Source organism: Blennius ocellaris, assembly GCF_963422515.1.
Source record: "Blennius ocellaris genome assembly, chromosome: 4".
Taxonomy (NCBI): domain Eukaryota; kingdom Metazoa; phylum Chordata; class Actinopteri; order Blenniiformes; family Blenniidae; genus Blennius; species Blennius ocellaris.
Window position 1 is genome coordinate 23,316,389 of NC_137653.1, and position 123,622 is coordinate 23,440,010.

At 41.1% G+C, this 123,622-nt stretch overlaps 1 protein-coding gene across 1 annotated transcript; it reads right to left on the reverse strand.

Annotated features, from left to right (window-relative positions):
- Positions 1-16,330: 16,330 nt before the first annotated feature.
- cntn3b (contactin 3b) lies at positions 16,331-87,704 on the reverse strand (the record flags this gene model as incomplete). Its single annotated transcript, XM_080495259.1, has 22 exons — positions 16,331-16,422; positions 16,984-17,149; positions 17,653-17,765; positions 20,656-20,842; positions 22,073-22,182; positions 22,700-22,934; positions 26,037-26,107; positions 32,356-32,505; positions 32,615-32,773; positions 33,563-33,680; positions 38,055-38,230; positions 40,384-40,511; positions 46,713-46,863; positions 49,193-49,322; positions 50,932-51,068; positions 51,687-51,871; positions 52,251-52,353; positions 56,188-56,391; positions 58,940-59,038; positions 65,360-65,535; positions 83,550-83,685; positions 87,650-87,704. The coding sequence occupies 22 exons, from the start codon at positions 87,702-87,704 to the stop codon at positions 16,331-16,333; spliced, it is 3,081 nt and encodes a 1,026-aa protein (XP_080351385.1).
- Positions 87,705-123,622: the final 35,918 nt, after the last annotated feature.

Genomic DNA, 123,622 nt, shown 5'->3' on the forward strand with positions numbered 1-123,622 from the left:
GGAGAACCACCAATGCTTCCACTCATAGTTGAATTATACTCATTTTGTAATTTCATACTTTAGGATTTTGCTTCTTTAAAGTGTCAAATGAGTTGAATCCAGTGAAAAAAACATTACCCCCCCCCCCCCCCCAGGAACAAGGATGAGGAGCAAAAGATGGTTTCTACCTTGCTGATGAAGACTGCAGATGCAGTCAAAACATGTCAGCAAAGTATAACCCATCTTTCCCTACTAACTTGTTGCTTAATAAGAAACAATACTCCAATGCTTCCCCCCTTATTTATCTGTTTTTCTCTCCATCTATATATCCATGTCTTACCATCAATCATCAATCAGTCTAACCATAAACCCATCCATCCATCCATGTTAAAGCTTGTGTCCTAAGAATTCATTTTCTGTGTGTTTTCTGATCTTTTGGTATAATCAGTGTTGGTTTAATTCATCCATCTGCCTCAGCTTATTCATTTGTCCATCCATCAATCTATGCAACCATCAACCGTTCATCTGATTAGTCATCTATCTGTCAGTTCAACATCAATCTGTCCAATTAGTGGATTGATCCATCCATTTATCATAGTATTTAATTCATCACCTCTCCATCCAGCCATTTATTTTGCAAACCATCAATGTTTCCACCAATTCATCTGTTTGTCTGGCCATCACTTTATTCATACTATATATACATCTTACCGTCTATCATTAGTTATTACAACCATGCATCCATCCATCCATTCGGAAGTCCTGTACACAAAATAAACCAGCCAGTCAGTATATTTTCAAAACATTTTTGGAAGCATAGTGCATAATTTACCATTACATACAATTTGAATGTAATATTTGTTTACATTTAAAGGCATTCTTACTGATCAACATTGCTGCATATACACTTGAAAGGAATACGCAGTAATTCCTGCAGAGAGGCTGTTGATGGTATCTGCCGACATGGCCTTGACGGCTGCTGCTTGTGCCGAGGTACCCGAGTGCGTCTGCACCTCAAGATTAACATCACAGAAACTGAACCCTGAAATTTACACCATATAGCCTGCTATATCATTTACCTCTGCTGTAATCAAGCAAGGGGCTCTATTAGAGGGACATTTTTTTTTAATCATCACTACACTCATTTGGTTTCTTCGATGTGTTGATCTTTGCCACTCTCAAATATGTCCATTATGTTTCATTTCAAGCCAGGACTGGCACCAGCTCTGTGATGAAAAAGAACATTTCTTTTTAGCCTGGTAGGACTTTACCTCTGAACATTGCAATATTCTGTAATGATTGACTTTCTGACACATTTGAATAACATCAACATGCTGGAATAGTTCTTACCTCCCTTTTTCTTACTTATGAAAGACTCATGTTGTGTCACAGACCAGCTTCCAATTATTTCAAATTACCTGTGAGGTGTTTCAGCAGGTGAAATATCTCACAGCTAATCACACTCTCCTCGTGTAATGTCCAGCACTTTTGGATCATGTTTGACTTTTTTCAAATAAAAGATTTGACAGTTCTCCCTGCTCCAATGTGGGTTTTATTTGACTTTTGTGGGATCACAATCCAAAAATGTACTTGTTAGATTAACTGCTAACTTTAGATTGACTGTGTGTGTCAATGTGTATGTGGAGGATTGTGTCTCAAATTGTGTTCGACCTGCGATGAACTGGTGACCTTTGCAGGGTGTATCATTCCACTGTCTTAACAGGCTCCAGCTCCCTTCAAACATGACTTAGGAAAAACAGGATTCCATCATCCAGATATGATCACATTGTAATTTTCCAGGATTTAGGGGTATCCGTTATCATAAATGCAAGGCGAATAATCCATGAGGAGGTCAATGGTCACGCTTATTTCTAGTGAGATAGCAGTGCTCCAATACAGACTACACTATGCTAATTCACTGACATGTGAATACTAAATACACTTGTGTGTGTGTGTGTGTGTGTGTGTGTGTGTGTGTGTGTGTGTGTGTGTGTGTGTGTGTGTGTGTGTGTGTGTGTGTGTGTGTGTGTGTGTGTGTGTGTCAATTTACGCATCATACATACACGCATACAACAGTGATTATGATTGTGTCTTGCCCAGAGACATTTCCGCACATGGACAGGTTGAGATGGAAAGTTACATCATCAACCTTAGAATTGAAAGACATTGAACATTGAACTCTATTCAGCATATATATGAGGAAATGCATGCATGGACACTGACAATACAGGTCTGCGATGTGGGAAATTATAGCACTGGATATTTTTCCACTGAATCGACTATATCATGTTAGTATGTGTTCTTCATTAACCTTGATCACTGACTTGAGAATACTAAAGTAGTCTCAACATCGACATCTCACTACTTCAAACATTAAGTCTGATCTACTAAAGGCTTATGTGTATAAAAGCAGGTATTAACTTGATATTGGATGCTAAAGGGCCACTCTGAGGATTGCATCTCACTGATGTGTAAAATCACATACTATTGATTTTGTGCATTTGCCTTTGTGAATATGGAATATCAGGCTTCAATGCAAGGTCCCACAAATAAAAATCACACTGTTGCCATTAAGAGTTTGTATCAACAGGTTCATGTAAAACAAGCAATGTCATTTGCATCAACTGAACACTTTGTTTACTGTTGCACCAGCTTAAAAAAAAAAAAAAAAAGAAGACTGAGTCAAAACCAAGGCCACAGCATTCCAAGTCCAAAACAAGACCAAGATCAAGACTTTAAGGGGCTAAGACTGAGTCAAGACCAAGACAAGACCCGGGGGTGCCATCCACACGAGATTGCAGGTAAACTTAAATGAGCTGTTATTAGAAGTTTTAGAAGTGTGAAAACGGGGATTTTTGAACACGGGTCCCAGAGTGAGGAAATTCTAAAACCCCGGCTCGTGGTTTTCAATACCCTGGGGTGTGGACGGCAAAGACAATCATCTGTGGAAAAAAGATGATGTAATCGCCCCCCCTCTCACCCCCACCGCAGTCCGCAATGTCACCTAATAACCACAACAATCAGGGACTACAAGCTCCAGTGGAGCTGCAGAAGCTACATGACGCTAACAGCAGGGGGAGCCGGGCCGTAGACCTATAGAACTCAGAGTTATATAGAGGTTTATGAGCAGGAGTCTACTTCTAAATTTCTGTGTGCTCTGTCTCCTTCTGCATTTCTGAACTGTTTGGTGAGTAACAGTGCCCCTAAAGGCCTGGCATGTTTACTACATGCCCTGAAGCTTCGTGAAGAGCCATTTTTCATAGTGACGTTTGGAAGGAATATTTTTTGAGATGCTCAGGAAGAAAAAAGATAATTTTGCCTGGTGTGGATGTGGCCTAAGATTATAGGAGGCTAATGCCAAGTCAAGACCAAGACTGGAGCATTACATGACCAAAACAAGATCAAGACTTTAAGGTTTAAAATGTTGAAAATATGGTCTTGAGACTGGCCTCAAGACCATATTTTCAACATCTTAAACAGACAGCACTCACGAACTGCATTGGTTGTAAGAGACATTTCTTCAGCTGGCTCAACACAACTTTTATTTGGAGACTTTATGATAAGATATTTTCTGTGTTGTGACCCACCTTGAATCATTTAAGGCCTTGGTCAGAGTGTGTCTCCCATATTACATTTTCTTTGTATTATATTTGCCTAATTGATTTTATTTGTTTGCTGTGATGCTCTGATATATTTGGTAACTTTCTCCAACTACATGTCCATTTCCATGGTATTACATTTAATTTCTTGTAAGGGTCAGACCACTGAAACTGCCATAAGACCCTATTGAAATTGTGAAGATTAGGTGGACCAGCTGAAAAAAGACAACCGGGAGCTCAGGGAAACCATCTTCGATGTCCAATCGTGATTGATGTGCAACAACCTCATCTTTTCAGGTATCCCTGAAAATGGACAGGAGGATCCAGAGGGAAAGGTAAGAGCGTTTAAGATCACATCTCTCAAAATGCCGGAGGAGACCGCAAAAAAAATTGGGTCCCACTGAGTCCACAGACTCGGGCAAAAAAGAGGCACAGGGGAAAGGGGAAGGGTCGGGAGCTGAAAGGAACAGAGTACGGGATAAATGATCTGTTTCCTGGGGAGATTAATGAGAGGAGGAAAATCCTTTACCCGATCCTCAAAGAAAACAGACAGAAAGGGAAAAAACCTCACTGGTAATAGATAAAGTTTATATTGATGGTCAGCTGTACAGAGACTCATCCACCACACCCTGACTCTTCTGAAATGAATAAAAAAAACAAATGAAAATAAGGATCATAATAATAAAGGACAATAATATAAATAAGGGACAGGGGTCTTATTATTATAAAACAAAAAGAACAAAACAAAAAACTAATACAAAGAAAGAAACAAACCAACAACACATTGTATTAATTATGTAGAAATTAATAGATATCAATAGATGCATTTAGATACTTTTGGATGCACAAATATGAGATGTGCACATAATGAATTGTATATATAAAACAAACAAAAACAGAGCCTCACTCGGTGTAACACATGACTCCCCGGATGCTTTTACACCACTTCTCTTCCCTCTTTCACCTCACCTCTAAACCCCTCACTGCACAAAAAGACTCACCACATGACTGACCCATTCTGCACACCTCCGCCATTTCTTCACATCGATGCCCCCTCACTCATCCACCCCCATATTCGAGACACACACACTCTTCCTCCTACTAAAGCGGATTCTGCCGCACTTATGCCTTATCAATACACATACTTTTATAAATATGCTACCTTCCTCACAACAATATTTACTGATTAAACACAATGTTTTATACAGTGACCACAATAGATGTCCCCCATAATAACACATACAGATTAAACTGCACACATTCACACTCAATGACTGCTCACATTGTTATTAAATGTCATTAAAAGTTAACTTTTGTATCCTGGAACGTGCATGGCATTCCCTCGCAGGCAAAAAATATTAAAGTTTATGAATTTGTGACAAAATTAAAAGCTGATATTCTCCTCTTACAAGAAATACATCTACTTCAAGCTGAAGATAAATCCCTTACCACTACAAACTATAATCAGATGTTCTCAATGTGTTGCAGCAATAGACAAAGAGAAGTTTCCATCTTAATTCATTTTTTTTCCTGTGCAAAATATGAAAATAGATCACAAAGGTAGATATGTCATAATCCAGGCAACAATATTTAATAAATGTTACAATATAGTGAACCTTTATGGCCCCAACACTGACAAACCGGTCTTTTTCCAAATATCTTACTTAACAGCTAATTCAACAACAATAATTGGAGGTGACTTGAATCCTTCTATAGATCGGTCTGGGAATACAAAACATTTGAATCAATCAAAATTAACCACATTTATAGAAGAATGCATGGAGGACTTTGGCCTTTGTGAAATCTGCAAAACAGATGATACACATTTTTTCCGCAGTGCATCATTCATTTTCCAGAATAGACTTCTTTATCACAAACAACTTAAATATCAATAAGATCAGTCCCAGAATACACCTGATCATTATCAGTGACCACGCTCCACTGTCGATGAGCCTCCCCGCTGACGCAAACTTTAAATCACCGACAATATGGAGATTTAAAATGTCCTTACTTAAAGATAATGAGTTTAATGAGAGGATAAGGAGAGAGTGGGCACACTTCTTTAAAACAAATGACTCTTCAAATACATCTCCATCGTTTCTCTGGGAAACTAGTAAAGCAGTGATGAGAGGCAAAATAATATCATGCACACAAGAAAAAAACAAGAGCAACACATAACAATAGATTTGGAGATAAACATTAAAGAATTAACATAAAAATATGTCAATGACCCCAACGACTATCTTTGGAATCAGCTGCAAAAGATACAATTAGAACTAGACACCATCATATTTAAAAAAAAAAAAAAAAAAAAACTGATTTCATCTTGCAACAACTAAGATATAACCACTTCGAGCAGAGCAACAAATCGGGTAAATTCTTAGCAAACCAACTTCTTTGGAATAAAGACAAATATCTCATAACAGCAATTCAAGACCAGTCAGGAAAATACACACAATCACCTAAAGAAATAAACCAGGTGTTCTATAATTTCCACAATAATCTGTGCTATACAACAGGAAACCCAGAAAAGGAAGAAATTCTGACACTCCTTAATAACTTAAAGTTACCTCAATTAACTACAGAATATAAAAACACTTCCGAGGCTCCACTCACTGTTGAGGAGCTGCAAAGTGCATTAAACAAGATGTCGGCAGGTAAAGCACCTGGACCAGATGGTTTCCCTGCAGAGTTTATACAACATTTCTGGCCAATCCTGGCTCCCCTCTTCTTTGGGACAGTCACAGAAATTAAAACAAATGGACAAATAAGACCCCACATGAATACAGTAGCAATCAAACTCTTACTGAAACCAGATAAATATCCTTCACTGGTCCTCCAGCTACTGTCCACTATCACTTTTTAAACACTGACATAAAAATAATTTCTAAGGCACTAGCCTCGAGACTGGAAAGAATAATTCCATCAATCATTCATAATAATCAGACTATATTAATTAAAGGCCGACAGTCCAACTATAATATTCATAGACTTCCTAATGTAATCAGTTTTTCCCAGCGACACGACAAAAAAGCAACTGTTTTGTCACTCGACACAGTAAAAGCCTTCAATACATTCAATTGATCCTTTCTTTTTGCTGTACTTCATGAACTTGGTTGTGGAGAATAATTCATCCAGTGCATATCAGTCCTGTATAACTCTTCCAGAGCTGCAGTCACCACTAATGGGGTTACATCACAAAGTTTCACTCTACAAAGAGGAACTAGACAAGGATGCCCACTCTCACCTCTACTGTTTGCCATATTCATTGAACCACTTGCAATAGCTATTCACCAGAATTCCAATATCAAAGGCATTACTTCTACTTCGACTCAGGGGTGAGTCTCTGCATTACTGTCGTGCATGCGTGCTTGTCTGTATGTGTGCACGATTGCATGGGAAACATCACTTTACAATCAAAAAATAGCACCAAATGCCAACAGCAGCGGCAATCTAAACCAGAGAAAGTGAAAAAAAAACCAACAAAAAAATAGACCTCACCCGTCAAGTGTAGATTAAATCCATCCTGCTGTAAAATGCTGCACAAAGCCTTTGTTGGTCTGAGTTTAGCTCCTCCACTTCTGGTGTTGATCTTCTTCTACTCACAATTGAGAAAGGGCCTGAAGCAGGTCCACTATCATATCATCGATCTTGCTGTTAAATTAGCCGCCATCACTCCAGAGTAGCAGATAATAACAGTGCGTGATGACGCACTAATATTAAAAAATTTGAAAAATTCAGCCCCTGGATCCCGATTCGCCGAGAGCTATGCAAGTCGGCACACACCTGGAACCCCCAAGATGCAAAAAATAGTCTCTTACACACACCCACCCAAAACTCAACATGAAGTCTATAATTTTTTAATATATATTGGATTTTGGCAGATTTTGGACCAAATTGAATTTCCTAGAGAGAACTAGTCTGAGGGGTTAATTCCAAATGACCTGGAAATTGGTGATAGAATAGAGATTGCTTAACAAAGAATATCAAAATGGCTGCAGAATATCTGAGAGCATTGCCAAAAATTGGGCGTTTCACCACGAAACAGTAAGTGTAATGTTAAAACAGGAAGTGACCGCTTGATCAGCATCAAACTGTATCAGAGACCGGCGCTCATCACAACCATATGATTATTTACTCGTATGCCATTTGCGGGTGTGGCTATGGATAATCACACCATCAAACAGGAAGTTCAACGTTAATAGCCTGTTCATGGTCAGATAGGCCTCAGAGTTGACTTATTGCATCAGAGACCAGCCTTCATCACAACCATATGATTACTTTTACTTGTATGCTATTTGGGGGCGTGCTATTCAGATCGGCTGCAAAGTTGACATATTACGTAAGAGCCCGGCCCTCATCACAGCTACATCAGAATGATGACCATCGGCTATAGCACCACCTGCTGTAAACAGGAAGTACAGTCTTCATAACCTGTCCATTGTCCAACTGACACAAAATTTCACAAGCCTCATTAGATGACATGCTGTACATATGCCGACTGACCGTCTCGGTCGGAGTTCCACAAGTAGCGAGGACCCATTCAAGGCTGCTTGCAGCTTTAAATTCATTTTGTGCTCAGCTCCCCATGCAATCAGTCCATGGACAAATCAAGCAAACGAACATGTGCCACCATTTCCAGGAGATTGTTCTTGTTTGAACAGTATAATGACCACAAATCCCTCATTTGAATACACATTTTTGCGCTCATGTTCAGTTGTTAAAACACAGGTGAACTGAGATATACTTGTGTGAGCAGGCCATTTACATGCAGGATGTTGTTACCTGTTCTGGGCACCACATTTCACTGATGTCTGTGTTCTTGCTCGACTGTTGACAAGCAAAAACAACTTTTCCCCAAATAGATGGGAATCTTCCATCGCATCCTTGAAACAAATGTGGCTGATTTTATTGGAGCATGCAGAGAGTATTGCAACACTCTCTCACTTGCGTCAGCATACGTTGTTTTTGTATTCACCTACTAGTTCAAATTTTCTGAAAGAAGGTAGAGGTTATAAGGTAGGAAGGTCAGATTCTTTGAGGAAATTTGAAGCATTTATCGTGGATATAATACACAACAGAAAAATTCTGTCACATAGAAAAAAACATTGAGCGTTGGATTGTGTAATTATTTATAGTGAAAGGACTTGCATGAAAGCCCAGAATGCTTTAATTATGGCTTGATGCACACATGTGAATCAGACATTCATTGAAAAGTTTGAGATGACCTTATACTATTCATAAAAAAAATGTCAGTGAAAATAAATGCACTCTGCAAACATGTTAAATTGCACAGACTCTGCTTGTGATATGCCAGCTGAGCCAGTTCTGCTACTTTGAAAATAATTATGTTAACTTGAAAGTGAATGCTTTGTTAAACATATGAAATATTCCTTCTGTGTTTGTCACTGTGCGTTTGAAATGATTCACTAAAACTGGAGGGTTTTTATTACGTTTTTAAAATTGTAATCGACCATGAGAGCGTGAACCTCGCTGCTCTACAGAAACACTTTGATCCGCATTGTATCTCATTACAACAGAACACTGGTAGCGATCATTTACATGCATAATAGATTGCACAACCTCATATATATTGTAAAAACCAAACATTCAGGGTCAACAAGGGGTGAAAGAAAATGAGCAACCTCCTCTGACACAATAGCATGTCTTGGAATCCCACAGCTTACTTTGAGATGACCTCTGGTCAAATACAAAGAAACCGTCTATTCTTCATAGACACTGTGCCTGAGCGGTGCTAATGATGGGTAAAATGCACAGCAGAGGAGCCTGTGCAAAGCTGTGCTTTGATGAATCGGGTGATTATATTCTGAAACACTCCTTTGCTCTACAAACTGCTGTGGCATTAGATAATCCCGTTTAGATCTTGCTGACTAAAAAGGACCCGCCTCGCTGAGACGCGTGAATCCCACATGCAGAAGCTTTCTGCCGGTTTGGTTTAGATTATAGGGGGGGGGGGGGGGGGGGGGGGGGGGGCGCTTCTAATTTAATCAAGTATGACTATGATGTTAAAGTTAATCTATGTGAAAGTTAATACTCTTCATTTACACATCAGGCTTTCACTTGATGGCTGTGAAAACCCACCAGTGGACTGCCATGAATTATTCACCAGCAGGGTTTTAGAGCTCCACAGGTCTGTTTTACTTTACACCCAGAGTCAGTGGTGTGTGGGAATTCAGAAATCTACTTTATAAAAAAAAAAAAAGATATACACAAATACTGCAGAAACTTTCCCAAAACAATCTATATACAGGTGCTGGATAAAAGCTGGCAAGCAGATCGAAATCATGTCTCTGTCCTTACATTTTAACTGCTCCCTCTGCCCAGGTCACCCTCCAAATAAAGTTCAAAACGAGTGAACTCGTCACTTCCGCTTGTTATTATCAAAGAGCAATGTTCATTGATCAGTGTTCCTACAAAGTTCAGTGAATGAATGCACCTTAAAATTCTATTTCAATTTACACTCATTTGTTTTACAAAATTGAAATGTTGTCTTTTAAATGTGTCTCTAAAGTAATCTGCACTTCATTTGTGTGACTATTGTACAGTGTTCATTGTGGTTGCATTCTTTGACGGACATGACTTGTAATTAGCTGCAACCAACAGAAGCAACACCCATCTATTACTACTCAACGTGATCATTAGAGAAAGCTTAACTCAATGATGTAAAACTATACTGTTTCGTGCTCACACCTGGATAAAGGAAGCGTTGCTTCAAAGTGATGTGAATGTAGGGGTTCCCTCACCTTGAGCTCTGTATCCCCTACCATTTCTTTCCTTTTCTACCATTTTTCTTTTCTTTACTACTATAACGCACCTATCAATAAACTATGCCTTCTGAGGATTACATCGCACTCCAAAAGGTTACTAACACGATCACTGACCTTAAAGATGATATTCGACGGCTCTCCACAGACCTGGAGAAGAAGGACGCCGTGTTGTCCAGCTTCATGGAGGTCGCTGCAGTCCCACTTCACCCAGCCGTCATCTTCATCCACCACCTGCTCCCCGTACTCTCTCCTCTCCAACAACATTAATAATAGGAGATTCCATCACTAGAAACATCCGCTTCTTCAACGCGATCACACATTGTCTTCCTGGAGCAACGGTCCCGGTGATCCTCGGTAAGATTCCGGAGCTTTTACGCGCACTTCCACCGAGTTATAGTCCATGTAGGTACTAATGATACAGCCCGTCGGCAATCCGAAGTGACGAAGAAGGACTTTAATGAACTTTTTAAGTTTTTAAGTAACTGTGGAAAGTCTGTCTTTACCTCTGGTCCCATTTCCACACTTGGCCGAGGCGCAGCTCGCTTCAGCAGAACTCTAAGCCTGAATACGTTTTCTTACTTCCGCCTGCAGAAGCCGCAATGTAGATTTCATTGATAACTTTCATTGATCACCAACATGCTGGGGAGCGAAATATTAGCCGCTAATATCCTACATAAAGTACACCCGTCCTCTTGAGACTGACTGTTTACATCCCACGGACACGCCCCCGAGTGTCCTTCCTCGTGGACTCCTCAGGCTGCTGTTGGCAGCACCAGCACCCCCTACTGTTCTCCTCTGTCAATTACATCCTCACCATCTGTTTTTCTCAAAACTAAACTCTCTTCCTGCTGCCTCCTCACCCTCTAACGTCCAAATCGTTCATGTGGAGACTGTTTCTGTTCCACGACCATTTTACCAAAGACAAGAATGAATCCCACAGGAGAGGAGTCAAACATAGGAATCTGATAAAAATCAAAACTGCTCCTATCGGTTAACAAAATCCCACAACAATCAAATGTGGACTATTAAATATCCATCCACTATCATCCAAATGTTTACTTGTAAGTGATTTGATAATCGATTACAAATTTGATTTATTGACCCTCACTGAAACCGTGGTTAAAAAGAGATGAATATCTCAGCCTCAATGAAGCAAATCCTACCACTCATATTAATCATCATATTCCTCTAGAAACTGGACGAGGAGGAGGAGGAGTAGCATCTATTTATAAGTCTAGTCTTCTTATCGATCCCAGAACTAAAACTAACCAGAAATCCTTTGAAAATATCACTAAATTGTATACATTCTGACCACAAAACACAGCAGCTGGTTCTACTTGCCATAGTGTACCGTCCTCCTTGACCATATTCTGAATTTCTGTCTGAATTCTCAGACTTTCTCTACTTTAGTACTGAGCTCAGATAAATTCATCATAGTGGGTGACTTTAATATTCATGTAGATGTTGACAATGACAGCCTTAACATGGCATTTAGCTTATTACTGGACACAATCGAATTTTCACAGAAGGTGAATGAACCCACTCATTATCTTAATTACACACTTAATCTTGTTGCAAATAAACCTGCTTGCTCGTGTGGATCGGTTGGGTTTTTCTCTTTTCTCTGTTAAAAGCACCTAGGAATTACTGTTTTGTATTTGGTGTGATATAAATAAAGCTGGATTGAATTGAATTGAATTTAAACAATGATAATATACTTCAAAATAATTGATTCTAGCACAAGAATTGGTCACAGACTCAAGTTTAAATGTTACATTAAAATTGTATTTTTTTTTTTTTTATCCAAAAAGCAAATGTACTAATGTGACTGGGCTTGGTAAATGAGGTTTCATTCATTTGGGCCAAAGAAGGATGGAAGACCAGAATCTGGAATAAACATTTTTATTAAGTTATAGTTTTACAAAAAAATCCAACACAAATTCACAAACAATGATTAACATGCACAATTTTAGTATACAAGACAATACAGTTACTTTTCAATATGAAAATTCCCTTCTACATGTCAGTATCTCACAGAGATCATTGATTAATACACCAGTATTAAGGTCAGAGAACACACTATATAAAAGCAGTAAGGTCATCTTTGCTGGCCGTGTTTTAAAAAATATATGCAAGCTATTTACACTGCTCCAGGTGCACTCCTGTCTGAGCATCGACGGACACAGAAACCAATCCAACTGAACTCACCTCATGGATATAAATAGATATGTAGTTTTCGCGTAATCAATACATTTCAACAACGCCCACCGGCTCCGGTAACTTCTTTCACTTACTTCTGAATGTACTTTGTAGTATTCATAAAGCACAAGGCCAGAAACAAAAATGTTGCTTTATAGACGAGAGGCTCAACTACGACCAACCATGTAAATAAGACAGCTGTGAGAAAAAAAACAGCTTTTAAACTATTTATGTGCAGGCTTGTCTTCGCGATTGTGTTTTGTGGAAATTAAAGGATTCATTAACGTAACTCGGATCAACACAAAAACTGCTTTGAGGCCTCGGCACGTCACGAAATAGCACAGTGACGTTCATCTGCACAAGCGATTGAAGCTTGGTGGGTTATATGTCGCTGCGCTAATGGCAACTATGCTATTTGCCCCTAGTGATTTTAGTATAATCGATAAGATTCAGGTGGTGGTGGTGGTGGTGGTGGTGAGCCAGTGTAGTGTCCTGCCTGTCCAGCCTCCAGCATCTATTTCAGTTTTTCCTCTCGCAGACTCAGGCTCTGTTTCCACGATGTTTCAAGTGAGAACGCATCGTTTCGGCATTTTCGTTTCAGCGAAGACTTGCGTTTACACAGCAATAATTTGAAAATGATGTCCGTTTACATGGAAATGGCGGAAACGCTGCAAACCATGTTGGGCCACTAGTGGCTGCTGTTGGTCGTTTTTGCAATGGAAACACCACACGCATGTGCACAGGGAACAATATGCTATGAACATGAAAAAGCTGCGTTTTCCTCCCCGTTCACACGGAAATGGAGTTGGAGCCTTTTCAACAAGGTCAAACTTGGGAGCTGTTTTACAAAGGTTGCGTTATCAGTGGCACCGAGCACCCTTGTTGTGTAATCAGACACCCAAAACACCATGAAAGGTTTCCATTTTTACTTGAAAACGTTGGCGTGAAAACGGGGCCTGAATGCTTAAGTGTCCCCCGACACGACATTGTGGTGGACAATGGTATTGAGTCTTAATAGATCGGGGCTCATCGATTTACTTGCTAAGTTTTTTCAGAAAGCCCTGCAGCACAACACTCTGTCATACTAGAGATGTTAAAAAAGTTATTTCATCACATTGTTTTAATCATTGCAATTTCATTAAAAATGTTCCCTATTGTACGTTTAAATCCTCACAGTTTATTCAACAAACAGAAAAAAAAACAGAACACGGGTGTTTGTAACCATCAAATATTTGTGGAGCTGCTTCTAATTCAAAAAAAATTAGGGCTTAATAAAAGCAGAAAGTCCCACACAGCCAGTCATTTTGTATTCCCGAGCTGAAAGCAATGCCAGCAGCACACATAAAAGTGACAGAAGTCGAGCTCCGCATGGAATCTCAATGCTTTAAATGCTGGTGTGACTGGGATTTTTCTGTTGTCTGGAAACAAAGATAGCAGTAGTCCTATCGCTGGAGCGCAGCGCTGCCCAACAGTGGGTTTATTTCAAAGAACAGCTCAAAAGAATCAACCAACTAATCGATTTCAGGTCACGGGTCTGATTCAAAGTCACAATCTACCACCACAATACAAAATACTTAAATCTGAACAGCAAATTCTGTGGGAAAAAAAACAAACAAACAAAACAAAACTAAGCCAATACATTGAGATTTCTGTTCAAACTGAGAAGAAACACAATGAGAATCCTTGAAAAGTAAAAAAGGGGAAATGCCTTTAAAGTCTGGATGTTAAGAAGAGAAGTGAAGGACATCTGAAACATCACTGACTGTAACACAACAGAACAAAGTGCAATAAGAAGTCGGCCATCAGTCAATCAAGCAGCTGAATTGTGACAGCTGTAATAATGGGGCCGGAAAATCAATATCCCATTGACTGGTCTGCAGCAGTCTAATGAACGAGCAGAGGGCTTTATGAAACCAGTCAGGGAGCAGATAGGACAGCCTGATTATGTCGGCCGCACGGACCTTTTACGAGGCCTCTTGGGTCCGCGCACCTGTTCAGACGGTTATAGTGAGGACGTCCAGTCACCTTGCATCAATTCCTTGTGCTTTCATTCGACTTTGGGGTGGCAGATGCGCGTGTGCGGGAGGGGAGGGGCCGTGAAAGAGTGCAAGATGCAGACGACGACAGCTTCGAGCGAACGACTGTACGCAGCCCCGTGTTCGGCAAAGGCACAGCAAAGTGTAGCAGCTCAGCTGACTGCATCCCTCCATGTGAACGTCGCCGGGACCCCAGCAAATCGGCTCGTAATTCTGGCTTTCAGACAGACTCGTCCCCATGATAAAAGGGCGTGAAAAGTGGCTCCCTCAGCAGAGCATTGGGCTTCCCTCCCCCCCCCGCTTCAGTCTGGTACGAATTCCACTGATGGAGATGAGGAGGTGGTAAATGACAGCTGTGCCTTTAACTCTATTTCCAGTCAGGGCTCTCTCACCGTGGTATTCGCATCAATTATTCTGATGCCTTAATAGCCCATAAATTATGATACGGATGGAGTCATACATTTATTATACCACAGGCCATAAATACAAGGACTCAAAAAAAAAAAAAAAAAAAAAGATTCTGCCATATATCTCAATCCGTTGTGGCTTTCCTAAAGCTTCCAACCCTTTTTTTTTTTTGTCTCAGGTGCTCCAGCGTCGCAATGAAAATTTAATCAACATACCATTTCCAATAATGGGTTTTCTCTACATTCTAGCTACTTTTTTTCAAAAAAGGGAAACAACAGAGACTGCCTCTTCCCCCCAAGGTAGATGAAGAGAAGGGAAAGAAAAAAAAAAAGATTGGACTGAAGGCACTGTTATCTCATAGTCTGTTGTGCGCCGGGCCGGCTGGTCACATGGGGTGTAGACGGTATACATGTTCCGCGATATGAGGAGCATATCCAGAACGCAGGTCGTCTAAATGTAGAGGAGGAACGGTACACATGGGATACGCTTGACATAGTAACACCGCATGTCTCTTTTCTCCCTCCACAATCCAGGCCTTTCCGCTAGACTGAGAGTGCGGCGTGATAGGCATTTATTATTTAGAGGAGCATGAGACAGAGAGCAAAATGGTAAGATCTATCAGGGTATTGTAGGGACAGGGGAGGAGGGGCTCAGAAACAGACCTGGGGTTGTGGGGATAAATGAGTTTCAGGCACAGTTATATTCAATTTGCGATGCATCTTTGATATATTTCACAAACCTTTAAGCCTGAAGTGGATGGAGTTTTTTTGTTTTTTGGCAAAAGCTACTCAGAAAAAAAAACACCAAGTATGGTATTATCAATAGCAATGTATAGAATAGTTTTTGCCTTGATGATAACATAAATTCCTTTTGGGGAAATGTACATAGGGGCTAAAAAGAAGTAAGCAGCCTCAGTCACCTACTTTGGTATTGACTGTATATGAGAAGTGTGGGGGGGGGGGGGGGGGGGGGGGGATTTTAAGGCATTAGTATCGCTATAGATACTAAGATGATGAATCGCGTAGAGATCAGAATTTCTAAGCATAGGGGGAGGGTGGCACTTATGACGCTGGAAGAAATACCAAAAAGATATCATGCACGCAAACCGTCTCATCACTATCTGATGTCCTTTTCAAATAAAAAAAAAATTGGCGCGTGGTCCCTTTAAGAGTTCGGTCCTTTCCTAGACTTTCCCCTGTCTTGCCACTGAAAGCCCGGGCCATGTGCCAGTCCAGTGGAGGGTTAATGTGGGACAGGCTGACTGAAGGGGGGTGTAGAGGAGAGGAGAGAGGGAGTGCGCTTCGTGGGCTGTGATTGGACATCACCAGACAGAGGAGAGTAGCGCACTGATGAGGATGGCCGAGTGGCACAACAGACTGAGACGGCCCGCTCCGGAGCCCCGCGCTCCCATGCCTGTAAAAACCACAGAAAAAAACAGCTCATGAAGAACTCAGAAATATCCTGCTTTCCATCAAAAGAAGGAAAACCTGCAGTTTGCCGCACTATCTTCCTTTAAATTTCGCCATCCATCAAAAGCCAAGGGAATTTCCCCCCCCCCCCTTCTTTTCCCCCCACATCTATATTATTGTGGCTTTCAACAGGAGAGGCTACTTAAGTATCGCAAGAAGATAAAGTTAGAATCACATCAAAGCAACCCGAGCCACTTCGCCATTTTGCACAGCGAGGGGATGGGAGCACAGAAACTGCTTTATATGCTGCGGCGCTGTGCAGCCAGTCAACAAGGAATAATAACCCCAATGGCAGAGATGGATGACACCGCGCACGCATTTCTAAAAAGGTCGCATTTCTCGCACTCGAAATAAGTCTATTACACATGGTCGGAAAGGGATGCAATGAAGCCAAATGAAATGTTCTCTCTGAATTATTGAATCCTCACTTAAGCTTTATCAGTGGCCAAAGAGAGAAACATTAAAAAACAGAGCGACAAAAAAATAGAAGGAACAACAAACTCACTCAATTTGTGGATGTGGATGGGTTCGCTGCCCTCGCCTTCGCCGCCCTCGCTCACGACTTTGATCTGAATGAGATAGTTGTCGTTGGCTGCCAAGCTGAGCTCGGCGGTAGTTTTGGTGGTGGGGATCGTCTGGATGTCGTTGTAGCGGTGCCTCTTCAACAGTACCTGAGGCGGGGTAGAAGAAGGGCGAGACAGAAAACCAATTTTAAAATCATCATCTACTCATATAACGAGCTCCGCTGACACAGCTGTGAAATACTTTGGAAAGTTCATTAACCTCTTAAAGACCATCTATTATTTTGGGTTGATTTTCTGTGATTACACATAGCTAAATGCCTGAAACGACAATCCATCTTGGTCGTCTGTCCTTATGAATGTCTGTGTACTGTCATTGTTATTGTTTATAATGTGTGTAGTTTCATGACAAAAACAAACATTCCAGTGAAAACATTGTTTTCAGCGTTTCTGCCGTTTATGTGTAAACGGATATCATTTTCAAAATGTTGCTGTGTAAACACAAAACGTTTTCAAAGCAAAAATGCAAAACATTTTTGCATTTCCTTGAAATGTCTGTGTGAAACCCTTCTCGTAGGAGAAAATGATTATGGCCTCTCATGAGTTCATTGTGAAGATAAACAAGTTTGCAGTTGCAGGGAACCGGTACCTACCAAATATCCTGTAACCTTTGACTCCGTCTCCATGGCGACTACAGGGTCCCAGTGCAGCGTGAGTGTGGAGCCAATCATTGTCCATTGTATGTTGAGTGGAGCTCGATCTGGAGCTGGAAAAGAAAATCAGATCAATAAGCCGGATATGTTGCTGACAATTTTCTGTGGTTGTTTCTTTGAAATACTTGCATGCCCAGGGAACAATTTGCATCCCCGGATTAGGAAGAAGATTCACTTGCTAAACAAATGAAAATGCGGTTTCACCAGAACACTAAGCCACAGTGAATACTATGCAGGCTTTCAAGTTCAACACACTGCATCTTAGTAACCTGCAGCAAATAGACAAAACTCTCCCGAGTGTTTCGCAAGGATGACTGGACTTAAGATTTTTAAGAAGTTGTACCTCAGTTTCAGCAATTCTGGTGAGGACTGAGCTGATAAATAGGAAAGAGAGTGGAAGCGTCTTCAGGACTTCAACAAAGTTTGCTTTGGCAAAAGAATTACATGTAACATGATTGAGCTGACTGAAAACCTCACAGCATGTTATGTATGCTGCCAAAAAACAGGATAGTGAGAGACCACTGTGTGCCTACGTTTTCAATTTGAATTAGCTACAGAGAAACTGCTTATTGTATACAACAGAATGCCTGTCTTTTCATTCATATACGGATCAAGAACATTCGCATAAAGCTTGGTCATCACATGATAACGTAACCGATGTCCCCAGTCACATGCATTGACTACCAATTTGTGCTTCGATATGTGAGTTCCATAATCCGATGATGATATCGCCACGAAAGACTGGCAACGACCATCATTTGGAGAGAAATAGCTACTTTTATAAAGCTGTACTCTTAATTCTCCTCTTACATACACCAAATCGGCAAAAAATGACATTGAGTTGTCCAACAAGCCAAGAAATAGCATTGCCATAAAACTATTGTGACACATCACCGTAATCAGTCTTATAAACTGTTGGACTGGCCTGTGTTATTATGATAACCTAACCTTAACTTTACCTAATTTTTGATAGCTAAACCAAGTCTACTCAAGCAATGAATTGACACAACAGTCAAAAGCCGTACAGTGTAGAACAGGGAGTCAAACCCATTTTACTTCAGCCGCCACATGAAGCAAAACTCAAGTGGGCTGGCCCAGTAAATAATGATGCTATAATTTATAAATAACAAGAACTCTAAATCTGTCTTTATTTTAGTCCAACATAGTATTAATAATTCATTAAGAAGTTCACATTGAATGAACTATCTTTTTACAACACATGACAAATCCTACAAAAGCAGCAGTATGAATCCACAGCTATGTTCTCGTTGGGCCTGGAGCCAAAATCAACTCAGTCAACAAAGTCAATGAGAGTTAGCCCAGAGGTGTCAAATGTAAGGTCTGTGCAATAATGCCAGTAATATGACTCACATATGACCAATTTCTTCAGTAAGGAATATTCTAATGCGTTACTATTTCCAAACCAGTAATTAGGTTAAAGTGACTTCTCCAAGTCACTGTGCGTTACTATTGCAGCGTCCAGCAGGACATTGGAAAGGAACTTGAGTTTGTAAAGCCGCTTTATTACTGAACACAACCACCATAGACACACTGGACTGCTCTTCATTCCTTCTCCTCCAACCAGACGCTTGCACGCACGTGCACATGCACACACACACACACACACAGTCAGTCAGCTCAGGCCCGCACACTTGACCCACCGCCTTCTCCACTCTTAGCCAATCACAGGCCAACTCACTCTAACGGCGCATTCAAGTGACACAAAGGAATAGGAACCAGCAGAACATCGTCATTAAATCATTCCAACTATAGCACAACTGCAGAGTTGTTTCACTATTTTTTGGTAATTTTAGATAGTAATAAAAACATGTTTTGACAGGAAGCACGTCGCATATACTCTGCGCCAAAACAAACATAAACGGGAAAGATGGAAAAACCAACCAGTGGACCAGAGAGCAAATCAAAGTGAAAGACATCACAGTGTGCATCAAACAACAGAAGTGGAAATGGGCAGGCCACATAGCGAGAATGACTCACAACCGATGGACAAAACGGACTGCAGAATGGGAACTAAGTAACTGGCCTCCCCAGTTACTTAGTCCCTCCGACAGCTCAAGACAGAAAAAAAACATGGAAACATTTGGAGAAGGCCTCCATCCAGCAGTGGACTAGCTAAAGGCTGTTAATGATGATGACAACAAACAAAAACATGAAAATGTAAAAGTTATTATGGTACTTTTAGTAGCACAGGGTAACCTGTTGTTGCCTGTATGAGAGTCAAGGTGTAAGATCATAGTTGTGTAGTTGATCGTCTCATGAAAGCAATTGAACCTGCTTGGAGATTTGATTCTCAAGATCTTGTGAGGATTTTGTTATCCTGAGTTCTATGCCAGGTCACATGAAGGTGATGAAACCTTTCAGATGGAAGGTGCGGTATATATAAATGTTTTAAAGCAATTCACTTTTTTCAATAATTAGGCTGGCATTGAATGTTGTGACCACTGTATCAGTTGGATTCTTAAATTTGACTTTTAATGCTTTCGTTCAACTTTCTAATTATTGCCAGCAGTTTTGTTTTTTTTTGTTTTTTTTTACTGTTTCCTTTTTCCTGTTTTCATTCAAAGACTTGATCTTTGGCTAGAAATTATTAATCTTTATTCAAGCTACACTTGACAAAATGTATGTCTTTAATACGGCTTCTCTTCTTGCTGTGCTCGAGAGGGCCAAGAATCATTGCTCCGTCTTTCAAGGGCACCTCAAGACCGCTCAGATTCACTGCAGGTGTAACGCAGTTGGCACCGGGCCTCCTTGTGTGAGGATGGAAATCTCTCTTGTCAGACTGATTTTCATAAGCACTGGCAACAAAGCCTGTGAAGCACTACGCCTATCAGGGCAAAGACAGGGCCGCGTCATGCGACGGGGTTTCGTGAATGAGTTTCCATTTGGAAAAAGCGCTGAATGGCCCTCCGGGGACGGACTCACGTGGTTTCTTTGTGGTGTTGTTGATGGGTGCTGACTGCGGCCCGGGGCCAGCCGTGTTGAAGGCGGCCACAGAGAGGTAGTACACTGTGTTCGCTTTCAGCCCCGTGATGTTCACCAGCGTGTAGTTTCCAGTTAGGCGCACTTTGCCAACAGTGTCAGGCTTGGTGTCGTCTTCCCAGTATACGACCTGGCGGCAGAGGGAAAGACGGGAGGGAAAGGAAACGTTACAGGCTTGAGCAGCCACTTTCTGATAACGTGTCATTGAAATTCATATTCCTCCATGAAATCTGAAATGCTGCTTGTACTACAGAATTATAGGGAAGGGGAGATGCTGGATTATACATTTTTCACCAGTATAGTCTCAATTAATGATGCACATCCTCACAGCTGCAAATAATCATGTAAACAGGGCATCTGCAGGTCATACAAATACAGAGCACGGGCAAGAACAATCCATCTCAAGTACTGCAATTATTAAAAATGAAGAGGGTATGGAGAAATCTTTCCAATTTTTCAAAAAAGCGTTATTTGTACTGACAAATCACAGCTTTCTACAGCAAAGCGAGATTCCCCTGCTCTTCCAGACACGATGCAGATCCTACCTTCCCCGAGGCCATTAGCCAACTTCTACAAGTGCCGGAGACGTGATGTTTGCAGAAGAAAACTGATTCTCGTCTGAGCTTTTCTTTGCATTATCTTTAATATTCATGCTTCTGGTACTAACTGACAAATTAGTTAAATCAATAGGTAGATAAATTCAAACATGGACGCAGCCGTCTGGGAGATCTGTGGTTTGTAGTGGATTGTATTTCCAATTTATTATCAATTAAAGCTTTTGTGTGGTTAGAGCTGGGATTCAATGGATGGCAACACAATCTTTTGACTGTGAAAATCCCTGACAGTTTGTGTGTGAGACCACAGCTTCGTTTCCATACTGCTGGTCGATTGAGATTCAGCGGCCTGGATCCACTTCAGGACCTGCATTTGGAGAAAGGACAATGTGGCCAGTGCTATGGCAACTGCACAGCTTTGTGCTGAAGGGCCAGAGGTGACAGATATTGAAAGAGCACCAAGGAGGAGGCGCTGTGGTGCTGGAGGTGGGCTAAAAAAAAACAGCAAAGTCCACTCTGCATTCTTGAAAAAGATGAGGGACTCTCTTTTGTTCTCCTGTGGGGGTTTCTCCGTCACCGCAATTGAAGGCCCTTTTCCGTGATATTATTATTATCGCTCTGGACAAAACCTCTGCGGAGATACACGAGACGATACAGTGAAATATTATACGTCAAAGATGGAGGGAAACTAATTTAAAGGACAACAGAAGGATGGTTATCCTCTGATAAACAAGCCGTGGGGAAAAGCTCAATTATCATCTTTTTTTTTTTGGGGGGGGGGGGGGTGACTTTGCAGTGAGTCATACCTCATATCCAAGTACTCTTTCAGGGATGGAAGGGATAGCTTCCCAGATCACTTCAATTTGTGCTGCAGACACACTTCGAGCCCTAACCCTCTTAGGAGCCACGCTGGGGACTGCAGAATAGAGCAGAGATGCAGTGAGAATCCACCAAACACACACACACACACACACACACACACACACACACACACACACACACACACACACACACACACACACACACACACACACACACACACACACACACACACACACACACACACACACACACACACACTAATAGCAATGAGAGTTAAAGCACAGAATAGACCTGTAGTTTCACTGAAAAGCTATTTCCCCCGCTCTCTTTTAATGGGATCTGTGACTGACATCAGGGAAGACTATCTGCCCGGCAAATTCAATTAACAGGATACCTCCCTGACAGCGCAGCGTGGTAAGTGTCTGCTAGGATTTCCTGTAATCTACCAGCACGATAACTAATATCCAGTTGACATTCCCAGCTTGAGAGGAGTGGGAAATAACAGCACGAGAAAAAAAAAAGAAAAAAAAAAAAAAACTCGTTTCATGATTACTGTTCAAGGTCAGAGTTATAAAGAGGGAGATTAGAGCGTATTTAACTGTGAAGTCTACCTTCTTCCGCCGAGTACACTATGCCGATAGAGCTGAAGGGCCCCTCTCCGCGGTTGTTGTAGGCCCCCACTTTGACGTCAAAGGGCGAGAATGGCGGGATGGTGTCGTTGCGGAAAGAGTAGCGTGCCACGCCCGGCGTGGAAATGACCGCCCGTGTCCATGTGACCGTGCCCACGGGTCGAAAGGCGATGATGTAGCCGAAGCCCTCTCCATTCTGCAGTTCCTCGGCCACGGGCTGGGAGCAAAACACAAAACTATAGTGATATTAAAAGGCATACAGACAAAGAAACAGACAGGCCCGCCTCTGCACTGCAGTGTGACTTGTGATTACTGTGCAGTGAGTGATATTTTTGAGGTGAGAGAGCAGAGGTGTGACACGAGAGTCCAATCTGCTCCACGAGAGGAATTTGGCCAGCTGTGAGAAATTATGACTGCATCCTATTTATTTAATCACAAGGGGCGCACTCCAGTCTGCATTATGTGGTGAATCAGTTCAAGTGATCAGGATTACGACAGAGATGTTGAAATGTGTCAACGTGAAAGATAATTTCTTTTGACACCTCTGTGATATAGATAACATTTCTTTATATCAGAAAGATTTGCAACTTAAGGCCTGATCTAATAGGGTTATTAAAACAGGTGCAAATTGTAGAATCTGTCTAATAACTAGACGCACTAAGGAACGTGTCTGAATGTATAGAATAACTCACATTCAGTACATTTAGAGCAACTGTCCTCATTAATATGGAACATCAAAGATGCATGTCATAAAATACTGTGAGCACTTTATGCTGACAGATTAAGCACAAAGATTCAGCAAAAAATCTGCTACTGTTATTGTGGTGAGGGTCAATTTTCTCAGCTTATTCTACAAGACTTTTCTTTAGACTTTTCCTGGGTCTTCTACTCCTTGGGTTTCCCATTCTTTCTGAATCGCTCCTATTGCAAATTTTTCTCATGTAAGCATGCATACAAAAACGCTAATTTCACTACTCCTGTTTGCACGAGAGTTTAAAGCCATGCTGAGGCAGGGCTGTTAAACATATTTTAGTTGAGGGGCCACATACAGCCCGGTTTCATTGTGAGTGTGCTGAATCAGTAAAATAGTGCTATAATAAACTTTGAATTTAAACTCAACAATCTTTGCGCAGAGTATATGTGAAGAACATTTCCGCAAAACCAAACGATTACTACCCCAAATTACTGCAATCTCAACATGAAGCCAATTTTAAAGAAACCTTCTGGTGCAAAATATAGTGAGCTGTTCAAATGAGTTCTCCTTTAGCCATTGCATTATAGGAGTTTTTACAAACTTACCCCAACAGCATGACTTTGAGGCTCGTTTGATCGCAACAAGGTCGATGTATTTGATGGCACCAACACTCACTCTCAGTAGTCCGTTGTGTCCACTCATCTTCAGAGCATTGTTTAAAAAAAAATCTATGTTTTCTTTTATAGTTTTACCATTTTGTTGGTGGTTTGGAGCAAGATTGGAGCAGCTTGTGGGTCAGTTTTGGCCCATGAGCCTTATGTTTGACATCTCTGTGGTAAACACATGAAAACCCAAAGTGTAATCTATTTACATGAGTATGAAATTGTGTCCACTCTATGAGTGATATTAATAAATAATGCCCTATATGTTTTAATGGATACTAATTAAAAAATGGGATGCATACATTTTAAGATCAATTATACTACAAAATTATATTTATGGCTTTAATGGGATACTAAGTACCTTTAAGCTACTAATTGAGTATGTTTAAAAAGTGATCAGAATTACATACATTTTACTATCTGCATTTCAAAACTCACTGGATTTCTTCAAAAGATCACTCACATACTAGTGTGCGTCATTGTTCTACCATCTAATGAATTTCATGGAAACAAAACCTATATACATAAATGTATAATTATTCATAGTTACTCCACCAGTTGTATGTGCAAAGCAAAATTTCCCCCTCGTGATATTTTCTCTACTATTTTTTATGGTTGAAAATATTAATCATGTACACTGAATGGTAGAAAAAGATTCATTACTAAAGCAAAGCGATAACACAACATAACAGCAGCACCTATCTCAATGTTTAGCGTGTCTTTATGATCATATAGTATTTGATTCTCATCAATTTATTGTTAAAACTTTGAAAGAAACAAGACGAAATTGGTAAGTTAGCCAATATAGCACCTGTTGGTCAACATTGTCTTCTTTTCCAGCCAAATCATTGTTCTTTTAGTGTGTGTTACTGTGAGCGTCACCAGCCCTCCTGTGTACCAGACTGTCAAATTTGATCAGGAGAAGCCTCCGACTGTAAGAATGTAGCACTACACCAAAGTGAATACAATTGGGAAGAGGCAAGGGACAGGCAGGGCAAGAGAAATTGAAGAGACTATAAGAACAGGCAGTGTTACTAGAGTAGAGCATAGTCCAAGCTGCTGTATTGACTCCAACACAGCTTTTACCAAAGGTTGGAGGGAGCATATTGGAGATGTAGGGGTGCTATTGATAAAAAGTGGTCCAGTAGAGGAAAGGAGTCGAAATACAGCGAGCATCAGCAAAGTTAGTTTGCACCTCACCAGCATCTGGCAAAAGATGTTTATTCATTTATTATGGATCATCCGTTGACAATATTCCAAAAACTTATATCACGGAAAATCAAGAACACAAGCTTGCTGTGTGCTGTGCACATGCTCCAACTCGCTGTTGGGTGAGTGTATCAGTCATACGCTAGTCATGTTTAGCATGTAGCATCCCTGGTGTGTGAACCCCGAAACCCTTTAGCATGTAGCTAAAGCATGTCACACTGCTCGGCGTGAAATCCTGGATCCATTGAGCAGTTACACTGATGGATAACTCTGCTCGTCCAATTGGCTGAGTTGATTAAGTTGCTGCAAACTACTGTTCACTTTCACTTGACATTTTGATTGTGATCATTTATTGTCATTTTCGATCATATCAAAGAATCTCCAAACCGCTAACCACTTGTGCTTTCTTGTCCACCTGCTGCTGACATTGCTGGTGTTTTCACCAGTACTCAGACCCAATACCCAATTTCAGTGCATCCCGACTCCTCAGTGTCCTCTTTGCTTTCCACGCTTCCCTCTTTATCTTTTTACTCTAAGTAATTGGGACGAAACTGAAAAACTCCACAGAGGAAGTTCTCTCCATCTGTAGCTACTTTTTAAGTTGCAGGGAGAAATGGCACTCCAGAGGCTGAGCCAGATGAGAGGTGTCTCCCTCTAATGTGGGTCATAAAATTGCTCCCATTCAATTCTGCACAATTAAGCAAAACCATTACTCGGCGATGGAGAGAACAGTAAAATGTGACAGATGACTTACCTCCCATGTTATCACTAATTCAGACTTTGTGCCGCCTCCACCTCCAACATCAGTGGGAGCCGTATCGGGAACTGAGGGGTAAAGCCCAGAGGGGAGTAATTAGAACACAGTTTACAAAGCTCAAACGAAAGCCTCCACTGTGCCCGTCGCCTTATGACAAGGCCGCCTGCTGCAGACACCGCCTCCTCTTCCACACCCCCTGCAAATCCCTCACTCCACGCAAACACAAACATTTCAAGAGAATTACAGATATTGCCAAAATGCCACCATGCATATGTGGCAAGCCAAGACGTGTAATATTGTGCAAATGACATTTGACTCGGCCCACTCCGTGTCTATTCCCAAACGGCCGCTTGTGCACCGCGGCATGCCGGCAAAAATGACAGTGTAGGTGGAGGGAGCACTCAAGCGTGTCTTTATAGTATCCTTTGGTAAGTGGAGCCTGGCTTTAGTGAGTGGTGCTGATGTCTGATGTCCGTGAGTGTTTGGTCGGTCGGGGTTGAATGGTGAGATCACACTTTTCTGCCATACGATTATTGTCAAGGCTCGCTCACTTTTCTCTTATTATTTCAATTTATTAAAGAGGATCTATGATGCTTTCCTGTGATTTTTTTTGCCGTTGCCTTGTTTACCATAAAGCACATGAGGACGTCATTGCAAACGTCATTACATTGTGAGGTGAACCACATGTTTAGACTTTCTGAGCTGAAAGCCTGGCTCAAACCAGATTTTCCAGAGACGATGTTAGCCCAGCAAATATTTCCTTATATGGTCACCTATAGCAATGGCTCTTTTTTTCATGAGGAACACAAATGTTTACTATTGTTAACATAGGTAACAATTGTGTGAACAATTCTTCACAACACGCTGCATGTGAATTAATACTGAATGAATTTGCAATGATGAGTTACTTTTCTCTGAGGATAAACTCTTTGGGTTTACACAGCATCTCATGGTGTTTGGTGGACTGGCGCTGCTTCAGCTTGCACAGTGTCAAACTTTCAGGGTTTTTTTTAAGACACAAATGATGCATTCAGCTCTAATGTTGCCCATTCTTCAATAAAGACAATATTCTACGTAACTCTCTCAATAGTCAGACTATTTCTTTTTCGCTCAACGCTTTGCCATCGAGTCTCCCTGTATGCTGCAGACAAGATGTTCACATTCAAAAAGCCCATGTCCTTACTAGATTTTCCAAACCTATACATTGTAATTTTTTGGGTCTTTTTAATGTAATTAATCCCGACTTACACATAAACTTACCAGTTGTTTTTTTCTTCCAAAAAATTAATCAATTATGTAAAAAAAAAAAAAAAATACAAAAATTATTGTACTAGTTCAGATAAAGAGTGAATATATCAGGTATACCCACATATACCCTGGACTGATAACACCTCCTCCACAACCTAATTCTACATCCAATCGAAATTGCAATGAGTGTTTTTATCCTGCACCAATGGCAGATTCACGTTCAGTAATTGTCTGAAACTAGCAGAGGTGTATAACTCATATTAAGAGCCATCGGCGGCTGAAAATGTAGATGGAATGTGGTGCATGCACCCTCTTCTGTGAAGAGATTTTATTAGTGGTATGAAAATACCGGGCAATGTTTAATGGGGTCTTTCAGTTTCCTGTTAAAGAGGAAAGAAATGCATAAATCTATTGTCAAATATTTAAATCACCACAACAGGGCACTTTTTCACACAATTTACAACCATGTAAATTACAATCTACTTTCATTTTCACAGGATTTCTACCTACTTTCTGTGTTAACTGAAACTCAAGCAAATCTGCTGTAACAATAAAGTGGAGCTTAAGTGCATATGGAACAAGGTCAGGCATTACTTTCGACATTTGCATTAAAAATGAGTCAATAAAATATTCAAAAAAAGCATCCAAGCTCTGAGCAGCGACGACGCTTTTGGATGAAGCTTGGGATTTTGTTAACTTTCAGCAATCGATTGCAATTAAGTCGGAAGGACAAAAAAAAAAGAAAGTCTAAGTTTGTGAGCCTCAAGAAACGACATAAATTTGTTCAGATCTTCTGAAGTGAATAATTGATCTTTTGATCAATCATCAAAAATGAAAGTCTTTAGTGCTTTGTTTCTTTTCTTGAAACACCGGCCAGGTGAGCCATTAAATCTCTTCATACAATGAAAAACATTGGACACAAAGCAAAGTTTACGCTACAACTTTTTAAGTGAAAATGATGTCTGTTTACACAGAAATGGCAGGCTATGGCAGCTGGTGCTGTTGGTTGTCTTATAAATGAAACCACACACATGCGCAGAGAACAATATGCTATAAACATTAACAATGGTGAGTACACTGACATTCAGACAGACAACTAAGTTGCATTGTTATTACAGTGACCAATTGTTATTACACTGATAAATCAATGGACTGGATATGGACTGGGAGTCATGACACTTTGGAGGCTGCCATTGTTATTATTAATTTTCTCATGTGCATGTGCAGAGAAACTAGTTACTATGGCTGTGGTGCGCATGCACATTAGCAGCATTTCATAAAACCTGTGTTTTCCTCTGTTTCCATGGAGACAGAGTCAGACTATTTTCAATAAGTACCATTTTCTCCAGTTTCTATGCAGACAGTCGGTGTTTTCGAAAAGTTCCACTGTGAGAGCTATTTACAGAAAGTTGCGTTTTCAGTGTCCCCGAGCACTGTTGTGTAAACGGACACCCAAAAACGCAATGAAAGTTTTCCATTTTCACTTGATATGTATACTGAATTGATCATCTTTTTGATGACAAAGCAAAATGAACAGAACCTGTTGGACTCATAACAAAAACATTAATGTCCACATCACAGTACTGGTACAGAAAACATCAATGATCTCGCACCGTCACCTATGTGTACCGTTAATGTTAACGGTTTTGTCTTGTAGGCTGCACAGTCTGTGTTTTGAAAATATGTGTTTGTCTCTTCTCTCATGATGGTTCACTTGTTACATTCACTATTTTCGAGCCGCTGTCTGGCTGTGCATCTGAAAAAACCCGCAAGAAGCCTCATTTCATGCTGAAAATACACTGGAGCAATGTGAACGTGTGTCACTGTGCCTCTGACTGACCTGGTCCCTTTACTGTTGTGCGGCATTTAGCCCCATCTGCAGCGAGAGCCTTTCATACGCTCTCCATTTCTGCTCCACTTTTTCTTTTCTTGTAACCATCCATCTCACAGAACGATTTTGGCTAAAACCTAGATGGAAAAGCGTGCAGACGAGTTGCGGGGATACTTTGAGAGTAAGAGTCCCACCTGCAGCTTTGAGCACTTTCAACTCCAGTAATGTACTCTTAACACCTAAATGGTCGAGTGTAGACACACAAATGGAGAATTGGAGCTGCTACTTCTCAGCTAAATGTGCCAGCACTATGCTTTTTGGTCAATACATTGGATTAGTAAATTTAATTTCTGTTTGTATGGTGCATCTTGTGATGCATATAGCTCTCAATACAATGATGAACCTCTGTGAGAAGGTATGATTGCTATTTTTATCCAAACTTTTGCAATTTTCGCAAAGTTCTCAAGTCAAAAAACTTTGCAATTGGACAGTTTTACGAAAGGTCTTTGATGGGCCTTCTTTTAAATTACCTAGTTTGTTTGTAAAATACACATAAATGATCAAATTTAAGAAGACACAGACATTGATTGATTCATTCCTGTTAGTGATTTTGTCAGTGGTCAAGTTGACCATTCCTGGCAGTTGAAAAGAGGGTCAGCCGTCCCTTTGAGGGGGGGGATGTTTTATTCATGTATTCAGCCCTGGGTTGAACATCTCTTTTTAGATTTGATGCTATTTCTGTTGTTGTTTTAAGCCATGATATTTTCAAATGTTGTCTGGCTTTGGATTATTAAAATGTTACATCTGAAATTCATGAAAGGAGAGAATCTGTCAGTTCAATTACATTCATTAACATAACCGGGTGACAGTAGGTTATTTGAGAACCTCCGGCTCGTTTGTCCCTTTGCTGCAGTTCTTTGAGCCTCGGTCCCAATACAGCCAGAGTGGGCAAGGATGGTAAGGCAAAGCGCACCCAGACCCAACGCTGTGTCCCACCACAGAGACTAAGGTTGAAATGTAGGAGGAGTTGTGATCGCCACGTCATGTCGCAGATATGTAACATCATTACTCAACACTAGTCACAGGACTACTGTGGAGCGTGCTGTTATTTCAATAAACAGAGTCAGCAAAACAACCAGTGTGTGCAAAGTGGCATCTGAAAACAATAACGGGAAGGTTTATGGCAGATGAGATATTGCTGCTTGTCGAGAGTGGCAATCGTCACAACCAATCAGCAGACGTGTGGACGAACGACGCCGATGAAGGTCCCTGACTTATTCAACTCACTACCGCAAACGGTGGCTACCATTCACTGAACATTCAATAATCAGGATCTGCACATGAACTGATGACATTGAAAGTCACACCCCTCACTCTCCTGGTTCTAAAATCCCAGAACTCCTGCATATATGCGCAGATTAAATAATATTGAAGTGGCAGGCTGTCGACCAGCAGGGGAATGATGGTCAACTTGTAACATGGAGAGGTGCTGGTCTATTCCTTGTGGGTCAGAAGCTCCTGGGTGGAAAGGAGCCGCCGCCACCGCCACTTCTCGTTCTCCTCCTCCTCATTTATGTGGTGTTTTTTGTAAAGGGGAAAATTAATCGGGGCCAAAACCTTTATCGGAATGATTGAACTGAGTGACGCGATGATATAATCTTCGTAGGAAGCGACTTCACCTGTGCAGCCACTGCAGTCCAGTGGTTATGACTCTTAGCTGCCGTGCGGGGAGGTGATGGTCCTCATTGGCATGAATTTATATATGTGTATATATGTTTAGGGACTTCTAAAGATGCAGTTCTGTTTATTCAGTTTATTTTCGATCAGCCAATCCTTAGTATTTTTAGGTAGCCTCGGGGTTAAAGTCTGCAGTGTTATCTTCATTTTTATATAAAGATTGTTTTGCAGGTCCCAGTGTGTTCTGTTCAGTGGGAAACGGATCCAAACGGCTCAGTGTTGAAGGTTGCCGACCCCTGTTTTATCTGATAAGAGTTTGTGAAACTAACTAGTGTAACGTGATCACCAAAGAAGCAGCTAATCTCAGCTAATCCTCAATCTAATCTACTGCTGGATATCTTTTAAAAAAAGAGTAGAATTAAAAAATTATACTGTAGTACGAGAAGGTAGTGTTACAGTCAAGAACACCTAACCTGAGACCATGTGAGAGTGAGACCAGGGCATCCTAAGACCAAGGCAAGACCGAGGTATTAAATGTATGAGACTGAGTCAAGACTAAAATCAGAGCATCCCAAGACTAAATCAAGACCAAGCCTTTGAGGGGCAGAGACTGATTCAAGACCAAGAGCTTTGTTTTGAGTACTACTAAACTAGTAGTAGGTATTAAGATAACTGCAGAAAGCTCTTTTTTCATGACAGTTTTTAAGGGTATGTCACTTTGTTTTGGACACACTCAAAAAAACCCAAGGAATTACAAAACATGACAAAGTTTCGGAGTCGAAAGCATCAGTTATCCTCTACGTACGGATGAAAACGGATATGTATGCTTGAAGCAGTGTAGACATCTCAGCCTTTATGTTTGCACACATCCAATACCTTGTATAGAGAGAACGCAGCCAGACTTCAACACTCCTGCCACTTTTTCGACAGTTTTAGTCTAAACACTGCCCCTCAAGGTTACTAGTGGTACTGCTCCATACATGTAAGCTTCCAAGAGATGGACAGAAAAGCATATGAAATGAAAAGTACTGACACAAGGCCGATTGCATATCCATATTGGTATCCAACGTTAGGCAAAATAAGCCTTAATTAAAGAATGAAGTACTTCATAGATGTGGCTTTAGAAAACATTTTCTATCCTCACAATATATTGGAAAGGATGTAAACACAAATCTCTGAATTAGCTCAAATAACTTGTGTTTTCTGTATTGAAAAATTGCATTATACAACTGCAGCAAAACCATGTCACATCGTGCCCATACTTTCACCACAGCTTAAAGACATTTCCATTTTTAGCTGAATATTATTCAATTGGAAGTAAAAAAAACCTCAAAGAAAGCTTAAAGGAAATCATTGCTCGGCCATTGCATGAGCCAACGATTGACTGTATGCCAGGAAACCACCAGAAATTGAAACAAACACATTTTGCGAATTGATTATCCATGGTTGTGGGGTTACAAACCAAGCCAAGATGTCACAGCGAGGCATGTTGTATATTTCCAGGAAGATGTTTCTTTGAAAACAACAGCAGATCTGTCTAAAGTGTTGAGTCACACTCACTGGCATCCTCCGTCCTGGTCTTGGCGGAGGCGGGGCTCGGCTCTCCGAGGCCCACGGCGTTGCGGGCCACCACCCTGAACTCGTACTCCACCCAGGCGTTCAGACCCACCACGGTGGCTGTCAGCATGTTACCGTTGACTACCTCCGGCACTGCGGAGTGGAAATTAGATCTTTAATGAAAAATTGCACTCCCATTCACCTGAACTCAAATCCAATGCTAAATAAATAAAAACCCACACCAGGGAGTGTTTCTGGATACCTGAGTCTACTGCCTGCCAGCCCACGGTGAAGGGAGTCCGAGCCTGGATGATGTAGCCGGTGATCGGGCTGCCGTTGTCCCTCCCAGGAGTCCAGGAGAGCTGGGCCGTACTGTCGGTGATCTCCTCCACCGCCACCTTGTCCGGAGGACCCGGCGGACCTGCGTCAATCAGACGTCAAGGAAGGGTGAACCTGAGGTGTTTGCCCTCTTTGTCAAAGCGCCGCTCATCAAACTCGTAAAGGCCTCTACACCTTGTTACACATCAAGGCCATTCCACTCCCTTTAATTACAGGGCCGCGTCCTTGATGTGTGGGTGTGTATTTGATGAGCAGAGCCACTAAATGCTGAGTGAAGACGGGATCACAGGAAGTGGGAAGATGAACTGGAAGGGATCATTTATTAGAAATGGAAATGGAAGCTGCAGCACAGGGAGGAGGAGAAGAAGGGAAAAACGTGTGCTTTTGTCACACACTCCGGCTTTACCATGTTTGCTCTTGCTGCTCCATTATTCAAATGCCTTCCATGATATTTTGCAGATGTGTAAATGAGCCAATTATAGTCATTTTCTGTGATAAACATTGCCTTCTCAAAGCACCTGGGACAGCTATTACAGTTTGTTAAGGGCATGAATACCAATGTGAAAAACTGAGCCAGATACACCTCAGCCACAAAGTCACACACGACAGTCAGCAAGAGAGTGTGAACCAATTTTTATTTGACTTTTCAGTGAATATGTAAACAGAAGCTGATTCTGCCTGATGCAGCCGGAATCCCCCCCTCCCCCCGTTTTCTCTGTAATGTATCTTTGCAGGAAGCCTCTGGGATTTTTCGCACCTTTCCGTCAAACTCCTTTCACCACCAATGCTTTGATGCAACATTATTTTGCAGCAGGCTATTCATACGCTAGGCATACACAAACAAGCTGTTGAAATCAATTGGTTCTCTTACCTTTGACTACCAAAATGGCAGAGGTGGACAGGCTCTCCACATCGGTGTCAATAACACAGACGTACTTCCCACCATGGTTCAGCTGGATGTTGCGTATCATCAAATCGCCCGAAATACTCTGGAGGAGATGGAAATAAACAAGGCTGAATAAGAGATGTGCTGTTGTTTCATCACTCAGCTGCTTTTCTGGGTCTGGTGTGCTTTAACATTTATAACAGCATCTCCAGGCCAATGTTTTTTTCCCCCCCATTTTTTTTTGCATCTATTTACACACCAACAACGAGCATGGCAGATGTACTCTGTACAAATAACGCTATTGGCTGTCCTTCAGGCACAACCCGACCATCCGCCCTCCTCCCCGTCCCCCTCACGCATAACAACTGGCTACACGCAGGACACGCAAAACAAACACAGTCGAGCTAATTGGCAAGGCAATACCTAATTATTCTCTCATTACATAAGCTCAAGCAAGATATGAGCATAACTCTCAGCATACAGAGCAAATATTATTTTACACAAACTGCATGTGGAGGCCATCGGGGACCAAAACAACACAGGGAATTTGATCCCTCCTGATTTGTGTAAAGGCATTTATCAGTTCTCGCTGCATATAGGAAATACCTTTTAACAAATCAATTTATTACAAGACTATAAATCCAAGCACATAATTCTTTGGTCTACCCGAACATTTCTGTTAAAGATGTCATGCTTGCCTTGCATATAGAACTTTAAAAAGCCCATCTAAGGTCACAAAATAGCCAGACACTCTAAAAGTAGATTAATAGGTTATTATAGGCATTGGCTGTACAGTGTGTACATGTGACAAAGTTTTTCAGTCTATATAGGTAAGGAATGGAAAATAAATGAACGAATGGACACATCAATGTTTATTACTGCTTCTCATCTATGTACTTTTTGAAACTTTTTGAAAAAGAATTCCAGGGTGGAACTTTTCCAAAGTGCTCCGTCTCTGTTGAAACAGGGGAATATGCAACTTTTCAAAAGTGCTGACTCCATGAACACATTGGAAAACACAACTTTTCTCAAATGCTGCTACTATGCATGTGCACTACGACCATAGTAAATAATTCTTCTGCATGAATGGATAGACAAAAACAACAATGGCACCCTCCAGAATGACTCCCTGTCAAGATTGCCCTGGGACTTGGTGGTTTTATGGTTGACTCACCCAAAATATTAATCCAACTTTTTTTGTCTGTGCATGCAAATATCCATGCACTCCCATTGTTATTGTTTATAGCGTACTGTTCTAAGTGTGCATCCGTGTGTGGTTTCATTACAAAAACAACCAACAGTGCCAATTGTGGCCTGGCACACTAATTACATTGTTTTCAGTATTTCTGCCATTTCCATGGAAACAGATATAATTAGAAAAAAAGAATTGGTGTAATTGCAAAACTTTACTGACATGAAAATGCAAACCTGTTGAGTTTTTGCCGTTCTGCTCTGCCGATTGCTGGTGAAGTATTGTTTGTTTTCAGGGCCATCATTGTAACCAAATTTACTTGTGTTGCCTCTGCCTATGTTGTTTTATTACAAACATTTGTTTGTTTTGGTTCATACATGAAGTTGGGTCTCCTTTCAGATGTATGGACTTTCATTTTTAACTGATGTGGACTATAACTACCAACTATGTCCACTTGTGTCTTGCTGACTTTGGCCTTCATTGTGTTTGTACATGGTACACTTTGTAATGTTTTTTTCCTGCTGGTTTTGAATCATCTGTCAATAAAGTCACCCTCTAGCTCATTATTTGAAAGTGCCAATTATTTACCTTGTAAGGTATCATTATGACAACATCTAAAAAAACTTTCTAAGGTCCTTCCCGGAAATGTTGTGGACACCTATGAGTCTGATGAAGAATCCTTCTTCAAAAAAAGCAATGCAATCTAATGTGAATCAACAGTTTGACAATGAACATACAAAGTGCTGTCATTGTGATAATGTGCTCTACACAAAAAAATGTAAGATAACAAGGTAGATTACAGACCACATACAGCAAAGAATGAAGCTTGAAGTATGAAGATTGGAAAAGTTGTGGTTGTCGGTTACCAGTCATTAATCATATTAAAGAGGATAGCATGAAGTTTTCAGTCAGAAAGATAAAGTTTAATCTAAAGTGGATCTTTCAACAGGACAACGATCCAAAACATACTGTTAAATCCACCAGGAAATGTTTTAAAAATAAAAGCAATACAGGGATACAGAATGGTCAAATTTGAACGCCAAAGAAATATGGTATCATTTGAAATGGCCGGTACAACAAAAACCCTGTAAAACCCTGATAGTAAAATCTTCCACAAGGAGCAATTTCTGCTTTTTAGTGTCCAACAAATATGTGTTTTTTATTGAATACATTTTTGACAAGAGAACGTGGTTTTGTTCAATCACATTTCAATCTACTGTGGTCCAGCCTCTGACTAAAACGCCCACAAATTCGATGGATAATACGTTTTGACGTATCTACATGCAGTCTATATTTTTTTAACAATGGCACTTAACAGAGAAACAAGCTACATGAGTCTTTGACAGAGAAGACAATACTTGTTGTCGGGTGAAAAAAAAAGTTGTCACGAACACAAATGGACAATCTGTGGGTGAAAGGTGGCAAACTCTTCAGTCATCAATCTAAAGTGGATTTCTCAAACTGCACTGCTAATTTTGAGTTTCGCTACCAATGATAGGTTGCATGGAAATGCGGTACAGTGCTTTACAATTATCCAAGCACAAAGACGAGCCCAGAAATGTGCATGGAATGGGTTTTTTTTAACGCACAACTCTGTCAACCCAACTGGGTCTGTCACCAACATATTATTAGCTCCATCTTGAATGGTGTGTAATTCAGGGAACCTGTTATTGCACAGTGTAAGAAAAGAAGAAAAAATAGAGTAACCTTTTTGCTGTATAGATTGTGGATGGTCTTTTCATGGTAATGTCAAGAGTCTTATCTGTTGAAGAAATGTGTACACCAGGGCAAAAAGTCATTTACAATCCAGACAATGTTGCTGTGTGTTTTTTTTATATTTTGACTGTTGATGAGAGGTTTCTCTTGAAGTGGCCTGTCACTGAACATGTCAACCTGTGAAAGGAAGTATGCTGCTTTGGAAAGCAGTCACCTGAGGGGGTAGAGGCAGGCAAAACCCGCTGCAGTCACAGTAGATTTCATCACTCCCAGCGGCTGCTGATCACAGCTCTGCTCTGCCATATCTGTGGGCACGAACGCCCGCAGATCCCCGCCTTCTCCTCGGCACCTGACAAAGCGGAGCTGAGCCGGATGGCACCTCTATGCGGGATGAAGCAACTGCCTCTTTTTTTCCCTTTTTTTTGTTCTCTTCCCCATCTCCCTTTCTTCGCCTGACAGTTTTAAAAACCTCTGATTTTGCTTTTCGATGTCAGACGCCACCTGGCCAACCTTAGAGCTCCCGATGGGACGCGAGGCCCACCCCAGCCTTGGCAAGCAGGAAGTGATGAGGCAGATTTGCTTTGATTATGTTAATTAATTCATCAGAAGCTGTTGAGCAGGGGGTTGGTAATCTCTCTGGACAGGGGAAACAGATTCTGTGAAAACTAGATCTCATTAAATTCCCGTGCACAGTTCAATGTCATTAGTAATTGCTCCTCGTATTGAGGGAGACACGAGTTTGGCATGACCACAATGATGTGAGGGTGTTCGGATGTGACGTCAGCCTTTCACATGTGAACTGGCAGAAATCAGATTACTAACCTTGGATGATGAGTGGAAGAAAAAAAAAACAAAAAGAAAAAGCAAATGTTTGATGATTTCTAAAGTGACAAGTGCTTGAACAATTACCTTTGCCCTTCTTGAAAGGTAACAAATACTCAACAAAAAGCCATCACTTATTATTATTTCAAGGCATAAGGATTTCAAATGAACATTTGCTTGTAGCAAGCCTGCCCTTGGTGAATGCCAGCCAGCTCATTACTTAATTATTTCGGCGCCCGAGATTCATAAACAGGTATGCAAATTCAATTATGGCACAGGGGGATGATAAGGAAATGTTCTCCCTTGAGGTACGGGAATTAGAAGTTGAAGGGATGAAAAGTATAAAGACTTCATTAATGAGGATCCTCTGCGCCGCTGCAGTGGCATTTCACCGGTATATTTTTAGAGGTGTAGCACATGGCAGCTCACAGCAGCAATTCAGAAGGTGAAGATCCTGATTATTGGCCTGATATCACTGTTCATGGAGGGTTTTTAGAGCGTGCCAATGACTCAATGTAAGTGACTCCTAACAGATGTCTCCATCTCTCTGACTATCCATTCACCACTCACCACGGGGAAACTTTCCGATGGACAAGCCTTGGCATGAATCGCTCTGCTCGGGTATTATTGGTGCCTGAGAGGCCCTCAGCCAGGCAGTGGAGCATACCCTTGCACATCACACAGTATGTCCCAATTAATCTCGGAATAGCTGGAAAGTCTCTGAGTTTAATGCTCGGAGTGACTCACCCCACCCACTCTTTCGAAGTGATCGCCGTCTCGCTGGAAATCGATGAGCTGGCCATTGAATGCCCACGAGAAAGAGACATCCAGAGCGGGATCGCAGGCGATCTGGCAAGGCAGCACGATGCTCTCGCCAACAATAATCTCCATGTTAGTGGGCCTCATGGTGATTCTGGTGGGCTCTGGCCAGACAAACAGATAACAGTGCATGTTAATATCCCCACCACCCGCAACCTCCAACACCCACCGTGACCCCATCTCACGGCGTAATCATGCCCGGATGTGGATTTCTGCATTTTTAATAAGCACTTAAATTCCATGCTTGACCATTACTAACATTTTAATGTTGTCTCCGACTCGCACTTTATGTTGCCAGATCAATTTGGAAGGAAACGTTTGAAACAGGATTATACAGAGATGGGAACACATTCCCACTGGTGGATTGGAGGCCTCGGAGTATGTCGAGGAAAGGTCACAGTAATTAAATTCCATGACATTAAATGGTTCAGCTGTCAGTGTATGAGAAGAATGGAGGCTAATGAGAAAAATAAGTTAGGTGGCTACACACACAACAGATTAAACCCGGAGACTACATGGACGTGTTATGTCACCACGCTCATAAATAATGACCTTTAACAAAAATCAAGGATAATGTTTGCTTCTTGCTATACTGACTTGCTACCGTGCAGATCGTACAGCAGCCACCATCATTTTTTAAAATGAGCTTGGCTATTCATGATATGGTAAGGAAGAGAAATGAGAATTTTCCTTGAAACAATCAATTACATGTTTACATGAAGCGCTCAAGCTTACTCACAAGTCTGATCCACTAAAGGTCTGTGCACAAAAAGTGCCAACGTGATATTTAGCGCACACACACATACGCTGAAGCGTATTCACAAAAGAGATGGAGAGATGATTTCCATGTTGCACAAAATGCTGGGAGAGGTATCAGATATAAGGCCTGTGGGTCAAAACTGGCCTGCAAGAGGGTCCAATCTGGCCAAACTACCAAGCAATGTGTCAAACATATTTTAGTGCTGGGACCGATATAATAGCGCCATAATGACCTTTAAATTTAAAATGTAAAAGTTTTTCTTTGTTTTGGTGGAGAGAATACGTGATGAAAATGTCTGTATTTTCACAAAACCAAACAACTACTACTGAAAATGACTACAATCTCAACATGAAGCCAATTGTAATGTGTTGCAAAATACTGTGGGGAAAAAAAAACAAAAAACTTCTCCTACAGCTGTAGCATTGTGCATGTTTTTACAAAACTCACCCAGAATTATTATATTTTTTACAATTTGTTTTCTTTCAAATATTTACAGTTTTGGCCCACGGGCCATATGTTTGACACCGCTGGTTTAGACGATAACATATCAACTTTTCAGAAATAAAAAGATTACTGTATCCCTCATAATTATACAAAGGATGCACTCGGCATTCTTGTCTGACATTTTGACTCTGAAGATTATACACTCATCTTTCAAAACACATGTTGTCACCTAAACACTTATATTCAAGAAAATCTACTCAAATCCCAATTTGATCAAGCCGACAGTTAGGGCTTTTCAGTTCAGACCATTTTCTAGCTGCTGTAGGTTTAGATTGCTCAAGGTTCTCTTGAATCCACTGAGCTTTTCTCTTTTCTCCCCATACATTCACATATGACCATTGCATTTCACTAATTCTCTATACTTTCTTCTTTCCTCTCTGCTGTCTGTACTTTCCTGCTGGAGGTTTGTGATCTGGGCCTCCTGCCCTCATCAAGTCTGCAGCAAGTGAACTAACTTGCTGTTGCTGGCTTGTTTTTTCATCGCGGTCCTACGCTTTCCTCTCTTACTATTTCCTGCCACGTCTGAATCTGGTTCAGCAGAAAGTTTCCACCTACGAGCCTGATTATGCTTGTTTCTTCCTGGTAAAAAGGCAGTTTTTGCTTTCCACCACCACCTATGCTTGTTTGCGTGGGAGTGCCCTGATCTCTGTAAAAATGCCACGCGAGGGTGATGCTGTAATTGCTGCTTTATACTGTAAATAAAACTGAATTGAAATTGAATCGCAGGTTGCTATGGCTACTATATGAGACAATAGGCGTGTGTGCATAGTTTTACAAAAGACCTACCATCCACATTAAGAGATTTTTTAATGTTTTTTTTATGTTATATGAGATATACAGATAACATACAGTATTGCATATATACTAGTAAGTGTGATGGATGAATGGCTCCACAATTCCAACAAAGTAGTGCAAAATGCAAAATGAGAACAAAAACAGAGTGATGTGCCAACCATGTAAAATGAGATTTCAGTGGAGAAGAGCAGGACTCACCGGTGATGAGCAGCCTGCCGGTTGTGCTTGCTGTCCCAAACTGATTCTTAGCGACGCAAGTGTAGCTTGCTGCGTCTCGTCTGGTCACATTAGCAATCTTTAACGTTCCATTTGGAAGCAGAGTTATCCTGAAAGAGGGGGGAAAAAGCCTTCAATGCATTGACCACGGTGAAAAGAGTATTTTCAGTGTGTGGAGTTGATCTGTGCAGAGGTATTTCTATATCCTCACACTATATTCACATTCGTTTTTTTCCCCGTTTTGTTTCATGCAGTGAGGCGACTCTCTAGCGATTTTAACAAAATTATATTGATGTCAAAGCAGAAAAGCCCGCATGAGGAAGCACATTGACCCCTCGAGCTGCTCTAAAGCTCTCCGCTGAATCCCGCAGAAAAAAAATTGTTAAAGTTTCGCAGCAGGCGGGGTGACCCCTCACCCTGACTCAGCAGTAGCTAAACTCTGGGAGACTTAATAAATGAAGAAATACTTTTTTTACAAAGAGCATCCCTGAATACCTCACTGAATAAATAAATGTGCTTTAAAGGCCTTATGATACTCAGGTCAGGGTGGGAGCTCGTTCGCACTGGGAGGTCACTGACAGGGCAGACATTTCATGAAAGAGGAGAAGTGCAACCGACATAGTGCTGCTAATGTGTTGATGGAAAGTGCAGAAAAATCATAAATATCTAACCTACACAAATGGTTAAAAGATTCATGTGGTATTTTATGGTATTTCATGAAGTGATTATAAATTCTGAATATACTAGTTATGCATTATGCATAATAAGTCATGCTAGATTAATGTGATTTGCAATGAAGATACTTAAGTTGGGGTTAATGTGTTTATTTTTCCAAATAACAGTGTTCTTTCTCTTGCCCCTTATTGTAACTGAACCCCATCTTTTCTTTTTTCCTCGCATTTCTTTCCCAACACAAATGCTTCTGTGGTTCATTTCAGACATGTAGTAAATAAATGAAATTATTGAAAACAACAACAAATATAAACGAACTCAATAAAAAATGACCCAGCACATCTGAAAATGAGTTTAGTTTTTTTTTTCTCAAAATCTTTGTCAAATTAAAACAGATACACCAATATAACTTTTTAAAAGGAGCATTAATGGATGAATGGCAACATAATCCATCCATCCATCATCAATCAATCCATCCATCCATCCATCCATCCATCCATCCATCATCCATCCATACATCATTACAATGGTGTTGCTGTGGCTCAGTTGATAGCGTGGGTTTTCCCCCAAGGTTGAGGGTTCAATCCCCCCTTTACTTTGTCCTTATATCAAGTGTCTTGGCGCCCTTGTGACTGGGATTGCTGAAGCAGTAAAAACAGTTAGATTTAAGTGCAACCGACTTAATATGTTTGAGGCGATGTTCTACAAATTATACTGTCTTCTATAAAATATGACAACATAATAAAACATACGTTATTAATTCCAGGGGGAAATCCAGCCACATCAGGGTACTCTGGGGAGCTGGTGTGGGTCCAGGGTCTTGCTCTGGCATCCTCTAAACCACCACTGTCCCAAACACTTTTAATTTTTTGTTAAAGCGAGATTTATCCAAAACAATTACAATAACTTGTAATATATATTGAAAATGATTTACAATGTATTGAATCTTCTTTGTGGTGCGGTCATCTACAGCGACATCACATACCTTGATCTAAATCAGGTCAAAAAGCTAAACTCAACATCAACTATATAACATGTGACAAATGGAAAGTTTTCACAAGGTAACATATGCAGTAATGAAGAGTTGATATAAAGCAAGAGTAACATTAGGTTACAATTATATAGTGCAGCTGTGTAAATGTGATTTCTCTTGTTGAAAAGTCACACTTGTAACGTGTCTAATGAAATCGGAGTTTTTGTTTAATTAAAAAGTAACGAGATCATGCTTCCAGCATTATTTAAATATTGGGTTGATAATGTTGTATGACATTGGATATTAGGTGTGAGAGATCCTGATGACAGTGGATAAATATGGCATTAGAACAAAGTATTGAACACACGAGACTGCATTTGCTTTTGCGATAGTCATAGCATAGCCACATTGTCATGATGATTCCTGGTTAAAAGTGCTGATACTCCCATTTAGACGTACACTGAGTTGAATGAGACTATAATAACGTTTGTAAAGCATTTTAGAGGCTGCTGGCTCAGTGAAAAAGAGCTCTAAGTGCCATGATTTACATATGGCGTTCTCATTTGCATTGCAAGTTGCAAAGACAGAGGTTCGAGTCTAAAAACATTTTAATTTAAATGCCAATCATTTGGAGGACTGATCCAACTTTAACCGACGTGCTGTTCAGAGTTAAAATGAGTACAAAATCCATCTTTCTAAACACCGCTCCAATTTCCAGCATGACAGCATACATGAGGAAACATTTCTCCTCCGAGTGTCTGCATACATCCACCTTGAAAGCGTTCGTGGGCTTCACATATACTGCGATAAATGTCAGTAGGCTTGGGAATTGGACCAATTTTCAACTGCTATAGATGCGGCTTTCCCATCTGGAGCCAGCTGAAGAGATTCAGTGTCGTTTCTGACGAGATGCTTTGCTTGTATTGTTCTTTTTCAGACCTCCTGTACAATAAGTGGGAGTGATTCAAACAGCATTTCTCCACAGCGCCGTGTGTCAGCTGTTTCCTCCCCAGCCGACTGTGTGCACGTGTCTCTCCTTGAAATGGGAGCTTTTAGTGGCCGTCCGATCTTTTCTAATCGGGATGACGAAAACTCTGCTGATGAGCTGCTCCGCTCCGATTTGCTTTTGCGATTCCCACCTTTAATTGGTGCTTTAGTTTTGTGTGAAATCTTGCGACGTGTTCAATGAGAAATCAGAGAGAGAAAGACAACAAACTAATTGAAGCAGCCACTTTGTAAAGCGGAAAAGTGGCTGCTTGATGTTTCCTTGTTGTCTTTATCACGTCAGCCTGCGGAGTTTCCAGTCCAGTGAGACTTGGGGAAATAGCGTCAATCAAAGTCATGTATGACTTTGTATGTCATGAGGAATTGGGAAAGCAATTACAGCTTCAGTTTTACAGATAAACTCTTTCTGTCATGGGAAAGCTGATGGATCCTCAGCGGTGAATACATCTGATCATCTTGTATGTGCTTAACTCTTCATAGAGCACTCAATAAGAGACCTTTTTTGGGGTTTTTAATACAGCAGGGCTTTTCTATTTCAAATTCAGAGTGGCTAGATTAAAGAATAACACCATGAGCTGGGATATTTTCTGCATACAACAAGCAGAGGAAAATATTTGAAATATGCATACATGGATGTCACTAATTAGAATACGGGTGTAAAACACATTGTCGTTCAGGAGCCACATACACCCCAGTTTCATCTGGAGCAGGCCAAACTGGTATGTGGGATGAATAAATGTCTATATTTTCACAAAACCAAACAATTACGACCGAAAATCACTCCAATCGTAAAGTTAAGCCAATGTAAATGAAGCTTTCTATTGTAAAATACAGAGAAATGTCAAAAAAAAAAAATTATCCTATAGCTGTTGCATTATGGGTGTTTTTATAAACTCACTCTGGCAGCAGGGCTTTGAGGCTAGTTTGAGGTTGCGAACTTTCACGGTGTCTCAGCTCAGGTCTGGGTGTTGTGTTGTGTCCACGAATCTTCAGAAATTTGAGAAAAAGATCTGTGTTTTCTGTGAAAGAAATGCACCATTTGCATTGGCAGGCCAGATTGGAGCCTCTCATTGGCCAAGGTTTGACTTTATGTTTGACACCCCGGAATTAGACATTCATTGGCAACTTATCGCCGCACCAGAAAGTGTGTGAGACAAAATAATGAAGGTTATGTATTCAAGGTGCATACATAGCAATGATGAAGACAGAACTGTATTAGTTCAATGGAGTTAGTTTAGTTTGTTCAGGCAAGTAGGTTTTCTTTGACAGGATTCCTTTGACATGTTTTGATGTAAGTAACAAGATTTAGCACGTACTGTTTGAGCATTGCCACTGGGGTCAGCTGCAAACCTTATGTACTTACATCAGAGTCTTCAATGTGGTGAAACCTGGTTTGAGTCCTGGTTGAGGCAGAAAATCCAACCAGCTTAAAAACAAGCCTAAAGCTTAAAAGTTGATTTCAGACCGTATGTGTAACATAAATAAAGCCAGCCCTCTAAACTTACTAACATGAGGTTCCTGTTTGTGGTAGTGGATGAAAGCAACCAACAAAGCAAACCTACGACACTCAAAGCAGATTCAAAGTTCCTTGTGCATTGTGCATAAGGTTGCAAAGCCAGTTGGCATTTACTCCAATCATATTGTCTAATTTATTCAGAGAAGAACTCGAGTGGACATAGGTCTATAAATGATTTTACGTTTTTCAGAATATAGTATTCCAATGTAACCATTCACACATTTACACTGTCTCTAGGTGGAGGAAGGACAACGGATCTTTCAACCAACAAATAGAAGGCAAAGGCGACTCATCTTTCCAGTACAGTAACATCTGCAGGTGATCACGTGTAAAAGCAATATTGTTTTCTTTTCAGGTAAAACAGTTAAAGTCTTCAGGAATGCCAGAGATGGAATAGAGAATGCCTACCCCTTCCCTAAACCAGAGTTTGAACCTCCCTCCACAATCCGTCTGTCTGTCCTCTACTTCTCTCTCCTTCTATCCACTAACCCAAACCGGAACTGCAGAAAGTCTCTACCTCTGAGTCTTAGAGTCTGAGTCTTGGGAAAACGGGTCTATTCAGAACCTTTTAATGATTAATATAAAAAAGGGTGCAAAATGTCCAAATACCATTTGATCTTTTTAGTGTCACAAACGTAACTTCATTATGTGCCATTTATTGACTAAAATGTCAGTTGGAAAAGTCTGAGTCTGATTACAATTCCACAAATTTAAAGGTTTATAGGTTAACAATGTGTCTAGATGTTAAATATTTTTAACTATCTAACTGTAATAGAATATAAACTCTCATCCAGTCGTACAATGTGATGAAAATTTACAAGACAGGCAGCTAAACGTGTCCGTGATCAAATATGGTGCCACAGTCCTTTATATTATCCAATTAAAGTATCAATCAAATGCACCGACGGGGACTGTGAGGTGATCAGACACACATCAGCTTTTATGTGAATGTATAAAAAGTCTGAAGAACGAGGCCTATTATTTACACAAATTCTACAAATCCTCCACAAACACATCCATTTTCACTGTGTCACACTCTGTATATTTAATCTCTAAATCAAATCAAACTTTATTTATAGAGCGCTTTTCATACAAACACAAAATTGCAACACAAAGTGCTTCACATGAAATAGAGAAACTAAAATAAAATGAAATAGAAACACGTGCATGAACGGACACATACGCGCACACACACACACACACACACACCCTCACCGACACCCAACCACACGCACAACCAACCCCAACTGCCCCTAACAGAATATAAAAACTGCTATATGATTGATACAAGAATGGTTGGGCACTGATGATCCAGGAGAGAAAACACCACCCGAGGGGGCCGTCCACATCGAGAACCTCCAGCTATGCTATGGAGGGCCCCGCCACAGGGACCGCCCTGACCCAGCCGGCCAGGAGCCCACACCACGGTCAGTGAACCACAGTGCTGAGCTCCAGGCCAGAACGATCCCCAGGACGACGCCCCCCCCCCCCCCCACAGGCAGACCAGACTCAACTCGCAATGTAGAGGGCCCTCGTGGGGAGACACTGGAGTAAAATAAATAAGAGCTCATGAAGTGAATCAGTAAATGAAAATAAAAGATAAGAAAATAAAAAAGTAAAAATAATCAACCAATAAAAATAAGTAAATATGAGCTAATAAAATGAATTTGTAAATTAAATAAAGGATTATGCTAAAACATTAACTACAATTAGAAAAAAGAATAACAAGTAAAATAGTCAACTAATTAAATGCTAAAAGTGGGTTTTGAGCCGGCTTTTAAAAACACTGACAGTCTCTGCGGCCCTGAGGCCCCCCGGCAGGCATTTTCGCAACAAACACGAAAAAGTGAATTCTCTTGTGATTTCGTCACCATTTGGAAGAAATTATGAAACTGCAACCGCTTCTGTGATGATGGGTTAAACGATACAAATGCTGTGTTGATAAGAGTCTCACATCCTCATCTCACACAACAAGCGCAAACGACGGCGCTCACAGATTATTAGCCACATGCAGTTTTCCTAGCGGGTACAGTGCTCCGACGGTCCTCATTAGCCTTTCCCTTTATGCATCCGCACAAATGCCAAATACACCATTGGCACGGCACTGAACGTGAATGAAAGTACGCACTCGGACTTTTATCCTACCTTTCAGTTCTCTGCAGGATCTCATTCCCTTTCTTCCACAGGCTAATTGCTGAGGGCGAAGCCTCAGGCTTGCATTCGAGAGTGACTTCGCTGCCTGAGCGAGCTTTTAGCAGCGGCCTCAGCGGACTCTTGGAGAAGCTCGGAGGCGAAGCTGCGAGTCGGGAAAGAGAGAGACAGAGACAGAGAGAGACACAGCGACAGAGAGACATGAGATTCACAAAGAGAGGCAAGGTGAAGAAGCTGTCATGCAGCCTGGACAAGTGACTGAGACACCGTTTACACAACGGTTGCAGTAAAAATGCATTGTTTTTATGTTTTCTTTTCAGAAATTTCACATTTACACAATGATGTGAAAATGATGTCATTAGCATGCCAGGTCATGAGTTGGCACTCTTTGCTATTTTTGTAATGAAAACACACGAACAACCATTACAAATGGTACGGATGGGAAGTGGAATTGCTATTCCGGGTGACTGTCAACTATAAAACGGCAAATAAAACAGCAAAAAATATGGACTGCGAGTCAAGACACTCAGGAGTCCACCATTATTATTGTCCATCTACTTATGCATGTGCAAAATAACTTTCTGTCATTTACTATGTTGTAAATGTTTGTGTTTTCCCATGTTTACAAGGACATGGAGTCAGAGCATTTTCAAAAAGTTCGACCTTTTCAAATTTCACTTGAGAATATTGTGGTGTAAACGGGGCCTGAGAATGTGTCTGTGACAACAATTCCAAGTTCCTTTTTCTTACATAAAAAATGCAATAAATAATTTATTACATTTGGAGCTTCACATTAAAGTAGAGACACTTTACTGAGAATGTGTAATTCAATAAAAACAAAAAACAAAGACACAATAATAACCAACAGGCAGACCGCTCTTCGGTAGGAAGGCTCCCTTATTAGGGGCTGTGAAAGCACCACAGGTATTGAGATATGGAGGCCAATGCTACTATTGCCTAAAGTTGGCCATCAATTATGTTGCTGTGAGGAAATGGAAGCTTTCTTACAAGTGAAAACAGTAAACTTTCATTGTGCTTTGGCTGTTCGTTTTCATCACAACAGAGTTGGGAGTCACGAAAAAAGACATCCCAATTGCAACATTGTCAGAACGCACTGCTATCTGTATGAAATCTGGGAAAGTGCTGAGACTCACAGTACGACACAGTTGCACTTCGCATTAAATAGTACCTGCATCCATGCGTCTTTAAGCCAACAACAATAACAGATTTCCAAGAATTTGTGCTGCTCTAAGAACGTGTACATTTAGTACACCTTCATCTGCATAAGTGGGTTCCTACTTACTACATACAGTAGATACTGAGAGGGTCTATATCAGGGGTCTCAAACTCAGATCCTCGAGGGTCGCAGCCCTGGATGTTTTCCATGTCTCCCTGCTTCAATACAGCTGATTGCAATGAGTGGCTTGGTATCTGGCTTTGTGCTGAACGTGGTGATGAACCATCAGGACATTCAGGTGTGTTAAAGAAGGGAGACATGGAAAACATGCAGGGCTGTGGACCTCCAGGATCTTAGTTTGAGACCGATGGTCAATACATTGAAGAAAGAGAGTTTGAAAAACTTTGTATGTGTGGGTGGTTGGATACAATTTTTTTTTATAAAATCACAGCACCAACTGGTGGCCTGGCATGCAGACCAGTTTTTCATAATTTCCGGAATGGTGTCGTTTCCATGTGTTCGGTTTCAAAACATTGCCATCTGAACGTGAAATTCATCTGAACAATTATCCTGTTTCCAATTGATTGTTCAGGGTTGTTGAGGGTAAGGATGAATTCAGTGAAAAGGTAAGCGTTAAAGTTAAAGACAGGTCGGTGAACCACACAGAAAGAAACTCAACTCTTTTTGTCACTGAGTTATGAATTGTTTTGCCAACAGTTAACAGCATTACGCTATTACCCAAACTCGCATCATCACAGTAATCCATCACTAGGTGTAATGTTGATTCTTTCGTGAGAGCAAACTGCAGCTCTGAAGTCCACGAGCTCGAGGCCGACGCCCACCCATCAACTAAATGAACACCGTCCACCCTCGTCGTGTTTCCAGCCAGCAGCCACTGTCCACACTCATCATCACATTTTGTGAGCAATCATTAGGACCCTTAAGTGCCATGGCATGTGTATCAAGGCAGAATTGGATTTCTCATCGAGTCAGTCAGATGGAAGTCATCAAAGCCTTGCAAATAAATCAATATCCCGTCTACATGAGGAAGCGTGCACAATACCACAAAGCAATGTGTTTGTCGTATCCAAATCAATAGATGAAACGGCCCAAAGTAAAATGAGACACTCTATCAGATTCATATTTTTGCCAGCAGAGCCCATGGTGACATCAAATGAGTGTGCAGACTGATTGCTGAGGAGCGCCATAGCAAGGCTGCGGGTTTTTATCTTCGGAGATGATCAAACGCACAGACAGATAAGCAGGATAAAAGCAGAAGGAGGGAAGGCAATCTTACCTAACACCATTAGTTGGGCACCGGAATAAATAATGCCATGTTTGTTTTCAGCCACACACTGGTACATCCCCGAATCTGACAGGTTTAACGTGGTTATGGAAAGGGCCCCGTTTTCGATTTGCACCCGACCCTGCGGAGGAGAGAGAAACAGTTCTGCATATCCATTGCAAGGCCAGCCAAAGGCAACGCAGCAATTACTGGAGCACCGTGAAGGGAGGGGGACAGCAGGGAAGGAGAAAAAAGGGAAACAAAAGGCCTGAAGAGCCTTGAGTAATTTCACATAGCCATCCAGCCCGGAATAGAAAGAGAGAAGCCTGTTAACCTGCATCGTGGATAAACAGCGAAGAAAAACAACATCGATGAAAGCAGCGACAGAGTATTAAAGTGTCATTTACTTTCTGTGGTTGTTCATCTGGAAAAACGCTGATGACAGCTGGGATGATTACTTCTTTTTTTTCTTTACCCAATATACTTATCAGGGATCCTCAGTGCTACAGTATGAGAGGAACAATGCCACCCTGATGGCAACCACACACTTTAAACATCTACTATCAAGGCAGAAAGGTAAAATCAGCATTGACATTCAGCATTCAGATCCAATCACAAAGCAAGATTACCTGCAACGATAGTCAACGTGAAGTGAGTGTATGCCTTGGATCAACATGCATTACCGTTTCTCCAATTCAGAGACAATGCATAACGTTAAGGATAATACATATGATCTCCATCTGCACGACTTTCAGATAGAGTCAGTTTATGATTGCCGCCCATCAAAGCCCAGCAACAGCGAATTGTCATATATGTTGACTCAATTAAACATAAATGCTTGTTGAGTGCAGGCATACATGCAGGATCTGTTGCATGACTCCTCAAATGTCCTCCAAAGTATCCGATTGTTTTAGGCCCTGTTTACATAACTACATTTTCAATTGAAAACGAAAATCTTTGGTTGTCTATTGACATGACAATGGAGCTCTCAATCACTGGAAACACAACTTTTCAATAAAAGGTTCCGACTCCATCTGGGCAGAAATGGGAAAAACGCAACTTTAATGCACACCACAGTACATAGTTAGATGGCCAATAACAATAATAGTGGCCTCCAGAGTGTCATGACTCCCAGTACTCCCAGTACTCCCAGTACTCCCAGTACTCCCAGCACTTCCATACTCTCCTAGGAATAGATGGTTCTATAGTTGAGAGTCACTGGAATAACAATCCAACTTCGTCGTCTTTCTATTTGTATGTCTGTGTACGTATTGTTCTCTGCATGCTCGTGTGTGTGGTTCCATTACCCAAACAGCCAACAGCGAAAACTTGTGGCCTTTTCAGCGTTTCTGCCATTTCAGTGTAAATGGACATCGTTTTCAAAACGTTACTGTGTCAATGCGAAAGTTTCTGAAACGTAAATGCTAAAACAATAATTTTTCACTTGAAACGTTGTTGTGTAAACGGGGCCTTTGTCTTAGTGGAGCCTCTTGTGGGCTGGTTTTGGCCCACGGGCCTTATGTTTGACACAGCTGACTTTTAAGCAAATCCAGGTATTTAAAATTGGGATGTGCCATGGAAATGAGCATATAAAGCAGCTATATTACAGCAACTAAGAGAACGGATCACGAAGCACGATGCAGGTTAAGCATCAGAGCATAAACTGTGCAAATAGGAACACATGCACACATGAAACTGCAGGCTGTGCATCCTCTTATCTTATCTTTTTTACTCCTGTGATATCTTCTTACCTCGGATGCCACTTGGTCCCCGTTCTTCAGCCAGCTGTAGGAGGGTTTGGGCTTCCCGTTGGCCTTACACTCCCAGAAAAGGTTTTCCTCTATGGACAGGGCCGTGTCCGCCATTGTCTGGAGCCAGTGAGGTTTGGCTAGAAATAAATGGAAAGGATTACCTGTTCAAACACGTGTTTTAATTATAGGAGCACTGGATTTGTGAAGAGCGGCATCAGAAATCATGAAGCCGTAAAAGCCGCTTCGCACCCAAGTTTAAACTTGTGACTCAGTTGAAATCCAACAAGGATTATCAGCACGAAGCGGGAAGAAAGGCTGGTAAACAGATTTGAATATTGACTGTAAATTATAGGAAGCCTGTGAGATAACATTCACTGCTTCCTGGCAGTTTTTCAGTCAGATCAATTGGATTGAAGATTGAGTTAGCCTCCATGTTTCCATCCATCCGCTTCATCCTGTGCGGGAGGAAACTGGAGAATCCAGAAGAAACCCACGCACTCAAGTGTAGAACATGAAAACTCCACAACAGAAACAACCAGCTAGTGTTTAAACCCAGACGATCTCGCTCTGAGAACCACTGCACCACCGCGTGGCCCGAAAACTCCACCAATTGGAGTGTGAATGTGACATTGTAAAGTGCTTTGGACACTGCTCAAGTGGCGGAAAAAGTGTCTGGAAAACCTCTTCAACCAAATTTGTCCTATACATGTGTGGATAGCCGGTCCGCGTTCATTCAGTTTTAAAAACTCACTTACCATGAAACGAAATACGACCCCGTGCAGCGTTTTTGCCACGCCGATTCTCCGCCATGCACTCATACGTCCCCGCATCTTCCTGCTGCAAATTAGGGATCTCGAGGACAGCGTTTGAATTCTTCATCTTGACTTTGCTGGGGAACGGGACGCCGCTGGTTCTCCTCCAGCTTATTTCTGGGACGGGGCTGGAAGAGAGGAACAAAAAGTTTCCCGGGATTGCAACTGTCAGTTGCTATGATCAAAGCGCGATTAGGCACAGAAGGGAAGGAGGCAGACGCCTTGTGAATTACTGCTTCCAAAAAATCAGAGTGTGATTGCTCACATTTCAGATGCCGTTAAAAGAACTTTGATTCATGCTCTTTTTGTGTGTGTATGTGTGTGTGTGTGTGTGTGTGTGTGTGTGTGTGTGTGTGTGTGTGTGTGTGTGTGTGTGTGTGTGTGTGTGTGTGTGTGTGTGTGTGTGCATGCGTGTCTTTTCATGCCAAGGCTCTTTACTCTCCAAGCTTTAATTCATGCATGAATCAACCTACACACACAGGCATGTACACAATCAGGCTGACTTACTTTCCCAGAGCAAAGCATTCCAGCTTCACCACCGACTCCTTCGCAGCTGGAACCGAATCAGGAAAATGAACTTCTATTTTGGGTTCGTATTCGCCCATTACTCCTACAAAAAGGAGACAATACATGACAAGCTTTTAACATCAATGATCAACAGCAGACATTGCACTCATTTGGATCAAAGAAAGTCGTAACACAGTGAGACAGCAAACACAAAACTCTTTAAGCGAGCGGAGCAAAAAGTGACCAGTGAAGAGCTTGTAAAGAGGAGAGAAATCAGAGGTGCTTCATAAAAGATTCAGAGGATGCATCAGGGGAAAGGACTTGCTCTGGAAGAGATTTATCACATTTGGCAATGTGACTTCATTTATGACTTTATTTATATTCACATCACTAGGACGAGTCAAAGACTTCTGTGCACAGATAGGAGTCTGCCCTTTAGTATTACCCATTACAAGCCCACAGTCTGGAACAGGGCTGCAGTTCAGCACGTTTTTCTCAACCTACCAGCCATATTGACACATACATAACAAAGAAAACATATTATATATATATATATATATATATATATATATATATAAATACCCAGTTAAGTGCGAATGACGTCTGACAATTGAGCTGATTGAATTATGAGTGTGCACTCATAATGTTGTTTCATACTTTACAAGAAGGTCATGGCTGTGACTGATTATTCTGAATCACTTCAACATTGTTTCAAAGAAACTAAAATCAAATGTCACTATTGTCAAAGGAGAAAAAATGATGTAGAGGTCAAACACCTCCATATATTGATTGAAAATAACTGAAATAATTAATGAAATATAAACGACAATTAGAGCAATATAAAACAGGCATTGAATTAATCTCTATTCTTTTGAAGCACTGCCTCACATACTGGAAAAAGTGGATGACATACAGCATGCAACAGGCTCTTCTCTGTGTTTGTAGCAGGGGTGTCAAACATAAGGCCCCTGGGCCAAAATTGTCTCGCAAGAGGCACCAATCTGGCCAAACCACCAAGTGAACTGTAAAAATTTCAAAGAAAACATAGATTTTTTGAAAACTAATTTCTCAAGAGTGGGAGAAATCACACAACATATCTCAAGATGTCTCAGCTGAGATATCGGTGATGCTGCCATGAATGCTAGCTACCTCATTGACATCAAACTAGCATTGAAGCCATGCTGTCAGGGTGAGATTGTAAAAACGTGCATACTATTGTATACTGTAGACCGAGGGACGCTGTGTGCCACCACACGTGCCAGCTCACTGGTTCAGAGTGTATGGGGCGTACTTTCGTCATATATAACATGTAGCATCGCTGGTGGGTGAGCCCCTCAAACTGCTGGTCCAAATATGTCCGGTGATTCAATTGCTGGTGTTGTACAAACTATCTTTTGCCTCCTCTTCATATTTTGGCAGAACATAATTTACAGTCTCTCTTGTCACTGTCAATAATATCACAGAATTTTCAAACTGGTAACATGACCACTATCACTCGCGCTCTCTTGTCTACCTTGAATGGAAACCCCCCCCCCCTAAAAAAATATAAATAAATATTATATTTAGGTCTGAAAGGAAGCACAGGGAGAATCAACCCTGTGACACAGAGCTGAAATCAAGCCACACACCTTTGTGACAATAATGTACCTAAAAAAAACAACTCCTTGCACACTACTGTTCATATTTAGTTACACATTGACAGATAAAGAGGAGGCTGGAAAAAAAGGACAGAAATATGTGTGGGTGGTATATTTTGGAATGCAATAGCCCCAGTGGCAGGCTGACCAAAAGTTCATTTCCAACTCTGGTCTGGAGGCGAGGGCTGATTAGAAGTCAGAAAAGATTGCACTGAGTGAACAGAGTAGAAACAGTGTGGAAAACAAGCTGAATACGTAATCAATCCAGACCCCCTTCAACATGCAGGTCTGATCATCGCCATACTTCACAATCCTGGACATTTGGACAGCAACATGTGCCTCGAATCACGAAGATCACTGATCAAGGCTGATTTAGTGTCGACATGGGCAATCTATTCATAACCTGCAAGTTTATATATGCTAATAAATCACTCATGAAGGAACACTAGTTGAAGTGGGAGGATAAACACACCCTACGTTGCACTAAGTATATGCAACGAGTCGTTTTCCACATCCTGAAGAGTGACCAATCTGCTCTTAAGTTCTTTTTCTAAGCTATGAACTGTAACCAGTCTTAACAAGCTTTCCCAAGTGAAATGTTAAGCCAGAAACTGCTGACTCTGCTGGCCACAAAGGCACCATGAAAGTCAGTCAGCCATAGCTGATTAAAAAAAAGACTCCCTGCTTTTATGTGTTTATCACTTGTGGTGGTTTTTACTGTACTGGCCCCCCACAGCGTTTATTTGAAGACTATGTTAACATATTGTCTTTTTTGTACCTGAAATTTGACCTGTGTGACTCATCAACTACCAATTCTGTCTTGTTCTGTTCTTTTTCTTCCCCCGAAAAGCAAACCTATATATATTTCATAACGTTCTCAACCAAAATGTCCAACTTCAAAGTATCCCGTTCTGCACATGCTCAGTAGATGCACAATAAAAATAACAGTGGCTCAAGTGTGTCATGACTCCCAGTCCATGCACTCCTGGGACTTAGTGGTTGTAAAGATCAGTGTCATGATGATGCCGTGATAACAATCCAACTATCAGTAAATTAATCTGAATCTGCAAAATGAAAAAAAGAGAAACGTAATCACCATTGATAATGTTTATAGCATATTGTTCACATGTATGTGCTTGTGTGTGTGGTTTCAATTAAAAAAAAAAAAACAACTGTGCCAACTTGTGGCCTGGCATTTGTAACGACATCATTTTCAATGTTTCATTCTTTTCAAAACTTAAGAAACATGAAACTTTTGTGAAATGAAAACTCAAAATGAGATATTTTCACTTGAAACTGAAACTCAAAAGACAATCGCTGAGCGTAGTTTAGTCAGTAACTGCTTTATGATGCGTACAATGGCATCCGCGTTCATTCCTCAACAATGTGAAATGTTCTCTGGCTTGTTGTGTTTTTTTTACCTGCTCAGAACCTGTACGGATATAAAACTAACACAGAAGACGGAGTTTGAAATTACTTTTGTTTTTTGCTTTTAATAAATTGAAAAGCCTCGTAAAATTAAAAATCCATTTAGTGTTTTTTTTTCTTTTCTTTTTAATCCGATGTCTGTGGGTTAATTGTTCAATAATAGTTTTTTGACAACAATTTGGCTCAGAGCGAGAGATAAATTGAGTGCTTTCCAACAAATTCATCCCTTGATGAGTCATCATACACTGAAGAGCATTGCTTAATCCTGCCTATAATAGACAGAACTTCTCCAATTTCTACACCACTGCCCATGGCTTCTCTTGTGTACCAATAAGATGTTGGCTCTCCGCTTCTAACTGACTCCAAATGGGAGTGCCAGGTAAGACTACTGATAATCTATGTAACCCAAATTTTCCCAAACACTTTTCGTATAATTTGTCTTCGTACTTTAATGAAATGCACAAAAGTTGTTGTAGAAGCGGATCATTGGTCCATTATTTAATTTCCAATCAAAACTCTAGAGCTTCTTTGGTATGCATTGCACTGAGTACTGGTAGTAGTACCGGTAGCACAATTGGTACTGGTAACTACTGGTACTAGGTGCTGATACAAATGGCACTACTGGTACTGGTACCAGTAGCAGTACTGCTACTGCTAGGTACAACTAGAGACTACTGGTACCAGGCTCTGCCTCTAGTTGAGAGTTACTCATAATAGCAATGCAACTACGAAGTCTGGTTGCACGAATGTCTGTGTTGTCGCCATTGTGAAAGTCATTGTTCTCTGTGTGCATGAGTGTTTGGTTTTATTACAAAAACAACCACCCAAAAAAAAAAACCTTCCGGACATGATTACACATTTGCAATACTTACCATCATTCCTCAGGACGAGTGGCGTTGGCGAGCTGAGGACCTTCTCTCGCGTGACAGTGTTGTTAACCACACAGGTGTAGTTTCCAACATCCGAGGGCTCAACTTTTGCAAAGTACAGACTCCCCGTCTCTTGAGAGATGAATCTGCGACTGTCTTGTTGGACAAAGTACGGGTATTCGTTGAAGATCCATGCAAATGTCAGTTCTGGAACAGAAAGGGAAGCAGCTGAAGTTAGTGCGGTTCTGTCACACCTCACTGGTTCCCCATGTTAGATATACTCCACTCGATAGCTGCAATGGCTGAATCGGAAAAACTCGGCCGCGGCCCTAAAATGTTAGAATATCATGTCATATTTTTCTCCTTATCTCAGCTTGCTCTAAAAGAGATACCGAGACATGGCGGATGTGAGAGCTATCGGTGCAGAAAAAATGGGAGACCCTAAGGAAAGGGAGCGAAACAAAATGGATTACAGCGCGTCAGTGGCCCTCCCCTGACACGTAGCCTCCATTCCCCCGGTCCCCGAGTGACTCCAGTCCCATGGTGGCATGGAGACACAAACCAACGGACGGATTGAAGGATGTCAGGATTGACAGACAGAAGTAGGAATATGCTATCGTGCAGGCAGGTCCACCGCGAGAAAGGAGTAACCTGCCATGATGAATCACCGTGTCATTTTCGAGAAGCGCGCGAGGCGCAAACTTCCCGAGAGCTGGAGCCAGCACCGTGAGGAATCTACCACTTCGGGGGTGAGGGGCTCCGAGTCCAAAGGTGCATGCAACGACTGTCAATCACTCCCAGCTGGACCCCCTCCCCCACCACGCCCCGAGGAAGCGAGCCACTCGGATGGGATACGGCGTCCGAGCCGAGTGCAGCGATGCAGATACGAGGCTCTTTCTGATTAGGCCAGCAGGAGTCACATAGTTCAGAGTCAGCACAACCTGCATCTGAACTATGTGGCTGTAATGAGCACTGATAGAAATTGGCAGAGCGATTCTTTGTCAAGCGAGGGCTAAAAAAAACAAAAAAAAACACACACACACACAATGGGTTTTATGCAACGGAGTAAAGTGCAAACAAATGTTGACGCTAGAGTACACAAGTGATACGATAACATTTGCTTGGGACAGTTTTGTTAAAAAATTTTCATATCTGGCCCCTGTGATAATCGCAGCGAAAGTAAACTAAAAAAAAAAAAAAAAAGAAAGAACATGGCAGATACAGTTCAGGGGAGTTCAAGGATATGCACGTTAATGCGTTCAAAATTGAAGAGAAGAAAATGGAAAAATAGAAAATAGTGAGGACGGGGGGTTAGGCTTGACTCCCATTCACTCCTGAAAATGTGAGGAAAACACAATAGCGCCACGGTACCAGCAGCCAACCGCATATAAGCCCATGTCAGAGAGGGGGGCTGTCAAACTGTATTTCACACGGAGTACTCTGACCCATTATCCCATAGACCAGCTGTACAATGCACTGTGCTACAAACTGTTTGCTTGTGAGGGGAGTTGCGGGCTATTGTATGTAGAAGAGAGACGAGCTCGGCAGCAGCCTTTGTACTAGTTCTCATGTCTTTCGCTTTCTTTTTTTTCCCAGACAACACTCGCGGGAACGGAGGGGCTCAGCGGCTGGGGCATCTTTATCTTCAGCTTGTATCCACTCATTTTCAGAATGCTGCTTTCGCCTCTCATTTTGAGCAATTGGAGCACCATTTTTTTTTTTGGGGGGGGGGGGGGGTCGGCGGGGTACAAAAACAAGCGGAAAGTACATCCATTCAGGTCAGACTAGTTAATTTGGAGATAGCTGTGCACGAGGAAAACATTTCACTATTTTGTAGCTACATCGGAGAACACAAATTCATCCAAAAAATTAACCCCATCGCTGCTTAGAGAAGTGCACTCTGAACAAGCCTGAGCTAATCCCAGGGACCAAATAGGCAATCTGGTTCGTAGACACTGCAGAGTGGTGCATTGTGGGGGATTTGGAAGTGGGTGTACACAATGCTGACTGAAAAATAAGTGGGTACACACTGAATACCCACATATACCTTGGCCTCCCCAAATGCCTTCAAAGTAATAGCTGCAGACAGTGGGGGTGTTTTCTGAATTGGGTTTCAATATTTGCTTCATTTTCATGGAGACTTGAAATAATTTGCCCGACGGTGAAATCTGCTTTCACACATATATTTAAACGTTGTAACTAAATCTCAAGTGATTTCTTTCAGAGCAGCAACTCTTTCTATTGAGCAAGCAAATTAATCCACTGTTGATGAGTTCACTTTTAAGGTGTTGTTCAGCAGTGTCACCTTTCAACAGCAGCAGTCTCTCTGGGCTAAGCTCAACAAGCCATCTGCTTGCTGTGGATTTATATGTACAGACAGGAAAGCGAGAGCGCACCAATCTTCTCATCTAAGTTGAATAAAGCAAATGTGGATTTGAGTGTATTTCATTAAACCTAATTTGAAAAACACACTGCTATGATTTAAAAAAAATATATAAATAGACAAAACGAGGCAAAACAAACAGCCGGTTGAGCAGCTGATGTGTCAGCATTCTGTATAAACAACATTAGCGGATGATTATTAAAAGCATGTGTGCACATAAATGGGTGTAAAAACAGATTAAGTTTGCAGCAAGGCAGTAATCCTTTATCAAAAGGGTGCAATGTGAGACGAGTGGAGGTAAATCCTGTGAGCCATGTTTGAGTAAGAGGGGCCAGGCTGTGGGGAAGGAAAAAGAATAAATGGCAAACTTACCTCCAGAGTGAGGAGGAGGGCCACAAAGCAGAACCACCCCCTGGCCCTCGCGGACGTTAACGGCGCTCCTCACCGTCTGAGTTTTGAAGTTGTCGATATCTGAGGGGAGTCAGAAGAAATGGAATAAGATAAAATGAGCTAAACTATGAGCAGCTCGGAAATGACAAACACGGAGGATTTCTTTTTTGTTGATATTGTTTCAATTGCATATATTTCCAAGAAGTGGTGCCGTCAGGATTAAATGTCATAGTACGCACAGATTTTTCTGACTAGACGGACGGAGATGTGAAAAAAAAGGCGGAGCTGAAGAGGAGGAGGACCGAAGACTTGGGTTTTAAAGACACAAAAAGTATAAAGCTGCACATCCACACTGAAAACACAACATTTGATTCATAGATGCAGATTTGCTTCAGTGTCAGACTTCAACAGAGGGAAAATGTAATTTGAAACAATAGTTGCATGCTCCGCTGCGCTCTCCACTTTGCAGGATCACCTGCTGGTGTCGAAGAGAAGAAGTCTACTTCTTCTGCTCCAATTTAATACTGGAAGTGTCTTTGCCACCCGGTTCAGCACCCTGGACAGCTGCCAGAGCATGAACTGGATGGAGGAATTTGATGCATTTGAACCTGCAATATGTAGGCCACAAAAAATGTGTTTTTGATTAGCCTTCCTGTTAATTTACATTTTAAATTAAAATTAAACACAGTGTAAAACTGTTTATGAGCCTCTCCCCAAAAACAATTAAAATATTTGCTTTTTTCACACCTTTAAAAAAACAGGATTCCGGCTGGCGGTGCCACTGTTTTCAACCCAAGGTGCCTGGTAATTACTGTTAATAATTCCTACTTTCATCCTAAACATATTTTACACAATGAGCTTTTACAAAACATTTAGATTGGTTTGCTTTATAGGATGCGTGAGGGGGACCTCATTCAGCTGGTGGCCATAACAAAACATTTTAACCTCTTAATCAGGGTGTCAAATGTAAGGCCCAAATTGTGTAAAAATGTAAGTGTAAGTGTAAAAATTGTAAAAATTGTAAAAATTGTAAACAAAAAACAAAAAAGTCCAAGAAAACAAGGATTTCTTTAACACATTTGTCAGTTGTAGTACAGAACACACCACTGAGACTAAAGGGTTAAAGAGCTTCATGCCACTGATACATGTGTGATGTATTCAGGTGCATCAAGTAACTCTGACCATTCTTTTTTTTTATTTATTTGGTGGGTAGGGCACATTCAATTGTCAATAAATTATATAGTATTTGACACAAATTATCTAGATCAAACTTTTTAACCATGAGTGTCAGTTTGATAATCTTTTGTCAACGATGTGCCAGAATTACGAGCAGGATACAACACAAAAAATTGAAAAGTAGCATTATTGCTGAAAATAAACTGTAGCTTTATTGCGAACTAATGCAGTGAAATGAAATGCATTGAAGTATCGTAAATAGTCACTTCTTTCAGTTTCGAACATAGCAACCATCCCAACACAGCAGACAACAAACATAGATATATATGAGTAGATATTTTGTAGTATTCCCCCTGGTTGTCTGAGAAATATTGGTAATTTACAGTCAGAAAATATAGACCTATTCATCATGCATACTCTGCAACCATAACAGAGCAAAAGAGAAAAGTAAGTATGACACTATTCTACTGGTTCGCCCAACTCAAGATGAAACTATCGAGTATGTGGCCCCTGAACTAAAATGTGTTTGACACTACTGATCTAAATGATGGCATTCACAAAAAGTCTATGAAAATGGGCGAAAAGGAATTTCCTTCTTTGCTGAGTCACTAAGACGTGGCATTTGATGTTACATTTTGCACATTATTTTGAGAATCTAATGCCCTAAAACAACCTCCCAACACATCCCATTGCTTTCAAAGGCATCTGGGGTGTTGATAAAATGGATGGACCCAACTTGGTGACGCGTACCCTGCGACACCAGAAGCAAGAAATTACACTGAAATGGGATAAGATGAGGTGGGTGGGAGGAGGGGGACAGGACAAACATGGCAGGGGAGCATACGTGACAAATGACAGTTTGTGGTGCCAGCAGCAATAAGTAACATCATTATTAAATGTGGTGTAATCTTGCACTTAAAAGCATTAGCTTCCCCATCAATACTCTCAGCACAATCTATCCCCTGCAAATGAATGAGCAGTTGCTGGCAGACAAAACCCCTAAACCTGGGATGATAAACCACCCCTGGCTTCATGACTGATGGAGGGAAGCTGCCGCAGTCTGCTCTGTACTCTGTCTGCACACACTGGCTACTAGCCTGGAGTGAGCCTTCCAAACACAAACAAAAGAAAGTCAGTGTGACCGATAAGGGAAATTAGGAGGGGGAAGATTATGGAGAGAAGTGGGACTGAGTGTTGCTAAGATTAATGAGCTGCTCTCTGATGACCGCCGCGGTATCAAACAGAGCCAAGTCACGGCAGGACACCGAGGAGGCCACAGGAGGAGATGGCTAACTTGAAATATAGACGCGGGCAGCATACTTATGATCTCACGAGGTCGACGCTTATGAAACCGACGAGTGACAGTAGCACGAGGTTCCATCACAGAGGCAAAGCTTAGTCTGAACGCAGCTGATCATTTTAACAGCGTCTTCAGAAGTGAATCAGAGAGACGCTGATAATTACAATGGGAACGATGACTCCTTCAGCCATATCGAGCCGAGTTGCTCCAGGAAGGGTCTCCATGCAGCTTTGACTCTGCGCCGGGAGATTCACTTAGTTATTCTGCGGCCTCTGAGTGAAAAATATAATAATGGGCTGACCACACACCAACTCTGAAAGCTCGAAGCCAAACTCACTGTAGCTGCAGTGATTTCTTTGTAAGCAGAATCCGTCTCTGTCGTATGAGAATAGCCGGCCTCGAGATGACAGCGTGTGACCATTACATTGGCCCGGGCAACGCTGCTGCCCTGTTACACACAGTGTGATGTATAAGATGATAGAATTGAGTCGACTCATTACTCCATCATGCAATAACAATACCTGGGCAGCCCTTACACTTATGGCCGGGTGCCGTTTGCACTCTTTAGTTCAGCTTTCAACGCCATCATTCCCGGCCTTCTGCTGAATTAACTGTGGCAGCTCAATGTCCCCAATGGATGTGCAACTTCTCTGGCGCTCTCCACTCTGCTTTACTCAAAGAGCAACTCGGGTACACTTTGTTCAGCACGTCGCAGGAGTGAGTCTTGTTTAAAATGACGAAGATGCTGCAGATTCTGGAGGCGGTCATTGATTTCACAAATAAAACCACCTCACTGTCTCTGATAAAAGAGCAAAGTTGTACATTCTTGTGTCTCACCAAACAAAAGCATTCAAAGCAAAAAATGAGACATGCCTTCTTTGACGCTGTTTACAGCGCAAAGGTTTGAGTTAAAACGCATCGTTTTCCATTTTGGTTTCAGAAAATTTTGCATTTACACACCCAAGTTTTGACACAGATTACCATTTAAACGGAAACAGCAAAAATGTTGAACATGATGCAGCGAGCATGCCAGTGGATGCTGTTGGTTGGTTTTGTAATGACACCACACATGAAACAAAAACTCAAATGAGATGCATTGTCACTACGTCTTGTGAACGGGGCTTAAGACTCTTTGGAAGAAAGAATCTTTTTGCATCTCAAATCAATTGAATTTAGTCAACTGCACGCCATTATATATTGTTTTATCCTAACCTTTTGGCATTTATCTGTGTCTTCATCGGTTCATCCAGGCCCCTTGAGCAGACTGATGGTGAATGGTGAATTCTAAATATATGAACCAACCACAGAATTTTGAATGGCTGTGTTCTTCAACAAGATGTTCTTTGTACTCAAGACATTCCAGCACTGTACGTGGCTCCTTTATACGTTTATATATTGTTGGTGGGAAATCCACATTGCACCACTTTATGTTGCAGACTGTGTCATGATATTTGTCTGGCATGCCAGCGTGATTGCATCAGCATCAACACAGCAGGCACTGCTCTCCAGCTCCACATCGGACCCACGCTACATGAGGCAAATCGACTTCTTTCCTCTGGGTCAACTGTGTATCTTCACACTGGCGGTCGGGAAAAATCTTCTCCTTTTGGCTCTGCAACACTCTACTCATTTTGGATAAAGGACAAATCGGCATTCATAGTTATCAACTGCAGATCACTTCTATCTTCTACAAGTTGCGACAGTTCTGAGGATTTCGATTTACATGTTTTTTTTGCATCAGTCCTCACAAACCCCTTTGACCCATCTCCAGTTCATGCCTTTAAACAGGAACTTCACAACACTAAATGCATTAAAATGCACATAACTTTTGTTTATCTGTCGCCATAATCTATTTCTCCGAGCACGTTATTTGACTTTCTGTGCTAATGCATCATTTTAAACAGTATAGCTTTTGAATATTGATGCACTACACTGCTTGAACACCTGCTACTTGGCGAAAGAAAGAATTCTCAGTGTCCAAAAGAGTTTGCTGGTAGAGCTACGATGACCTGATCCAGATGGTACTACAGCTCAGCTTTCAACTGGTAAATATTCAATTTAAAAGGGAACATTTTGATTATTTGCAGCTGAGGTCTTTCACCAGAAATTAGATTCAAATTAAATTATGTCCTGGTACATACAGTACCGCCTGGCATCGCTTTCCATACAACCTTGTTACACCGGGCTGAGTGCAACGGAGGGGTTGGAAACATGACAGTCTAACAGAATGTAAACGGGGAAAATGGTTTAAACATAATTGTTGGACAGTAAGAGTTACAAAATATCCAAATGACTGGAAGTCTTTCAATCAGACAGCAAAAACCACTGAAAAGAGTTGAACATATAATGAAGCAGCACACTGCTTGTCTCATTCTACACTTAAAATGCACCGAGATTTAAATACAGTAATTACTATATATAGGTCAGCACTGAATACGTCACTTAAAACCAATGTCCTACCAATGAGATAATGAGGGAGGTGTCAATTTACAAACCGCATTCATGAATTCAGTTCATGCACATACTGGAAATGGGAACTGTGCTTTCAGAAAGGGAAGGATTTATGTGAAGATTTTCAGAGGGATGCAAAGAGAGCTCATTTAAGATAAAACAGGATTCTCTTTAACAGTGTGAATCATTAAAAAGCTTCTCTGTTGGAACCTCCGAATCGAAGAAAAAGGGGCCCTGCAAATGAGCATAATAGGTTCTCTTTACATTTCACACACTGCCGACACCTTTGATTTGTTCTGAAAAGAGTGAAAGCTCTAAATGTTTGCAACTCCTGGCAACTGCCATGAAAACACAAAGCCGATTTATTTGTCAGTGACCATGTGTCTAAACGCACCCACTGAAAAAAAGCTTGCTTTCTTTTGTGCTACCACTCTCCTAAAGATTGTGCAGAGGGACCATGGACACGACAGTCTGCTTTGACTTAACATCCACGAATAGCTATTCACTGATTTGTGGACCTCTTTCATCAGTTTTCCTCATGTAAACTGGCTTGCATGAGGAAAGAGTAGGAAGGACATGCTTATAGCAGCTGTAGCCGGATTTTGAAAGCAAAGCAAATGCAGCTACGGAACCACAACATTTTTATCTGAGCCCATTGGCCTCATTACGCCGAAAAACACAGTATCAGCCTTGCTGATCTGCTGGACCTCCCTCACTGTGCATTAACCAAGACAATAAATGTCATGCAGCTCTGTTCTTCACCCAGTACCCACAAGTGAGATTCATTACCGAGCTATAGGGATAATGGCAGTCCATCTCCTGAGAGGAAGCGATCGGCTCGGCTCTCTATCCTTGGGACACGATCAATAGTCAGCGGGCTTGATCAAGAGAGGAGAGGTGCCTCTGCGGTGCTTGTCTGGAAGGTAGGACCCCACTCCTTAGCATCACTTCCAACCCAGCTTTTGTCTTTTGAGCTGCCAGAGCAGCAGACAGCCTGCCACCGTCTGATCTGTGCATAATCTCTCGCACATACGGCACAAAAAGAAGTAGATGGCTATTACGTAGCTACAAACACACCTTTAAGCATTTTTTTGTGTGCTTGTCTTCTCTATAGTCCAGATCACAGGGGCCACCCTAACACTTGACAAAATATGAGTCAGTTGGTAGAGAGCACACATGCTGTCAGAGGTGGAACCACTAATGAGAATCAATGTAGTTCAGAGGCTACCTCACCCACTGTGTTTGCTGCATCTGACATAGCACTCGATGACCATTTCCCCTCTTAGAAATCCATTCCCAGGCCATCGAAATGAGAAATCGGAATAATAAATGAAAAAGAAAAAGAAGAACAACAACAACAACAGCCACAAGCATGTCACAAATACCGACACATGGCAGATAACAAGGGATTCCACAGTGTCATGACTGTATGAGAGGGGAGCCAGAAGTGTGTTCGTCGTTGTGGGATCACTTACATGCAAATTGGAGGCTGGCTCTGCGGCTGAGGATGGACCCATGCGTGTTGAAAGCCGTGCACTGGTACACCCCGGAGTCTTGGTCCTTGTCCAGGTTGCTAATGATCAGGCTGCCCCCAGACATGTGACGCCGGTAGTCATTCCCCAGATCAATGAGTGTTTCGTTTAGTGACCATCTGGAAAAATGCAAACACAATCAGTAGCTGAGGCCTCTGGAGACGAGCACTTGCTGCGTTTATCACAGAGATCGATTCGATTGGTCCGCCCACATCATGCTGAGAGGATAAAAGGTGAGTAACAGGAGTAGGGTTTTCTATTATTAACGGAGCTATGTAAAAGGCTTCTGCAGCAAGTGTAAAAACAAAAAGAAAAGAAAAAAAAAAAGGCATTTTGTTCATTGCAGACAGCTATGAGTCCCAGTTTACATCAGTTATGCTTCATTAAATTATGTAGCTTTGCTCTTAATTCAGGCAGAAGTCCAAAAAACCAAGCAAATTTGCTTTGGTGACTATTGATTTTCTCCCGCTTGCATGGTGAAGTGGATTTTATTTCATATCAGTTTTAATTACGTCCTCCTCCAGGAGGTTTGGTGCAGTTTGTGAGGCTGTTTGCAGGATATCTGGAAACTTCATTTCATTAATGGAAATGCTAATGACACATCTACAAAATATGTGAGCATATTCCACGGAAATTTCTGGAAGGTAGAATTGTAGGACGGAGCGACCATTTCTTTCTTCTTTTTTTTTTTTTAAACACATTTTATTGTTTTTATGCATACCGAAAATACGAACAAAAACAAAACCCCCACCCCACCCCACCAGACAGCAAGATATCTATTAAAACAAACACAAAAAATATAGTCCAATTCACCAGAACAGTGATAAAGAGTAACCAGGCATCAAAAGGCCGTTAAACTCTGTGTCCGAGTTTGAGAGTTGCAGGGGGAGATTCTATTCCATTCAGAAAAGTCTGCCCCTCATTAGCAGATTTCTCAAATCTGCAGGTATATAATTTAGGAAAGGTGTCCAAACTGTTAAAAGTGACAAATAATTGATCTTTACCCTTTGCCGCTGCTTGGAGCCTTTCATGGGGGAGGACATCCCAGTACCAAATCGTGACAGGAGGGAGTGTTTTGAGCCAGTATTGTCGTATACACTTACCAGCAACGAAAAGGAGTTTTTCCAACAGCTTATAGTGTGATGTGGAGCAATGTAGGTCTCGAGACCGAATGAAAACCCCGGGGTCTTTATTAATTTTCTTTTTAAATATCCCACTGATTTCTTTTGAAATTAGTGACCAAAATCTCGAAAGGAATTTGCATTCCCACAAGTAGTGGAACAACATCCCCCTTTCCATGTTGCATTTAGTGCATAGAGGTGAAATGGGGTGGTCAATCTTATTTAAGATGACAGGAGTTATATGCAACCTGTGAAGTAACTTGCACTGAGTTTCTCTTAGCCGATTACAAGTCGTGACGGATGTGATCAGGCGTATGGATGCCTGCCAATCATCCTCAATATATTGATTGTTTAAGTCTTTTTCCCATTTATGAGAGATGTCTGGGAGATGGTATGTAGCAGAAGACCCAAGAACTGCATAAATTGATGCTATAAACTGTTTTCTGTTTTCACACTTCAGAAGTTATCTCTCAGCATCGCTGTAAGAGACGTCTGCAGCGGGAGAAGTGATCTGTGAAGACACAAAATGACTATTTCTTTTAAGGAGTTGGTCAGTGTGGAAGATACTGCCACGAATGTCTGTCAAGGTATTCATGGTAAAGGATGATTGCTATTGATCATTTGGCTCAACGGTTAGGTGTAATCTCTCAATTCAGATAGACTGTTATTGAATTCAGCTGAGTTCATCGTGTCTGGATAATTGGTGACCATTTGACTTTTGAAGATGTAATCTCACTGGACCACAGCGAGCCTGATTTCCACTCAGCTCTGATGCATCATGGGACACCGTCTCACTGGGCACATTGACAAAATACTTTTTCACTTTAATTAAATATGGGCTTTTCTCTCTCTAATAATTTTCTTACATTTGTATGTAAGAAAATGCATCATTACATGTGTGGAAAAAAATTGTGTTAATTGCGCCACATAATTTTTCTCGGTGCACCTGACAAAACTTCCATTCAGTTCCAAACATTGAGATGATATTAATGATGCCTCCACCAATATTACAGTGTTGGGGACACAAAGTAGATGAACGTGGAATCAAATAATGACTTCAGGCACTCTACTGAGGTGAAAGCTCAAGAGCAGAACCTCTGATGGCTCTGACTCATCATCACAAATGTATTCGGTTCAGAGAAACAAAAGGTGAAATGGAGATAAAACAGATGTCAAATTACGAGCATGATGAAAGAGAACAGTCCTGGAAGCAGAACAATGACATGAAAGTTGAGTCTCGTAAAGGATTTTTACAACTGGAAAAAAGGTTTCTCAAATTCACTTAATGATGAGCAGAATAAATCTCCATCAACCTTGTAAGTTAATAATAGTAAAAGTTGGTAGTGATCAAACAACAGCAGATTTTATAAAAGCTATAACTTTACCTCACAATACAGCCCTACGAGTAGCAGCTGGCTTTAGCCACACATGTACTTTAAGGGTGATTCGTGTATGTGAACATAAGTGAAACTGTAGTCCTCAGTGGAAATATTCATTTATGAGTCTCGTTGTTTACGACTCGCCTGCAAAATTGGAGACATTCCCATAAGCCTCAGCTCAAAGTGCTCACACTAATTACCATATGTTAGCACTGGTTGTCGAAAAATGATTTAGAGGGCGAATAATTCAAACAATGAAGGCTCACCAGTGTTTTCAAGCTGGCACTAGTGTCTTTATTATATTGTTTGAATATAAATGTTCTACTAGTGTATATCCTGATCACTACAAAAACTAAGGATGCACTGATTCCACTCTTTTAAAGGACAAGTACGAGTACTAATCTTTCGCTACTTCCTGATACTGAGCACTTTTATAATTGTTAATAATGTTTTCCATGCGCAAATGATGCACAAAGGCTATGTGTTGTCGCGAATTATCTCCGCACAGCCTCTGTACACCTCCAACATCCTTGAAGGCTTCATTATACTTCTTTTTCTACACCTAGTGCAGTACACACATGTGAGCCCCGGAGTCTTTAGCATGTAGCCTGTAGCATGTAGCAAGGCTGTGCACATCGGACCCAATACTCGATACAACATCTCTAATTGAAAACACAAACAAAAGCCTGATGTGAATCATGATATTGAATTAATGGATACCTTTAGCAATAAACATTGTTATTCTCAGCATTCCAATACTCAGATTCTTGTATTCTACAACCTATTAAGCATCACGTGATTACGTGAATCCAACGATGCTCCAACAGTTTTTGTGTGATAGGATGCAGGGCTGAATCTAAACGGTGGTTAAAACCTCCTAAACATTTTACGTTATTAAAGCTGCGACTCCACAGGATGGTGCAGCCTTGGCAGATTTGCGGGCTCTTTGAGTGCTTTCTAATTAGTTTCCTGTTTGTGCTTTTGTGTTTCTGACTTATTGCTTTCTGACACCTTCATATTGCATTGTCAACAGACCATTTCCTTCAGAGAAAGGTCACGAGACACTCCGTCATGCGAGCTGAATTCACAAAGTGACAGCTATTAATCACCGTTACCATCGGAGACAACGTGCTGAATGCCGCTTGCATCAAACAATGGGAAACACTTCTCTTGTAATTCACTGAAATCTACAGTCTGTCACTGCATTGGTGACATATTTGAAGGAGATGAAAACTCCAATACCATCCAGGGAAGCTACCGGGGCTTTATCTCGGAGCATGAGAACAGATATAAAATTACATTCCTCTATAAGAGTTGAAAAAAAGAGAGAGAGAGAAAGACACTGGAAATGGCATGTGTAAATCTGCCTCAGCAACAGTGCTGCCAAATGACAATTCCAATGATAAGGAGAAAAAAAAAAATACAAAACATCAATACCATTTTTTTTTTCTCCCAGGCAAACTAACAGGCAGTTAGAACGGTGCTGCATGCAGTCTTAAAGCCAGTCGTGGCTCTCCGTGGTTTCTTCCCTGACAGACTACAAAAGACGGAGCTGTCTTTCATCTTGTAGCCTGCATTATTCATCTAACAGCCTGTGCCAGTCACTTAATCTGACTGATTTTGTCACTGTTCCAACAATATTACTTTTAAATGCTGCTACGCCTGTCAGGAAAGAGCTGAACTTTTCCAAGAACGTACACAGAAATATTCAAAACAAAATGCTCGATTTGCTATTAGACTTGATTGATGCCGTCACTGCATTGCTCAGTGTGAATCCCGCGTCGGGGAGGATTACCGCGTGAGGTTAAATAGGAAAGGACGGAGGGGCGAGTTAGAAAAGCCAGCATGACTGAACCTTAATAGGAGAGGAAGGTGGGCTGCCCGGACACATCGTGCCCCCCCCCCGCCAGGGTGAACAGCTGGCTGAGCACGGCGGTGTCTCAACACAATCAGCGAGCACGCCGGCGTACTCTCTGCCATGGAAACACCTGAGACCGGCTTCGGATATTAGCAGACATGGGGAACCTGTCGGCGCCGAGCTCCTGTTTGCCTTTTTCAAATGGGATTTAAAGATAAGGAGAAGATCAACAGAGACAAATGAGCCGCTGTCGGGTTTTTTCCGTCAAAAAACTGCGCCATATGTCGCCTCACACTTGACATTAAAGCCGTCCTTTTTATGGGATAATTTTTCTTACTTGTAGAAAAGTGGCTTTGTTACTTATTGCCGGCCAGCTGTGAGCAAAATAATCAGGCTGCATTTTGCCGGTTCTCCCGCAGAGAGAGTGAGCGGCAAGTGAAAAAGGGTGAACCTTCACACTCAGGAAACATGTGAAGAAAGGTCCATGCGGCACGCCGCTCCTTCATCACACCAACGAGGCTGTGATTGCTTTACACCGATAGCACCAGAGGAAGGAGGGAAAAAAAAAAAGGGACGAGATCTCACTTTCTCTTCATCGCCACCCCTTCGCAGCTGTTTCGGCCCACTGTTTGGAATCCGTGCATATGTTCAAATTTGCTTCTCTCCATCAGGTGGAAACGCTTCTCAACCCTGATTTCATCGGAGAGAATAGGACAAACACGTGCGTCGCACTTGTCGGTTGCAGCTGTCTGCATGCCTCCTGCAGACACCGCCGGATAATCAATGGAGGTGTAAGATTGCACAGATCGCTTACAGCTGCATCCAAAATTATGAATTCATTCACTGTTTAATAACTATGTAGAACAGGATATTGTGTGTCAGCTGGCAGGAGTGACATCATTTCAGACGGGTCATTTCTCACTTCTCTATCAAGATCATTAAACCTTCTTTGTCTTTTTGGAATATATTAATGTGTCCCAACGTAGGATGAGGGAGTGATTTGTTTAGTGGCCAGAGCTCGCATGGGTGATGAAGGTCCAGGGCTTACCCTGTGTCTGTTAAAGAAAAATGCAATGAGGCACATTCTAGGATATAGAGAAGAAGTGTGAAACATAAGGCCTGTAGGCGAAAACTGGACCATAGTATGTTTCTATCTGGCCCACCAAACCACCAAGAAAATTGAAAAGATTTAAAAGAAAACAGGCTTTTTCAACAAATTTCTGGAGATTCAAGCTGAGATGTCAGTGATGCTGCCATGAAAGCTCGCTACCTCATTGCTAACAAACTATCCTCAAAGTCAGACTTAATAGTATGTTGTCAACGATGTGTCACAATCACCAGCAACCCCCCCCCCCACAAAAAAAAATACACAGCAGCATGGTGCAAAAAATAAAAAATAAAAAGTACCCAAAAAATTCCTAAATAATGTGTTCAAATCAAAAGCATTGAAGTTGCGCAATTAATCTGACGCAGAACTTTTGTCAGTGCACTCGAGAAAGTTCCTCTCTGTTCTCAACATAAATATGATGAAACAGCTTGTCTGCATGCAACTTATCTTAGAATCAACAACATGCATATGAAAACATTTTGCTGGTAATGACCAAGATAAAGCTTTAAGTATAGTCGTGTACTGTATATGTGTTGTCACGTCCTTGTTAGACTTTCTAGTTTTGATTAATACATTTAATTTTCCTCACTTTTTTACATTATCAGCTTTAAATTATTTTTCCCCCCAGTTTTAATCATGATTTGTTCTCAGAAATGACCAAACGAGACATCCCTCCCTTTAGCTTACTAACAAATTGATGATTTATTCACCGGTCAGTAGTAAAAGGTTTAATTTAGGTTTATTATTTTCAAATTGAAGCCAGAGATGGTGAGTAATGCTAATGGTGTAGATCAATAGAAAGTGATTGTGCTTTTAATGAAGTCATCTATTCTGCAGGTATGAACACTAATTTGTAAGCAGCTTACACGCAAGTATATTGTAATGAGTTGTTGTGAGTTAATTAAATTGTCATCATAATGATTTTTATTTTTGCATTTAAATTGTCTACATGTGACCAATCAAGCACTGAAACTGTTCCTCGTTGGAAAATGGCACCTTTAAATCTTACTTAATTCATAGCACAGCATGTATTTCACACTCAGGCCCTGTTTACACAATAACGTTTCAAATGAAAACACACCATCGTTCACGTTTTTATTTCAGAAAAGTATGTAAAAGTAAGAAAAGTAAGAGCACGTGCAGAATTATTTACTACAGTAATGGTGCGCATGCACAGTAGCAACATTCCCCCCCATTTCCATGGAGACAGAATAGGAATGTTTGTGCTATTTCCCCAATTTTCCTGGAGTTGGAACATTTTCAGAAAGGTGCCTTTTCAGTGGCTCCGAACACGATTCTTATGCATGCTTTCTGTTTTCACTTGAAAAAGGGGAATGTGAAGGGCTTTTTATGTTCTGCATGTTTTTGCCACGTTTTTGACACCAACTTTATCAAACAGTAAAAATTTCAATCATTTCTGAGCGATAGATGAATGTCTGCATGAGTTCAGTGAAAGAAGTTGTCGGTTTTTGAAAGAAATTCCAGCGTCCAAAAGCCGATCTTTGGTCGATCTGCTGACAACACGTAATCATAAGTTGTGTCAACCAGAAAACACCGCATCCTCCAAAAGCCAAATCTTTTGGATAAATACGATTCAGCTCAATTATCTATAATCAATAACCAATTTCCGGCAGCGCACGCTCAGCAAAAACTAGTAAGCATAAGCCATGATAGCACTAATTGTACTCACTTTCAAAGTGCCACCCATCCAGCCGTAAACCTTTCTTAAGCTCAATGTGTGAAACAGATAAGGTGCAGGTTTATAATGTAAGCCTGAAGCGAAGCCCACTGCATACCGGCGGACGCCAGCGGCCAGGAGGAGCTTCCAGGGAATCGGACTGTGCTTTTCCTGCTGCTGTGCTGCAGGCGTGGTCCAATCTGAGCATGCTCTGTAATGAACTCCTCATGACCTTGAGGTCCGCATCAATTTTGCATGAGGTGTCCTCATCAAGTAGACCTGGGGGGGGGGGGTTTGCTGCAGCAAGCGGCTCACCTGGCTTTCCTCGAGGCCAGACACCCATGGAGGCGGCAGTGACCACACACACACACACACACACACACACACACACACACACACACACACACACACACACACACACACACACACACACACACACACACACACACACACACACGGTCTCCGGTTGGTAATGGCAATTCAAATGCAGACAAGCATTGCTCCCTGCAATTACCTGCAGCCAGTTATTATCGCTGCTTTTTTTTAATAAATTGATGCTCATTTGGTTTTAAAGCCTGTAAATGTCCCTGAAACCATCTTGTGTCACTGTGGCCGGCTTGTGCGTGTGTTCCTGTTGGATTCATTGCAGGAAAGAGAAGAGGATGGAGGAGAATAAAGGAGTCAGCAAATTGTGTGACGCAAAGACGATTTTCCACTTTCTACCAAATCAAATTCAACTGGAAATGTAACATTTAAAATGATAACAGCATATAATGTCAGAGAAGGTCACACACCTCATGTTCTCTCACTCTCATGTTGCGTTTATGAAATCTCAAAAGTACAATCGACAACTGTTGAGACGCTTACTGCACCTTTTTGATGTTTTACATTTAATCCATTATAGCTGTTGTAGCCAATTTAGCTATTTTAGCAGTCTGAGGCCCAGCTTACATTAAAACGCATCTGACTAACATTAATAGATCTTCTGCACATGCTCAGTAGATGGACAGTCACAACAATGGGGGCCTCCAGAGTCATGACTACCGGTCCATAATCTCCTGGGATGTGGTAGTTTCATTATTGAGTCACCTGGAATAACAATCCAACTAAGTGGTGTGCCCATATGAATGTTCATGTAATCGCCAATATTAATGTTTTTGCATATGTGTGTGGTTTCATACAAAAAAAAAAAAAAAAAAAGACAGCACAAACTTGTGGCCCAACATACTAATTTTGTTTTCAATGTTTCAGCCGTTTCCAGTAAACGGATATGGCATTCAAAACATTGCCGCGTAAACGTCAAACTTTTATGAAACAAAAACGCAAAAATAATTCATTGTCACTTGAAATGTTGTTTAACGGTTGTCTGAGCTGTTTTTAGCCATTTAAGATGTTTCAGCTTTCAAAGCAGTTGTATTAGCTGTTTTGATTATTGTGACTATTCCAGCTATTATTGTTTGTCCTTTTGTGTTTATTGTGGCATTTTTTCACTATTCTTGCAGCTGATTTTAGTTGTTGAGGTTGTTTTAGTCATTTCAGCTGTTTTACCCAATGAAGCAATTTAATCCATTGTTTGAATTGTTTTAACTGTGATAGTCATATTAGCACATGTTGCCGTTTCACCTTCTCAAGCAGGTTTGATGAGTCCTTTTAGATATAGTTTTGTTCTACCATTGTTAGCCAGTTCAGCTTTTCAAGCAAATTCAGCTGTTTGAAATATTTTATCTGTTTTTCATATTTCAGCAGCTATCGTACCTTTTTTTAGAACCTTTCTTTTTTTTTTTATAGCTGTATCCTATTTCAATACTATTAGCGGTTTTATTTTTCTTTATGAATTTCTAATCGATTTTAGCCTATTTCTTAACATCATATATAGAGGAAAAGCAGCATTATTAGCAATAAAATTAAATGAGTGAGCTCTTTGAACTCATCTCTCTGAGAATGCTCTTTATTTGGATGTAATCATGGTTATCTTACAAGAGGTGCAATTAAATCAACTCGACATTTATCACCTGAAGCGAAAGGCAGCGTTTGGGTGACATGGCGCGATGTGATAGACTTTATTGAAGGCAATTTTTTTATTTAAATGGCACATTTTTCACCTTGAACTGGGAGATAATAAATAAAAGGAAAATAAAAATCAAGATGGAAATGTTTATTCAGATTTAATTTAATGAAAGATCCATGCAAGTTGTTTTAAGACGCACAGAGGTCTGACGCTTTCACTCAGATAAAAACAAGTGTACTTTTCAAGCCCCAACAGAGAAAATCAGCACATATTTCTACTTCCTGAAGCACACAGAAATATTCTCTATTTCTGCCCACAGTCCCGCATCCTTCCAGTTTACTCTGCTGGAGTTTAAATGATCTCACAAGGCAAAGGGTCACTGAATTTTTTTCACCCTATAAAAGGGACAAATAACCCCTCTAAAGATAAAAATCGATCATACTTGGAAGGGCTTCTCGATCCTGTTATCTCGCTCTATGCTGCAATTGAATTCTTAAGAAAACGAGTGAAAAAAAATCTTCGAGCACCCCCCCACCCACCCACCCACACACACACACACACACACACACACACACACACACACACACACACACACACACACACACACACACACACACACACACCTGTTTGGTGCTTCTATTTATGTCCCTCTTGCCCCGTGCCAACCGTAAACAAAGCCACAGTCATACATCTGCCTGAAGTCACATTACATGATGGCAGACACTCGGCAGAGCAGTTTTTTATTCTCCCCCCTCCCCTTTCCAATCACTACTGTGCCCTTGATCCTGTGTTACAGCAGATTCATAGTAAACACAGTGACAGGTGTATTCATAAAGCAGAGCTCGGCGCTCCCGCACTAACGCTGGTCTATTTGTCAACTGGAGAACTGTCAGTGTCCCCGTCCACCACCCCTCGTCCGCACAGACGCCATGTCACCGGGGCGTGGGCAAGGTGAAGGTGGTGCGCAATCGCTGGAAACAATAAAATCAGGCGGTGTGAAGCCAAGCTCGCGACTGTAACTCGGGAGGATTATGAGGATAAACACAAATGACAACCCTGCGTGCTCGTCTCAGCATATCTGCACTGTAATATTTAAATCAGCGAGACGGGAGCGTCAACTTGTGAGGAAGCCTTTTAAAGGACTAATCCACCACAGAGGCCCGGGTAAATATCACCAATCTGTTATATTCCAGCGATTACAGGAGAATGAATGTCAGGGAGTTCTTGGATTGTTTGGTTTTTTTTGTTTTTTTGTTCCATTTCCAGTTTGCCTTGTTCACTCGGGGTCGGATTTATTAAGACCCTGTTGAAAACATGATGAATTTTGCTCACAGCGTATCGACAAAGATTAACACAATGAGTGATATCCCACACAAACAGGAGTTTATTAGACCCTGTTTGAATGGCAGAAATAACATAAATGGCATGATTGTTTGCTTGTGTTGGACATGGAATGATTAGCATGACATGAGATGTGATACTATGGAGATGGACGTGTAGGTGGAGGAAACTATCAAATAGATTGGTATATTATTGCAAAAAAATTAAAGGAATTTTGGCAAAAAAAAAAAACAACCCTGAAAAACGTAGTCGGGCAAATGATCGGTCATTATGGCGAAGCTGTAGGAAACGCAAGGGCAATCAAAGAGATTTAGAAAAAACTGCAAGACCCATTAGGAGGTACAACACAGGAAATACCTCGGAAGAAAGACAATAAACAAACCGTGGTGCAGTTGTCATCCCCAGACTGGTCCACCTCATTACACCTGGATTAATGGCCATGGCGGCCTTATTACTAGCGTGTTGAACCGTAGTGGATGGAAAATGTGAATTTCTCATATATGTTTAACCATTGATAGGACACCTATTTATAAAAGTTGAGAATTTCTGAGATTTTTGAGAAAAAAGATTTTTTGTTTTTTACATTTGGGACATTGAGTCAGGCTAAAATAAAAAAAAAAAAAGATCTCTGTTTTGAATGTTAATGATATGTTGTAAAATTAAAAATAAACAGTTGGAAAGAGTGAAAATAAAAGTTGCTCATAACTTACCGTTTAAAATAAAATCTCTAAATGGGATAAAATTCTCTCAAAACATTTTGAAAACACCCCGACCCAGGGCCTGTATCCCTCCCCCAATCTGTCTGTCCTTAACTTTCCTCTCTTTTCCTCTCCACCCCAAGCAGAAAAGCAGAAAAGGTTTCTTCGAGGGAGTTTTTCCTTTCACCGTCACTCAAATGCGGATTTCTATTAAGCACCTTGAAATGTGTTGTATGTGGTGCTATATAAATAAAATTCAATTCAATTCAATTTTTAAAAAAAAGAAGGTTTTCCCCAATCCTGTTGTTTCATCATGACCACCAGATTATGCTTGTGTACTGCAAAAAATGTATCATCAAAAAAAGTGATTTTTAAAAAGAAAATTAAATTTTTTTCAGGCAGTTAGTTTTGAGGATATAAAAGGTTGCCATATATGCACATCCATCCATCCATCCATCCATCATCCATCCATCAGCCATCCATCCACCCCGTTCAGGGCCATGAGGCAGCAAAGGCTATAGGTGACGGCAGGATACACCTAAACAAGACACCAGTCCATCACAGAGAGAGTGAACCACCAACACGCTCACATTAGGCATATACGGCCACGTACCAAAGCGAGTTAATTTGTTTCCTTTCATGTGTTTATTACTAATGAATTTCTGATTTCATCAGTTTCTTGGAGCTATTATTCCCATATAGGATTTTGCTCTAGATCCACTCTTCATTGTAATTGTCTGCTTTAGACGTCATGAAAACAGTACTTCATATTGTGTCTTGGCTATTTTTGGATGTTACGGAAGGCTGGTCGTATTGTACAGATTTCTATTTTTCTGTCGACATATCCCATAAGCTTCGGTGCATCCAAAGCTCAATCCTCTACCTATGTACCATGAAGGCTCTGTCGCTGCCTCATGACGATTAAAAACACATCACTGAGCCATGCGAATGCAAAGGGTGACACGTTTCTTTATTGCTGCGTCCATGAGCGGTGCTGTTTATCCTGAATCAATCTCACGGCCGCCACCCTGCGGCTGTAAATCCACGGCGAGCTCACCAAATCTGTATTCATCTCGGCCCAACAAAATGAGCCTGACAAAAGCAGTCTTTACTCTTGTTTCTGCAACCTTTCTGGTACCCAGCTGATTCAAGAAATTACAGAGCCTTTTTTGTTTTGAAATGAAACTGTAAATTTGGGAGAATTTTTTTTTTTTTTTTTTTTTTTGAGCATTTATTCTCCCAGCAGGAAGCAGGCTGTTTGGGCTGAGTGCTCCATAAGAAGGAAACACAAATAGGATTGAAAGGAAGATGCTGTCGAATGGAATTTGTGGGTTTAATCTGTTCACAGTTTGCACACATTGAACAAAGAAAGCTTCATGGTCTCTCGTCTTATTATATAGAGTATGCTACTCTGCAGACACAAAGTAGGATCTGAAGCCGTCGTTGTTTTAAAGAAAGGGTTTTTATGATTAGCAATCAACGGTCATGTTTATACGACAATGTTTTCAAAACAATGTCTATTTACATGAATGCTGAAAACAATGTTGTTTTCCCATGCAGCCACCAGGGTGTACTTTGTGTTTCCGCTTGAAAACATATAAATGGCCAACAGAACTCCTGTGGCTCACTGCGAACAAACTGTGCACTCACAGCAAGAAACTTCCAAATCCAAACCAACCGAAACTCTGTGTGGAGTTTGCATGTTTACCCTTGGCTTTGCTCCTCTGCCTTCCCTGGACAACAGATTACTGGTGACTAATTTGGCTCTCAGTGCAGGTGTGTGTGCCTGAGTGGTCGTGTGCCTCTCTGTTTGCCCCGTCCGCGGGCTCACAACACTCTTGTGGCCAAAATGTTACCAGGGACTGGCTGTAGCTCGCCAGGACTTGGCTGAAATGCCAATAAAAAAAAAATAAATAAATGGGGTTTTTGTGACAAGAAAAATTCACCTACGGCCAAGCATGACAATTCCCGAGAGGTAAACACAATGGCAACAAGAAAAATTCACAAAGAATGTGTGGAAGCATTTCATTTTAAATCTTCAATCCAAGCCTAAAATGTAATCATTCAATGCTGCCTGTGTATTCATTGTAATTCCATTGTATTCTTCAGGGGAAATGCTTTGACAAAGGAGCTGTAGATTAGTTAATCTAAGCTAGTGACATTCAAATTCACATTTTTCTTCCAACAACTCTTCTTATGTTTTTCATTGTCAGTTTGTATATGAATTAAACTCTTTTGAATTCAGGCCCCATTCAAACAAAAACATTTTGAATTGGAATCGGACAACTTTTGATGTATTTTGGGGGTCCATTTACACAACAATGGTGTTCGGAGCTACAGAACACAGAACTGTTTTTTTTTTTTTTAAACAGTTCCCAAGGTACAAGTTTTTGAAAATGCTCCGTCTTCGTGTATGCGACAAAAATGCAACTTTTCTGAAATTGTTAATGTGTACGTCACACTGGGTGTGGTTTCATTACAGAAACATCTACCAGCACCAACTCTTGACCAAACATTCTAACTATATATTTTACAGCGTTTCTGCCATTTCAAACAAACATCGTTTTTCAAAACGTTGCAGTGCAAATGTGAAACTTGGCATGTAAACGAGTACCAACATTACGTTGCGCGATTCACTTAAAAATACTCAAGTAATTAGAAAGTTATCCAAATAATTTCGCAATAGAAACAGTCAACAGCTCTCTTGCACACTATAATGCAAACTCACTAGCATTGAGCCAAATAGTGACCAATTATGTGCATTACAAAGATACATAGGTTGTTTTTATCATGATTTGCATACATTTAGGATTATACGCTGCCAGATGCGTCATGGAAAAATAAAACCCACACGGAAGTTGCTTTTATTTCTTCACGCAAGGAGGAAACTGCACCATCTGTATGTTTCTAGAACCTTTTGAGAATTTGTTCCTCAGCTTTTAGCTCACAATTATCCTTTTTTTGTTTTCTTCATTATGGTAACAGTTTACCTGCTTGGCTCCAGCCCCTCACAAGTTCATCACACACTCAGTTTTTAATTTTTAATGTATATATTGTTACATTAAATTCTCCTATCCAGTTTATTTTCTGTGGCACCGTCGCAGCATTTTGGTGCTATATAGTGACATCTAGTGGTCTGAGATGGTATGTACTGGCAGTGGTGTAGTGGTCAAGGAAAAGAATATCTTCTCCATTTTTGCCTTTTTTTTAAAGCAGCCCAGAATTTTTTTTTAAATGGCATGTAAGGCTACTCTATTCAGTGAAAATCCATCCAGAGTATTTGCTCAATGTCACATAATTTCACTATAATTTATCGGTTAGCAACATTTGCCTTGTCATGACTCGCCATCGCACTGCCACGTAAACATAGACATTAGGGCTGGGCGATATGGCCTCAAATCAATATCACAATATATTGAGCAGTTCACCTCGATAATGATAAATGGACGATAACTACTCCACTTTACAAAAAATTGTTTGTCCACTCAATGTAGTAGTTATATTGATAGTATGACTCCCCTCAACCTATTTATTGCCACTTTAAAGGACTGTAAAACTACACTGTCTGAACTTAAATGAAGAAAATACAAATTAAGTACTTTTAGTTGTTAGGATTGATTGAAGATAAACACAGATTACTTAAAATGAGAAGGACTGAGATTATACCACGACTTCATCTGTATTGCACCTGAAAACACGGGATTTCTCCACAGTTATATGAAAAAAAGACCAATCTAATTCCCGCGGCTTGTGCCACTCTGCCCACTGATTCTCAATATGGACAATTTGGATGATAGAAGATCTGTTGCATCGATGGCTTCTAAAGCCATTCACTTCAGCCACCGCAGCAGCCGCCTAACTTCTGAACCGTCCTCCATTGGCTCATCTCCATTATTGTTACAGATTGGATGGGTGGAGTCACGTCTCTGACACAGACTAGCATCTTAGAGGGACGTGCTACCTACACACATTCAAAACCAACATTTCTTTTCTTTTTTTTAAACACCGAATATATCGAAATGGGCAAAATGACATTGGTCATTCATACATTTCGGAATCGGTTTATTGCCCAGGCCTAATAGACGTCAACCAATCAAATCAGTGAATGCAGCAAGTATTAACTAATAAGAGGTAGAATAGGGTGGGTCATGGCTTCATCATCCTAGGAAAAAAAAAAAAAAACCCCATAAAGATATTGCCACTCCTTATTTGATTCTCTATGTCTTTATCATAATAACTGCAACCATTAGAGGGCGGCACTATCTATTCACATTAATGCATAACATAGCCACGCAAACCCAATTTGAGAAAAACTTATTTATTTTTCTCCAACTGACCTGGTAGTCCAAAATTCTGCTTCGTTTGGCCTATTTCCACTGGAATCACAACATGAAACTGATCCAGGTAATATCCGCTTCCCCACTGTGCCATTCAACAGAGGTAAATTAGCTCAGATGATATCGACACCATGCGATACTCTGTAATGTCGGCACACCTCATCCTGAGTGAGCTGACAAGACCACCGCGGCAGCGACTTCCTGCCAAGGGTTAACGTCATCTCCTCTGACAAATTCAATATAGTGTGGCCCAATTCTCAGTTTGGGTATCCAGCCAAATGGATGAATTTTACTTAATAGCTGAGAAACTGAGGAAATTAAGCGCGCAGCTCTGAATGTAATACCCTCTCGCCTGGCATATCTAATTATACAAATATAGTTCATTTGCAAGAGTGCGGGCTCTGTTCAGAGTTTGCAGAGTCTCGCTGAAAGTCAGAGCATGACCATTTGCTCACAGCGTTTCTAACAGGCAGCACAGGGACTACTTAAGACTCAACTTTCAATGCCCGTCAAATGAAATGCAGAGAATTTAGTCTTTTTAGTTTATCAACAACACTTAAAAAAACAAAAAAATGTTGTATCTTTGCCCAAAGGGAAACAAGTCAGTGAAAATCACTGTCAGAAAAAGTGATGCAACCCAAATAGCACTACACAAGAGCCCCTTTCTCAAAGTGGAAAAAAAAAAAAAAAAAAAAACCCAAGCACCTTTAAAAGCATTACCAAAAGTGCCAATCCACCGTCTGACGGATTCTCTCCCACCAGCATCAAGTCTCTCTTTTCAACTTGGTTTCACTTTCAAGCATTCATAACAGGAGGGCAGTGACTCTACGCAGGAGAGCAGCTGACCTCCACGGATATCATCAGCGTGAGATATGTGTGTTGTCACTGTGGGGCCAACAGGAACTGAGGGCTTTGAAGTACTGTGAAATCGGCAAAAGGGCACACATTTTCCAGAGATGAAAAGGCCCCTGAGATGAAGTTAATTGAAGACGTACTTGAAATCACAGCAAAGCAGTCGACTGGATCTGCAGAAGGTGTTGAAGGTTAGGTGATGTTGGGGTAAATATTCGGGCTGTGGTATAGAACCACGTATGGTATAGCGCAACATCACTACAGAAACTAAACTAAACCGGCCTAACTGTCACCTTTTTCCTTGCTCAGGCTAATTTACATCTCCATGCTAATATATTCCGATTTTCCTCTTGTGACATGATAAATTAACTCCAGTAACCCTCAGCCTTCTTATTTGAATGGCTTCTTACTTTTGCTAAACCTTTGACTCTGTCACTTACATCTGTTTTTGGTGCTCAATCTGGGTTTTTATGTTGTGTCTGGAGGCTGGTGTTTTATACATGTGTATTTATGTAGAAGTATTTTACAAATTCAGCAATTTTTTTCTTTAGGAATATAAATATTTCAGCAGTTAAAACAAAACAAAATCAAATATTGATATTGATATCGGCACCCCCCCCCCCCCCTCGCCAAGACAAGAATTGATTGTATTACAAGTTCCATCGATGTGCACATGAGATAAAATATTGTCTAACAAGGTATATACCTGCTCTTGCACTATGTCAGACCTCTGCGAGTTCAGCTGAAGAAGAAGAAGAAAAAAAAGCTGCAGCTCATCCTGACAACACTATTCCCCAACGCGGCATTAACACCACACTGAGCCCGAAAGAGAAAACCTTCTCCAAGTACACAAGTGAGCATCAGAAGGGCTTTAAGTTGTGGGTGAAATAATGCCAGTGACGGTTTCGCCTTCATCCCTGGGACGGCTCAGGTTGAACAACAAGCATAATGATCCCCCCCAGCTGCTGCTGCTGCGGCTTGTGCCGTGTTTTCAGCACAGACCCATTATAGGAAATGTAAGCATTTAACAGAGAGTCACTCACAAGGTTATTGCCTCCCCCCTCCCCCGCTGCTTGCTGTGCATCTACATGGTGCTGACCAAGCTTCGAAATACAATCTACCATCACCCAAAAAAACAAAAACAAACCTGCAGCCAGCTGCCATTTTCTGGCAGCCTGGATTCACCACCAGGGAAATAGCCGGAGCGATATCAAAGGATCTCCGGTGCAAATGAGTCACGAAAATCTCCTAATGATATCTTAAGCCGTGCACCATAATATATATCACCAGCTTCAGTTTGTGCTGTAGCTTAAATCTTATCATTAATAAAGTTAACCCCACTCATATCTGCGGTGGCCAGCGTATTCATCAACTCCAGTGGCGGCTCGCTGACTCCCAACTCCACATCACAGACTGGAAACAGATAAGCCTTTTTTTCTATTAGAGATGGAGGCTCAATTATCCAATTCCCCTTTGAAGTCTCCCTTCTTGTTGGATGGTGCATAATCTCTCCGTGCATTCACGCCCAGAAAGAAGTTGTTCTTTTGCAAATCAATGACAATCAGCACTATCAGTACCCCCCCCCCCCCACCTCCCCTTTTTGATTTTCGCAGAAGCCCAGACGAAGATTCACGAGCAATTAATCGGAATCGAGTCTCCGCCGCGTGAGGCGGGCTCGGGGAGTACCGGGACGAGGTGGTAGCAGGTCGAGGCCGGGGCTTGTGGGGAATGTAACTTTGATGTGGTAATTTACCTGTACTGCGGAGGAGGGCTCCCCTCTGCCTCGCACATGATGCTAGCCTGGTGGTCCGGGGAGTTGATTGGTAAAATGAGGTCACTTGGCTCCGTCCTCCATCTTGGCCCTTGAAATATGACATCCTCTGTACAGGCTGGACAAAGGAGAGAAAGTCTATCATCATACAAGCCAGAAGAAATGTGCCCCTTTGACCTCAAAGAGAAAATATGTGAAGAATACATTGAACACACACTCTGTGGGGAGAAATAGTTCCATCTTGCTGAAATATAGCAACTTCCCCAACACCCACTGTGTATTACTTTTTCCAATATGCTACACACAATATATCACCTCCTGTTCTTCAAACAGTGTTGCACTTTACAAAGAAGTGCGAAGAATGCATCCCGACACTCATCACGTGTTGTGTACATTATTTGCTGGCTGTGCTGCAGGGAAAGTAAATCCCACTTCACCATTGTTTGGCATTAACTGCTAATGCTGACATATTTGGAATCTGTTCCTCTGCATGCTCCAGCGTTTTTCCAGAGGAATCTGACACTCGAAATAGTGTGTGCATGTGTATGTGTGTGTGCGGTGGGGGGGGGGGGGGGGGGTTAATGGCACTGAGGTGTATTTACTCCAGTTTTGCATACTGGGACAGTTTTCTTGGACTCTGCGTCACTTCATCATCATGATAAACCAACACTATGCTGCTTGCATCCTTCACGTGATTTATGCTCCTCTGTTCCTGACTGCCTTGTGAAAACACAAGAAATACTGTGTGGAACATGTTGCCTCGATTGTGGTGTAACGGTATAGCTAGCTATGGTGCTTGCGAGTTTCTAATGGAGTCGTGCAGAAGTTGCTAATCCTAAACCGCGCTGTTTGACATCAATTGCCAGAAACAACACTGTAATGTCACACAACAACAGTTGAGAGCGCAAGTCGAGTGTCTAAGTCAACATCAGTTGAGGAAAGCCACACATTTTCCATATTAATTAATGAGTCCCTGCACTTGACAGGGCGGATAAATAAAGCAGAACAATCTATTTTCAGAATATCTATGTCATACTACACATGCACCAGTTAATTGAAGCCATAAGGATCTGCCAGCAGCCTAAAAGGAACGGATGTGGAACACAATCTGGTACTAAATGAAAGCAGAGTCAACAGACGGCCAGCGTAGGCCTAATTAATATCCTACTGCTAACAGATTGCAGCATGTGGCTAGCGGTTCTACATGTGGTTTTAGCCAGTAATAATGTGTCGGGTTGAAAAATGAGACGGGACCCTTGAATCACAGCTTCAACACCATCCGCAAGCGAGGAAATTTGTGAAATTCGAACCGGGATCTCAGAACTTCCGGGAGATCGTCGCACAATGAGCTGTTAATAAAAGATCAAAGGGTGCTTCACAACATCCAACTGTTTGCTTTCACAGCCTCCAAAAGTACATTTGCATGAAAAGGCATCCAGGCAAACATCTGAAGGTGTCAGTTTATTTTGGAGAAGTTGGCACATCGTCCCAGAATGTGGAGCCAGCCAGCGTGTCACTTCAGATGTTGATAATGAAGCAGCTGTACTGTGTTTTTTTGAGAGGCGCTTCCAGTATACGATCCCACACGCCGAATAAGAACTAGCACATACAGATACAGCCCTGTTAAAAAAAAAGAAGAAGGAAAACACTTGTCCGCGAGGAAGGTGAGACTGCTTGGATCTCACTCCCTCGGGAACAGGGGCGTGAATTACCCATGAGCCAATTTGAATAACATTCATTGGGATTTACAATGTCATTTGAACAAGGGCTGACATTCCGGCAGAGTGTCGCTGCGTCTCCCCGCTCCAGTCCCAGGTGGCCGAGCAAGGGCAGAATGAGGCAGGGTGGTAAGTAGATTGTGCTCAAACGCAAGTCCGGATCCGCTGCATGGATCGTGATAACGATCTGGACCGGCAGTAAACAGGAATGGGGATTGGACTCCCAGTTGTCTCTGGCAGTGTACTGTAAATGTGCCGAGGGGGACGCCACGCTGGGGAACGGCGAAGGGCATCGAGCTGGAACGCCTGTTTGTGTAACGAGCACAACTTAATCAGCTTTGGTCGGGAAGTTTTTCTGAGGTTATTCAGAAGTGTTCTGATTACATCCTCTCATTGCTGAAGGAACATACGTTTGTTTTGTTGTTTTTCTTTGCCAAAATACCACTTGCAATGAATGAGACACACGTCCCCGCTTCTATCTTCTATACCAGCGCTTCACACCTTCGCTTCCTGCTCGGCGGGGCGCATAGATCACAGGAGAGGCTGGAGACATTGCCTGCTCAGAAGCTGCCATAATTAGATTCGCTCATGTCAAATCAAACAGAATAAGTCACCTTCAAGACACAATAGTAGATCTGGGAAACTACACTTTTCCTTGCCTTTCTATTTGCGCGAAAACGTTCTCAAGTGAAAACGGTGAGCTTTTGTCACGTTTTGGCTGTTTATTAGTGCAACATTTTTGAAACGCTCCTTTCTCTGTGAAATCAGGGTGAATTAGACGTTTCTGACTTTTTCGTCCACTGCTACTGCAGTCAATTGTGTTTCTGCACATGCACGTGTAAATCGACAACAATGCAAGTTTCTAAATTAATGCTGCCAACTTCTCCAATGAATTTACTACACCATCATCTGCATTAGTGGAGATGCATGTTTTACAGATGCAAATGTATATTTTCATTCAATTATGAGGGGAAAAGCGAGCAGCAAACCCTGCTGCTTGTTTTTGTGGTTTTGCTTCACAGCAACATTTTTAACATAATATCCCTTAACAAGGAAATGACAGAAACATAGGAAACAGTGTAGTTTCAATTCCAGGCCATGAGTTAGCGCAGTTGTTTGGTTTCGGAATGAAACCACACAAATGCATGCAGAGAACAACATACTGCATGACTGAAGGCAGCATGGACAGTCAATTTCTCAAAAAGACATAAAAAAATAGCAGACGTGTTGCTCAAAGACTCTAAAATATGTGTAGAATAAGCATCACTAGTTTTCACCATCTAATTTTGCCAAAATATAGCAAATTAACTTCTCAAGTACACAACTCCGGTTTGTATTACGCCCAGTAAGAGCAACGTGATTGGTCAATTGATACCATGTGGTCTATAGGTTTTGAAAGGCAGCCTCTGATTGGTTCCTAATTCTCTGACTCATCCTGATTCATTCAAATGCTGAAGGAAGAGAGATGAAAATGCTGATTTTGATTGAAGTATTGACAATCATGCTTCTTCCATCACTAGTTTATGTGTGACTGTGACTTTCTAAAGTCTTGGGATCAAACCACAGGAAGCCTGCAGATAACTAATAAGCATTAAATATTCAATTAAAAACTAATACGAGGATAATGGAAACTACTTCAGAGTTCAGAGTCTACGGGTGCACAGTTTAGGAGTGCAGATAGAAGCAATGTGAAACTACAGGGGGTCTAAACAAGTACAAGTATTGATGTTTGGAGTGAGGTGAGTCAGGTACAGGTACAGGTGAAAACCATCACCATTGGAAAGAATCTATTGCCTTAAAAGAAAAAAGACAACTTTTTAACAAAGCAAGAAAGTGTAGTAGATGTATCAACAAAAATATCAATGAGAAAAGGAAATATATTAGTGTTAAGAAGCACAATCTACACGTCACGATGTGGTATTTAGTAGTCCAGAATGCATTAGAATACACCATTTATGATCAACCTCTTACTGCTATTTTTGTTTTCATCTATGTTGGGAGAAAATTTCAAATAGTTGCATTTCCAGTAGCTCTGAGCACCATTGTCACATGAACAGAATTTAAGTTTTCTATTTTCACTTGAAAACGCTGTCATGTAAACAACTACTTAATGCACAATCTGTACAGATCGGTAGGTCTTCACAGGTCAACACAAAAAGCCACTTAATCTCAGATAGCTCCAACTATGGGCAATTTTGAAGAGTTACCAGTTACCTCAAGCAATCACACCCCGACTCATACTTATTCTATCAGACTAAGAGTGGAATGAATAAACAGAAGAAACGCACAGTTAGTGAACCGACATGAACCCAGCACAACCAGAAACAATGAGATTTAAATTTAACATGTGTTAAAATATCTTACCTGCAAGGCATCCGGTGAGTGATAGCAGAACAATTTGTTTCCATGGTAACATCATCTTGAGTTGCCCAGGGCTAGTAAGACTCTCATCCAATTGCTTGTGAATGGAAGGTTTCTCCCTTGAATGCCAGAATTTTAATCTGAAGGGAAAGTAATTATGGAAGTGATTAAAATATGACATTTTGATCCAAATACGACAAGCATTCAACACCAAAAAAGGGGGGGGAAAAAATACATCACAGCGCTACTAAGTTACGTAATTGGTTCTTATTATTTTTGAGTTGCTGTAAGTGAATCTTGAGGAAGTGAGAGGCGACGGATGGGAGAAACACCATCGTGTGTGCACACACACACACACACACACACACACACACACACACACACACACACACACACACACACACACACACACAAACGAGAGAAAAGCCAGAGGATAAAACCAGGCAGCGATATTCTTTTCTCTATTCAGGTGGCATAGAAGAAGAAACAGCTGCTAAATGGGTGTGTTTTCTTTAACTGTGCGTGTTTCTCATCCTGCCTAACAAGCTCTCTTCGGCGGCTTTAAAGCGAAGCGAGGAAGGAAGTGATTGACCTCAAAAGATGCTTCTCTCTCCCAATTTGACTATTAATAGGAGCTGGCAGACTGTGTACCAGCACTCCACAAAATGCCACTTCAGACTTTAACAAAGAGTTTGGTGGCCGACTGAATGTAAGCAAAGTGACTGTTTTCATTTGAGTATACATAAATCACAATTCCTTTAGATCAACTAAATAAAATACAAGAGGGCCACGCACCAAAACAGGAAAACAGGCAGTGTTGAATGACAATGTGAAAACACTGCAGGGGGAGAGGGATGTGTCGTCCCATGGCACTGCTGTCAAGGTAATTATCATGGAACAGGGGCACTCCATTTATTTTCCACATCAAACTCTTTATGGATTACATTTCTCAGGTTCTTCTCTGCTGTATTGCAACTACACCCACCGGCCACTCACATGATTAGGCACACATAGAAACTAATGTAAAGCAGCCCAGTCCAGATATAGCTCGGCCGAAAACCTCAAATCTGAACTAACCACTGCATCCTGTAGGATTTGCACCCTTGTCTCTATAATTTCTAGTAGTTTCTATCTGCTTGCCTCCATGCGGTTGCTGTCTAAATGTTTGACAGAAAAGCATCATTCTCATATGATCCACCAGTCATTAGGGTGTGAAAAAATCTTGTTCAGAATTGCAGCGTTGATTGTTTGTCAAACACAAACGTGCACATGATGTTAATGTGTTTATGCTTTGAGATTTGTTCTTAATAACAATATTATCAGAAATAGCTCTTTCTCTTGCCCCCAATGAACAGCTGTGACTTGGATTTTCTTTATTTGTTTCTTTGTTTCTTTGTTTCTCTCACACACTCACTGAGCATCACATACTCACAATTACCTGATGGACAATCAGGGCTTCTTCTGATTGGTCAAATATGTTGAGATATAGAGGTTGAAAACACAGTGCATGGATTCTATCAAGTCCCGTCAGTGTTTTGCTATATGCTTATTGCACAGGTGGATTTTGTGATATATTTGTAATATATTGTATAGCCCATAGTTAGTTGGGATCAGCTCCAGGGCTCTGCTATCCTGAGTGTACACACCGGATTGATTGTGGGACAGACAGACAGATGTTCGCCCTAATAGTCATTGAATGACATTTAATAATCCACGGAAATGACAAAGACGCTGAAAACGATGTCGTTAGCACGGCACGCCACAACATAGTGCTGTTCTTTTTTGTAGTGAAACCACACACACATGGGGTTACAGAGTTGGAGCATTTTCAAAAAGCTGCATTTTTCCCTGTTTATATGGAGACAGAGTCTGAATGCTTTCCAGAAATTCCACTTTGGGAGCCCTTTTCAAAAACTTGTATTTTCAGTGACTCTGAGCACCAATGTCTTTTAAACTGACACCAAAAACACAATGAAAGTTTTCCATCTTCACTTTGGGGATGGGGCCAATCCCATCCAGTATCGATATCAGGTTCTGATGCCAATGTATTTCACGGATCAGAAATTTCCAATCCAACCTGCGGAGGTTTTTGATCCATGAAGCCTCGTCTGTGCTTCACTGTCGTTGAAATGGCTCCATAAGTGTTTGCCTGCCGGCTGCTCTACTCGCTGGCTGCAAAATGCGGAATGGATTTCCTGAAGGGAGGCGGGTCTCAATGAGACACTAAGTAGTGAGTCAGGAAATGCATTCCACAGTTTGCAGCCAGCTCGAAGGCAAGTGTAGTAGCATTGTGCTATCCAACTTCACATATGATCAAAACACTGCAAAGCATCGACGTAGCTGCTTGCAAAGCCATTGTACAGCGAGGCGACACTCTGCTGCCAGATGTTACCGTTTTAAAACGCCAGCTCACTCCTCCACTGAAGCAAGTGATTCACACCTCCGCGAGGCTGCGTCCTACTCCACATAAAACTCTGTGAAAATAGTCCGCATCAATCAATCACTGCATTAGTGCTGGAAACACTGTTGTTTGTGCTGCGTTGCTAGATCATTTCCCCAGGGATTAATGAAGTGAGTCTGAGGTTTTAAAGATAGAACTAGTTTATTATGAGATGATGGCGTCATGCAGACCCCCACATTGTCTTAATTGAACAAAAATAGTTTGTACTGTTTCATTTTCTGACCTTATACTAACCTCAAGTTGCCTTTTGAGGGAATACATGCATACATTCCTACATTTCATACTTGGCAGTAGAGAGGAGTTTATTACAGCCACATATAAAATCAACAATAATGAGAATAATAATAATAATAAAGCAAACAGAGTTCCAGTATCGGAATAGTATCAGTATTGACACATATCCAAATTCAGGTATTGGGATCAGATCGGAAGGAAAAAAAACATGTATAGGTGCATCCCTACTTCAACTGAAAATATTGTGCAAATGGAGCCTTAATGTCATGTTTTTCTTGGGAGACCACAGTCCTAGCTGTTTTTCTGTTTTCTTCTACTCATTTGTTGTTAATATGCGTATCTTGTACAGGTCTTGTGGAACTCTTGATTTTATATGGCTACAACCTTGCTCCAGTCTTTCCTGTAAAAGAGATTTTTTTTTTTTTAATCTCAATGAGGCTTCTTGGTTAAATGACGGTAAATAAATACAACAAAGGAAACACTGCTTAGTCTTGGTTGAGAGGTTTTTAATTAAACTCAATAGTCATTGTGGAGGTGGTGGATTGCAGTGTTCAGTTGGAGTACACTGCGTCAAGACGAGTCTCGAATATTGTTACACTACATGGCAAAGTATTCCAACGTTTAAGTTTAGGTTTTGCACTTATACAACAGCACTTAATACATTTTCTCCAGGGTTTTCATAATTTTTGCAACAGCATGTTAAATTGCCTTTGTCCAAAACGGAAGGTGAAATAACTGGATCAACTTGTTGCTGGAAAGCATCTACTAAGAATACAATTACCAAATGTTTTTACTGTTAAAGATGTGTACAACACAATTGTAATGACGAGGCATTGATGGTTACTCAGTCATGTGTGTTTATTGAAAAGTAGTTAAATGTAATTAAGAATAAACCCTCCAATCAGTATAATGGCTCACTTTACATCATAGTATTGTAATTATGCCTCCTGTTAGCATTGAGTTTCTCTCCTGCTCTCTCCACTCTCTCTCTTTCTGTGTGTGTGTGTGTGTGTGTGTGTGTGTGTGTGTGTGTGTGTGTGTGTGTGTGTGTGTGTGTGTGTGTGTGTGTGTGTGTGTGTGTGTGTGTAATAATGAATCAACTCCCAATCACATCTAAATACTGGTAAAACTGTACTGGAAAATTGATGAAATGTTACATTTATATTTGTATTTTTTGAGAGAAATGTCACAGACGACGCCTGAGATATAGTTACATAAAGCCAGAACATTTCTAAACTATCAACACTGGTTCTCAGCGAGATACTTGTCATAGATATTAGGATTTCAAGAGCTTGCCTTTCTAAGACCATCTTAATCTTGCCAGGAGGCTTTTTTTTCTGAAATGGAAGCATACTCTTCCTCCAGCAGATGGCCAATGGATTAGAGAGGTTATGCATCATAGTCATTTAGAAAAAAATGGCTATACCATCAGGAGTTCCACCAGAAAATTCTATGCTACCTGGCTGCTGTTTATCTCTTTTGTAGAAAACGTGGCAGCCGCCAACATCGATATGTAACTCAAGTGGATATGTACTTGTTATCTTTATTTCATTATCAGTAGTATTTGGTAGTATGTGTTCTTCGGGGGTCTTTTTTAATGCTCTGAAAATAAAATGACGTTGATCAATAGACCTCTTAATTCTAATCCGTTTATGAAAATAGCTCCCACTGAAAGTGAAAAGCTGTATTATCAGAATGTCTATGCTTATTTCCCAGGTCTCACATATTGTTCTAATATTAGCGTGACACCCCAGAGAGGCAGAAGAAGATGAAAGGAGAAAATGACATAGATTTGACACATTGCACTGTCTATTTCCATGAGTTACAGTTTTGTTTTTGTTTTCAATGAGAATTAAAACTACTGACTCCAAACAAGAGTACAGTAGCTTGAGTTTTGAACCGCGACATAAGATATTTAGGTGTTAGAGGGAGTGTCTGCTGAAAAGGCTGGTCTGTTCAAGCCCATGGAGGTGGCAAAACATTTGAGTTAAGTGGCCACATACAGCTCAATTTCATCTTGAGTGACCAGTAAAATAGTGCCACAACTTTTAAATATAACCTTTAAAGTTTTTCTTTGTTGTGGCACCGAGTGTACATGTTGACAATTACTACAGAAAATGATTACAATCTCCACATGAAGTCAATTTTATTTAAACGTTGTGGTGCGAAATACAATGGCATGTCAAAAAAATAAAAAAATAAATCTTCTCCTATAGCTGTTGATTTTTGCCTGATTTTACAAATTGAAGAGCCTTAGAAAGAGCCTGTGTGACAGACTGTGGATTTGGCTCTGAAAGCGTCATATTCATACAATAAAAGTACTTTAGGTGGTGAATTGTACAAAACTTGCAAAGAGTTTCACTCTTGATCGGTGACAGGTGACAGATTTGCTCGACTAAGATTTTCTAAATGCATTCATTATTTGTGCTTTGTCATAATGAAGCAGTAGGTAAACCAGTTTGTGTGAAAGATGGTTTGTCAGGAACTATTCTACCATAACCTGCAGAGTTTCGTCCAGACTCAAAAGCACCAACTGTGACCATTTCTTGTCCTACAAGTCCTACATTTCCACACTTTTATCACTCAAGTGCAAATTTAATGTTTGTGGCTGCATTAAGCCACTGCCAGTAACTTCCCAAGTGGGACTGCTTTATGGTTCGACTATATTCCCTCTCTGGTATGGCCAGAAGCAGACATCCAACTCTTTATATCACACTATCAATACTTTCCATGTTGTAAAATTACACTGTCGTCAAAGATTTTATCGTTCGCCTCATCCCCATTTTAGGATCACAAGGAGCTGCAGCAGCACTCCAACCCGCTGTCAATGACCTGCATTGTCATTAAAACTTTCCCAACACGAAGGTGGGACAGAGAGCTTGAAGAGTGTCGTATCATGGGCACAGAAGGGGCTTTGCTCAAGCGATGACCTACATCACAGTGAGTGGAAACTGATACGTCTCTCAGGATTAAGAATTCAACCCGACCTCTCATCCTTACAATACAACCCTGTCGTGTGGATTAACCCAGGGCTATCTTTGGAATTCAAGACACAGACCTAAATACTAACCACTCACTCGTTTCATCAGCTTGTAACTATAGGATTTTAGCTGTGGGTTTGACACGAAAGGCACCGCCGCTGCGAGTTCTGGTACAGCAAAAAGAAAGGAAAAAATGATTGCATTTGCTCGATCGAGACTCAACGGTCAGTGTTGGCTTATCTGGAACGTCCCAGCGCCAGTAATTGTTCCTCATCTTGTGTAATTGCAAGCCCAGCCAGATTCAGAGTGGATTTCCTGGTGTCTTTCAAAATTTAGGGGGCGTTTTGCCCCTCTAAAAACCCATCACACCGGATTACACGGTTAGAGACTCCACTGGAGAAAAAAAATAAAAAATAAAGACAGGAAATGTGCTGCGTTTCTCAGTTTGAGTGTGGTATTAACCGCCATCAGCTTTCTGAAGGATCCCTCCTCGTCAACGTCATCCTCTAGCCATCAGTCCGACAAGCGCCGAGCTGGCGAGAGGAAAATCTCCTTGAAAAGACTTTCTTTGCAAGTTGGGCGTTAGTTATTGGAGCAGTGTCTCTGGTGGAAGAAGGGGTGTTTGTCCCTGAGCACCGCTTCGTCCCGCAAGCCTGCAAAACCAGCCGTGATGATTTGTTTCTGACTTTTAAAAAAAATGGGGTCCTCAAAAAGCCAAATAAGTGCACTAAGGATGTGTCTTTACGGCAAGTCATAAAAAATGCTGCTTGTCCACCGTGCAAAAGCATCAGGGAGGCTCCAAATGTATTCTGCGGCAGAGGAAAACATCTCCAAACATCTGTGGTTAGCGCTCCAACATGTTCGGAACAACTTTACAGTCAATTCCTCTGACAGCTGCATTCCATAAATATACTCTTCTCAAAATGAGGCTTGAGGATATCTCATCTTTCAATGACTTTGTATGTAAGGCAATTCTTATTTTTTTAATGTAACGCCCTGCCAGGAGTTCTCTCGGTTTCAGCGTTGAGCATGGGGAGCCCAAGTGTGCCGGAAATGAAGTGCAAGTTGCAATGACTTTCTGTGGCAAACTTTAAAAGGCAGCGATTGACTGTGGCCCCATTTGCACAACATTTAAAGTGAAAACGCATCGTTTTTGCATTTATGGAAACGACGAACAACGAAAACACAGAAATGGTGGGAATACTGAAAATGATGTAGTTCATGTAGGGCCACAACTTGGTGCTGCTTGTTTTTTCGTAATGAAACCACACACATCTACTCACGCATGTTAAGAAGACCTATTTACTATAGCTACCCTGTGGATGCACAGTCGCAGCCGTTTCAAAAGGTTGCACTTTTCCACATCTACACAGAGGCGAGTCGGACCTTGGCAGCTGTTTTCAAAAAGTTGCATTTGCAATGGGCCTGGACACTGACGCACCCAAAATGCAAGGAAAGTTTCCTGTTCGCACTGGCCAATCATAAGAAATCCTTTATCCCAGCATGAATAACTAAAGTCTCTCCATAGATAGATAGATAGATAGCTTTATTTGTCATGGTACTGGGGAGTACAACAAAATCCAGTATGTATTATTCAAGTCAAAATCAGTTAAAAGTAATCATCATATTGTTGCAAAAAAATCTAACCAGCCAGCGGCAACCTGATCCATTATTGCCACACACCGTACCACTCATTACAACAAGAAGGTGCATAGAAGCACTGAAATCTGAAGAGGAGCAGAGGAGCAGATTCGGACACAATTAATTATACAAGATTTGACGAATGGTGGGACTCTTGAGGAACAGGCCAAAACACTATCTTTACATTAATCTTATATATATTGTTCCTTGCAACTGTCTGACCTTCAGAAATCTATGCCGAGCATCTACTTACGCATCATCAGAACCAAAATAAATACGGACCAGGAGAAAACGACTCCCTCTCGGCTGCAAGCGAGGCGGTATGTTTATTTGCCTCAGTTCTCACCACTGAAATGATGAGCAAATGACTCCTCCACCAAATGAAATGAGGCGTCACACTTTCACCTCCACAGAAGCTAAACCTAATGGAAGTCATTGGCTAAACGTATTCCTGAGCAAATGAAATGACTTCTTGGCTAGCGGGCCGTTGTTTGGCGCATAATTGATAGAAAAGGTGGTTAAAGACATCCAGCCCCCCCCCCACCACCACCACCCCGGGGGGGCAGCATAATTGCAAAAGAATCTAATATGTTGGAAAGAAGACCTGCTATCGGAGTGATGTGTAGCATTCAAGGTCTCCCCTCTGCTTATAGCTGATCACGCCAAATAAACAAAACGCCTCATTCTGTCAAAATTGAGTGGCGCAATGAAGTTACCGCAGAAACTGATGTATTCATCCCCACGTAGGTATTGTCTGTGGCTATCTGCTGTCATCTCGTTAAATCACACAGCGGGGGAGGTGAGGTGAGGTGGGGGGGGCGGTGTCTGCTGCTGCCACAAGGGGCCGGGCTCAATCTGAACCCACAGCTGCTCGGTGCCTCTGAATGAAGAATTCACAATCGACCTCACACTCAAGCCTCCTCATTTACCCCGACTGACTGAGGACTGGCACAAGTCCATTTCACACGAGCCGGGATGGGACTTGGGGGGGGGGGGGGGGGGTACAATAAATAGATGAGTGGAGGTGATTACCAAATAACTGCGATTCTCTGCACCAGCAAACACGGGAGGAGAAATGAAAGGAAGGAGCAAAGAGGGGAAAGGGAGGGGTTATATGGTATTGATTGCACCATAACTCTGCATTAGGGCTCTCAGGTGAGTGACTAATGTTTCCCGTTGGCAAATTATGCATTAAGGTTTCAAATAAAAAGGCATTTGATGTAATAGGCCCACATCCACCGCCACCCTCTCCAAGCCAAGTCTCAACAGCTGTTGCATTAACATTCATGAAAGCAACGGTTGCATGCGCGCTCTCTCCTGAGATGCCTCTTACAATGCATTACGGCCAAACAGTAGCCGCGACACACGTGTGATTGACATGTCGCAATGTGGATGCATGAATAATAAAGGAAAAAAATAAAGCGTAGTTGGGAGTGTGGCTGAGGGTCAGGAGGACTCCAAGAAGCGATGAATACAAGCGAGAGACGCGTTTGTGAAATATCACTAGAGTGAAAGAAGCGGGGTACGTGACTTCACTTCACACTCAATTGAGAAAGGAGAGACAAGAAAAGACTTTTCACATGTATGAGTGACCTTCTGTGGCTTTGAAAAAAAAAAAAAAAAAAAAGTGTTTACCACAGTAGAACTAAACATCTGTGCAGGACGCTCTGCAGCTGGGTATTTCCACGTGAAAAATCACCAAATCCCTGGAAGCTCGCCCTTACTGACTCCCCACGGCTGCTTCCCCTCAGCAGCTGCCTCCACACCGGGGCAGCAAAGTAAGTGCACTTAGAAAGAGAAGGGAGCAGCAATCCATTTCTCAGCACCACGGCCATCATCATCATCGTCACTGGCCAGACCCTCATCCTGGATGCGGCCACACATGACTCCAGGTCAAGGATGAGGAGCACAAGACACTCAGGAAGGCTCTTTATCTGCCATCCCCCCCCCCCCCCCCCCCCCCCCCCCCCACCCCTTGTTTATTATGCCATTCAATTCGTTTCTGTTTCACCGAAAGAAAAAGAAAAAAGAAAAAGAACAGTCTGCAGAATGTAATTGCCACTCCGGTTCAATCAAAAGGGGCTTTTGAAAGCGAACGGTGCGACGGTACAAACTCATCCCCGCACTGCCACGCTGGAGATGGTCGCCTGATAGAATAATGGTTTCGAAGACGCGTCTCACCTCTCGTTTGGCTGCCTCGCTTGTGATTCTGTAAATATGTGCAAAAGGATGTATAAATAAACATGAAGACGGGGGGTGTGGGGGGGGGGGGGTGGAGGTATATAGGTTGGAGGGTGGAGGGGGTCCCTGCGAGGGTAGGAGGATACTTTGAAGATGCGGCCGCCTGCATTTTGTCTTCCACCCTGTTTCTTGTCCATTCGCAGTCTGGGCGGGTTGAAGAATAGAGTGGAGAAAAGAGGAACAGCTGCACGCAGACCACCGCCGGGCAAATATTTGGTCATCAAATCAAGAAAGAAAACTGGATCCGAGCTGTTAAGATCAATTATTGACTAAGCATCCCCCGTGGGCTTCAATTATCATGATCCTGAGAGATTTGGGAGGGAAATCTATATCAGATTATCTTCGGGGATGTGGGGATACAATTGAGCATCAAAGAATGACTTCCTTAAATAATCGAGTTTTTTTCCTTTACATCCCTCAAAGCACAGACTGAAATAATTGCCTGAAACAAGTTGAGAGACAGAGAGAGAAAGAGAGAGAGAGTCTCCTGTCTCCAGGCGGACAGTCCTGATGCTGCTTCTCTGTGGCTGAGCAGCGCAGCACCATCTGGGCTTTTTGTCCTGGATGAGGAGAGGGAAATGAGCCCCAGCAGTAGAACTCCCAGTCGGACCATGCGAATCAGCAGCAGCAGCAGCATGCGCCGAGCTCCTCTCAACATATTCAAATCATGACATCTCTGCCCTGAAGATGGAGCTTTTTTTTTGTTGTTTCCCCCCCTTCCTTATTCTATTCTACTCATACTAAGTTGTTTGCTGCAGTTCTTCTGCGTGGAAAAAGGCACCAAACTTGCACGGACTTTATGCATGCAGGGAATAAAACGAGGCAAGAGAACGACACGCACGCACACAGAGATGATCTCCGGCGGGTGACTTACTTGTCCGAGGATGCAGATTTTTTTTCCTCTTCATTAAACGGCTCTAGATTGTAATTCCACAATCCGCTAGACGTCCTGTCTCACGTGCATTTTCACACCAACTCTCGTCCTCACAGGATGACAAATATGAACCCAGTCGAGTGTGTGAACGTGTGTGAATGTGCGCGCGCGCGCCCGCTCTGCTCCGAAATTCTGCTGAAACAGTGAGCGTCTCGTTAAAAAAAAAAAAAAAAGAAGAAGAAAAAGAAAAAGAAGAAGGAGAAAGAGAATCCGGAGTCACAAGTGATGATTTGAGAGGCTGTATGATAGGCTTTTCCTCGATCTCCTCGTGTTACACTCCACAGCATAGATCTGTGTGTATATTTAAAAGAGAGAGAGAGAGAGAGAAAGAGGAGAGGAGAGGAGAGGACAGCGGTGCGCCTCTGAGCGGAGACTCACATTGTGCGCATCCCTGCGCTCTGCTCCTCTTTGTGCGCAGGAAGAAGCGCCCACTGGTGACGCGTGAAAACACCACTCGCAGCACAGTAATGCGCCACCAGCCTATGGGCACCTGCCATTCCTCCGCTTGGAAGAAGGGAGGGATTTCTGGAATGTGGATCGGTATGCAGCGATCGGACGGAAATGTGCCAAACAAAAAGGGTAAAAAAAAAAAAAAATAAGAAGAAGAAGAAAGAAAGAAAGAAAAAAGAAAGGAACGAAAGGGTTTTTCTCCTTTCTTCGATCGCAAAATGCAAAGGGGGAGAGAGGGGGGGAGGGGGGGGATCTGATTAAAATGAATTTAAAAATATTTCAATAACCAAACCAGCTCACTTCAAGTCGTTCCGTCAGTGGTGAAAAAAATACTGAGGCTCAGTACAAGTAAAAGTGCAGAAATCCAGAGAAATATGTAACAATCCTACTTCAGTAAGAGTAATATTTTAGTGCTATAACTGTTATATTCAATTGTACTATTGATATGTTGGTAGTGTGAATGTATCGACATTGATGTTCAATTAGGAAAAAATATTGTTTGAGTACAAAATGAAGTTAATGACAAAGACCTAAAATGGTAGGATTAAATAAGTTTGCACTTCTTGCACTTTCAAACACAAAAAGCCAGATTGGCACATATTGTGTTGTCTCTTCTACATTGGTTTACACATTATGATCTCTTTTGATTTCTTTTGTTTGTTTTGTTTCTGTATTTACGTATGTATAATAAAGATATATCAAATCAAGTATATACTTGTAAATGTAGTTTAAGTGTTAAAAAAAAAAAAAAAATTTTTTTTAAAGACTCACTCATTGGGTTGTCTCTTATTGTCCAGGCCAATATTTCAATACATAAACATGGTATGGGTTACAATGTAATCTACAGAATTATGAATTAGAGCATGAAGTGTATCACATAGGGTAAGCATTGATTATTGAGTTTGGAAAAAATGTCAAATTAAAACAGAGACTTGTTATGAATCCACAACAGATATTCTCACTTCCCCAGCTGAAGCTGCATTGATCTCTCAAGTCAAACTGGAAGTGTTTGTAAATTAATTGATGTGAATGTCTGGCCGAGATAAACAGAGGGGCAGTGCACTGATTTTATTACAGCATTGCATCTCCTTGTACATGTGTTTTATTTTATGGAAGTATTGACTTGGCTCCTGTGGGGTATAGTCATGTAAGTAAAAAACAATATTCAGATGTCATACCAAAGCACTTTTAAATCATGAAAGGATTTTCTCCTGAAGCCCCTCGCTGCTGCTGGATGTGCAGTATTGGAGGACCACAGGCAAAGGTGCCATGGAGTCTTCTGGTTTGTACAAACATGATGTCACCTAGTTTCAGTTTCATTGTTTTCATGATGCAACCATCTGAAATCACAGTGTTCTTTGCTGGATTTTTCTCTCCCCCCCTCCAGCTCTTTGTAAAAATGTTTTCAGGGGGATTCAATCACATGCTCATGAGCGCATAAGTGAATGATTCTGGATTCTGTTTGGCTGGATAGCAATGTGTGCGTGCGTGTGTGCGTGCGTGTGTGTGTGCGTGTGTGTGTGTGTGTGTGTGTGTGTGTGTGTGTGTGTGTGTGTGTGTGTGTGTGTGTGTGTGTGTGTGTTTTGGGGATGGGGGGGGTCATTAATTAAGTTGAATTGTGCAGAGTTCATTCTGCAGGGTTGTGCAGAACTCCCCGTGACACATGAAGGAGGTTTACGCCATTGTGGCGACACAACACTGCAACTTCATGCAACCCTTTTCAGAGTCATGCTGCACTGATGAGTAACTGGTAAATGGGGAAAGTTCCAATTTCAAACTGAGAAAAATACACCTGAATAGTCAAGCTTGGAACATTGCATTAAGAAACCTGGAAGTTCAGGTCTCCCAAAGCCGAATTTACAATCAAAAGGCAGCATTTGGACATCTTCATTAAAAGTTGTATCTAGAGAAGTAGACTTTCTGCAGAACCAAACTGAGAGGTGGAGAATTTCTACTGTTCCACTTTAGGTTCGGGGAGAAAAGAGAAACAAACAGATTGTGGGAAGGGTGTAAGGATCCTCTATTTCAGTTTTTATATTATTTCTATGTCAGTTCAACAGACATAATTCCACTCGCTGCAGCTGGATAGGTGCACTAGACTCAGACCGCAAACTTCTAATTCCACTTCTAATTTCAGAGCTCCTCTGAAAAAAATCCAACTGACAGCAAATCAGGCCAGTAAAAATCATTAGAATTGCAAGAGTAATACTCCTCAGATTTACTGACAAACGCGTATAAAATCATCTCCATTTCGATCTTGAGATCCCTTCTGCATATTTTAGCTTTTCTTTAGGTTTTGCATGCATTGCGACTTCCTACTTTTGTATCATTGCAATTTTCAAGCAGCAACAGTTGTAAGACAACGTTACATTTGTCGACACACAACCAAGTGACAGACAGCAAACAAAGAGAGTTTGCAATGAAGCTATGAGAAAGCCTGACATTTCATCTTTGTTAAGACCAAAATTGAGCTCAAAGCAGAATTTAAAGGGCACTTTCACTCAAGAGTTGTGGAAAGACATGAATTAGAGACAATCCTGAAGTGGGGTTTTCAATAGATGAACGTTAGCTCAAACATTCAAAAAGATAACTTTTCAAAACAATAACTCATCAGTAACTTGAAGCAGACATGTTTTTGCACTTCCATTTCAGAAAACTTTTGCCTTTACATGTTTTGGAATTGATGTCCGTTTACACAGAAATGCTGAAAACAGTGTAGTTAACATGTCCGGCCACTTGTGGATGCTGTTATTTGTTTTTGTAGTTATACCACACATGTGCACACAGAAGAATAAGCTATAAACATTGACAATTGGAGCCCACGGACATTTGTATGGACATTTGTATGGAGTTGGATTGCTCTCAACTATAAAACTGCCAAATCCCAGGAGAATAGAAACGGGGAGTCATGGCACTCTGGAGGCAAACATTGTTGTTATTGTCCATCTACTGAACACATCTGCAGAGGAATTATTTACCATGGCCGTAGTGCAGAGTAGCAACGTTTTCAAAAAGTTGTGCTTTCCTCTATTAACACCATTGGTGTCAAACTCAGGCCAAAAACGGACATTTCCCTCTCTCCCTTTAAAAAATGTAATCTTAATTTACGCATACCCACATATATACCTGGTTCAGAGCTGCTATGAGTATGCCAAACCTGTAGGGGGCAGTGTAGCAAGAAGCCACGATACCCAGTCAGAATCCTGGAAAAAAATAAAACATCATGAATTGTGACCTAAATATCCGCCTACCCCCCTTTACATGCAAACACAGAGACACAGAGTTTATCCAGATCTCCATTGTGGCCGGAGCTTTCAGGAATCATCATTTGTGGTGAGTCGTAGCTGCGTCTATGTGTAAATGCAGATATAATCACAGTTTTTTCAAATACCTGTAAACATGGCCTCAGATTCTGGAGGGCTGCAGCTGTGCTGGTTTTCCACGCCTGCCTGCTTCAAGCAGTGTAAATGGACACTCAAAACATAAGATAAGTTTTCAGTTTTCACTTAAAAATGTTAAACATGGCCTCAGTCATCAACCCAATGTCCCTGTCTGTTAAAGCGAAAAGGATTTTTGTTCGACAAGCAAAGGCAGAACGTTACCTGGTTTAACTGCATTGTCCCAGTTGTAAACCTTGTTGGAGGAGGTATTATAGTCGTTTTTATTTATTTATTTATTTTAACTGGGATTGACTTTGAACCCTGAGCTCCACTGGAGGGAAATCTTAATGCCTGAGCTCGCGGAGACATTTTGGAGAATCCTCTGCTTCCAACATCGTGGAAAACACATTAGGGAAGAGGTCCTTTTCTTTTCAAGCATGACTGTGCCCCAGTGCACAAAGCAGGCTCAATAAAAGCACGGCTGGGTGAGTTTGGAGTGGAAACCTTGACTTGGCCTGCGCCGAGCCCTGAACTTCACCTCAAGCAACACCTTGGGGACGAACTGAAATGAAGAGTGCAAGTCCTGTATCAGTGTGTGACTGAACCGGTGTCCGTCCCAATGAGCGGGAGCCGACATTCTGACAGCTGCCTCCTGAAGCCCTGCAGAAAGCCACGTGAGAACAAAAGTGTGTTTACATTTTACATAAAAATCCCAGAATGTTGTTATGAAACCTGTGTGGATTTATGCGCCATGACAGAGTTCTGGGACAACGGAATAAAGGAAGACTTGTGTATGAATATTAGAAAACATGTTAAATGCTACAATTAATTACAAACTGACAACAAAATTACCATTCCCAAACAAATAATACCCAATTTGGAGTGTTGGATCCCTGTAGGGGTTTTTCAGCTTTTGCCTGCTCTCATGTTGTTAAACTTAGACTTGCACATGTCAAAGAAAACCATAATGAAACACTTTCCATTGCCTAAAATTGACTGTTGCTTTTTATTGTAAAAGCTTTTAGAGTGGCTTCTTAGGGGCAATCTTGAGGAGGAACGAGAGTGTCCAGGGGACAGAAATAGTTGGAAGCTATCATTTTAAACTGCTCAGGTCATAATGTCGAGTTTAATTGACAAACAAGATTTCACACCAAGTGGTGTGATTAGACATTCTCTCAGAGGAAAATTGCACAGAAGTGAAACAGCCTGTGGATATCCAAAGAGGTAATGCAACAATGTGAAACTACTGCTGGGATTTTGGTCGTCAGCCCAAGTGGCCCAAACAATGGTGGAATCAAACATTGGAGATTCATTCTCGTTAAACCTCGATTAAAACATTGAGCTGCCTGGCAATTCGTGCCACTTTAACCACAACACTCTGACGGATGACACTTGAGTTTTTGCGACTCTTATGTTGTCAGCCTCTGTGTAAAGGATCTGTGTCAGTTTTGGTTAAAAGTGGGATATCTCATTTTCGGAAAAGACTTCATGTGCCGCGCCAGCGATTAGCTTTCTAGTTAAGGGAAGCCTTGAAAGATGCGCTGTCGTCAGATAAAGAGGAAAACATGAGGGTGAGTGGCAGACTTTCGGCTTCGTGTTTCGCCAACTGCCACTCATCACGCTAAATAAATCTCACTATCGCCGCATAGATAATTGCTGTTAGTTTTATCCAGCGCAATCCATTTGATTGACTTAAATATTAAAAAGATGGAGATATGAATATTTAATGTTTCTGGGCACCGAGGGACTGCTAGTACGGCGGGGAGGATGGGACAGACCGATGGAAAATACAGAAGAGGTGAAACTCCATTAATTAAGGTCATTTGGTGTCTTATTGGTTGAGGAGAGGTGCAGAGGAGTTGGGGAGGGGCGGTTTGCATTTGGGGGGGGGGATGATAGATCAAGGTCAGCGACGATATGAGGCTATCACATGCACTGGCGCTGCACATAATCTGCCCTCACCTACAGCTAACTGGGGTGGCGCGACGAGCGGTGTGAGCAGCGTACGTGCGCAGACGCTTTTCTGAGCGCATGAATCTTCCTGCTCGAGCATCCACAGGTCATCTAGATTTGGCAGAATTTGACCTCCGCCTGGAGAAAGGCAAAAGGAAATTAATTCTTTCTTACACATAATCTCAGGGTGACATTATATATCATGTTTTTTTAATAACGTGGTGCCTTCTTCGATTGTTAACTGACATACATTTCCAACCTCAGTTCTGGGACACCTTTAGGAATGCTAGCAAACGTTGTTATTGTGCAGAAGAACTATTTATCATGGCCATGGTGTGCATGCAGAGTTTCCACGGAGACTTAGCTTTTTCAACAAGTTCATCAAAACAGAAGACATTGTGAAAAACTGACTTACCGGTAGTCCTTTGTGTTTGTTTTCATAAATGTAACCTTCTTACGTTCTACATGCTGTCCATCACCGTCTTCATACTCACACACACTGACCTGCATGCAACACATGTATTATATCTGTGGCTTGCTGGATGAAGCACTAATATGTTTTTGTCAAACCTTTGACAGATGGTTATTTCTTTCATTATGAAAATGTGTTATTCTTGATTAGACTGGTGTGATTTTCAATGCGTCTCATTCGTCTCTCGTGTGAATAGTTGTTTTCTTTTAACCCCTTCAAATTGATTTAGCACAACTCTCTTAACTTTATCTCTCATAAGTCTAGTTCATGGCCTCCTTGATAATATAAAAACATGTTTCCCCATATTGTGTGTTTAAAACTGTATTGTATACACAAATATTCTACAAATTCTAAAATGTGTATGAGCTTTAGCAGGCTGCATGGTGATGCAGTGATTCACACTATCACCTACATGTGGAGTTTACATATTCAAAGTCACATTTCTTTGTTTAATATGGACTCCGACTTGCCTGTAGTTGAGAATCATGTTTATTTTTTTGTAATGAACTGCTCACCTCAGCAGAATGTACCAGCCCAAAGTTAGCTTGGTAAGTTAGCCGTATTTCCTCGAACCTTCATGAAGTGAGTTTTGACGATGAATGGACGGTTTGTTCTTTAGTTTCTGAGCGAGACGAAACAATGATGTCTGTTATTTTCAGGGCCTAAAGTTGCATATTTGTTCATTTATAAGCTTGGTTTCCCCACTGCAAAACCCACCATGTGCTTGAAATGTTGACACATAATTATGACATATGTACAACCATGTACCATTTGACCGAATTGAACTTATAAATCACTAATGAAAAGTTATTCTCGATACTGCTAGCATATTTTTCTCGTATGACAAAAGGTCTTAACAGAAACATTTAGGATTTTTCAGGCCGCTCCTCCATTACTGCGACAGCCCCAGAGGCAGTTCTAGATCGGCTTCACTGGACTTGATGATTTTAGAACATGTCAAAATCATTTGTTTCAGATCCAGTATTTCTGCAACCGGAAATATTTTAATCTCTTCGTTCATGTCACCTGTTTCTGTACATGAAACGGTATTTGTCTCAACGTGTCATTTGAGCCATCAAAGTTAAGTGTTTCAGCTTTGGCTGGATTGATGGGTCCCCCATGGTCTTGCTAATATCTGAGAGAATAATATGATCACAATAAAACATTATTAGGAATTCTTTATTGAAGAATATGTCAAATGAAAAAAGAAAAATAACTACCTAAGTGGAAAAAGACTTCACTGCAAACATTAGTTGCTATGCTGTGTGAGGAAGGTAGGATTTTATGAGCACAACAAAGTTGAAGGTCCGTTTTTCAAAAAGATCTGCCTTAGAAACAGCTTTCAAAAGGTTGCATTTTCAGTGGCTTCAAGAACTTTTGTTGTGTAAATGGACACACAAAACGGGCCGAAGGTTTTCCATTTTCACTTGAAAACATTGCATGTTCAAGAGGATGTTATTAAGATAAGCTAGCAATTACTAAACTGGGAAACACCAGTGCACTGTCCGAAAAACGTTTTTTTTATTGAAATATAAGATAAGAAACTAGACAAAGGATACAAAAAAATTCCCCAAGAAAGCCTGAATGTAAAGCTTTTAGTTAGTTAATTATCTCTGAGTAAATAAAGGTTTAGACTAATAAAAAAAAGTTCCATGGTTCCTTTGCATTTTTTTTCATGGTGCACTAGATTAGAAAAAGGTGTCTATTTAGTCATTTATTCAGACTGAAGGCATGATCTTTATTCTGTTTAGGCTTTTAAACAAGGTCTAATCAAAATATCAGGACCAGTTTTCTAAAGAACCACCCACCGCTGTGCTTTTATTCGACTTCTGGGTCCCAACAGCACCTCATTCAAATGAACCAGACGTTGTCAGGCCTCGTCTGAGCAGAGGATGCCTCCATTCATTTGAATCAGTTGCAGTGAAGCACGGAGACATCGGAAAATATGCAGGGCAGTGATCTCCAGTAGCCCTGGACTGAGAAACATTGATCTGCATAATATGAGCAGTGAAAAGAAAGAAGAATCACATTATATGGTAATGTTCAACACTGCAGATCCTGTAATCGACCAGACTAATGTTGCAGCAATGTAATGGGTTTCTTGTTACAGGCAAAATTAAGAGTAAAATACATTGCAGAGAACAGCCACCTTCAAAACAATAGCGAGCAATAAATGGAGGCCATGAGCATAAGTTCAGCCTCTGTCCAAATACTGTTCAGTTTGTAAGAGGACGTTATTAACGATACTGTGTATGATAGGGCCCGATAACAAGACGGCTTAAAGTGAAAATGGTTGTGTCTTGGGAGGTCCGTTAACATGGCCATGGTGCTCAGAGCCACTGAGAAGTCAAGTTTTTGAAAATGGTTACAAAGGTGGAACTTTTAGAAAGCTCTCTAAAGAGACCTGAACTTTTATGAATCACTGCGACTGCGCATGCGTGCCACGCCCATAGGAAATAACAAAAACAATGATGGAAACTTCCAGTGTCATGACTCCCGGTCCATATTTTCCTGGGACTTGATAGTTTTATGATTGAGTGTCTCCTCGAATAACAATCCAACTTGGTCGTCTGTCCATATGAATATCCGTGTATTCCCCATTATTGTTTTTAGTGTTTTGTCGTCTCCATGCATGTGTGTGTGGTTTCATTACAAAAACAAACAACTGCTCAGCCACTACATAATTTTCAAATTGTTGTTTAAATAGGGTCAAAATCTTAATCGTTATTTAACTTAAAATGCTTCGACAATCAGCAAACTGCAGAATTCTCAGGACAAATGACACACTTCTCCTATAATTTTAAAAGATCAATTTGAAAGATCCTGACATTCCTCTGGTCAAATATCTTTTTTTTCCTTCTGTATATGCAAGTTTATTTTACCTTCAGATAGGCCATCTGATAAAATGACAGAAATCAAGAAGATTTCTCTGATTCAGAAAAGTTGTTACGGTTGTATTTTTATCTGTTGATGTCAGACTGTTCACATTCTCGAGCCTCAACCCGAGGCACATTCTTGTCCTCAAGGCAATTCTTCTCATTTTGAAGTGCTTTCACTCTTTACACATGATCACCCCATGAGTTCACACACTCAGAGTATTTGCTGCACTCAAGATGCAAAATGCTGTAACTTTCGGGCCTTTCAGCTAAGGGTGTGTTGAAAACAGTTCAAGAGAAAAGCCAGACTGTCTGTAATTTTGCCAAATCTGATGGATTTTTCTCCTCCACCATCTCAAACATGATACCCACGAGGGCTGCATTAGATCAAAGTCATCAATCATTCTATACCTTGCTCTTATAGCAGCAGAGAGTTAGCCTATCTGTTGGAAAGCCATTATAAAAGAGTGATAAGCACCACGGCATGAATGAAATGCGAAGCATGGAACTGTCTCTCAGTCATAAGTGGGGCAGTGTCAATAGAAATGGTTGACAACAAAAGAGATGTGACAAGATAAATATTTGCCGCGGGGTTTGGAAATGGTCTGAGTTCAAGCCTGAGACCTTTAAGGGAGACATGTGTTTGTTTTTGCTGTCTCTTCCTCTCCCCTCACAAACCAAAGACATATATGTTAGGTTAATTGGTGACTCTGTTGTGAAAGTGTGTGGGTTTGTGTCTCACTCTGGTAGCCTGTATGTACCCCGCCTTTCACCCAGTGCGAGCTGCGCTAGACGGATGGATGGATATACACAGCGGAATCAATTATTTTGTAGCATTGCATTGAATGTAATGACTCAGAAAAGTCAGCTTTCCGAAAATGAGCACAGCATTGCTCAGTTCAAAATTCTACTTTCCAACAAAACCCATCGGCTCCTTTCTGATAAGATTTGCTATTGTGACTGTTCGTCACTAGCATATGGTTGGCTTTCTGTTCTGCACAACAAACTAACCTGATTCATTCCCAGACTTAAGATATTCGGGGTGGAGTTTTTATGTCTTCCCTGGTCATATGTGGGTTTTCAGGTAGCTCAGCTTTCTCCCATTGACCAAAGACATTCACCATTTATACTAGTGACTCGTGCCCATAGGTGTTTTGTGTACCCTGACTGTAAATGGGAAATAGACTTGATTGGTAACATTCAGTCATTTGCAAACACTATCAAACAGACGCTCACACGTCAAGGGAGACAGTTGTCGTGCAAAGTGCACAACACTTGGTCATGCCTGAGGATGCTTCACCACATGGAGAGGGCAAGCTGGGGTTCTCAAACCGCTCTTCCAACCCAGCTACATCCGTCTGAATGTCAGCTGAGATTGGTTCCAGCCTCCTGCAACCTGGATGAAGTGGAAAAAGATGAGTTGAAGGAAAAGCTGTGAAGACTTAAAGTGAAATAAACTAGGGAAAGTCATCTAAATGCTATATGTTGATGACAACAGTGGTGAAGCAAATTTTAGAAAGAGGTCACCAAGCTCTAAAGCATCGAAATACATCTCTGAAACAACAGCATTGAGTTTCCCAGAAAGAACAAAAAAAAGATGTCTGTGTACCACATCTGTGTACCACCCTCACTTGCTGTTTTTGACTATTTTGGACTGGGAACCAAACTTCTGACCAGACACCACAGGGAGGAAAGTTTTGAAAACAACACAAACAAGTGAAAAGTGATGATGAAGATGAAATACACCTGAAGGTGTCCAGCGCTCTCCCAGTGAGATACACAGCTTTGACTGAGAGAATGGCGAAGTTCTTCAGTAAGCTTGGGGCTTGGCAGCATCCAGTGTACTGCTCTCATTGTTGTTTTTGCCAGTTCTGTTAGGTTGCAAGGTATAACAACATCCACTGGCGAGAATAACGCTTTATTGTTTTATTGGTGCACTTTGGGCCTGTGCTGTGAAGGAGAACAACAACAAACAATAACAAAAAAAAATAAAAAAATAAGAAGCAGGGATATGTGGGCAACACCTCAACTGTGAACGTGTCAAAGGTGGACTGAAAAGGAAAAAGTCCAACAAAAAAAAAAGGCAAAGAGAAAAAGGAATCAACACTGTTACATAATGTGCAACAGTCCAGGGTGTCAGCATTTGGACACTGAAACACTTTTTGTTCTCCAGGCTCTGCTTTTTCAACACAGCCAATCTCAAATAAAATGTAAGCTGTCCAAGAAGCTCTAAGCAGCCAAGTGTCCCTGTGCTTGTGAACCTCTGCAATCAGGTCTCTGTAGGTTAGAGGTTACAGCTCCCACACAGCTCTTTGTGTTGTTGCACTGAGATTTGGCACATTTAAATGGTATATCTACTCATGTGGCATTATAAAAGCTGTACAAGTATTCATAAACTGAACTTCATATTTTTCATCTCGTGTAACCAGTCCCAAGGAAGAGACATCTAACTATGAAGTATTTGAAGGTTTGTATCTATTTGTGTTGATTTGGAGAAATGTTAAATCTTTAAATGTTAATGCATTCATATATTTTATTTCACAGACTTGATTATTGATGGAAAGTCTAATATAGCAAAAATAAAGTTCACAAATCAACTTAATTAGGAACCTCTTGGACAGCTGTACTTGTTGTAGCGAATGGAGCTCAAAATAAATACAAATGTAACGTGACAAGAAGACCCACATTCAGGTTTAGGCTTCTGGGTAGAGTTTAGATGCAAGAGTTTTATCTGGGGACCATGGCCTCCTCTCTGTGTCAGTGTTAGCAGTGTGTTGGATTAGTGAATAGTCCATCATGTAACTAGGTAGGCGAACCTCAAATGCACAGACCCAAACTTGATGTCAGTATCAGAAAAGGATGGATGGAAGGAACAGAATTAAGAGACTGAATGCCACAAACTCTAGAAGTGAGAATCTGTGAAAAATGATGCCAATGTTTGTCTCATCATTTATGCGTTTCCGGAACTTTGGCAATAATGGGCAAAAAAGCTCAATTATAATCCACCAGACGACTCTGGCGTACCCATTTGTTGCTCTGCAGAACTCATACCCATACATGTTTCCAATAGGTGGTATTTGAGGTTTTCAGCTGATGACTTTCCCATGTGGACTCTATTTGCAGTGCAGACCCCATGTTGGCTAAGCCTCCCTGCTTCTTCTTCTTCTTCATTTTTTTTTTTTTTTAAGCTGTGAGGTGTTTTTCTTCTCTTTTCTACCCAATTCAGAACATTTTCTTGGTGCTTTGGGGCTCATCTTGGCTTCCAAGGCTTAACTGCCATTCCTCAGTGACAGTTCATCCAGTGAAAATTGTGAGCTGAAAATGCTTTGATATCTTTTTTAGGCTTCCTCTGCTTCATAGGCATCAATTAGCTTCATTTCTGATCCTTAGATCCAGCTGCGTAAAAGGAGCCCGTGGTTGTTGAGTGTTACTTCAAGGTTTGAGGAGTCAGCTTTCATCGTCTCTGCATCTTTCATCAGCTGACAATTCCTAATAACATTTCTTAACCGCCCTCATATTTAATCAAAACCAAACAAGTTAATGATGCGTCTGAGGCTTTACAAGTAGTACGTCTCCCCCCCCCCCCCCCCATTACAAAATGACTGCTTTATTTTTTCATTCAATTAAAGCTAAAAGTGCATTAACTTAGTAAACATCAGAGTCCAGGGTTTGTCATTGTGTGATGTGTGTTTTAGAGCTTTATGTTGTGTTTTTGCTTCCAAAGAATATTTGTGGAGAAGAAGACATTCCACAAGAAAGTAAGTGACCAACAGGAGACATTGGCACCAACACAGCATCATCATGCAGCTCCAACAAAGTGTTCCATGCATGTAAACCTTGCATGACTTACATGTTACAGTGTTATTCAGACTTCCATAGCCGAGATATAAAGAGTCATGATAAAGGGGGGACATTTTGTCCAAACACTCTTAAGGTATGTCTGTCCTCAGTTAAGAATAATATCTTTTGGCTTCGAGGAGCCCCTATTGACAGCTATAAGATGGTCACAGACCTGCACTCTAACAAAACCAAGGCTTATGTTAGGTGTTTATTAATTCGTTTACTCATGTTTTTATTATTCTGGTGATCTTAAAGAGAAACAGTTTCACCAAAAGCTAAAAGGATGTTATAAAAATTATTTTTCAAAATAAAGTATCTTTTTGTTAAGTCGACACTAATCCCACAGTTTTCCCTGAACATATATCCATTACAAGCTTCAGTAGAAGAATTATGCAATTACTTGCAATTAATTACAGAAAATCATGCAATTTCCCAGTTTTTGTTTTGTTTTTAAATTGATTGACAGCACTAAATAAAGGGCAACATGAGGTGAGACACATAGGGTCAGACACATAGGCCACGATTACATGTACCTGGGTTTTTACAAAAAAACGATATTTCCCGCTCTACGTTTGCAAAAAATCTTCATTGACACAGACTGCATATACACCAGGTACTATGAGCATGCTAATCCTGTAAGGGGGCAGTGTAATGATAAATCTGAAGCAATGATAGCCAATCAGAATCCTGTAAAAAAAACAAACCACTGTGGGTACAATCAAAATGTCCCTCCTATCTCCTTATACATTGAATTTTACTTAACCCTGGAAGTATTTTGTGTAGCGGCCATGATAAGAACTGTGCGAATTCTCAATAAGCAAAGCGAAGGAGGCTCGTTGCTTCCTTTAGAGCCTCCTTGAGCATAGGAACCACTGATGTATCCTAATCAAAGAAGGCGAGCTCATGCTGCCCCACAATTCCTTGCTGCGACAACATTTAAAGGGACCCACTCATCTGAGCGTTCAGGGAAACTCATGTCATAAAAATGACGCATATCATGTAAGTTACCAAAGCAATAATCTCCACTGATCAACTTTAAATCATCTGAAACCCAAATGTGTGTTTTGTAGTACATTTTGTGGTTCTTTCCCCCGCCAAGGCAGACGTCACTAACCTGCGCCGCCGTCACATTATTATGACGTCACGAAGTGAAAGTGTCCGACTGCCACACCAACGTGATCGCCTTTCACTAACTGCTTTAGGAAGCGTTCTGACACCTTTCCTTAACCCTGTGACATCACTCATGGTGTTAAGGTAAAGCTCATAGGTAAGGAGGTAGGAGGGACCTTTCGGACGTACCCTGTGTGTTTTTTTCATTCTGATTTCAATGTCAGAATTCTGAGAAAATGTTTTTTTTTTTTTTTTTTTTTTTATTAAGAATTTTTTTATTTACCAGTATTTATTTTTTTGTTTGGCCTTGCTTTTTGGTATGAGGTGGACCTAAAAACTCAATTTTATTTTCATTTTCTCACAATTTCTTCATCTTCATATGGTAGCGATATGAGCCTCAGTCTGGAAGAGTGAAGGAAGGATACAATGGAGGATGACACAGATACAGTCTTGCAAAGGTGGCAGCCAAGTTCAAGGTAGCCAGGTTCATCCATTTGAATTAAGAAATTTGCTTTAATATAACGGTACTGTATTGCAAATGTATTTTACTTATTAAAATTTTTCATACCACCTGTGATGCATTATATATCCAATGCTATATGATATTAACACAATATGAATAATTCCTAGTCCACCCTTTTGATTAAAACACATGCACATATACATGAAAGTGACTTCACAGTTCTTGCAATTCTTTCTACAAGGTCTGAGAAAATAGCATCCCTCCCACCTTCTTCCATTACATTTTAATTATTTTATTAGATGCACATTGGCGGAAGGAAATCATGCCCAAGACAATATTATTTGATATAAAGTAAAAAGTAAAGTTGTCCTAAGAGGGGGAAGGAAGTGAATAAAATAAGCTTGAATAGAGCATTATCAGAGGAAATGCTCATGTTTTCACATTAGACCCGAAATAGTAAAATTAGATGTAGCAGAGGCGAGTGATGGTTAACGTCTCTGTAACCATAATGTGAAGCTTCCGTACTTGTGATAAACTGTCTCTTTATTTTGGTCACAGTACAGCGCCACAGTCCTGACACACAATTGACAGTTAAATTAATAAAGCTCAGTCACACACGTTCACCTTCCTCATTAACAGGTGACACCCATCATGTTTTCAACAAGCAATTAAAAACACGTTTGTTCATAGATATGCGAGTATCTGGCGAAATGTGGAGACAAGTCCACTGTCACTCAACGAATAATGCTAAGTTGAGAATGTGTTCAGTGAAAAATAGAGATGTCACATTATCAGTGGTAAATCTTTTGTTTAGAAATTTTAAGGAGTGTAAAATCTGATAAAACACAAATAGTTGTTAAAAAAAAAAAATCCTCCAATGAGCACCACTTTCCCAGTTTATCATTTTTTTTTATGAACGCTCCTCTTTTTCATATGTTTATGCAAGTGACTTGTGTCCTCTATTGCTTAGCTTCATTGTAATGTTTTATAAAATCAGAATGGTCAGGGGGGGTCTGATGTCTGTCCGAGGATGCTTCAGGGGAAAAAAAGCTGGGCAACACTGGCTTACAGGTTCAAGTCGGGGTGGTAGTCTACAGCAGAGGTAGAAAGACTATTCAAATATTCTACTTAAGTACAAGCACAATTAATTTAATAACATTTTGCTCAAGTACAAGTAAAAGATCTAGTCTAAAAATACATTCAAGTAATAGTAAAAAGTAGCTTATATTAAATGGACGCAGACAAAAAGTTACTTCGTCACCTTTTTAACAGTGGGAGAATGTTCTCTCCTGAGGAATGCAAGAAAGACAATGGGATATAAATGGCATATAAATCTGTTTCTCATTGAAAGGAACAACTTTACAAAATAATTGCAGTGAAACTGTAAATCTAGGACTCAAAATAATTGACAGTCACAAATGCTGACTAAAATACAACCATAATACTCTTTAAAATTACACTTTTACATGTTTTTCTTTGTTGTGGGACACGGTGTGCATGATGAAATTGTCTATATTTTTTGCAAGATCACACAACTAGTACTGAAAATTACTATAATCTCAACATCGTCAATCTTAACAAAACATTCTGTTGCAAAAAAAACCAGTGAAATGTTAAAATACAACCACCTATAAATCCCATATAACCACCTTACGTCTTTCATTCTGGCCGGTTGTGGCCGACGGGCCTTAAGTTTGACACCTTGGTGTATTAAAGTGAAAAATGAAACTTAAGCTAAGGGGAATCACAGCGCAGCACCATCTCAAAACTGATATCCAGACACCACAATGACAAGATTTTCAGATAATCGGTCCAGCCCTAGTATTTTGGGCCTTTTAGTGTCCGTTCAGCTTGAAATGTGTCAGGAAAACCTCTCCGTTGTCCCCGTTTGACAAGTTGTCCGCTCATTAAGGTGCGTCAACAGTTAAAACATGCACGGGACTCATATCAGGTCCGCTCGTCAGAATTTCAACTGTATAACGTTGCAACCGTGAGTGGAAAGTGATGTGTGTTTAATCTCGTCCTGCCAAGGTGTTCCTATTTCGATATGACAAAATAAAAGCCTCTGCCAATAACAGTCGGCAAAACAAGAAGTGGTTATTTTCAGGTCACTATCTTCCATGTTGCTTGACGCACAATTATATCAAGAGCGGGGTTCTCTCACTCCTTTAATTTATTGATTCAATTTCCACTCAATAGATATGATTGAAATTATAACACGGAACACTATTTTTTTTTTTTAATCTACTCAAGTAAATCTAAAAGTAGTTTCAAAATGACCTAAAAAAGGACAAGTACACAAAAAGCTACTCAATTACGGTAATTTGTTACTGCCTCTGGTCCACAGCTACATTTCAGTGAACAATGCTACAGAACAATAATAGAGATGCTCATCTCTACTTACAGAATAGCTTGAAGAATAGACAACACTGAAGATTGTGTTTGCATGACTGACAATGCTATTGTTGTTCCGTTTTCATTGAAAACAAGTTTCCCATTGGGACGGCAACATTTTGTGAAAATCTTTGCTTGAAAGAGATGGACAGAAACAACAGAGTCTTGAAGTCTATTTCAAAGTACATAGTCTGTGTATAAGGTCCCGAAAGTAAAGAAAGTCTGTCATCTCTCTCACTTGGTTGCACCACATTTTCGCAAATGTGTGATAATACAGGTGAATCAGAGATTTTCCCTTCATGACATCATCTGGAGAAATAACTACAAACAGACAGGAAAACCCTGTTCTCAGTAGAGCTCGCTAGAGGGAATTTTAGACTGGCTGAACTTCAGGACCAAAGCTTGATTTGGTGCAATACACTTTGGATACAATGTTGTTTGACCTCTGACACCTGATGTGAAGCTGTTGAAAAACTGTATAATATGGAACTTTTAACAGAGGCAGTGTGTTTAATGTCATTTTTTGAAGAAGACATTTTCCTGGGAACATCCTGAGACTGGGGGTTAGAAACCTGTTCCATCAGTGCAGTACCAGGTACTAAGATAATGGCCAGTTAATGTATTGTTATTGAAACCTCTCTCAGGCGAGAGACATGTTTATTTTCCAACAATGTAGTTCATGTGGGGCCATGAGTGGGTACTGAGCTTTTGTAATACAACCACTCATGCATGGACATAGACAACAGAGCACCGTAAACATGCAAGTGTCTTAAAACCATCTTTCTTTGTAACTGTATGTAAAAAATGTGTCTAAACATGATGGTGTAGTACTTATTCAGATTATTATTATTATTATTGGAGAAGCATTGTTAAAATCCAAAGGAGTGAGTGCCACAAACGGCACCTGGAAGCTTCTTGTGCATGTGCAGAACACGAGCGTAGTGTTTATGTGCAGCACCCACGTTTCAGAAACGGGCACTTTCATTTTTGGAGACCGAACATTTCCAGAAAATCATTAAGACTACAAAAGCCTCTGTCATGTAAAACGGACACCCAAAACCCAGCAAAAGTTTGCTATTTTCCATTGAAAACTTTGTGTAAACGATGCCTTTTGGAGTTTTGGAGTGATCCAGTCAAAACAGACCTGAATACAATATCTATCCGCAGCTCCTGAAAGCTTAAGGTTGAGATCCCTCCCACCATAACCAGTCAACCATTCTTTTTTTTTTTAAACAACTTTATTTATCATTTTCCATAGAAAGAAGAACAATAACATCATTTGTTAAATATTTCTTACAAAAGTTGTGACCCCCCCATCCAGGTGGCATCCCCACAAACACATCCACTGAAACACTCGCATATCAAACAGCTGAACAGAACATCAAAAGAAAACAACCAGTCAACAATTCTAAGACTTTGTGTAATGATTGTGTCCAATAAAGATATTCAGTGTTTCTATTTGTCAATGGAAGGTAGATGAAAGCATATGCCTAAAAAAAATGCATGCAGAAATCAACTCCATCATACCTTTTTTTGCATTCAGTTGTGTGCACGCACACAGATTTCAGGTGAGCTACAGAACACTTGAGCCTGACTGCAGAAATAATGCCAATTCCACGTGAAGCAAAGTCTTCTAACGTACAGAACAAGCTGATCTCTTGTTTGTGTGTTTTCACAAGCGTTCACAAGATGTAGAGTGTCAGCATCTTGCCAAATCCCCGACATTCGGCAAGGACCTTTGTGTGTACACCCGTCCCCAAAATTTCAGACGGTCTGCACATTTTTTGTATGAACCACTTGGAGAATGTGTGTACTGTAATATATACCCATAGCCTCAGTCCTGTTCACACTGTGGTGTCTCTTTCTTAATGTTTTGATGTTGTCCAGCCAAACACGTTATAACAGACCCTCCTCTGCTGTCAAGAAGCAGTTACACAGTTCTCATGTGCGGAATAGCCTGGTCGACACATGTTTAGAGTATGACTCCTCGGCTGTCTGTGGACACAGAGGACATAAATTGGCCTAAAGTCTGAGCCGTGAAAGGCTGAGCTGGAATTTTTGAAAATGCCATCCACGCCGTTGAGAGCACCCCTTTTTTTTTTTTTTCCTCTGGCGCCAACCTTGATCCAAACTATTTCTGCTTCACTGCTCTGTTTTCTTGCCATGTTTCCATCTCATCTCAATTCCTTTTTCTGTGTGAGAAGCTTGCATTGTGAACACAGAAATATATTTGAGTGAATACCTGACAAAAATGAGAATCTGATCACGATGATTAAATTATTAATGGAATTATGGAAGTTTCAAAGCGCATGTCAAGCGATGTCCATATGAATGCTTAAAAAGTCTTTAATTAATTCAAAATGCTACAACGAGAGTCCCAACAAGGACCGGCATAAGAGTTCACATCACTCCAATACTAACCTCTCTTCATTGGCTCCCTGTTAAATCTAGAATAGAATTTAACACCCTTCTTCTAACCTATAAAGCTCTTAACAGCCAGGCCCAATCATATCTTAAATTACTGTTAGTCCCATATCTCCCCAGAAGAACACTCAGAGTGCTGTTACTGGAGGTTCCTTGGTTTGCTAAAAGTAGAATAGGAGGCAGAGCTTTCAGCTCTCAGGTTCCTCTGATGTGGAACCAGATCCCAGTTTCAGTTCGGGAGGCTGAAACAGTCTCTACTTTTAAGGCCAGACTAAAGACTTTTCTGTTTACTAAAACTTTTAGTCCGGGTTGTTTCAAAACACTGCCCTGCCTCGCTCTCTACCTCCCCCTAACCGTACCAAGTTCTATATCCTAACCAGAACCAGGGTCCGTTTCTCGCCGATTACCCAAACCAAGGTTTGTACTCCCCCCATCTATCTCCCTGTGTATCCTGTCCTTTCCTCTCCTCTATCCTCTCACCCCAACCAGCGAGCAAAAGAGACGCCACCTCCGAGTCTGGTTTCTGCAAAGGTTTCTCCTTTCCACAGTCGCAAATAAATCTGCTTGCTCATGCGGATTTGTTGGGTTTTTCCTCTGTTAACAGCACAGATAAATGACTGTTGTAGTTGGTACTATATAAATAATGTTGAATTGAATCATAAAAAAATGAACATTTATTTGCAAGAGATGTTAGCAATTGTCTTCAGGTTGATTTTTTTCAGTTTCTCGTATATCTATTTGTGACATTAGGTGATTGCTCCCTTGTCACTATAAGGCCCTAATCCAGCTACATTAAAAAACAAAAATATAAAAAAGCATGGCTCAGTTGGTAGCGTGGTTATCTCCCAATTGGAAGGTTGTGGGTTTGATTCCCATCTCCTGCCTGTTGACATGTCAAAGTGTCCTTGGGCAAGACACTAACCCTCAAACTGCCTGCGTGAATGCAGTATGAGAGCGAGTGGTTGCTGGTGGTCGGAGGGGCCGATGGCACTGATTGGCAGACTCGCTTCTGTCAATCTGCCCCAGGGCAGCTGTGGCTACATACGTAGTTTACCACCACCCAGTATGGCGTGAATGAATAATGCAATGTAAAGCGTCTTTGAATGTCCAAAAAAAAAAACAAGTGCCATATAAATCCCATGCATTTTTTTTTATTATTATTATAATGGAAGTGATTTATGAAGTCATCCAAATTGAAAGAGGCTAGAAAGACTTTCTGTACTGAAATGCTTTTCAGCCTTGTAACTCTGTACTGTGATCCGGTATTCATTTTCACAACATTTGTTGTTTGTGATTTTGCAACACAAGTTACAATATACATAATTCAAAAGTGAGTACATGGATAAATTGTACTTAATCTCCTTGGTAAAATAAAGAGTGTTATGTTCCAACCAACATTGGCTATTGAAAGTGAAATTTGCAGCAACGTACTACCGTCCCAACATATACTGTACATCTGCCAACCTTCTGCCCACCTGCAGGGAATATTTCTGTACAAGTCTTGTCCGTGTCTTGCTTCAGTACCTTTTCTCTCCTTTTGAATCTGTATGAGCTTTTCCTTCCTGTTTGTTTCTCCACAATCATGTCCAACCTGATTAAAACTTGACCTCTGAGTGTCAGGTCAGGAGTGAGAGAGAGGCCACTCATTTACGCGCCAATTTATGATTCGTTTCGGCTATTGAGAGAGAGCGCCAGGCTCTATTGACGGAAGCCACAGTGAAACATTATCTTGTTATTTAGCCCACAGTAACCCCAAGTCCCACTGGGATTTGTTCAGATCACCATCATTAACATTCTGCTGCTGGAAACAGAGACAGGCTGTGGCACAAAGGAAGCCCGTGACCCTGCAGTAGTGGCCCAGTCGAACTGGTACAAAACCATTATCAAACAAACAAGATGCATTTGATTGAAACTACCAAACAAAGTCGAGTTCATAGATTAAAGATGTTACTGATTGCTTGTTGAAGAAAAATAAAAAAAGCAAGACAAATGTTTTGAGAATAGAACTAATTGCATGGTTGATGGCAAAACAACCCTCAATCCAATAAATGCAATAAACAAACAACTCTAGTTGAAACTGAGAAATCACATAAACTTCTGAACGAGAGGAACATTTTGGAATTTTGTGCCATTTTATTAGGTTGATTGTAAACCTGAAGTCAAACACAACTGATCATAGATTCATGAATCAACACAATATTAAAGACAAAACATCTTGGCTTTAGTGTTGTTGGTCAATTAAAGATCACAGAAAGGGTCTGCAACCTTTCTTTAGGGCAGTGTGGGGGGGTACCAAAGATAAAAAAAAAAAAATAGAATTACCAGATGCTTGGGGGACTGCTGGAGTTCTTCCTTAGCTGAGGATTTATAAAAATCAAAGATTTCTCCACATTCTAGTAACTTGGTTTGATTTGTTTGATTGACATAGCATACAACCTTCAATCAGGTGTGGCAGTGGTTCGCACCCATGCTTCACAGTGAGAAGGTTCTGGGTTCAAACCGGCTGGGCCTTTCTGTGTAGAGTTTGCATGTTCTACATGCATATGAGTGGGTTTCCTCCTGGTACCCTGGTTTCCTCACAGTCCAAAAAATATGCATGTGAAGGTAACTGATTATTCTAAATTGCTCCCAGGTGTGAATGTGAGTTTCGGTCATGTTTGCCCTGTGATGGACTGGCAACCTGTCCACAGTGTATCCTGCCCACTCCCATAGCTCCAACTTTATGCCATGTTCCCTTCCCAGCTAGAGAACATGGATGGATGGATAGATAGCTGGATGATGAATCACTCCTGCAAATGCATTGAATTCCAAATATTTGTATCTGTCTGCCATTGAGTTGAATGGCAGACGAGACCTTGGAGAAAAGTTTTGGGTCGGTGCAAACATAAAAGCAGTATTCAGGATGACAAAGAGCAGTCATTGTCAGGCATATAGTGTATATTTAATATTATTGTATATACAGTAGCTCATGCAATACAAGGTCCTTCACAGAGTTCATTATACAGGACAAAGGACGCCTCACACCTACAAATATATGTTAAAACTGCATTGGTTGTTTCTCAGGCTGTGCGCTGCAGGCCAAACATTTTGGCAAAGGATCTGTGAAGACCCATCGTTATGCCTGGGTCACCTTATTCCAGTCTCACCCACACTTTGCTTGCCAGGTGATCGCACGAAGGTTAACTTGGAGAAAAGTGAATCCCGCATGCACCTTGTATCCTGAAACGATAAAGTTCATCACCAACCAAAAATCCAAAAGTGATCTAATTATAAGCTTATATAAAAACTTTCTTCTGGACCCCATAACATTGGAGAGAATGCTTGATTGCAAGAAAAATCTCCCGACACGTTTCAAATCCACATGGAAATCCAGATGAATACATGATGTAGCCATGCAGAGGGGCTGTGGCTCCGCTCTGAGACTCTTGGGGCTGCTGTGGCGTTGTCACTCAGGTGACTGAGCGACCGCCCCCGTGGGCAAGCGTGGGGCTTCAGGGCTGGGTGCCTTTCCCAGTCATGGTGGGGGTGCTCGTTGTGGCAACAGGGTCCCCCTCTCTGCCCTCCTCCCTTTGGGGTGGGGTAGCTCCTGCCGTTGCATCCCTGCCTTGCTCTTGGATCATCTCCCGGTGTTGGACGGGCAGAGGGTGGTTTCCAGGATTGGGGGCGTGGGAGGAAGGGAACAAATGGGCACTGGGATCCTGGAAACTCTAGAAAGGGGCAGCTGAAAGACAATCGGCATCATTGTCATCATCATCTTTGGATGAAAAAGGAAATAAGACTCCCACAGACTCTGCTCTTTACCATGTGCAGAAGCAGGCCCACATTTTCTGTTGTACTAGTTTGGATACTAATTTTTCTACATACTGCTCCTGCTGACCAACTGAGGTCAAACATCTGAGTTTCATAAATGTGTGAGTGTCTGTGTCGTGTTACGTCGCTGTGAAGAAACAAGGGCATTTCATGCTTCAGTTATTGTGCATCTTTTCTTGTTTAACCATGTTGAACATTGTTAGGTCTCACTGAGGTATAGCATATTTGTTTGTTCTTGCAGTACTGCTGAGTCACCTCCTGCCTTTCTGTAAATTGTTCCCTCTTTTCATAAATGTAACACTCTATTTTGGGCCGAGCCGTCAACAGCCTACTGATCTATTTTGGTTTGAGACTGGGGAGATTTGTCATCTCAATAACAAGCACGTCCATGTCTTTAATTCTTCTGCCGTTGACTGTGGACCCAGTCTGTGACCTTGTTTAGGTAACAATCCACCCAAAATACAGAACAACAGCGAGTTACCTATGAACATGAAACCAGATTGTGCTAGATGCTTTCCATTCACGTTGCCTTGACAAAGGGAAAAAAGAGAAAGAAAGGTTAATGCCAGTGTGTACTTGTTTCAATGTGTTTTTGTTGAATATGTAAAAAAATCTAATCCTGTTGAAAGAACCTATTGAATAACATGACAAGCCAACTCATCAAATAAATAGGCTACAATCAACTGTAAAGTAACACAACACTGCATAAACAGCTTAATTTCAATTCATTATTCAACATAACTAAACCAACGATTGCCCACAGTACATGTTCCAGTCATGCAAATTCATGGGTACGGGATTGTAGCATCTCTCTTGGACCTTTGTAAGAGATTCCTAAAATCACCATCGGTTCTTCAAGAAAAAAACAAATGGAAATCCATCTTGTATGCGGCTACACGCGCCTTCTAATGAGCAGACTGACTAATGCTTTTTGAAGCCAAGCACAGTGCCCTGAGGCATCAGAGGTCTTAATTATTTTAATTATTCCTTTACCATGCTCATGTTTTCTTACACGATGGTAATGATGATACTCATGCTGGCTATTCTTAGCAACAACTTGCTAATATTGCAAAAGACATTACACAATCACACAATGATGTTACATCTTTACTACTGGTTTTTCATCATTCATATTTCATATTGCACTACGAAGGCTGTGATAGCTACAGGACGGTTACATAATTAGTGCTAAGTGCTATTTAAGAATCATTTATTATTTAAAAAGAACGATATACAATCTAGCTGACTAAGTATCCGATACAGTTTAGCCAAAGAACATGTATCCAATTTAGGTTTCTTATCCAGTTTTGCTTGTTTATCTATTACAAAATAAATGTGTGGTCTTTCCGTCTCTTATTATTTAAGATAATGTCTCAGAAACTCCTGGAGGAATTTCTTTGTCTATTTGCTACAAGAATACACAGAAATGGCCGGACTGCGATGGTCAAATGTGATGATATATATATATATATATATATATATATATATATATATATATATATATATATATATATATATATATATATATATATATATACACATACATACATATATATGGGTTTTTTCCGACCCTCCTGCAACCAAAATGCCTTAAAATAGATTCAGTTGGCTTTGTTTTAGCTTGTTCCAGAAAAAATGGTTGAAACCAAACGAAGGAAAGGGTATCACTCCCAGTCCATATTCTCCTGGGACTTGACAGCTTTTAGTTGATAGTCACCTGTAAAAACAATCCAACTTGATCATCTGTCCATATGGATCTTTGTGCACTCCCATTGTTAATGTCTATAGCATATTGTTCTCTGTCTGGTTTCATTACAAAATCAACCAACAGCACCCACAAGTGGCCCAACATGCTAACTTCATCATTTGCAGCATTTTTAATGTTCCGTGCTAAGAATAAGTGATGCAGTACAAGAGTTCAAATACTAAAGCAGACATCAATGCCACAAGAAATGAGTAAGCTTCGACAGTTGCAGTTCTATATAAAAGGTCCTAAATGAAGTCAATTTTGTAAGTAAAACCCTTTAAACTTTCATGCTGCCTATGGCCTAACAGATCCCAACAAAAGCAACTAACTTGTTTGATGTGTAATTCATTTGGAAGTTCGACTTCATCCAAAGTTTACCACTTGGCTTAAGATTTAGTACTGGGTGAGTGTAATTTCAGAGGAAATGACTTTATCTCAAAACACAAGAGATTTGCTTTACTTACATTTCACAATGCATTACTTTAATGTTTTTTTGTCCAGTCTGCTGGTGAAGTAGCTTTCCAGTAGCTTTAATCACTGGGAGATGGAGATAAGGATAAGAGAT